The sequence below is a fragment of the Cryptomeria japonica genome, chromosome 6 (genome assembly GCF_030272615.1).
Source record: "Cryptomeria japonica chromosome 6, Sugi_1.0, whole genome shotgun sequence".
Taxonomy (NCBI): Eukaryota; Viridiplantae; Streptophyta; class Pinopsida; order Cupressales; family Cupressaceae; genus Cryptomeria; species Cryptomeria japonica.
In genome coordinates this window covers 571653591-571797769 of record NC_081410.1, presented here as the reverse complement: position 1 = coordinate 571797769, position 144179 = coordinate 571653591, and the positions used below count along the sequence as shown (strand labels likewise).

General features: G+C 36.3%; 1 protein-coding gene and 1 non-coding gene across 3 annotated transcripts; both read right to left on the bottom strand.

Moving 5' to 3' along the window:
- Positions 1–11248: 11248 nt before the first annotated feature.
- LOC131077463 (U1 spliceosomal RNA) lies at positions 11249–11409 on the bottom strand. Its single transcript, XR_009113585.2, has one exon. It is a non-coding gene; the product is annotated as a U1 spliceosomal RNA (small nuclear RNA).
- Positions 11410–56412: 45003 nt separating this feature from the next.
- On the bottom strand, positions 56413–130955 carry LOC131077453 (pentatricopeptide repeat-containing protein At4g18975, chloroplastic). Of its 2 annotated transcripts, none has more exons than XM_058014943.2 (6): positions 130415–130955; positions 130228–130317; positions 119286–119382; positions 88626–88769; positions 61881–62093; positions 56413–56842 (listed from the first exon to the last, which is right to left on the bottom strand). In XM_058014943.2, the coding sequence occupies exons 1-6, from the start codon at positions 130486–130488 to the stop codon at positions 56639–56641; spliced, it is 822 nt and encodes a 273-aa protein (XP_057870926.2). In that variant the 5' UTR covers positions 130489–130955; the 3' UTR covers positions 56413–56638. The 2 variants fall into 2 exon arrangements, with proteins under 2 accessions (XP_057870926.2, XP_059063476.1); XM_059207493.1 differs by having other exon boundaries at positions 130228–130334; positions 130415–130543.
- Positions 130956–144179: the final 13224 nt, after the last annotated feature.

Below are 144179 nucleotides of genomic sequence, written 5' to 3'. Positions count from 1 at the left end.
TATTTTTGGAACTCTGGTATTGAGCTTATAGATGGGCTATGACCATTAAATTGCCATGGCCTCAAGAAATTAATTGTGAGTACCAACTTTCAATAATATTAATATTTGATATAAGAAATCATATTAATTTAATAAAAAAACACTTGTGAGATAAAATAGAATGAAAGCATCTATGTGGAGAAATAAATACATAATATAAAATATCTCTTACAAAATCTTATTAGGAAAAGTCTACTTATCAACAAATCTGTTTTAGTACAATATCAAAGTTTCATTGTTTTATCAAGAGCAAGAGAAGATGGGTTAGTATTGGCATAGTGTGATGGTTAAGTTGTGATGTGTTGTTTCAAATCCTACTAGGGTGGTATTGTTGAACATTTATATTGGGGAATGGTATTGTTGAATAGTTATATTAGGGATGAGATTCCTTATTTGTGACCTCATCGGTTCATAACCCTAAGTCAAAAGTGTTTACCCGTTAAAAAAAGAGCTAGAGAAGATCAGTTGTCACCTCTAACACACGCTCTTTAATTAGTAAACAATCTAACTGTAATTTTATACACTAGGTTCATTAATCAGACTTATATCCTTTTATTTATGCCCTAGATTGTAATCAGATTTGTGACAAATAAGTTAACATTCAGTAAAATCAGAAAGTAAGTACTCAGTAGACAAACACACATACCCTGGGAAAACCTCCAAGGAGGAAAAACCCAACATTAAAGACCCACAGGTCAGATTATATATTCTCCTCTTAAATGCACAAATATAATACTTAGCTTCTCTGTCAGATCTGGTCCTTTTGTATAGCATATCTGCACTTTCTAAGTTCTCCAAGTTTGTATAACACAGCCTATGTCCTCTCAGAGAAATTCGCACAATTCTGAATGAATTCGCTTTCTCCCTTGTAAATTCGTCCTTTATTAGTAGAGTTGTTTTTGCCTTTGCTTGTTGAATAAATGAGTGAATATTGACTTGCAAATGTCTCTTATTTATACACATTTTAAACCTTGATTGCAAGTCAGCCTCCTTTGGGTTTTGGCGCCAATTTAATTAGGTGGCGTGTATTTAGGATTGGGTTGGGCATATATTAGAGTCACGTTACCCTAGGATAGGGCCCAGACCTAAAAGGGGTTAGAATGTTGCCTTGAGGCAATCCGAACCCATACATAACCCTAGTTACAAACAACACTCCCTCTTAACTAGGGAAGAGGAGAATACATAATCTGAACCTTTAAGTTCCATCTAGCACACAAGCATAGAATGGATCTAGCACACAAGCATAGAATTACATCTTCCACCTAGCACACAAGCATAGAAAGTGTCATACACCAGTGGGTCTTTACATTATTACAATTATCCATCTAGCACACAAGCATAGATTGGATGCAATTCATTCTTGCACACAAGCAAGGAATGATTCAAAGTGCTACAAATAGAGTCACTGAGATGGAAGCTCCCTCTCAATCAGGGTTCCGTTTTCTATGACACTAAGTCTATCTCTGAAGTACTCGAACTTCACTCTGGATAAAGGTTTGGTGAGGATGTTAGCAATATGTTCATCTGTGTTGATGTACTTTAGATGAATGGCACCTCTTTGCACTATATCCCAAATGAAATGATAGTGTGTTTCCACATGCTTGGACTGATCATGAAACACAAGATTTACCGACATCTTTATACAACTTTGATTATCACAATGAATGGTGGTAGGACCACTGGCTTGACCAAATAGTCCAACAAGGAGCGTACGAAGCCACACTGCTTCTCTGGATGCAACAGATGCAACAATGTACTCAGCTTCTGCAGTACTTAATGCTACCAAAGATTGCTTTCTACATGCCCAAGAGATCACTGCAGAGCCCAAGTTGAAGCAGATACCTAAAGTACTTTTCCTATCCTTGACACTTCCTGCCCAATCTGAATCTGAGTAGCCTTCCAAGAGGATTGGGGTATTCGGTGAATACTTAAGCCCATAGCCAATCGTGCCACGCAGGTATCTAAGAATGTGCTTGGCTGCAACCAGGTGAACAAGTTTAGGTAAGCTCATGAACTGACTGAGAGCATTCACAACATAATAGATATCTGGCCTAGTATTGACTAGGTACATTAGGGATCCAATCAACTGCCTGTACTCAGATGGATCTACAAAACCAGAGTTAGCTGTAGAAACACTTAACTTCTTTAAGTTAGATTCCATAGGAGTATGCATAGGTTTACAATCTATCATCCTAAATCTTTTCAAAATATCAATAGTATATTTTCCTTGACTTAGAAAAATTTCATTGGATCTTTGTCATACTTCTAACCCTAGGAAGTAATGCATTAAACCTAAGTCCTTCATTTCAAATTCCAAGGCTAATTCCTTCTTACATCTTATGATTAAGTTACTTTCACCAGTGAGAAATAAATCATCCACATACAGAACTAAAATAAGCATCTCACCATTATAAACTTTCAAGTAAATATCAGCATCAACATCATTCTTGCAAAATCCTAAGCTTAGTAAGTACTTATCAATTCTTTCATACCAAGCACGAGGAGCCTGTTTGAGCCCATATAAGGATTTCTTCAACCTGCAAACATGAGAATCTCTTTTATGGATTACATAACCTTCTAGTTGCTCAATATAGACTTCCTCTTCAATAACTCCATTGAGGAAGGTTGTCTTAACGTCCATTTGGTGCAGCTCCCAACCTTTGGCTACAGCAATAGCTATAATAGATCTAATAGAAGTATATTTAGCAACAGGGGCAAAGGTTTCTTCATAATCTATTCCTTCTTTTTGAGAAAAGCCACGAGCTACAAACCTAACTTATATTTTTCAATACTACCATCAACATTATGTTTAATTTTAAACAACCATTTAGAGGAAACAACAGACTTACCTTTGGGTCTGGGTACAATGTCCCAGACATCATTCTTGATGATAGACCCATACTCTTCATCCATGGCTATTTTCCAAGCATGATGGGACATAGCTTCTTCGACATTGTGAGGTTCAGACTCAATGATATTGCACATCATAGAAATGTAGTTGGCATGATTTTGGAATCTCTTGCAATCTCTAAAGGTTCCTATGGGAGAAACAAATCCTTCAACATCTTGAATCGTGTTTCTAACCCAAAGTGGTCTCTTCTTGGGGACCACGATATCCTGAGGTATATCAGTAGAGTGCATAGGTTCTAATGGGTCATTCTGAACTTCCTAATCTGGAAGGTCAGTAGACTCCTCCTGAGACTCAGGGTTAGCATTAACTATTGAATCTTGATTTTCAATCATCGTATCATTATTGATGGTTAATGAACCTTTAGATCTTTTGAAAGCAATATCTTCTTCAAAAGTTACATCTATGCTTACCTCAACATACCTTTGACCTGGAATGTAGATCCTGAAGGCTTTGGAAGATTCGTTGTAACCCACTAAGATGCCTTTCTTTCCAGATGGATCCAACTTGGTTCGTTTTTCTTTAGGCACATGAACATACACCGAGCTCCCGAGAATCCTTAAGTGACTGATGTCAGGTTTGATTCCTATAAAGGCTTCTTCAGGAGTCACATCCTTTAGGGCACGATGAGGACATCTATTTTGAATGTAAACTATTGTTTTGGATGCTTCCGCCCATAGAAAAGGTTGAAGGTCTTGATCATGGATCATGGCCCTTGCAGCTTCAACAATGGTCTTGTTCTTTCTTTCAGCAACTCCATTTTGCTGAGGATTGTAGGGAACGCAGAACTCCCTCTTAATTCTTGCTTTAACACAAAAGTTATAGAAACTACCTGAGGTGTATTCACCTCCATTGTCAGACCTCAAACATTTAATTCAATTTCCTGTAGTATTTTCAACTAAGGCTTTGAATTCTTTAAATTTGTTCAGGACTTCTTCAGACTCTTTAGATTTAAGAAAATAGATCCATGTTTTCCTAGAAAAATCATCTATAAAGATAACATAATATAGGAAACTGCTAGGAGATGCTACAGACATAGGACCACATAAATCTGAATGAATAAGTTCTAACCTTTCTTTAGCCCTTCTATTGCTTTTATGAAAGGGATGCTTTATATTTTTACCCATTGCACAACCTTTACAAGCATCATCATGAGATACACTGAATTTAGGCATACCTTTAACCATCTTACCGAGAGTGGGAAGAGCTTGGAAGTGTAAGTGACCCAATCTTCTATGCCATAGTTCGCAAGATTCAGGGGTCTCATGAATGAGAGCTTGAATTGGGTTAGCTGCAAGCTTATATAAACTATCACATCTATTTCCAATAATACGGGCAGATTTGAAATTAGATTTCTTAGGCCAAGCAAGTACTTTCCCTTCAGAAAATGCTATTTGCAAACCCTTATCTTCTAAGGCAGAAATGGAAATCAGATTTCATTTAATACCAGGTACAAAGAGAATATCACAGAGTTGTAAGGAAATACCTGAATCTAGATTTAAAGAGGTAGTGCCAGAACCTTTTACCGAGTATCGAGCATCATCACCGATTACTACATGAAGGTTGGTGTCTTTTTCAATCAGATCTGAGAGATGCTCACGAAATCCTAAGATGTGTCTGGAGGCACCACTGTCAAGTATCCATGCATTGTTGTTCATAGGAACATTGTTGGATAGAGTAGAGATAAGAAGAAAATCTTCACTTTGTTCAGCAACTTTATTTAAGTTGGCTTCCCTTTCCTTTGGGTCATTCCGACAATCTCTGGCATAGTGACCATACTTATCACATCTGAAGCAACGAATGTGAGAGGAATCTCTTGACTTTTTCCTTGGATTATAGGATGAGGATCTAAAATATTTGCTTCTCTTTTCTTTCTTCCAATGTCCACCTTTCCTAGATTTAGCCAAGAGAACATGACTATCTTTGTGAGAGTTCTTGAGTTTTCCTCTTACCTCAATTCAAGATTCTTCTTCGATGCAATCAGATTGAAGACGTTCAAATTTGGGATGATCGGCTCTTCCACCAATGCTACAAATGAATGGTTCCCATTCATCAGGTAGACCATTTAATGCAATCATAACAAGATCTTTATCTGAGATTTGGCAATCAAGAGTGCTTAGCTTATCCTTTAGTTCATTAATCTTCATGAAGTAGGCTATGATTGAGTCTTCTTCTTTCATTTTCATGTGAAGAAGTTGTTGTCTTAGAGCAAGAGCCCTGCTGAGGTTGTTGACCTCATACATCCCTTCCAAGTGCTTGATCATTTTCCTAGCAGATACAAACTTTGATATGACAGTGACAAGATGATTCTTGACAAACTCAATTATGATCCTTCTAGCCTTGAGGGAATCTTTCTTGAACTGTTTCAGCTCTTCAACATCTTCTAGAGGAGACAGACTTTCTTCTTCTACAAATTTCAGCAGATCATTCTCTTCAAGGATCAATAGAATACAGACTTTCAAGCAACAAAATCAATAGCTCCCTCAAGTCTATCTTCGGCCTTCAAACCTAACATTTTAATCTGAAAACAAACAGTAGCTATATGCAACAATTCATTTGCTAAAATCAGAAGTTAGTGAAACCTTAGCTCTGATACCATGTAATTTTATACACTAGGTTCATTAATCAGACTTATATCCTTTTATTTATGCCCTAGATTGTAATCATATTTGTGATAAATAAGTTAACATTCAGTAAAATCAGAAAGTAAGTACTCAGTAGACAAACACACATACCCTGGGAAAACCTCCAAGGAGGAAAAACCCAGCATTAAAGACCCACAGGTCAGATTATATATTCTCCTCTTAAATGCACAAATACAATACTTAGCTTCTCTGTCAGATCTGGTCCTTTTGTATAGCAAATCTGCACTTTCTAAGTTCTCCAAGTTTGTATAACACAGCCTATGTCCTCTTGGACAAATTCACACAATTCTGAATGAATTCGCTTTCTCCCTTATAAATTTGCCCTTTATTAGCAGAGTTGTTTTCTCCTTTGCTTGTTGAATAAATGAGTGAATATTGACTTGCAAATGTCTCTTATTTATACATATTTTAATCCTTGATTGCAAGTTGGCCTCCTGTGGGTTTTGGCACCAATTTAATTAGGTGGCGTGTATTTAGGATTGGGCTGGGCATATATTAGAGTCACGTTACCCTAGGATAGGGCCCGGACCTAAAAGGGGTTCGGATGTTGCCTTAAGGCAATCTGATCCCATACATAACCCTAGTTACAAACAACACTAACATCATCATAACCACACATTCATAACCATAATACAATATTACAAACAAGAACAAACAATTCTCAACCCCAAAAGTGTAGAATACCCAACCCCATTGGCATTAACCTTCAAGCCTTGGGAAGAAGAAATCGTGAAAAAACTACTTACATTCTTTTTTGGCTTTATAGTCACAAAATCCTCAAGTTAGCTTCCACATTAAGAAAGAAATCCAAGGTTCTTAGTGTTAGAAATATTTTCTAGTTGTATGATAAAGAGCATAAAGCATTTACCACTTAAAATGAGCTAGAGAAGATCAAATATGTCACCTCCAACATATGTTTTCTAAATGATAAACAATCTAACATCATCATATTCATACATCTATAACCATAATACAATAGTACAAACAAGAACAATAAAAAATCAACATTTCTTAATGAAAAAAAAAAAACTTTTATTATTTAGATTTAATATGTAAATAAATTTATAGATCTTAAAGAATACCCTCAAACAAATTCTTTTTCTCATTTTCTAAAAAATTGAAAAATGAGAGATAATAATATGAGATAAAACCATGTATAAGACTATAAAGTAAAAAGATTTTTAAGGTTGAATGAAAATCCAAATCCAAACAACTTAGTATTCTCATGGGTTGAAATGCCATTGAAAAAAACTTGCATGAATGCATAATAGACAAACAAACAAAATGAAAAAAATTAAAAACCTAATATATTTAACAATCTTAACATTAGGATTGAAGAGGCATGTGAGAGCACATGGCTCCAAAGTATGGAGGTACAATGACATTCAAGTGGTAAATTTTTTTTAAAACAAGGCAGGATTTCAATGTAATTTATTAAATTCATGAAATTTCTTATTTTTTTAGATTTGACCTTGTAGATTTTGTTGTTGCCAACGTTTCAAATCAAACATAATGATCCATGATCTTGTTATTCTTCTGATGTTTGATCCAAAACATTGGCAAAAACAAAATCTACACAGTCAAATCCAGAAGAATAACAAGCAAATGTAAATTATTTTCTTGCATAGCTTTGTTGGAGAGGTGTGCATAGCTTTATTAGAGAGGAACAACCATATGTTGTGGGGTGAAACTTCTCCAATGAGAGCTATAACCTCCCTATGACAAGGTCATGCCTTCCATTGGAGTTGTGCCCTATAATATTTTTAATGTTGTCTTTATTTTTAAACCTTTTTTTTCCATGTTTGAATAGGATGAATAACTCTCAAGCATGAGAATAAGGAAATTTTATTAAATGTTAAAGATGTAATTACTTTAAAAAATATGCATACAAAATTTAAACTATAGACTTGATTTGTGATTATCTGATAAAATGTCTCAAAAATATTTATAGATTTGCATTTATCATTTTTTTGGTAATTTTCAAGAAATATGGTTGTCATTAAAGGAGGTTGTGAGCTACTTGATATAGTCATACCCCTTTTGCAAAAAGATTGTATACATTTAGTAAGAATTATAAATTCAATTTCATTAAATATAAAAAAATTCTTTATTATATATAATATATCTAGAATTGAGTAGTAGTGTGTCATTTTTTCTTCATATGTACACACCCAAATGTATATATGGGTTTTATTTTTTTTTTAAATTTGATTGAAGGGGTGAAACAAGTTTTGAAGGGGCTTTGAAACCATTTAAATAGCCAAGTTACAACAAAACAAAACAAAAAGACCTCAATCCCACAAACCAAAAAATGACAATAGATTCCATCAACAAGAAGTAACTAAAAAATGCCTTTCATTTTTGTATCAATCCTCAACCACTTTGGCCATGGGATGAGAATTTGAAATTGGTTTAGGAATCTCTCTCTTCCTTCTTTTCCCAATCATCTAAGATATGTTCTTTTTAATTCAATCAATTGAGATGGGATGTAATCTTCCACTAGCACCTCCTCCAAGGAAGCCTCTTGTGATGAGGACAAAGGATTTCCCAAGGAATTTGAATGCTTCACCAACTATTCAACATCATGGTTTCTCTCAAAGCCTCATGAATCAATAATAAGACCAAACTCTACATTAGATCTAAAGAAGTGCTATTACAGGAAATAATCACTTCAACCCTAGGGGAATCCTCCAAAAGAACTACAACAAATCCATTGAATGAGAAGTGGGATCTTTGACCACCAAAGGGGGAGGAGAAACAAGGGTAGCCACAATCATGTAATTTAGAAGGGTGAAGTTGATGCTACTTGTTGAGATGAGAATGATCTCTTGGGGGAGGATATCTCTTATGTTTATTAAGATCTTGAAAAATTCTTATGTTTTATTTATATTTGCATTCTCTGTTTCTTTTTCATGTGTCCTTACATTTGATCATTTTATTTATGGTAAATTTGTTGTGTATTTCTTATTCTCATTACACCTTCTATATTATGTCATAATTTTATTTTTCTAATTTGAAGCATCTTCGTCGTGGATATTGTGTGCTTCATTTAACTTTTGTGTAAATGATCATGTTATTTATGTTACATATTTATGATGTATGTCCCTTGAGTTATCTATATCCATATCTATTATTCTTATTATCTTTTCCCTTGTGTTATCTCTATCCATATTCATTATGTTATTATGCTTATCATTATCCTAATGATTTCATGTGTACATCTTATGTTATGTCATTCACATGTTTCCATATGGTTATATCATGCTTATATCTTATGCTCACATGTTTATGATTATTATCGTGTGTACATATTATGATGACAATTTATGAACATTGCCAATTTTTTACACCCTACTAGTGTGCACATGGTTGTTATATACCATTTATTGTTATCATTATCTTGTCATTTTCCTTCATCAGGTGTAAGATTGGAGGCATCTTACCTTTTTTCTCATTATGCATGCTCACACATTTATATATTTCCTTTCTCTTATGTTTAATATTCGACATTATTGTTTACCATTTTTTATCAATACCTAAAAAATACTTAGTCTGACCCAAGCCAAGTGAGGCCACAAATAGGGGATCTCATCCTCGGCATGAACACAATATTATTCAAGACCTGTGAGCATAATAGCCCAACAAGGGCATAAAGCCCACGAGCACAATAGCCCAGCCCAACAAGGGCACAAACTTTATGAGCACACTAGACCTACAAGGGTATGTAACACTAAGTCACTTAGCATGAATGCCATTTGCATCGACACTAAGGCTCAAACCTACAAGCACAATGAATCAATGAGAGCACAATGCCCACAATCGCAATGTTTCAACAAGGTTTTGAGCCTTGGTGGCAACATCAACAATATCATGATTTAACTAGCTTATCTTTTACCAATTTTTACGTACCTAATCATGGTTGCCTATTTTTCTCCTTTTTTGAATTTATTTGCATCCTTTACATACATGTAGTTGAAAGAAAGTTTTATATGTCATTAATGGTCCTTTTTTGAACTATATTGCAGTGATACATTCACACGTTTAAGGAGATTTAAAAATCTTATCTACTTGCTTAGATCCCTTTCACAATTTTTTATTATTGAAGCTTCTAGCATATCCTAAAACAACAAAAATCTCTAGCTTTTCCTTCTTGAATTTCACTTTTTTAAGGATAGTAACTTTGCACGAGCAAGTTGTATTTAGTGCTTATTTTAAATATGCGGTAGATTTTTTTATGGATCACCCACATGATGATGAGAGTACACATAATGCACATCTATGATTTGCATACTTAATATAGATTCTTATCTTTCTTAATATATAGATGCAAATGAAGTAAAAATGAAGACCGTCGTTTGAAGTGTATCCTTCAAAAAGATGTATCTTTTGGAAACATAAATGTTATATTTTTACTAAAGTCTTGTTTACTTTAGTAGACATAATTCATGATAAATTTACATCCATGGTAAGGTGGGGAGAAATGTAGAGCCAAAAAGTGTATACTTCACCTTTTTTCTACTCTTGTTTTGTAGTCTCTTTAGCCTTCTAAATAAATATGATATCACAATGTCTAATTTGATATTTACACTGCACAAATTTACCAAATGTAGCCTCATCATATTCCTTTAGCCTCTCTATCCCCATTGTTTTGGACTCATTTGTGATTCTATTCATTTTCCTATCCTGGATACTATTATTGCTATAATTTTGTTTTGTAGACAAATCACTAGTATATCATTTGTTTCCTCAAATTTCTAGCTAACATTGGTCCGGACCATTATTACTATTGATTATTTTTTAGTGTGAAACTTTTTAAATTAGCATACCCTATTTAAACACAATCCCTAAGGTATTCATTAGAACATCTCCAATACATTCATAAACAACAATCCACATATCATTAGACGAATCAAAGATCAAACAAGAAACATCTTAGATTAGGGGCACCTCTGCATTCAACTCTTTTTATTTTAACTTTCCAATTTTTCTTTCATTACTCATCATTAAAATGAAAATAAAAGGGTTGGGGCTTGGCTCGATTAGCGAGAACTTTCTATGATAAAGAAAAAGGTCATGGGGTCTATTCGCTCCCTAGCTTGCATGATAGGTCTCCCCCTAGCTCACATGGTAGGGATGCTATACCAGATTCTTGCAATCTAGAAAAAAAAAAACTAAGCACACTTTCACACTCTTAAGATAATAGATTCCTTTTAAATACTTATAGACACTACTTTAACATTCAATTGAAATGCTAAAGAAGAATTTTAAATTTGCTTGTGATCCAATCTAGAACACTGAATAGAAGTTCAAATACTAAAGATGCAAGAAAAATAAAACAACATTATCATAATTTTCTAGATACATTAGTTGCGATCCCATCTAGTGTCCAACTACATTACTTCAATCAGATCTGACAAATCCAATTACAGAAATGTGACTACTAACAAAGTACTCACCCCACAGCCCCTTTTGGTAGGTGCCATGTATTGCCTTCAATATGGTATAACTCCACTGCCTCGTGTTAGACTTTCATCTTCCTCCATATGTACACATATAAAAGCTCTAAACGTCTTTCACTGGTAAGAGTTCTCCTATGAAAATAAACAACGTACCATTTGACCAATCGAATTAACACGGAATTTAGACTTTGAACTGCGTGGGGGCCGCGCGAACGCGAGCCCCCTCTGCCACAAATTATGACGTGCACTCTCCACAATGGGAGATGCTAGGCAAAGCCCCCTTCCAGTGTGCAATGAAGGTGCTCTCCCTAGGCCATCGGCCTTAGTGATCACCGATTGACCCCGCCCAGGTAAGTATGATTATGTCGTACCCATCTCTTTCATTTTGTAGTCCCTCTCCTCCCTTTTACCCAACCACACGACGCATGTGGGATAACTAAAACACTTGCTTTCCTCCTCCTCCCACAACGCATTTCATTGCTGCACAGCCCACTGTGTATATATTTTACATTTTTGGAAGTAGCAATACTCCCACCCTGCAAATACCATCACAGGCGCTTTCTCCTTGTATTGCACACTCCCGTCTACTATATATTTCAGTGGAATAGAATGACAATAGGATTGTAGTTTGTACTACATGAAATCAAATAATACTAAATAATAAACAGCTGCAAACTTGGGAATTCAGATCATTCCAACGCAACTGCAATACAGATCTTTGTCAAATCAATATCACTAAAACAAATAAATTCATCAAAACAACATGTACTTTGCAGTCACGCCTTCACGCCCAGCCAAAGGGAGAATTTTTATTTGGTTTCCTTTCTTCCTCCTAAATTTTAGATTTTTGTAATTTAATACGAGGAGTCTTGGTTATACATTATGTGTCTTTTCTTTTATCTCACATTCATATAAACATTTAGCTATATGATATGGGAGTATGAGTCTTAGATTAAAAAAAAAATAGCTGAGAGTGAAGAATTGAGGAGTATCCATTCTACCAAAGATACTTAGGACACAATCTCAATCTCACCCCTCTTGGTATCGGGACCTTGCACTCAACAAGACTTGATCCTTGGTGGGCTTATTCAAAACTATTCAACTTTTACGTAACTAATTTTGAACATATCAAACTAATCTAGAAGTATTGGGTGTAACAATCATCATCTTCTAGTAGATTAGGGGTTTAGGGTTGATAGTTTGGTTGTGTTATACAAGAGAAAGATTTGACACTTTGTTTTTAAATCAAAATGGATCAATCATTCCCTGAGAGATTCACTCCACTTGCCTTTCTTTCCTCATCTCGATCCTCTCTCAATATATTGGGTGCACCCATCAATCCTTTTGTGTCCACCCCCTCTCTCCCTATATAAATGAGGCCTAGTTGTTCTTATTGAGATCATTACTATTTGTTATATCCTACATGCTCTAACAAGTATGCTCCATAGACTCCACACCTTTAGATGATAGCTATAAAAAGGGTATAGAGGGGGCAACGCTCAACCCACACATTTCAAAGGTTAAGGAATCGATCTACCTGAAGCAATAGTACATAAGCATGAGTCATTAGTACTTATATAGAATGGGGCTCTTAATAGATTCAAATTCAAAATGACCAAGACCTATTTATCAATGAGTAATAATGATGCATGTCAAAGTACACTTGACTTTTTAAACGAGGTATGAAATGTTATCAACTGTAGGTTGAGGTAGACTTATTCATGCTCTCATAATTCTCAAGAGTAACAAAGAGAGGTATGTTTCTGGTTGCTCAATGGTAAGAAAAAGAGGATACTAAGGTATACACCTACAAAATAAGGGAATGCATTTTTTTCTAGTTGTTACAAACCTAATGAACCCAAAAGACATAGTTGGCATAAGGAGTAAATCGTTTGAGGCTCCAAGGACTTACAAGGAGTTATTTGATTAGAGAGTAGGTTGCACAAAATCTTTTCTTCATGCGCATTAAAGAGACATATGATATGCATGATATTGAAGGCTTCAAATTTAAATCTCTCTGAGATATGGCTTGAGTAGGAACACTCTAGAGACATAGGATATGCATGATATTGTAATGTCTCTGAGATATGGCTTGAGTAGGAACACTCTAGAGACATACATGAGTACATGATGGATGTGAATGGGGATTTGTTCCCTCCCGAGCAACTGAGTAGATCTCAAGAGGTCATAGAGGTCATAAGGACCCTATTTGCTTACTGCTGCTAAAATCATGTATCTTCTTTTCTTGTGATTAATGCAATGGGAGCTATCCCCTTGGTAGCAATTTGCCAATATGTGTATGTGTGTGTGCATGTGCGTGTGTGTATGAATCTAGATATGTATATATGTATGTATATATGTATATGTATATGCATATGTATATGTATATGTATATGTATATGTATATGTATATGCATATGTATATCTATATGTATACGCATATGTAATGGTTCAAATTTGGAAATTAGGGTTTCAATGACCTAGAACCACAAACAATCCCAAATTGACTAAAACATTAGGAAAGAGGGGTGAACCTAATAGATCTAGCCTCAATCCTACTAAGGAAGGGTTGAGAATTTTGATTAGATTCACTTGGGTTGGGGTTTGACTTCCTCTTTCCCAAGGGGTTGAATTGGATTGATTGAAATTAGGGCAAAATAGGTGATAGTTGAAGTAATCCGATAGAAACAATAAGCTACAGATGTTCCATGGAGCCACCAACCTGTATCTAGGTAGAATAAGATGTCTAGAATTTGTTCTTAGAAATTTGGCTTGATGTTTTGAGACCAAGTAATATCAATTTGCCATGGTCCTCTGAATTTTTTGCAATCAAAAGTTGAACCTTTTCATCTTTGTGAACTTTGTTGATCCTCCCGAGTAAAGCTTCACACTTGTTTCCTACACTCAAAAAGAAAGGGAAAGATGTTGAGGATAGGGGTTTGCCTAAGTCAAACCCTAGTTTAGGAATTAATGTTGAATGAAATAATGCAAATACTAAAATAAATGCTAAATAGATATACCTCATATCTACAATTATTGGCGATGATACAATGCTCTTTGAACGTAATCACAAATGTTGAATGTAATGGCATGACAAACACATGAACATGAAAAACCCCAATCACACACACATGCTTGCACAATATTGATGTAACTTTTCTCACAATTCTCCAAGGATGAATATGCAACCTTGAATATTTATGAAAAAGATCGATGAACACTTCATGGATGCATGAATCTTTGATTTCTTAGATTGTTAAATGAAAATAAGTTGATAAAATGTCTATATAGGGTTCCCTAGGTGAATTACCGATTAGGCTGACCTCCAACAATCATGTGTAGCCACAGGGATTAATTCCCAGCGCGGAGATACAACAGCTGCTCCAATTCAAATTTGGGCCCTATTAAGAGGGACCGTGGAATTTTAGGGCACCATGGCCCAGACCAGGTCATTACACGCCATGGTCCCCCTATAAGTAGGACCAAGATAAGGTGCTAGGGGGAAGGGTACCTCACCATGAGACCCAACAATGGGTGTTCATGGCCTCAAAGCTAGACAATGAGGTCAAATTGGACCTAGAGAGGGGATGAGGATAGGACATGCTAAAGTGGGAGCACAAACATGAGGTGTAAATTGGACCGGAAACAATTTATGTCACTAATATATATATATATATATATATATATATATATATATATATATATATATATATATATATATATATATATATATATACATATAGATATATGTATATACATACATATATCTATATGTATATACATACATATATCTATATGTATATACATACATATATCTATATGTATATATATACATATATTCTATATATATATATGTGTGTGTGTGTGTGTGTGTGTGTGTGTGTGTGTGTGTGTGTGTGTGTGTGTGCACATAGCATGTGATTTTCACTATAAATGGTATGACATTTTCACTTATGTGGGCAAAAAATGCTCCTTTCCCTTCACTCCTATTTTCACAAATCCACTTGATGCAATAAAAATATTACGATATTTATACTTCTATGCGAGTCTATAGGAGTTTAAGATTGTCCATATTTACTTTCAACTCTTAGGATTGGGTTAGATATTCAAGGAGGGATTTAATAACCTTGCATATGGGCTAAACCTAAATCTTTTTTCATTAAGAACACTCCTTCAACTCGTTGTCAAGAACAAAGAGGTATTCAAATACTTTTTTGTTTTATTTTTAATATGTTTGTATATTGATAAAAAAAAATGACTGAATATTGTTAAAAAATAGTCATGTTCTTTTAAGCTAGTTTACTATGGCAACCTTTAGAGACAAGTGACATGTGAATGAAAATAAATATATGAGATTATCATCCATACATAATATTCCTTAGAGAAATCAATCAACAATCTTAATATTTTTTTGAGAAACATGACAACATATTGTCTCCATGTATATAGGTTCAAATGTGCTTATTTTATTACAGTTGGGACCACTAAACTCAAATATCTTTTTACAAATGCTTAATAATGTGGTGGCCCCAAGTGGCCAAAAAGAGGGGCATAGTTTATATTCTCATCCCTTGGAGATGAGTTCAACCAATAAAATGATATACCACTTATATATTAGATTCAATGAGATGATCATATTTTATTTTTTCATAAAAGTAACATGTTACATATGATTCCCATCGTTAAGTGCAACATAATGCATTAGTGTTAATCTTGGAGTTGGATTAATTACACTCTAATCAAATTGTAACAAATGTCAATTCTCCCGAAACAACAAGGAGATAACTTATTCCTCAAAAAACTAATAATAAAGACTTACTAAATAGAGTTAATGATGTAACAATCCGAATCAAATTCTTACAACATCAAAATACAATTATGGTTGAAAAAATGTATAAACATTGCATAATAATTTACGAGTCATGATTTGTTGTTTCCACAAGTTTCTCCAATGTTACTTGACTTCAATAACTCCAAATCTATGAGAACATCAAGAGGTAGAAGAGCCCAAATTGAATTATCATTCCTTAATTGTTGCCTCCACATATACCAATTTTGTCTTAGTCAACTTCTAGTGAATGTTGCTCATTAACTATTGCGAATTAGCTCAAACAATTTAAAGGGCTTTTAGATATCCTTTTAAGTTTTCCAAATAATTTTCAAGATCTTAATTTCATTAATAATTGAGGGAGATATCCCCATTTTACTGAAACTATTTTTTTGACAATTTGTTCTCATCTAGTCAACAACTACATGGTGACTACTGTCAACTTATTTCTTCTTGAAGGAGATATCCCCATATTACCATTATTTAGCATTAACTAACTAGACATACAAATGATAATCAAATATCATTAATAATAGTTAACGCTTCATATGATCAAGGTAATATTTAGAAATATATTGGATTAACATTATAAACATTCATAAGATGTCATAAAACATGAAATGACATGGACAATTTATAGTCTCCTCACTCCCCTAGCTATAATTTTGTTTGTCCTCAAGAGAGGGATAGGCATGAAATCTTGTGACTATCATATCCTTTTCCTTTATTCTTGTCTTTCCATATTCTTCATCATATAGAAACACTAATATGTCTCCACATTCTCTTTCCATATCCTCTTTTTAATCCATTCCCAAGATAATATGAATAACATTTGCTATAATTATTTTGTAAACATGGAGTAAGGAAAGATGATTAAGACATATAACTACCTTCATAAACTTTACTCCCTTTTTGCAAGTTGGGACTATCATATATTCTTCATATTTATTTGTTGCAATTTTGTCATATTTTCATGGTATTTTGTATCAACTCCAATTCTTCATACGCCTTCTCATGCTCAAGTGTATTTGATCATTATAGAAGACTACTTTTGACATGACGGTAGTTCATTTCCTTCTGCTCTATTTGTTGTCTCCTTAGATCTATTATCTTCTCTTTGATGTCTCTTCATAGGACAACCCATTTTTAGTGTTCTTTTCTATATTTTATCACTTCCCTTAAATATTTTATAATTTGGATTCTTGCTGTAATCTTGTACTTTTTTTATTTTAAAATTTTTCACCTCTCTTATTTTCCTTTGCACTTGTATCATGATTATTTTACTTGTATTCTCATGAGAAACCTAAGGATGTCAATAACACTTCTCTAATTCCTAAGGAAAATTCTTCCAATATCAAAATAAGTTCCTCCCATAATTCCTATGAAGAGCTTGTAACCACCAACAATTTTTACCAATAATACCATTCTTGTCACCAACCTTGACTTTCCATCACTTGAATTCATCAATCAGGTCAACAAAATCACATATCACTACCTATTTCAAAATGATGAAGCTATCTCAACATTCATACCCGACTCGAAGGTAATATCCCCCTAAGAGATCATTAAATGGGATCTGAAATCAATTTGGATGCATTAGCATATCTCAATAAATCCATCCAAAAAACTAAAACCCAAACATTGAAAAACTCTAAATTTCGAGCAATCCAAAAGCAAATCTTGGCAAAAGTCCTATATAAAAAACATGAAAATCTTGTCTACAATTAAAAATACAAAAATATAGAACTCACATATCCTCAAATCCTAGAATCCAAATTTCATTTGGGTCCAAAACTTTAGTCTTTAAAATATAAGGGTTTGAAAGCATAAATCCATAAATCTAAATCTAGAAGTCAATAATCCACACTCACAAAAGTCGAAAAAAATAAAGTCCTTCTAGATCTCTAAATCTGTCATATATGACACATAATAGTTGGGTACATTATTCATATGCAATATTTGTTGTAAATATGAGTTCTAGTTGTCATTGATGTCAAACTTGTTGGTCTAGAAATGATACTTAGTTGTTCTTTGGGTCCAAAGATGGCTCTAAAATGAGCGGCTAATGGAAGTTGGTGCAAAAGCATGTAGTTGTATGGAGTATGTGTATGGACATTTGTGGCAACATATTATGGTGTGTTATGGTGTTTTCAGAGATTTGTTGGCGTTTTAAGTATATCAATATGATGTTTTATTTATGTCTGACTATTCTGGTGATCAATTTGTCATGTAGATTGGTCTGGTACATGGCATATATGCATTATATAGTTATGCAGTTTCAAAGTAGTTTTTGTGGATGTGCAATCTAATTATATCTCAATTTTTAGAAGGATATGTGATCTATGGTTGGAGTTAATTAAGTCCAAGATCTTGTTAATACAATTGCAGTCCAATGGTGTGGAGGAATGTGTTGTATTCCTTGGCTTAGGGTTGTTGAAGTGTTGCATATGGTTGATTTAGGCTCCCTGATTTTGTATGTTTCTTCTTTGGTTGTTTGCAAGTTTTGTTGTTGGTCCAAATTGAATTTTGAGTTTGTTGTATTGGCATGAGTCAATTGTTTCATCTTTTGAGGCTAACTTATGTGTTTTTGGTCCATGTGATAGTATGCAGATGCATGAGAGGTATATTTGTTGGGAAAAATGGTGTCTCAACCTTGCATTTACATGAGGTTACTATTTATAATAAGTTTTCATTTGATCACAAAATGGTGTGAAATTCTCCTTGAAGCTTTCGGTTGGCTAGATAAGCATTTAGGTAAAGTTACGTTGCAAGATCACAACTAGTTTTGAAGATATTAAAGTTTTTATTTTGGAGGGGTCCAATGAAAGATTTAAATTTGATTTAGAAGATTTTCAAGGCCCCAAAACACCTTAAAAAGTGGGCATGAGTGCTGTAGCGGCTTACGAGGTATAAATCCCTTCGTGATATTTTCAGCGCTTCAAACGGTTCGTCAATAAGACACACGGTTCTCAAGTTATGGCCTCTGGAAGTTTGTACTTCTGAAATAGGAAATATAAAATGTATCGAACACATAAATGAGCTATAAAAGGGAGGGACACGTGTTGATGTGTGTTTTAACACTGTTAGATATTGTTGGTTATTATTGCTACCAGAATATATTATTGTCATTGATGTCAACATATTCCTGTGTATTGCTTCGGTGATTGCAGATTGGGAAGATCTTATAATCCGGTTTGCAATGTTGTTTTGTTGATCACTATTTTGTAGAGTTCAGTATATCCTCTGGTATATTCCAGTGTGATCAGATCTTGTGCTGAGTTTTTGGGATATTTATTGGGATGGTCTTATGTATCTCTATTTCAGATGGATTATGATTTGGTGCTCCACAAGTTATCTTTCTTTGTGACAGTTGTTGATTCGTTGTCTTCTTGAGCTTTCAGACATCGACAGATGAAGATTTGATAAGTGGTGTTGGCACAACTGTTTCTGATGATTTTAACATGATTGCTTATGTTTCCTAGTCATGCGCTATTTGTTTTGTCAATCTGCATTGATAGTTGTGTGATCTTTTGATGATTTCTATGAACTGGTGATGATTTTCATGTTATACAGTTTTTATGGTGGTGTAGCATGTTGTGATTGATCTTGACATGATTTCCGGTGGAGTTGTGCATTTGGGAATTTGATTTAGGTTCATGTTATGTCATGTAAATAATTGTATTGGTCCGATGGTCAATCTTTGTATCATGTGATGTAATTTTGTAATTGAGGGTTGAGGGTTTATCCAATCTTGTTATCAAGGTTGATGAATTGTATATAGGTGATATATTCATGTAATTTAGGTGTCGATGTTATGTTTGCATTATCAGAGTGTGGTGCATGTGAGAACAATGGATTTATCCTTCGATGTTGAGATTGAGGAGAGATTGGTGTTGTAGAGAAGACAACTATACTTAACCGAAACTGTGATCAGGCATTTGGAGATGCTATTCTTTCAGTTCATTACTTCAGGATTGTAGTCTGAATCTTATTGTAAATCAGTGAGACTTCCCTGAGAGTTGTAGCCTTCTGGGCCATTATATTTGAGCAGTGGGCTCTAGGAAGTGTGCTTGAATGCATGTGCATTCCTCATTGTAATATTTCCACATACTACTGTAAAGTATCATCTTACTGTGGGCAAGTTCCCACCATGGTTTTTCCCTCAACCGGGTTTTCCATGTCAAAAATCTTGGTGTTGTGTGTTGTGCTTTCAATTTTCTTATCTTTGTTGTTGATGCAGTTCATTAGATCTATTTTTGTGATTAGGTTTGTATATCCGGTGAAGACTAATTCACCCCCCCTCTTAGTCTTCCTTCTTTATTGCTACTAACAAACATGTCATGGGGCATCTAGAAGAGAAAAAAGGTTGGATACACCTTATCGGGTGGTTTTAGCCCATGGTTTTGTAATACCATTTAACAATTTCTTGTATTGTATCTCCTATATATGAAATGCATGAGATAGAGGTTGTGTGTAAGAGTCTTATGGCTATTGAGTTACCTCTGAATCTCTGATTAGTGGTACTCCTGTGAAGAGTTTTCTCGACAAGTATATTGTAATCTATTTTTTATTGTTGAATAATATATTGGGTGGCTTTTGGAGTGTGGGTTTTTTCTCCCGAAAGGGTTTTCCCCGCGTAAATCACCGTGTTATGGTTTGAATGCTATTATGTCTATTTCTATTTTTTGTAATTGTTGTGATGATCTGTAAAAAAAAATTACATTACCCTCCTCTCAAGGTTAGTGTAGGAAGTTGTTTCGCTACTTAACTTCCTTACAAATGGTATCAAAGCCTGATCACCTTTGGTTTCAGTTGTGGGTTGTTGGGTTTTTTGAAATAATCCAAATTTGAGTGGGAGCTTGTGCAGAAGACACTTTTTGTTGCAGGAATTTTCAGATGACAAGTTCGTCAGGGAGAATAGAGGTGGAGAAATTTAATGGAATGAATTTTGAGATGTGGAAGTTAAAGATGGAAGATCTACTAATAGATCGAGATCTATGGGATGTTGTTGATGTGAATGTCCAAAGACCCTCATATCCTACTGTGGTAACTCAATTTGATGTTATGGACTAAAAAGCCAAGGGTCTAATCAGATTGTACTTGGCAGACTCTGTTCTGATCAATGTCCACGAAGAAAACTCTACAAAGAACCTATGGACTAAGCTTGATGAAATGTATCAAGGAAAATCTTTATTAAATCAAATTTTCTTAAGGAAGAATTCGTATTCCTTGAAGATGGAATAGGGTGGATGAGTTGCAGACTACTTGGAAGCATTCAATATGCTGGTGGCTCAATTGGTATCTGTCATTGTTAAGATGGACGAAGAGGAGAATTGTCAGATCTTGCTTTGTTGTTTGTTTTGATTCATGAGATTCTCTTGTTATGGCTATTAGTATTACTTCTATTTTTTAAAAATTTGAAGATGTGGTGGGTGCCCTACTCGGTGAAGAGATACGGAGGAAGGTATCCATCACTTCAAAAGAAGTCCTAACTGTTCGTGGAAGACCTAAGGAGAAAGGCAAGAAGAATGAGAAGCATGATAATTCCAAATCCAGAGGGAGATCAAAATCTCTTGGAAAGTCAAAAGTCATTTATTGGAATTGTGGTAAACTAGGTCACATCCATAAGGACTGCAAAGAAGAAAATAAGACAAAAAAGAAAAAGTTTGATTTGATTTTGAGTCTGAAAAGAAAGATGGCGATGCATTCATTGCAGCTTTGGTGACTCATGCAGGTAATGATGCCTCATTAATTGACTCAGATGCATCTTTTCATATGACTTCCAATAGAGATTGGTTTTCTAAATATGAAGAATTTAATGGAGGTAAGGTGTACTTGGGTGATGATTCACATTTAAACATTGTTGGTCAAGGTAAAGTTAGAATTAGGATTTTTTATGGTAGAATGAAAAGGATTAATGGAATGTTCCATATCCCTGGATCAAAATGAAATTTGTCATCTGTGAGCAAATTGATAGATGTGAGTGTGTAGGTAGTCTTTTCTGAAGTGGGATGTAAGATGATTAAGGGTGCTATGATAATTTCTAGAGGTGTTAGGTTAGGCACTTTGTATAAGCTAGATGCATACACTATTGAGTGTAATAGCACATCTGTAAAAATTAAATTTGTGGATACTTCATCAGAAGATTTGAGGGTTTCACTTCAATATATGGAAATGGCTTTTGGGTACCTAAGGGTGCTCTTTCTTCTAAAGAAAATTTACCTTCAGAGAAGACTATGTTATGGCACCAGAGGCTTGGCCACATTGGAGAAAAGGGTCTAAGGACCTTGAAAAATCAAAAAACTTGTTGAAGGTTTGAATGATTGTAATATTGACTTTGATTTCTATGAATATTGCATTTATGGAAAACAAAACTAGGTTTAGTTTTACTCGAGTTCTCATAAAAATTATGGTTTTCATACATAACCATTGACCCCAAAACACTCTCCAAGACAAAGGCATAAGACAAATGAAACATGTGAAGGGTCACACCATGTTGGCACACCTTCCAAATACTCCCAATATTGTAAGGAAGTTAAGTAGCATAACAACTTCTTACACTAACCTTGAGAGGAGGGTAATGCAAAAAACTCTTACAAATTGTCACAATAGTTATAGAAAATAGAAATAGATATAATAACATTCAAACCATAACACAATGATTTATGTGAGGAAAACCCTTTTAGGAGAAAAATCCCACACTCCAAAAGTAGCCCAATATATTATTCAGTAATCAAAAACATATTACAATATACTTGCCAAATAAGCTCTTCATAGGAGTACCACTAATCAGAGATTAAGAGGTAACTCAATAGCCACAAGACTCTTACACACAACCTAGATATCTCACGCACCTCATATATAGGAGATACAATACAAGAAACCGTTAAATAGTATTATAAAACCATGGGCTAAAACCACCCAATAAGGTGTAGCCGACCTAATCTTCCTTCTATATGCCCCATGACGTGTTAAAACTCACATCAACATGTGTCCCTCCCTTTTACAACTCATTTATGTGATCAGTACATTTCATATTCCCTGTTTCAAGAGTACAAACTTCCAAAGGCCATAACTTGAGAACCGTGTGTCCTATTGACGAACCATTTGAAGCATTGGAAAGCTTGTGAAGTGCTTTATTGCCTAGTAAGCCGCTACACCACTTATGCCCACTTTTCTAGGTATTCTAGGGCCTCTAAAGTTGTCAAAATCAAATTTAAACCTTTCATTGGACCCCTCCAAAATGAAAACTTTAATATCTTCAAAATTAGTTGTGATCTTGCAACATAACTTTACCAGAATGCTTATCTAGCCAGCCAGAAGCTTCAAGGAGAATTTCGCATCATTTCGTGCTCAAATGAAAACTTTCTATAAATAGTAACCTCATGTAAATGCAAGGTTGAGACACCATTTTTTCCAACATTATCCCACTTGTCAAACACCATGCAAGAGCAAAGGGAGTATCAACACAATGAATCAATTGCTAGGGGCCATGAGGCCCATAGACTCAGAACACCATCTAAACTTTTTTGTGCTCACAACCTTAGTTAAAGCATCTACAACATTCATCAAAGTCATGCACATATTTGATGAAATGAATGATGAATTTATATCTATAGACACCAAAAATTGCTCAATGCTCGTGTCTCTTATTTTTTACTTATTGTGTTTGTAGTCTTTACTATCCGTCGATCCTATCTCATTTCTTCTCTCCCATTTTCTATCCCGTTGTTATTATTTTCTCCCCATTTTGATACCATGATAGCCATTTATCCCAAAATCTATCCCATTGATATCATTTTGTCCCCATTTTGATCCTACAATGTCAATTTGTCTTAAAATTTGTTTCGATGATACCAATTTACTCGTGTTTTGGTTCCACGATATCATTTTCTCCTGAAATCTATCTTAATGGCATCAGTTTCTCCCAATTTTCTCATAACATCATTTTGAGCTCACTTCCTATCCCATGACATCATATTAACAATAATTTTAAGAGATATCCTTATAAAAATATTTACTTGTCCAAAAATATGTTTTAAGAAGCCAATCCCAAAAGTACGGTTTAAGAAGTTAGAACACTTTTGATGTGTTAGTATCCCCCTCACTAATAATAAGATTGCTTACCAATACTTCTAGTATCTATTGTGATTATTTTCTATAGTATTATTTGTAAAATCAATAGCTTCAATAACATTTAATGGTGCGAGCTGCTTTTATAAATATATTGGTATCTCTTTATGTTTACCATTTTCATATCATTTCATAATATTTTATCTCAATTCTTGGGGATTTGTATAATATTTCATCATGGTGCCATGGAATTTTCTTACATAACCCCCTAATATTACTTAGTAAATTAAATAAATAATAATTTCTTAAATTATCCTCTTACTTTTATAAGATTTTGCATATCTACTAAGGGTAGTTGCAATATGTTCATTTTTGAGAAATTACAAAGTCAAATGTAATTTGGATGTGGAGTTTGATTGATGGATGTGTTTATAATTATATTAATAGATTGATGCTTTTATAATGTTATTGACTAGTTAATTGTATTATGAATGTTAAATGAAAAATAGTATTATAGTTTAATCATTACATTAAACATAATTATTAATTGGACCATACCACTAGATTACACATGTATGTCTAATAGGATATTTATTTGTGTTGATGTTTTAGTACCCAAAATGAAGGTTGAAAAGTAAATCTATAATATGAATTGACAAAGGACCTAACCCTAATTTACATAATGCTTCCACATTCTACCTTAATTATTCTAGGTTTTATTTTATTTTATTTTTACGTTGATGTATATATTGTTCTCAAGCACTAATATGTGTGTACATATGCCTAACCTAGTGCTAGTATCAAACACACCCTAACCACTATTTATTTAATTAAAAAATTTAAAAACTATATAAATTAATTCAAACTTACCTTAAAGTTTTTTCTCATGGTAAAGGAAGGAAAAGTATTAGGGACTTTGCCCAAATAAATATCAAGATTGCAGAGTCAAAAAATAAAGGGACACATTAGCTTAAAGAAGATTAAAGACAAGAAAAAGAGAAGACAACCTCAAACAATTGACCTTAGACCTTTACAGACTTGAAACCAAAACGTTCAAGAGCCTCATGAGAGATAATCATCCTTTAGATGAGGAAAGCCTTCTATCTTTATTGAAAACAAGAGCCTTCATGGTCCATTGTGAACTCTTGCCTACATAGTTAATAACTTCCAAGCACAAGCACTCAATTTATTTCTTTCATAACATTTAGCAAGGCCGCAATTTACTTTAGTCTCGATGGATTTAATTTGAGAAATTGTTAAAATATTGGTAGAGCAGCTAATCCATCTCTTTTTCTTGAACTACTTCATCTTGTCGTTCCAATGAATCTAGTAAAGCCCAAATTTTAGTCTTCCAAGGACACTTTCTTTGTGAATTTTTAATTGAGACATGAAACTAAGCATCAATCTAAGTTTTCCACTTAAATTTTGAAGAATTTATATCCAACTTTCAATTCCTTACTTTCTGGACCCATTTTTGTAGCCTAATAGTGTGATCATCCAAATGATTTTTGAAAGAACAATATGCAATCTAATGTTTAAATTGATTAAGTTAAAAATAAATGGAAAGGTAAACCTACAATATTTATGAGTTGTTTCCATCCTTTGTAACTGGACACAATTTTCATAGGGTGAAGGATGGGGTTTGATAAGTTTGCCATAATGCAAACACACAATTTTTATTAATCTTTGTTAAATTTGATGAAATTTTCAACCTTAATTATCAATAATCGAATTAGACCTAGGCTTCTCATAGCCAAATGGAGATTGCAAGTTCTCACCTATGTAGGGACTTTGGTAATTGAATGAGTGGTTGGAGTAAAGAAAGGAGTCTATGGGATCATGAAAAGATTTCTTTTGAAAGAATCACATGACCCATTGTTCCTCACAAAATTGTAGTCCACCTCTAATTGAAAATGGACCAAAAACAAACGTCTATCCATCAATGCAATTGAGCAAGCCATAATGTTTCTCCAAATATCATTCATCCAATTTTTTAAATCATAAAAATTAAGTCTCTTGCCTAGGAACCTATGAATCAACTTAGACGACATTATAATTTTTGCTTTCATTCCTTAAATGTTGTCATCATCCAAGGTCATTAATAGGTATACCTCTTCAACCAATTTTAAAGCTACATCCTCCAAGGAAAATGAAGCTTCGTCATCTTAAGCCTCTCAATTTTCATCTACAACCATGACAAGGTCTGGGAACTTCCCCAAGCTCTTGCTTTACCAATGTAAAGGTAGAAGGTAAAGAAATAAAACTTTGTTCAATTAGAATGGGGCAAGGGTTGGGGAAAAAAATTACGGATTTGAGATTTGCAAAAGGCACAACTGTGAAAAGGATTAGAGGCATGTTTATGCTCCCAAAGTGCCTTATTCACAACAATAATTTGGTAAAGTATAATATGCTCAGAGTCTGATATAAGGGTTTTGGAGCCATGCTTGAAATCACACAAAAAAGACTCTACCTAGAAGCTATATGTTGGGCTTGCAACTCCTAGACACCACACCATTTATTTTGTGTCTTGGTGGCTTTTCAATACCTATTATCATACCATGATGTCATCATTTTTGTTTACCTATGTATCTTGTTTGCCACATCCTTGCCTTTGATCTTTTTTCTCCTACACTCCATTAATTATTTCTATTTAAATCTCGCCTTTAGTTATTGAAATAAGGTAAATTGAATAGAAGTTTGGATGAGTGGGAAAAGAAAAAACTAAAGGATTTTTTAAAACCTATAGCATGTCTAAAATTAGGATTCTCTAGAGAAACATTAAGTTTATAGCAAAGTAGTTGTAGGGAATTTTGGACATATAAGCTTGACAAAAATCAAATGTTTTTCAAGTAATGGAGATTATAAGTAGAGAGGAGATAACTGTTATAGCGAAAAGAGGAGAGATGACTTTTTTTTCCATTTACAAGAGTTAAAAGAGAAAATGAGAAGGAGAAAGGAGAATAGTTGTAGTATCAAATTTTAGCACTTTCCTTAAGATCAAGGATTTTTATATTTTTTTTCAAAAAGACCTTGAAATTTGTGTGGTGATTGTATTCAAGGTAATCTGTTGCTTGAGATTTCAAGTTATAAGTAATGGTTGAAATATTAAGGTTATTAATTCTAGATTTTATAATGAATTAATCTAAGTAGGAAAGGTTTTATGAATAATATCTATTCATATAAAAATTTATTCTTATTGGATAAAGAAATGAAAAAAGTTTTCTAGAATGCTTATTAATTTAAGGAATCGTATATAGATTTATGGGAAATACTTATGAATTAAGGAGAATGAATATATTTTATGGAAGAGCTTATAGACTAAGAAATGGATATAGTTTTGTGAAATTTTTTATCTAGATTGAGGATTGAATATAGTTTTATGGAAAAGCTCATTGATAAAGAAAATAAAATCTTTTGGACGTGTTTATTGGCTATAGAAATCAATATAAATTCTAGAAATGATGATAGAAAGAAATAAATATAGATTCCAAAAATACCATTTTTTAAGATAAAAGGTGACTAATGTCACTAAAATATTGTATTAATAATAGACAAAGATTACAAAATGTGGCTCCCAACAAAGCTCAAAATTGGGGAGTAGAGTGTCAAAAAAATAAAAATAAAATACAAATAGCACCTGACCACCACAGGTATGATATACATGAACGTAAGAGGAGACCTGTAAGTAGAAAAGAATACACTCAACGTAGTGTCATCGAAGCAGAACCAACAAACTGCGTCGACACGACCTCAAAAACCAAAAAGCCAAAAGAGATGGCAACAAAGAAGAAGTGGCATGTCCACTTTGGCCAGGTTCATCTGCAAGAGAAGTAGAGGAAACGTGCTCAATAGTGAGATAGCAAAGAAGGCTTAAAAGCAAATGAACACCCATAAACTTGTCAAATGCGCCATCCAAAACCTCAACACTAAGTCCAAAATGAAGATGATCTGCCATCACAACATCTTCAAATTGATTGTAAACTAAACTCGCTTGCATCTAAGATAGCAATTCAGCATATGCATTCAACAGCCCCAAGTTGTGCAAGTTCATAAAGCCCCAATAGGAGCCAAACTACCAGAAAGAGAAAAAGAACGAAGTTCTTTACACAAGACTTATAGAGAGAAGAGATATGGTTGTACATAGCAAGCTGCAATTGTCAAAACCATCTCCACATCCTAAAGAATGTCCATGCACTTGGACAAAAAATACGATGCCACCTCAGAAAACAGAGCATGTGAACGCTCTCTCAAGCACTGTTTCGCCATAATAATTTTGACTACAACTTCAACATGCTCACCAGAGAGAATAAAAGCATTTCCCAACTTTTCACTGTCATAGGCAGATGACTGACCACTCCGAACAACATCTTGAAAAATTAGCTCTCCAACTGCACGCCATGGCAGAAAGAATGACGAAGGTAGGATGGAAGAAGATCCAATGGGATTGTAAATAAAAAATAATGAAATTCTATTTATCAGCACACCCCATGCTAAAACGTACAACAACATTTGTTTGGTGGTCAAGTAATGATTATTTGTTAAGGCCTCGACACAAGTGAGAATTGCACACAAAGAAAAACGCATCAAAGGATGGAGGAGTGAGTGATAACACAATGAAACGATATGATTAAATTAAATACCCACCATCGAACACAACTGCGAAAAGACAAGGAAAGGTTAGTCCAATAAATTTTGGGAGTAAATATAATATGCGGTGATCTTGCCAAGGGGTAGATGAGATAGATGTTTCACATGTGCAATCTAATGTCACCAGTACCTGTGGGAGGTTTGAAAAACAACCGCTACTCATTTCTCAAAAAGCCTCATATATGAATGCATCCAAGTGGGAAAAAGCTTAATCAAAGGGCCAAGTCGCATGCCCAGGCCTACAAAGCCTCATCCACATCATCGCTAACCAGTGAAGCGCAACTCTCTTAAGGAAGTTATAAAACATCGACTTCACATATCTCCTTAAGACTACAATCGCCAAAAAAGTCTTTAGAGGAGAAGACTTTAAGTACCAAACTCTCATCAATAGCCTTGTTTGCTAGAGTGTCTGCACATCCATTAGCTTCACGATAGCAATGCATAACTTGGAATTCATCAAACAGAGAAAAGAGAGAATGAAACTAATCTAATAAATAATTAAGCTTCCAAGAAGTGACTGCATTCTGCACCATTTAGCAAATTGTGACAATTCATAGCCAAAATCAACTGCTAATAACAAACCAAACTCGAGAGCAGAAAATTATGCAATATTATTAGTATCATGAGGAAGGATCTTACATGTTTCTTTTAAGACCACACCTGAGTCATCCCTAAAGATGACACCAACCCTTGATATACCTGGTTTCCATATGATGTCCCATCAAAGTTTAGTTTAACCCAATCTGGGGAGGGGGAATCCATTTAGCATGGGAACAAAGCAGCTTCAAGTCTTATTGAGGTATACATCCCTTGGAGGGTTGGGGCCAATGAAAACTTTAGTGGCTAATATTCGTCAATTGGCTATTTTTTGAAATTTGGGAATCAAATTTGGCTAATAATTTCAGCTTTTAAGGTGACCCAAATTGCCAAATTTTTACAAATTTTTATTTTAATGTTATTTAAATTGTCGGAAAATTTATTTTATTAATTTTTTTAACTTAAAAAATTGCCACAATATTTGATACATGATTGGATTAGATTTGCCAACATTTAATAATTTATTGTAGAAATCCAAATTAATTCACCAATAATATATCATAATTATTAGTTACTTTAGGGTTATATTAACAATCTTTTGTTTCCACCATTTATTTAAAATATAATCTAATGACCTTCATTGTATTCCATGAGGTAAAATGTACCTACAAGTTGTAATGCTCGTGGGGTTTGAAATTGCTTTTGAATTGTTGACTACAATGAAAACCAATGGTCTAAAAGCAATTTTTGGCCCCATGAGTATTACCAATTGTTTGTAAATTTTATCTCACAAAATAGAAAGAGGGCTATTAGATTATTTTAAGTTAATGGTAGAAACTAAATAAAGTATAGTCTAACCCTTACACTCATTAATGATTTCAACCTTCATGCCTTTACTTTTTGATAAAAGATTTATTTTAAATGAAAGGAAATGCAATAATAATTAACGCATACAATGATTATTTTCTGAGATTCGCCAATATTTTCTACAAAAAAAAAATTGATATAAACAAATTTGCCAATAAAATTAATATTTTTTTTTATAAGAAGGAAAGATTCGCCGATAAACATTATTATTATTTTTAGAAAAAAAATAAATATTCGCCAAGATTTTATACAATTTTTTGAGGGGGGTTTCTTAAAGTTATCACTGGTTGGGGGAAATTTAATGCTTTCTATCATTTGAGTATTCTTATCCCACGAAGAAAATATTAATTAAGAATTGCTTTTCTTGATTAGATGAGACATTGCAACTTCTGATGTAGATTTCTCAATGAAAGATATAATATTAAAAAATGAAGAGGGAGACTTCCTAAAGATCTTATTGTTTCTTTCTGCCCATATATTCTATATTAGAATGGAAGAGCTAAGTTCTTAAATGCTTGCAATAGTCAAGTCTTTATATAGGAGTGACCACTCTTAAAATTGACCAAGAAGAGTATTATGGAGAGGGGTATACAAGTCTAGAATAGATTTTAACCATATCTAACAATTTTGTGCAAATAGATAGTCTAACAAGAGATTCCCTTAAGTCTCCAAAGCTTTTCCACAAAGGACACAACTAAAAGAGGGGTAATTCCCAATCTATCAATCCTCATCCAAGTCAAAATTCTATCTTTAAGAGCAAGCCTAGTGAAGCTACCCGCCTTTGGAAGGCATGAAGAACCCCAAAACAATCTAGAACACCAATTCTCTATTTCTTCCTTTGCAGCTAAGCTTTCATAACCCTTCTTAACAGTGTATTGGCCTCGTGGTGTTTTCTCCACCTCATCTCATCATCAAACTCTAAGAGGATATTAGTTCATTTGGACAACTCCAATTTCAAAGGGGCCTTCATATGACTAAGAACTAGTAGGAAATAAAAAGATTTCCATTTTACCTTGTAAGAGAGTGAAGTATCATCTATAGACAAGTAATTACTAACCTTGGAATCCCAAATATATTAAAGAATAAGTTAATTTAACAACCAATTTCCTAGAGAGTGTGTAATGGTTTATAACTATTCCAAGTATCGTCCCAGAAGTGAGCTTTCTCCCCATTATGAAGAACCCATGTTAAAGTCTGGAAGAAGAATATCCCTGCAAGAAGACATGAAGTTCCACATTTTTGAACTTGAAAGTAGACCTCTTAGTGCAAAGATTCTCTCTATACTCATATTATCTAGGTATATATGCTTTAGTAATTTACATCATCTAGTTGTGGGATTAACAGAGATCCTCCAAATCAGTTTAGCACTAAAAGCCCTATTTTGCAGATCCATATTTCTAATACCTACTCCACCCTTGAGTTCTTTGGATAAGAAGAGATATTGATCCCCTTCAATATGAAGGAAGAATGGGTTGCTTTGATAACCCTACTCATAGCTTTTACCATTAGGATAAACAAGAATAGTGAAAGGGGATCTCCGTGTCTAAAGCCTTAGGTAGAAGAGAAGAATCCACAAGGGGAAGCATTTCCCAATACTAATAATTTAGCCCTTGATGTGAAAGTCTATCCATTTACACCACTTTTAATTGAGGCCAAAAATTCTCAAAACAAAGCTCAAAAGATATTGATTCACTCTATCATAGGCTTTCTCCATATCAACATTTGAAACCATAACATAAATCCCTTTCATCAAAATAGAATGAAGAACCTTACAAACCACTATTGCTCCATCTAGAGTTTCCCTCCCTGGTACAAAACCTCCTTGCTCCTCAAACATAACTAGTGGGATCAATTTGCCCAATTTGTTAGCAATGGATTTTGTAAATATTTTATATACTGTGTTACAGAGAGAAATTGGATGAAAGTCTTTGAAAGTTAAGGGAGCTATTGTTTTGGAACCAAAGCTATCTAGGTGGTATTAAAATCAGCAAGCATAGCCCTATTCTTATGAGCTTCTTCCACAACAAGAAATACATCATTACCCACTACTGACCAACACTTCTGGAAGGAGAGAGCAATGTAAGCATCAGGTCCATAAGCTTGCTTAGGAGCAATTGAGAAAAACACCTCCTTAATTTCAAATAAAGAATACTTATCCATGAGCATTTTATTATGTTTTTCTATTAACTAAGGGATATGAGAGATCAAGTGATTTGTTTAAAGATTTTGTGTTGAAGGTGTCTGGAGATTCTTGAAGAAAGATAGTGTTTCCTTATTAATTTCCATTTTCTTAGTTAGAAGAACCCCATTAGAAGATTGAATCAATTAGATATCCTATTTTCTTGCCTCCTCATCTTTGTAGAACCATGAAAGAATTTTATACTCTTATCTCCATCCTTTAGCTAACATTCTCTAGATTTTTATCATCATTATTCTTCTTTGATGGGTAGTACCTCTTCCAATTTAGTTTTCAATTACATTTCTTGCTTGAAACATTGATTATCCATTCCTTTTTGAAAAAAACATTGCATGTAAATTTGCAAGCTCTTCTTCTAATCTAGACTTTTCAACAAACACATTTTTGTTATGAGAACCCCACTGTTTAATATGTTGTTTAAGATGTTTCAATTTATTTTGCATATTAAACATTGTTGTCCCCTCTACACGAAGACAACTATTCCACCAAGGCTCATTGACGGAATAAAAGACAAATCCTTATACCACATAGATTTAAATTTAAGGACTTAAAGACAAAATTTCTTTAAAAAATGAAGAGCTGAATGGGAAAATGATCTAACCCTATATGAGGTAGACTAGTGGAAGAATAATCAAGGTTAGAAGTCAGCCAATTATCAAATACAAAAAATCTATCCAATCTCTTAGCTATTTGGGAGAAATATTTGCATGCATTTTTCCATGTGAAAGATCCATTTTTTAGCATGTAGTCAATCATTTTTTATTGTTGGGCAAACTCCTTAAAATCTTCCATAACCCTCTTATTTGGAATAATACCCCCCATTTTTTCAAAATCTCCAAGCAATGCATTGAAATCACCTCCATAGATTTTGATCTCATTTATAAGGGGAATAGATGTAGAACATACCTTATTCTAAACCATTTTCAATTCCAAAAATACTTATAGATCATTCAAAAAGAACAAAAAATTTCATGAATACTTAGAGATTATGGAAATATAGTTACCTTCCATAAGACAAATTACATGTTAGAATGTAGTCAAAAGATCCAATTTTGTTATCTACAATTAGTCAAAGAGGACCAAATAATACCAACTCATCCAAAACCAAATTTGATAAGAACCCCAGTCACCTACTACAATTATGCTCCCCAATCAGTATTTTTTTGTGAATGAAAACCAATTTTTTATTTGTATCTATTTTGATAGGTATTTGTAAATTAAATTAGGTTGTGATCAAACAATTTAACTTAATTCTATTAAAAAAAGATACTCATAGTTTGAAAAGTGGTCAAATTATAAGTAAACATAAAAGTTAGATCATAGTGTTGGAAACTTGAGTTGTTGTGTTGTCATTCATGTCAACCTATCTTGTGTCACCATGTGAGTGTTCTAGTATTGTTGAGTTGTCTTGTATAGATGTTAAGATGTTTCTAGAAGGATGGTATAGTGGAATTTTCAATATGCAGGAAATAATATTTAATATCCTAGTGGAAGAATGCTTTACATTTCTCCAATATGTGAAGACTATGTGCTATAGTTTTGGATACAATGTTATGATCTGTGTATATTGCATTATCAAAATTGCAGGTCCTTTGTTGCTCAGATGGTAGAATTGGTTGTTGTTGTGTTTAAGAGTAAGGTTGTTTATCAGAACAGATCCAAAAAATGTGTCGTTTCTTCTAGATATTTAGATTCAAGTGTTTTAGATTGGAGGACTTATTTATGTGGTTTGTGTATTGTTTCAGTTCATTTTTCAGATGATGATATCATCGGTAAGTAGAGTTATGATGTTCTAAGTTTTGTGTTGTAAGTTGGTCTAGTTTTCAGTTGACTATGGTGATTTATCCTATTAAAATATTAATCTTTCAGTCCAAGTTTGCTTTGGAGAATGATGCAGGAGCATCCATAGTTCTTGGAAATCTTGCATCCAGTTTGTTCCTGTTTTGCAGTTTCAGCATTTCATTCTGACTTTCTTGTCATTTTCTCATCAGATCTTACAGAGCTGGATTTTGATTGTGGACATGTTCATTTTCTTTATCCTAAGTTCACGAGATATTTGGATCTTTTCTTGGCAAGTTATCACTTCTGAAATCTGAGACAGTTTTATGGCTTTGAACCTCGGAACCGCTTGAACCTATTTTTCTATTGGCAAATCTTGCGGATCACTTTCGTAGCTTGCAAAGATTCAATTCATTGTTTCCAACATTCCTTGGCGTGTGGTCGACCTTACCTTAGGTCCGCACTTCATCCTTTAGATTTTCTGGAGGATTCTCTTTGGTGGAGGCCGACTTGGTAGTTTTACATGTTTCATCTTGTTCATCGACATTTGATTCTTCTTGGGCAGATGCGGATCCCTCTTGATCGTATAAATCAATATAATTAATCTTGTAGAAATCATTTCTAAGAATATAGAAGATCTATCTTACAATTAAGACGTCAAGAGATGACCGATATTGTATTTGAGCATGTATGTACTCAGGCTAGTGAGCCAAATCTTGTGACTCACATGTTGTCGACAGATTGTAATTGGATTTTATGATATAATTCCACTAGTTTTGCATTGCCTCCATCACATTATATTTCTTCTGTTGTGTTTACTCTCGTTGCATGGTCTTGATTGTTCTCCTTGAGGACCCTCTTATCCGTGACTGCACCAAGTGCTATCAAAGCATATTTCATTTCGGAGACTGTGTTGTCCTGTAATGTTTTATTGTAGGGTGGCGGATTGTGGATCCAGACTACAACTGTAAAGGACTTGCATGAAGATGGCATGAAGAGGAAATAGAAATGGTGGAGCACATACAAATGGAGACCCTACTGTGATGGAAATGTTGAGAGGAATTGTATCTCGATTGGAAGCTATTGAAACGGCCCAAAGAAGAGGTTGACATGTTGAAGATGTGAGCAAATATGAAGAAGAAGTAGTGGCAGTTGGAGAACAAGGAATAAATCCACTAGCGAACGACCCAGATGATGAAAGGTTTATAAGAGCATTGTCTAGAGCGAATACTTGACCACATTTTACCCCACTGAATTATGATGACAAGTTGGATTCAAATAGATTGTTAGACTGGATCATGAAGATGGAAAAATATTTTAATTTTGAAGGCACACAGAAGATAGGAAGGTGAGATATGCTTGAACTAAGTTGAAAGGTCATGCATCTCTTTGGTGGGAACATCTGTAGGTTGATAGACAGATAAGATGCAAAGAGAAGATCAAAGCTTGGGAGCGGATGGTTAGCAAGTTAAAATCAAAGTTTATTCTTGTTGAATATCAAGTGAACCTGTTTCGGAAGTTGCAGAGCCTAAAGCAGAAGGAATCTGGTGTGAAGGAGTATACTGAAACATTTTACAAGTTTAATATCAGATCCAGACATGTTGATGATGAGATTGAACAAGTTGCTAGATATTTGAATGGGTTGCGAATGTCTATACAAGATGAACTCAGTCTAATCAAGTTGCAGACTGTTGAGGAAGCTTATCAATATGCCTTGAAAGAAAAAGAGAAGTTAAACAAAAGACATGAGCATAAGCAAAGAGGTAGAGGTGGAATGTTTTTGGAGGAAGAGTATCCTGTACAGATCAGAACAAAGACAAGGAAGTTGGCAGAGATAGTAGTTCATACCGAAAGGATGACAAAAAATTTCATTGGAGAAGAGAACCTGATGGATACCGGAATGGGAGTTACGACAAAGATGATAGAAGAAAAGATAAAAGAGTGTTTAGAGGAACCTACTTTAAATGCGAAGGAGAAGGGCAAAAAGCTTTTGAATGCAAGAAGACCGAGAACACTAGAAGAACAACATTGGTGGACAAAGATCATACCAGATCAGCTAATAAACCAGAAGATGGAGAATTGTTGGTAATGAGGAGAGATTTGTGTCAAGCGAGAGATGATGAAGAGTCCTTGCAGAGAAGGAACTTGTTTAGAACCAGATGTAAGGTATCCGGTAAGTGTCATAAATTTATAATTGATAGTAGTAGTTCAAATAATCTTATTTCGAAGGAGATGGTGAATAAGTTAAATTTGGAAAGGTTGAAGCACCCTAAGCCTTATCAGATGGCACAAATTTAGGATGATCATAAGATACTAGTACGTGAACAATGTTTGGTGAAATTAAAAAATTGAGAATTATCATGATGAAGTTTTGTGTGATATTATGCCTATGGATATTTGTCATATCTTGTTAGGTAGACCTTGGAAATATGATACCCAAGAAGTACATGATGGAAGGAAGAACATCGACACTATTGTTGCAAATGGGGTGAAGCAGACCTTGTTACCCTTGGAGGAGCCTATGAAGGCTGAAGTTTGTACCAGTCCTAGAATCTGTTTGGTGGATGGAAGGAAATTCCTAGAGGGGATGAGACATGAGAATGTATGTTTTGCTTTAGTTCCTAAGAAAACTGACAATCTGAAGCATGCAGAGGAACAAACAAAAGAGATAAAGGAGTTGCTGACAGAGTATGCAGACATCATTTTAGATAATGTGTCTGATGGATTACCCCCTATGAGAAGTATTAGTCATTACATGGACCTGATTCTCAGAGCTAGTTTGCCTAACAAAGCAACACACTGGATTACACCGACAAAAAATGAGGAGTTGAATAGACAAGTGCACGAGTTGTTGAGGAAAGGTTTGATCAGAGAGAGTTTGAGTCCTTGTGCAATTCCAACAGTATTAGCACCTAAGAAGAATGGAGAATGGAGGATGCATACTGATTCTAGAGCAATAAATAATATCATAGTGAAGTGTCGATTTCCCTTGCCTAGGATGGATGACATAACGGATTGTTTGAGTGGAGCCAAATACTACACAAAGATAGACTTGAAGAGTGGATAACATCCGATCAGAATCAGAGAAGGAATTGAGAAGAAGACAACATTCAAGACAAATGAAGGATTATATGAATGGTTGGTGATGCCTTTTGGATTGACTAATGCACTGAGTACATTCATGAGATTGATGAATGAGGTATTGAAGAAATTCTTGGGTAAGTTTGTTATTGTATATTTGGATGACATTTTGATTTTTAGTAAGACAAAGGAGGAATATATGTTGCATCTGAGACAAGTTTTGCAGAGGTTGAGAGAAGAAAAGTTGTTGATAAACATTAAGAAGTATAGTTTCATGAAGGAAGAGTTAGACTATTTGGGATTTGTGATATTTGAGCATGGATTGAAGATGGATCATGAGAAGGTAAAAGTAATTGTTGAATGGCCTACACCGGAAAGCATTGGAAAGGTAAGATCATTTCATGGACTGGCTAGTTTCTATTGGAAGTTTATCAAAAAATTTAGTTCAGTTTGTAGCCCTATGACTCAAACAATGAGAGGATATAGGAAGGATTTCAAGTGGAAAACTAGAGCAAATAAGCATTTTGAATTGTTGAAGCAGAACGTGACTAAGTAGCATGTGCTATCTTTACTGGATTTTAGCAAAGTATTTCAAGTGGACTGTGATGCAAGTGGGAATGCGATTGGATCAGTGTTGAGTCAGGAAGGAAGACTAGTAGCTTATTTCAATGAGTAGATGAATGATGCGAGGAGATGATATTCAATGTATGATCAAGAATTTTATGCCATAGTTCAAGCATTGAAGAAGTGGAGACATTACTTGTTTCCTAAGGAGTTTGTGTTGTATACAGATCATCAAGCTTTACAATATTTAAATAGTTAGAATAAGCTGAATTAGAGACATATGATATGGGTAGAGTTCTTGCAGAGTTATACATTTGGGTTAAAGAATAGAAGTGAAAAGTCAAATAAATTTGTTGATGCATTGAGTAGAAGGAAGAATTTGTTGACAGAGATGAGAGTGGAGGTACTAGGTTTTGAAGAATTTAAGAACTTGTATGAGGATGACCCAAATTTTGTAGAACCTTGGAAAGATTGTAAGGAACCAGTTATGGTAGACAATATTAAGTGGTTGGATTATTTCATTCAAGATGAGATATTGTTTAAAGGCATTCAATTGTGCATACCTAGAAGTTCTATGAGAGAGTCTGATAAAGGAGAAGCATAGTGGAGGATTAGTTGGACACTTTGGTATTGATAAGATAGTGGCATTAATAAGTGATAATTACTTTTGGCCTTAGATTCATAAGGATGTCAGGAAATTTATGCAGAACTGTAGGATTTGTCAACTTGCAAGAGGTAGTAGTCAGAATGTTGGAATGTATAAGCCATTGACAGTTCCAGAGAGACCTTGGGAGGACATAAGCATGTATTTTAGACTAGGATTGCCTAAGACACGGAGAGGAAATGATTCTAATTTTGTGTTGGTGGATAGATTCTCGAAGATGGCGCATTTCATACCTTGTAAGAAGACATCGGATGCAGTTCTTTTCAAGGAAGTGGTGAGATTGCATGGATTAACTAAAAGCATAGTTTTAGACAAAGACACTAAGTTTGTTGGATATTATTGGAGGACACTTTCGAAGAAGATGAAGATAGATTTGAAGTTCAGTTTGACTTTTCACCCACAAACTGATGGACAAATAGAGGTAGTGAATAGGATCTTGGGAAATTTGTTGACATGCTTAGTGGGAGAGAAAACCGGAAGTTCGGATTTGATCTTTCAACAAGCATAATTTTCCTACAATAATTCAATGATCAGGAGTATCGAAAGAACACCTTTTGATATTGTTACCAGACTAAACCCTAGAGGTATATCAGAATTGAGAGGCATTAGTAAAGAAGATAAGAGAAGTGCAGAAGTAGAAGAATTTGCAGAGCATATGAAGACAGTGCATATTCAGGTTAAACAACATCTGGAGGACATGGACAAAAAATACAAGGAGAAGGTAGATGAGAAGAGGAGACATAAGGAATTTGAAGTTGGAGATGAAGTGATGGTTTACCTAAGAAAAGAGAGATTCCCAGTTGGTACCTATAATAATTTGGAAATGAGGAAGTTTGGACCTTGTAAGACCTTGAGGAAGTTCAGTTCCAAAAATGCATATGAAGTGGAGTTACCAGATAGTTTGGATATTTCACTTATATTCAACATTGCAGATCTATATCAATATCATGAGACAGAATTTAGTGAGGACAGTATAGAAGGCTTGGATAAGTCAATATCTTGGAAGGAACCAGATCAGATCGAAGATATTTTGGACAGTAGGATTGGGCGCAGCACCCAGAGCAACTAGTATAGTGAGTATCTTGTGAAGTGGAAAGACAGACCAGTTGAAGATTCATCATGGATTTCTCAGGAAACGATAGACCACCTTGGTTTTCCTTTGACCCCAGAAAAGTGAGGGACTCACGTTTTCAACAATCCCGGATGTCTGATGTAGGAGCATCCCTGGTTCTTGGCAATCTTGCATCAAACAAAAATATTTTCTTTCAGTTTGTTCTTGTTTTGTAGTTTCAGCATTTCGTCCTTGGCTTCTTGGCATTTTCTCGTCAGATATTTGTAAAGCTGTATTTTGATCATGGACATGTTCATTTTCTTTATCCTAAGTCCGCAGGACGTTTGGATCTTTTCCTGGCAAGTTATCGCTTCTAGAATCAAAGACAATTTTTTGGCTTTGAACCTCGGAACCGCTTGAACCTATTTTGCTATTGGTGAATCTTGCAAATCATTTTCATAGCTTTCAGAGCTTCAATTCATTATTTCCAACGTTCCTTGGTGTGTGGCTGACCTTCCCTTAGGTCCGCACATCATCCTTTGGGTTTTCCAGAGGATTCTCTTTGGCAAAGGCCGACTTGGTAGTTCATCTTGTTCATCGGCATTTTATTCTTCTTGGGTCGATGTGGATCCCTCTTGATCATATAAATCAATGTAATTAAGCTTGTAGAAATCAGTTCTAAGAATATAGAAGATTTATCTTAGGATTAAGAGGTCTAGAGTTGACTAATATTATATTTGAGCATGTATGTACTCAGGTCAGTGAGCTAAATCTTGTAACCTGCATGTTACTGATAGATTGTAATTGGATTTCATGATATAATTAAACCACTTCTACATTGACTCGATCACATTGTATTGCTTTTGTTGTGTTTACTCTTGTTGTACGATCCAGATTGTTCTCTTGGAGGACCCTCTTAACCATGACTGCACCAGAGAATGAGTTTGATTAGTGTTTTAGGCCTCACCATGGTGTGTGGAGATCCATATTGTGTAATTTGCAATGGAGGATAGTTTTGGATTGAATAGTTAACATATTTTAATGTTTATATACATGTTTCACTTGATTTTGACTTTGGGGGATGTGCTAGCATGTGCAGTTCATTGGAATAATTTGGAAATGATGTTTTGTGATGTTTTTGGGCCCTCTCTATCCCTTGGGGTGGACTAGAATGAATATTTAAGGTTTGAGTGACCAAATTTGTGTATATTGTTTATTCTATCTATGGCCAGCCTAGTCAAGGGTTGTAATAATTAATCTTGTATATAAATGAGTATGAATGTAAGGTATGGGAGGAGTGTGAATTGACAAGCAACATATGTTAATGGTTTGCAAGTAGATTTGATGGAGTTGTGCAAAAATTGGTTGTGATGAGATTTGATGATAATATATTCTATGTGATAGTGTTTTGAGATAGAGTTTGAAGTCATATGTGTTTTGCATGATGATTTCATGGTCAGGAGATCTTGTTCTTTTCAATTCAGCTATTCCTTTCTCTATTGGAAGACAATGAGTCTCTTGGTTGTTCTCTCTATCTTGTGTCGAGATAGTGTGTTTCAGCTCTGCAAGTCAATTGTATCTTACCCTAAGGTTGCCCACCTTAGTTCTACAAGTCCTCCCAGGAGTAGTGAGTTCCAGAGACAAAATTATAATAAATTATATTCATATTGTGAGTTTGATTCACTGTGGTTTTGCCCTACTTGGGTTTTCCACGTAAATATGGTTTTTATGTGTTTGTTGTGCTTTGTGCTTTCATGATTTATTACTGCTATGATTATATGGTTGAGGTTTAAAGTTCAAAGATAAAATATTAAGTATTATTAGTACTTTAGACTAATTCACCCCCTCTCTTAGTCGTGTGGTGTCATAAAAAAATGGTATTAGAGAAAGGTTCCTCTTGAGAAGCTTAACCACTTCAGGAAGATCCTAGATGGAACAAGATTACACCTTCAAGTATCCAAAGTCTGATGGCACAAATTATTCTTATTAGAGAGAAAGGGTGGGATATCAATTGGTAACTATGCTGACTAAAATTTGGGAAAGTATAAAAAGGGTTACACTACTTTGTAGGATGGTCCTATAACTCTGGATGAGAACAAATCATATGAGAGTAATGCAAAGGATACAATTGCAATTGTCACTTTCTTGAATGATGCAATATTTAGAAAATTTATAGGGGCAAAGTTACCTAAATAAATTTGGAGAAGTTGAAGAGTGTATTTGAAGGTGATGAAAAGACAAAGCAAGACAAGATCAAAAATTTAAAGCACAAGTTTAAGAATGTGAGAATATCTAATGGTGAAAACATTGACGGCTATATTCATCAAGTGAATGAAATTGTAAATCATCTTAGAGGTGTTTGTGGATTCCTAGAAGAAAGTGAATTTGTAAGGAAGATAATCACAACATTGCCCAAATGCTATAAACCCAAGAAGTATGCCATTGAGGAAAGCCATGACATGAATAAGTACACTATGGCTCAACTCCTTGGTTCAATCGCCACCTTTGAGATTGGTGAATTTGATGAAATCAAAAAGTAAAGGAAGCTCCATTCAAAGTTACAAAGAAGCCTGAAGAAGAACCAAAAGAAAATGAAGACATTAATTCGATTGAAGCAAAATTTGTGAGAATATTGAAGAGGGGAACTAGAAAGTACAAAGGTAAACTACCCCTAAAATGTTTCAATTGTATAAAGAATTGGTCATTATGCTTCTCGATGTATTTATACAAAATATTATGGTAAAAGACCTAATGATGATAACAAAGGAAACAAGAATTACAGAGGGAATAACAAAGATATGAGAAGAGATGACAGAGACAAGTAGAAGAAGAGTTTTTGTTAAATGAAGGTCTATTCATCTGAAGAAGATGATGAGAATGACTCAAATAAAGAATCTTTGATCATGGCTATAGAAGAAAGAATAATGAGTAGTTCAAAAGTTTAAAAGATGTAAAGAGTAGTGAGAAATCTGTAAGTGTGAAGACTGCAATACATGCAAACGTGGAACCAAGAGCATGGATCATAGACTCTAGATGTTGAAACCATCTTACCAGTGATAGAGACAAGTTTATTAACCTTGATAAATATGATGGTGGATCAATTAAGTTTGCAAGAGAAGAATTTGCACCTATTTGTGGAAAAGAAGTATCTCTATTTATGGTAAGCATAAAATTGATGATGTCTATTACGGTAAAGGCCTGAGACATAACCTGTTAAGTGTGAGATACATGTATAGGAAAGGATATAAGGTCATATTTCATGGGTCTAGATGTGAAATCAAAAAAGGAAGCTCTGAAAGATTAGTTGCATAAGGTACAAGGACTAATGACAATATTCACTATATAAGGGATAACAATGGAGGTAGTTGTTTGTTAACTCAAAGAAGTGAATGTTGATTGTGGCACAAAAGAATGAGACGTATCAATTTTGACAATATGGTGAAGATTATCTATAATCACGTTGTGAGATATTTACCAAGGATTATTTAACGATTGATATCGTGTGCGGGGAATGTCAACTAGGAAAGTAAACAAAGAGAAATTACACAAACCAGGAGTATGCTACTTCATAGCCTTTAGAGTTGATTCATACATATCTATGTGGACCTACAACGATAAGAGCGCTAAGAGGAGAAATGTATTTTGTGTTACTTATAAATGATTAAATTACTCTACAATGACATGGGTTACTTTGTTAAGAGAATAGTTTGAAGCATTATATAGATTTAAGGTATGCAATTCAATGGTTGTGAATCAAATAGATGGTAGAATAAAATGTCTAAGGCCTGATAGGGGAGATTTTACATCAAATAAATTCATCAATTTTTGTGAAGAATATGGTATTAGGAGACATTTTTTCTGCTTTGAGAACTCCTCAATAGAATGGTGTAGTTGAAAGGAAAAATAAGACATTTGTTGAGATGGCTAGAACCATGTGGAAAGATGCTAACATACCTAATGTATACTATAAAGAAGCTAAACATACTCTTGTTTATCTTCTTAGCATGGTACATATTAGAATGAATCACACAAAGGCACCTTATGAACTTTATAATGGAAGACCTCTGATAGATGAGTACTTCAAAATATTTGGTAGGAAGTGCTACATAAAGAGAGATGAAGATGATCTAGGCAAGTTTAAGAAGGTGAAGGAATATTTTTGGGATACTCTACAAATAACACAACTTACCGATGTTACAACAAAACCTTGGAAAAGATTGTGGAAAGTGCAAATATGAAAGTTTTCAAAGAATGGAATCAGACTGAGGTTGCATTTGAACCTGAGACTAAGATAGAAATCATGTCGGTTGTTGTAGAAAAGAAAGTTGATCTAGAAAAAGAGAAGACTAATTCAAAAGAAGAACTTGAACCAGCTTATAAGACACTAGTAAAGTATGTACGAAAGAATCACTTAGAATATCATATTATTGGTGATAAAAGTAAAGGTGTCCAGACAAGAAGAAGACTTGCAAAACCCAATGAACAAGAAAATTACTATTTCCTATGTCAAGTTGAGCCAAAGACCTATGTGGAAGTCAATAAAGATGAGAGTTGGATAAAAACAATGGAAGAAAAGTTGAGTCAGATAGAAAAGATTCAGGCATGGAAACTGGTACCTAGATTGGTCGACAAGAATGTGATAGGAACCAAGTGGGTGTTCCAAAAAAAGTTGAATGAAGATGGAAGGGTCACTAGAAATAAGGCAAGATTGATCTACAAAGGTTTTTCACAAGTTGAAGGCATAAATTTAGAGGAGACGTTTGCTCTGGTAGAATTGATGGAGGCTATAAGGATGTTTCTTGCATTTGTTGGTCACAAGAACTTTAAGGCATATTAGATGGATGTCAAGTTATCTTTCTTGAATGAAGAATTGAGGAAGAAGTGTACATTGAACAATTAGATGGGTTCAAACTATTCGATGATCCAGATATGGTATGTAGATTGAAGAAGGAATTGCATGGACTCAAGCAAGCTCCTAAAGCTTGGTATGCAAGACTAGGTAGGTATTTGTTGCAGCGGAATTTCAAAAAAGGTTCTATAGACAACAATATTTACTTTAAATTTGAAGGTGACAAACTGTTGATTGTTTTGTATGTTGAAGATATTATATTTGGAGATGATAATGTATGGAGGAAGTTTGCAGAAGAGATGCAAAAAGAATTTGAGACATCTGTGATAAGGGAGACGTAATTTTTCTTGGTTTACAAGTTACTCAATTAGAAAAAGAGATTTTTATCTTTCGAACCAACTATATCAAGGAGATGTTGAAAAAAATTGGGATCAAGATTTCTAAATCGGTTGCCATTCCCATTGCTATTGGTTGTAAGTTAACTAAGGATGATGGATCTTAATATACTGATAAGAAAAAGTATAGATCTATGATTCGAGGATTGTTATATTTGACTACTTCAAGACCATATATTATACATAGGCTATTTGTTTGATGGCTAGATATCAAGCAAATCCTACGAAATCACATGATCACGTAGTAAAGGAGATATCCAAGTCTTTGAAAGGGAATATAGACTATGGGTTATGGTATAAGAAGGATGATGATTTCACATTGAAAGCATATACAAATGTCAATAGGGACGGATGTGTAGATGACAGGAGAAGTAAAAGTGGTGGCACATTTTTTAGGAGATAGATTGGTCTCTTGACTAAGTAAGAAACAAAATTCAGTATCTTTATCCACTATAGAGACATAATATATTGTAGAAACATCTTGCTACACTTAGGTCATGTGGATGAATAAAACTCTAAAATAAATCAAGGTAGTTTATGATGAAGCAATTCCTAATTTGTGTGATAATACAAGTTCCATTAACATTTCAAAGAATATAGTATTGCATTCAAGAACTAAGCATATTTCTTTCTGATATCATTTCTTAAGAGAGAAGGTCACAAAAGGAAGTCAGGCTGGAGTATGTACCTAATAAAGAATACATTGTAGTTATCTTCACCAAGGCATTGGCAAATGATACCTTTGAGTATCTCCGACAAAAGTTGGGGATCATTACCCCTCTTGTTTTAAAATAGATGCATTTAGATGGTGCATCCATCTAGGGGGAATTCTAAAGTTCATATTTTTTTCTTAGATTGATGTGGTGACCGCTCTCAAGGGGAGTATTGAGTACTGCAGTTACTAGAGATTATTGGTAAGGAAGAAAGATAGTTTTGTAGGGTACCCCTTTGTCCTTGATGTCAAAGGAGGAGATATATAGACGTTGAGTTCAATTTTCTTTTCTATTGGTGGTACACAAGTGTTGTCATTAATGAGAAAGGAGGAGAATGTCAGATTCTTGAGTTGTTGTGCTATGTTGTCATTGATGTCACTATGTGAGTGTTCTAATATTGTTGAGTTGTCTTGTGGAGATGTTAAGGTGTTTCTAAAAGGATGATATAGTGGAAGTTTCAATTTTTAAAAAAGAATAGTTAATGTCCTAGTGGAATATTGCTTTGCATTCCTCTAGTATGTTAAAACTATGTGTTATGGTTCTGGATATAATATTTATAATCTATGTATATTGCACTATTGAATTTGCAAGTCCTCTATTTCTCAAATGCTAGAATTGGTTGTTGTTGTCTCTGATAGTAAATTTGTCTATCAAAATAGGTCTAGAGAATGCTTGTGGCTTTCAAATTTGTGGACTCAAGTGTTGTGGTTTGGAGGACTTGTTCATGTGGTTTGTGCAGTGTTCTAGTTCAATTTCCAGGTGATAATTTGATTGGCAAGTGGAGTTATGATGTTTTGAGTTCTATTTTATCAACTAGTCTAATTTCCAGTTGATTGTGGTGATGTATTCTACTTGGATCATATTCTTTTGGTCGAGGTTTGTTTTGGAGAGTGAGTTTGGTTAGTGTTTTGAGTCTCACCATGGCATTTGGAGATTCATATGATGTAATTTGCATTGGAGGATAGCTTTGTGTCGACTGGTTAACATGCTTTACTGTTTATCTATACTTTTCACTTGATGTTGACTTTGGAGAATGTGATAGCATGTGTAGTTCATTAGAATCATTTGAAAATGATGTTTTTGGGTCCTCTCTATCTCCTAGGGTGAACCGAAATGAATATTTTAGGTTAAGGTGGTCAAATTTATGTAATATTGTTTATTTTATCTATGGTCGACCTAGTTAATGGCTTTGATGATTAATCTTGCATATAAAGGAGTGCAAATGTAGAGGTGAAGGTATGGGAGGAGTGTGAATTGACAAGTAGTAGATCTTAATGGTTTGCAAGCAGATTTGAGTAGGAGTTGTACGAAAATTGGTTGTGAAGAGCTTTGATGATAATATTTTTTGTATGATAATGTTTTGAGATAGAGTTTGAAGTTAGATGTGTTTGTCATGATCTTGGCCACTTGAAATAGTAGTTCAAGGACAATTTCATGATTAGGATATCTTGCTCTTTTCAATTCAGTTATTCCTTTCTCCACTGAAAGTCGATGAGTCTCTTGACAACTTTCTATATCTTGCCCTAAGATGGTGTGTTTTAGCTTTGTAAGTCATTTGTATCTCATCCTAAGGTTATGCACCTTAGTTCTTCAAGTCTTCTTAGGAGCAATGAGTTTTAGAGGCAACATTGTAATAAATTATATTCATATTGTGAGTTTGATTCTCATTGTTGTTTTTCCTTGCTTGGATTTTTCACATAAATTTGGTGTTCATGTGTTTGTTGTACTTTGTGCTTTCATGATTTATTACTATTGTGATTATATGGTTGAGGTTTAAAGTTTAAAGATAAAAAACTAAGTATTGTTGGGTTGATATGTAGATGAGAAAAAGTACAAGTGGTGGCACATTATTCTTAGGCAACAAAGTGGTCTCTTAGCTAAATAAGAAATAGGATTCAGTATATTTATCCATTCTAGAGGCAGAACACATTGCAGCAACATCTTGCTGCACTCTCAAGTCATATGGATGAAACAAACTATAAAAGACATCAAGGTAGTGTATGATGAAGCAATTCTTAATATGTGTGATAATACAAGTGCTATTAACACTTCATAGAATCTGATAATGCATTCAAGGACTAAACATATTGATGTTCGACATCATGTCTTAAGAGAGAATGTCATAGAGAAGGAAGTTGGGTTGGAGGGTGTGCCCACTAAAGAACAAATTATAGGTATCTTCAATAAGGCTTTGGCAAAGGATACCTTTGAGTATGTCCGATAGAAGTTAGGGATCATTGCCTCTCCTTTTTAAAACTAGATGAATTAAGATGGTGCATTTCTCCAAGGGGAGTTCTAAAGTTCACCTTTTGTTCTTGGATTGATGCAATGGCTACTCTCACGAGTAGTGAGTATTGCAATTTCTAGATCTTATCGATAAGGAAAAAAGAGAGTTTTGCAAGGTTCCACTTTGTCCTTGATGTCAAAGGGGGAGAGCTATACAGGTTGAGTTCAATTGTCTTTGCTATTGGTGTTACAAATATATCACCATTAATGACAAAGGGGGAGAATGTTGGAAACTTTAGCAATTGTGTTGTCATTGATTTCAACTTGTCATGTGTTGTCATTGATGTTACTATGTGAGTGTTATTGTATTGTTGAGTTGTCTTGTGGAGATGTTAAGGTGTTTCCATAAGGATGGTATAGTGGAAGATTGAATATGCAAGAAAGAACATTTAATGTCCCAGTGGAAGAATGATTTGCATCCGTCCGACATGTGAAGACTATGTGTTATGGTTCTAGACACAATGTATGATTTGTGTATACTGCACTATCAGATTTGCAAGTCTTTTGTTGCTTAGCTAGTACAAGTGGTTGTCATTGTCTTTGATAGTAAGGTTGTCTGTCAGAACAGGTTTAAGGAATGCCTAGTCGCTTTTGAATATGTGGATTCAAGTGTTACGATTTGGAGGACTTGCTCATGTGGTTTGTGCAGTGTTTCAATTCAATTTTGGTTGACTAGATGATGTTCTAGATTATGTGCTATTAGCTAGTCTGGTTTTTGGTTGACTGTGGTGATGCATCCTACTTGGATCCTTTTCTTTTGGTCCAAGTTTTCTTTGTAAAATAAGTTTGGCCAGTTTTTTGGGTCTCACTATGGCGTGTGGGGATACACAATATATAGTTTGCATTGGAGGATAGCTTTAGGCCGACTAGTTAACGTACTTTAATTTTTATCTACATGTTTCACTTAATGTTGACTTTAGGGGATGTGCTAACATGCATGTACCATTAGAATCATTTGGAAATGATGTCTTATGATTTTTTTGGGTCTGCTCTATCTTTTGGAGTGGACCAGAATGCATATTTTAGGTTCGGGTGGCCAAGTTCTTGTAATATTGTTTATTCTATCTCTGTCCGACCTAGTTAAGGGTTTTAATGATTAATCTTGTATATAAACGAGTGTGAATATAAAGGTGAAGGTATGGAAGGAGTGTGAATTGACAAGAAGTAGATGTTAATGGTTTGGAAGTAGATTTGATGTTGGATTTGTGCAAAAAATTGGTTGTGAACAGTTTTGATGATAATATCTTCTATATGATAGTGTTTTGAGATAGAGTGTGAGGTCATATGTGTTTGCCATGATCTTGATCGCTTGACACAGTGGTTCAAGGATAATTTCATGATCAGGAGATCTTGTTCTTTTCGATTCAACTATTCCTTTCTTTGCTAGAATACAGTGAGTTTCTTGACAGGTTTTTGTATCTTAACCTGAGGTAGTGTGTTTTAGCTTTGCAAGTCATTTGTATCTTGGCCTAAGGTTGTATCCTTAGTTCTGCAAGTCCTCTTAGAAAAAGTGAGTTTCAAAGGCAACATTGTAATAAATTATATTCATATTGTGAGTTTGATTCTCACTGTAGTTTTTCACTACTTGGATTTTCCACGTAAATCTGGTGTTCATGTGTTTGTTGTGATTTATGCTTTCATGATTACTTACTATTGTGATTATATGGTTGATCTTTAAAATTTAAAGATCAAAAACTAAGTATTATTAGTGCTCCAGACTAATTTACCCCTTCTCCTAGTCATGTGGTGTGTTCAACACATAAAAGGTCTAAATGACTTGGAAATTCTAAATTGGCTAGTTTAATATTGTAGATATTTCTCAAATTAATTTTTAGGCATTAGTTGTTGAACACACTTTAGAATTAAGAGGGCGTTCGGAAAGGGGGGAAAATAAATTTGGATCAAATACATAAACTTTATTTCACAATCCACAATCAATTTAACCTTATTCTTATCAACAATAATGAAAGATAAAACAATGAATCACTATGCACAAAATAACACTAGATTTACATGGAAAACCATAGTAAGAGAACTCACAATAGATGAAATGATTGTACAATATTATTTTAGACTTGTTTCCAAGGAAGCGCATTGCTCCTTGAAGGACTTATAGGTTGAGATGCACTAATCTCAGGGAAAGATATAAAGGACTTTTAGGTTGAGATGCACTACCTCAAGGAAAAACTTGTAGAGAAGACTCACTATCTCCAAGCAAGGTACATGAGTATATGTATCAGGAATGAATAAGCCTTAAGCAACACTACCTCTAACAATTTCCAAGCATGAAGTTATCCTTCAATCTCTATCTCAAGCAACCAACTTCGCATCACTGTCTTCCGCAAATGATATAATCATGTAACCACAACACACGTATTGATCCACACATTCATCCACACTATCAACATCAATTTGATCTTCTATATCTACCATCTTTTTCATTGCAAACATCAATAGGTCAACTAGAGAAGAGGATAAGCATGGGTCCTATCAAGTCGGCCATCAAAACATAATTATTGAGACTACGTAGCTTTGGTAAGATAAATGATTGAATGAGAGACTTCATTCATCTCTCATTCAATCATCTATTCTATCGATAAGACTACAAGCTAATGGTAGACATCATGATTGATTGAACTTGTTATAATCATCTTAATTTATATGCATTTCATGTTTCAAGCATTTCTAATCTATTATCAATCGAGATATGATCGTATTTCTTATGCAGAGATTTCAGTTATATTTCTTATGTTGTGAATGTGATCAGATCTATATATCTATTATAGTTGTCATATGATAACTATAATAGTTATCTTATAGATTTGCTCTTATATTGATCCTCTATTTGATTTACATAATCGAATTACACTTACCATGTTTGGTATCGATTATCATTAATATCATTAAGAATAAACCGATTGGTTATCGGTTAAAATGATAATTAAATTGCATTGGAAATAAACCGATTTGTTATCGGTTATGATTATGATTATGATTGAAACAACATTAGACATAAACCAATTGGGATCGGTTGTTATTCTTTATGTATCGGCATTTATATAAACCGATAGTTATCGGTTTTTCTTAATGAAAAGGCACCTCTCTTGGATTGATCAAGACATGTCTTGATCAGACATGTCAAGAGACATGTCTGGTCAAGGCATGCCTTGATCTTTCAAGGCTATGCCTTGATCTTTCAAGGCTATGCCTATATATTTGCCATGAAGGATGATGTAGTAAACATTGAAATCAATAAATGTTATCTACAATAATCTGCAATATAAGAAGGAATAGTCAATACAAACAGTAAAAGATTAAATATATTCTTTAAGCATTGAAGTAATTCAATAAGAAAGTAAAAGAATATCTAAATTCTTACAACTTCAGATTTTGAACATAAATTTGAATTACATTTACAATAATTGTAGTGAAAGCGATCCAATCTTGGAGATAGAGAGGACCTAAAACATCACATCACATATTTTTAAGTAGTTTAAAACAATTCACATGCTATTACACATCCTCCAAGGTCGACAACAAGGTAACATGCAAACAAACCAATTAACACATGACTAGTTGGCCCAAAACATATCTTCTAGATGAACAAGCTCAATGTGGATCTCCACATGCCAAGGTAGGACCCAAAATCAATGCAATACAATCTTCAAAGTAAGCAAAGACACCCAAGGATTTACCAGCAAGCTGAAGAATGACTTTTGCTGATCTAACTAGAGCAATTACCTTGAAATTTCTTTCCACATCAAGATCACACCGACACAACACAACTAATACAAAACACTTCATTTTCGAGAGCCAATCAAACAAAAACACCATTATAACTACTTGTAGACAACATCAACTCCAAAAAATTATATTGAGACACAACACAAATGTTATAAACATGTCCTCCAAGATGCAAGACCCGAGACATCAATGTGGAGAAATGCAAAGCATTTTCCAGACCAATTCTAACAAATAACTAGATTGTCGGCCACCTACAATCGCCAACCATATCAACTGCAAGACCAAGGACCTAAAGCAATAGGAGTGCAATGTCCACAAAGAATAAAATTATATCCAATTCCACAAGACTATATCAACAAAGGTGAAGGAATGCCGAGCATTTTTTTGACACATCAATATATACTTCTACACCAACTTTCTTTATCAAACTTCCAAGGACCAAATGTCTTGAAAACATCACCCTCTCACTCAATACAATATATTCATTATTTTGATGCATATAATCCTCATCTCAATATCTCAAGTTATCTAAACCTCATCACACCACCATTGCTATCAACCATATTATCAACATAACATACTCAATGTAGACATCAGACTCCAAGAAGGTAACATCCACAAACCATCTATAATCAAAATCGATTTGCTCTTTGCATAAATCTCTTCATATCAGTCATGCAAAACACAATGACAAAAATTGACAATCAGTCGCTAACACTCTCCTTATACATTGACCAACATGAGCATACAACTCCATCATCACTTCCTCAACAACTACAGTAATTCTCTTTCCAACCAATGACCATATCATTAATGAAAACAATAATCAAGGACAACATACATTGTCAAACATTAAGTTGACATCAATGACAACACATATTGCCAATATTAGTTAGTTAGGATCAAGATTCCAATAAAGAAGTATTCGATTACCGAGATATCAACTGAGTAACTATAAGGTTGTTGATAAAATGATCGTTTAAACCTAACTGAAGGTTTCGATGTGTAAGTTGGTCATCTTGCATAATATAAAAGGAGAACCTATAAAGGGAGCCAAGAAAAAAATTGCTTTAGCTAATCTTGGAAACATGGAATTGTTGGGAAACTAGATGTTTCTAGTTAACATCCCAAGAGTAGTTCTAAAGTACTTGATATCAAGTAAGAGAGTGCATAGAGCATTGGCTAAGATTAGTTCTTAGTGTGTGCTTCTATACTCCTTCCTACATGTCATTCAAGTTGTAAAGCCTATTATTTGACTAGAAAAATATGCATATCAAAATTGTCACAACCCTCCTTTATCATTTTTTAATTTAAGTACAATTCTATTATATTTTTGGTTAAGCTATTTAAAATGATTGAATAAATGTTATAAAATAATAATAAACACACACACACACTTGGAGAGTATAATTCAAAGGCATTATTTTTATTTTTATTTATTTTCCCACTCCCAATTATGGCACATGTTGTAGGAGGAATTAGAAGCTTCTAGAGGAATCTCCACCACCTTGCATGTAACTCCCCCACTAAGTTTTTTAATCAATTTGCATGAGTCCAATATTGGAAAAGAATCTCCTTTTTTAATTAAATTCTCTAGATAGTGGAATTGAGGGATTTTTCTTATAAAATTGTATGCAAGTTTCAAATAAGGGAGTTGATTATGTTTTGGAGAAAAATTTCCCAAGTTTTTAGTAGTAGGATCTTCTTTGGTAGTCTCATTTTTGTTGCAGGATTTTTAAGCTATTGTTTGAAAGATTTCTCTCATTTACATATGAGAAATTTGCATTATCAAATAAATATAGTTTCTAGATTTTCCTTTATTGTAAATCTTTTCTTCCTTTCTTTTTAAGAATAAATATTGATAAAATACTTTCACATAATGCATGTAAAAGATAGCTTATTATTATTTTATTTCCTTTAGAAAATATACATATGATCTTGCTTTTGCTTTTCCAAGGATTCTAGATTTGTGCAAAAAGCATACTCCCCTTATTTAAAATCCTTTTCTGAGACTAAAAATCTTCTCTGTGTGATTTAAAGATAACCATTTGTGTATGAATCCTGTCCCTGTTTTCTCCTCTTAAATTCATCACTGGATTGGGGATTTTAATATATAAAAATCTATTTCTTGCATTCAATCTTCTTTCCTGTGAATAAATTCTTGTTATCATTTGGTTACATTAATATTTTATATACTTGGTTATATACTTCTCTCTGTGAATGTAGAAATAAACCCTCTCTTTCTGTGAATATTTTGATTACTGTAAAATCAAATTAAAACAATTGCCTACCTCTGTGATAACTTGATTATCTATTTTATTCTTGTTTTTATTTTCATAAATACTCTTTTTTTGTATATCATTAAATAATATGGAAATGTAAATCACACACACACATATAATTTAAGTGATGGGACCCGTGGTCCGCCTCCCCCTCGCCCTCCCTATTTACTATTAAAACAAACAATTCGCTTATCTTTTTTTTGTAGTTAGTTTTTTATATATATTCTTTTTAAATCGCAATTTGGAATTTTTAGTAATTACTTTGGGTTAAATTTTAAGTTAATTGCTAATAATTGTTTTAGTTAAAATTTAAGTTAATAAATTAGGATTATTGTGTTTAAATTATTGTCTCAATCCCTTTGAGGAGTAATTGGATTTCTTGATTGGTGATTTTAGGCTCACTTAAAAACAAGTCTTATTACTATGATTTGATCCAAAATTTCCAAAAGTATAAACTAATTGCTCATTTGGAACTAGTAACTCTATAATTAAATTATTCTCACAATAGAAGTAAACACTTCTTCATTTTGTATATAAATGACACTATTTTTGCATTACTTATATATTAATTTGCATTCATTGATGAGCAAGTTACATTTCCATCATCTTCATGCCAGTTGCACGTGAGTTCATAATTGCCATTATCATACCAATACATGTATTAATTTGTTTAGTTGTAGAAGAATGGCATTTCTCTTTATCAAATGGTATTTGAATGTCATCAAAGTAGTTGTTCAATTAATTAAACTTCGCAATGTCTAGTTATGTACATTCATTTCATGATTATACTTCAAGCATGATGTTTCATAAGCTCTTCATTAAGAAAACTAAACAAAGGAAGTTGGAAAACCAAAACCTAGCAGTGTTCGGTATATACAGTGCCTTTGGGTCACGCTTACGAGTAATGTCATCGTGTTGAACTACTGCACTTAACGCCTAATAAATTTGCATCAACGACGTCTGTGGCATCGTCCCTATAAATCGTCGGGGAGTAATAAGGGACACTTGGAAGTTAAAATCCAAGGGGTGGGTAATCCCTCTTGGATAGATAATCTAACAAGATAATCCTTAAATGATTTGTACATCCGTTGAGTTAAACCATAGTAAACCCCCTTTAGGGTTGATTAAGTAAAATGCTTTTATGAAATTGATTTAATCTTGAAGAGATATTGGTGATTGACATTTTGGTCAAGGGTGACGCTTATGATAGGTGTTAGGATGTAGTTGTTTTAGGCCACAAACAATAGGCCATCTTGAGCCTTTGTTTAAGTGCTACCACCATGGGTAGCAACCACAGAGAAACTGTCTGGGACATTGACCCTAGAAAGGGTTGCGTACCCACTAATCAGTTTACATCAAACCATAGAGTAGAAAATAGAACTACATATTTTACGCCTTGATCACGTGCCGAAACGGGTATGTAGGCAATCTTGGAACAGAGTTGTCCCCAGTACTCAGGCGTTCATGGGTGGGGTCTAGGCTTGGTATAGAAGGATTTAATAGAATCCTAATTTGAAAGATAAGTAAAATAAAAGCGAAAAAGTAATTCAATGCATACTCGGAAGGAATCCCGTATGGATTCGCTTGACTTCCCAAGGCTTTAAGCCAAATTCCGAGGCAGAATTCAAGCTTGTATTATGTTATTTAATTACTCCTAAGGATGACGACCTCGATGCACTTCTATTAGAAGAGTGTAGTACTTAGTGAGTGGCTCGGGACCCGAATGGTCCCGATGAGTCTAAGTCTCTGGCCAGAGCACCTCCTATCCCGATTGGATACATGCCTACCTATATGGGTAGATGCCTATCCCGTATTGGATAGATGAAATCTTATGTCCCGTATGGACCGATGCCTAACCCGTCTGGTTAGATGCTCATCCCAGGTGAATGAATGCTTAATCCAAATGGATGGATGCCCAGAGTATGCAATTGAATCAAACACAATGATTAAATTAAGCAAAAAAAAAAGAATGGTCAATTTTGTTGGGTTAATTAAGGTGGGTTATTACAAAAATCCCTCCAATAGCAATTGGAGTTGTACGAATGAGTGTTTTGTGGTTTGTGTTAGGTATTAATATAGTGTGGTGTCAAGCCCAACTTTTCAATCTCAATATTTTGGCAATGTTATAGCCAACTTGTCATAGCTATATATCATTTGAATTAAAAAGACAATTGTTTGAGCCTTAAATGATCTAGGAATACATAAGAACCTAATGAACCTCATAAACTTGACACCTTAAGCATTATAGATAAATTGAATCTCGAAGAATCAGGTATCTAAACCATTGTTGTGTTTGAGCTATCTCAATAGCTTCCAATATATTTCATTTGGTCTAGTTTCTTGAAGAGTTCAAGGTCTAATAATAGTTGGGGTAGACAAAAATTCCACCTACAATTAGAGCAATTTTATATACTTCCCTCTCTCAAGAGCTAGTTGGTAGACTCGTGGATATAGATGACTTGAAGAATAATCAAGACACTTGCAAACAATAATTATTTGAAGCGAAAGTTGTACTATGTTATAAAGTATAATGCATTAAATGAGATGTAACCATGACAATAAGGATAACCTAATTGGATTGTACTAGTCACGACAAATTGTAAGTATCAAACATCATTTTGGTTTAAATGATAGCATTCTATCACATCATATTTATAATTCTTCTAAGGTTTATCTTTTATTCTCATATCATTTTAGTAAAAGTCAAAACAAAGAACACAATCAATGAAATTATGAAACTAGATTTGCTGGGTAGTGGTTTAAAAGTTGAACCATGATACAATAAAAAAAAAAGATTCAAAATAGAGGTGTCATAACACTCCTTAGATGCACTTAAATATCATATAAAGGAATTATCAATGTTTTAAAAAAGTACTAGGCTAATATCAACAAGTTAAGCTTTTGCACAATAAGAATTATACATTTAGTAAAGATATTAACAAGTTAAAGATTATAATATACAGATGATTATGAATAAAATGACAATTCAACTTCAAAGATTTCTCAACTAGGTTAGGATAATATATTAGTTTATAGTTTTTGCATGTTTTCTAGGTCTTCTCTACGTACTCGAACTTGTTCACCATTAAAATGAAGATACTTCCATTTTGGTTTATACTTCATGAGAACTTCATTTCGTTTATCTTTAAAACCCATCCTTAAAAAAGCATATCCGACCTTTTTCAGTGTAGTCTCATCTGGTCTAATATCCAACTCCTCCATATCCATAAAGATCTACAAGTGAGACAAAGGTTAGAGTGCTTACAACAAAATATACAAAGACAAACTATATTTCCATAAATACACTATAACTAAACAATTCCTATTAACTTGAAATAAATGTAATCAAATATTTACAATATTGTATAGGAAAAATATTTATTTTATATTTTCTTGAATAAACCTTTATAATTAATTGATTAAAGTACCAAGCTTATGACCTTATTCTTCCATAGAAACATTAAAATGTTTCTAAATCATTTAGACATTAAGTATCATGTATCCATTATAAGAGACCATACCTTGATTACATGTTTCTTGTTCTTAATTTGTGATATTAAGTGATGTGTTATGCCCATTCAATAAAATAACATTAGTAAATCAAATGAGCAAGGCACACATTATCAAAAGTACTAATAGATATACATGTTATGCACTTTAAAATGAAAAATGGTACACCTACAAGAATAAAAAAGTTGTTCAATTCTCTTGGCGATAGTTCTTCCATTTAACTTTAACTTGTCGAATGATTCTTTAAACAAAACGTCGTGGATTCAAGGCATTGCAATAATCATGGGATATATGATAACAAACACAAAAAAATACATAGAAGCCTCCATTTCTTAACTCAATGGAACTTTCCTTTGGGAAAACAAAATTACATTAAAATCTTCAAGAATTTCCTTGTTCTTTGGGTTTTATCCTTTAAAAGAAGATTTAGTTGAAAAATGAATTAAAAAACTTCATCCATTAATGAGAGAATTAATTTAAGATTGCTTATATTTATTGAAAACATATTCATTTTCTTACTTCTTTGAAAAGTGCAAAAATTGTGCGTAAAGAAAAGTTTACATTGTAGGAAGATAATTTATTGATATAAAAATTTACATATATTAGTGTGCTAAGACTAATTGGGATATACAATTTTGCAATTTCGTTTATGGGAAATATTATCAAATATGATGGAAAATGTTGACTGACTTTTTTGTATTGAAGTCTTAAAATAAATTATTTGATTGTTATATGTTGTATGTTTATAGAACATACGTAGGAGATGGTTTGAGAAGAGGTTTCAAGGGAAAATGAATGAATCTTTGCAATGTTACTTCTACATCTAGGCACGCTTGATAGTTGACACTTTGAAGCTACATGATATGATCAAAGTTATCCATAGTTTTTATTACAATATCTATTTTTAGAAGCAACTCGATTTGGAATCATCTTGAGTGTAGCATTGAATATATAAAAGCATAGAGGTTAATTTAGATTTCACCCACCTAACAATCACCCTCTTGGAGTTTTAATACGTCCCAAAAAGTAGGGACATTTTAGGAGCTTCAAGAGGGACAAAAGGTTGATTCTACATCCCTATTTTTATAGAAAAGTAGAGATTCAAGAGGGACAAAAGGTTGATTCTACATCCCTATTTTTATAGAAAAGTAGAGATGTCCTAAATTTAGGTGGTGTTCCCAAGGATATCCCCCAAAAATGAAATGCATAAGGCCCCTCAACTATCACAAGTACGTCAAGATGTCCCGAATGGCTTGCTTTTCATAGAGCAGCCATATAAGCCTATGTTCAACAAAGTCTCGAAACAACACAACGAAGAGATGGGCCTCAAGGGTAATGGGACTAAGGGCCTAGGTTTAGGGTCAATGGAGTAACAAGCGCTAGTGGGGATCTAAGAATGATGCCCCTAGTGGGGTTGAGGGACACCTAGTAGTTTCTAGTGCATTTGAGGGACATTGACAAGTCACTTGAGGGTCCTTGAGACAACCATATGTATCCATTAGGTCTCCAAATCAGGGGGCATTGAGAGATGTCCTTGGAAGTTCCCCCATCTACAAGCAATGGCATTTTGGCAGCATGGTGTTCCCTACTGTCCTAGCATCCCAAGATCCTTGTCCTCCAAATGGCAGGATTTTGGGGTAGGGTGGCCATGGGTGGAGGGACATGTCCTTGTGGAACACTAATTAAAACACTTTCCATAAAATTAACTTTCTTACTATTGCACTCACGAATGTTACAAACAACTCTATTAAACAATGTTTTAATATTTAAAATTATGTGACCAAATTCTTTGAAGACGAGTCAAATTGTAAAAATGTGGTTTAGATATAGGTTCAAGTACCAATCTATCCTAGGGTTCAACAAAAGGATCCATCCATAAGGTGCTCAAGTTGAGACTTAGGCAAACCCATAGGGAACTCACAATAAAAACAATAAATAAGAATCCTAATTGCTTCCTTTGTCTAAAAAGTTAGATTTTTTGAAAATAGAAACCCTCTTAATGTCGAGTGTGTCTTCTAATTTTCTCAATAGAATGTGAATCTATTGAAGTCTAGGGAAAATTGTTGCTGATGACAAGTACTTTTAATGGAGATTTAATAAATAATGTGTTATTGTTAGAACTTGTTGCTTTGTTGAATCTTAATGCAATCCTACTCTACAAACCTGATGAAGATTACACCTACTACAAAGAAGTCTAATAGTGGGCAAGTTCAGTTGTTTTGCATACATGGATCACAAATACATGGGAATCACTTCTTAAGGCATTGATTGAAATATATCCAAGCACTCAAAATTTCTTTGTTCACTTGTGCAAATTTATGGATGATTAATTATTTTATGTTGGGCAGGTAGCCTTGGTTTTGGGGCAGCCATGTATTGTTAGTTAAGTTGTGGGTTGTGGTTTTCAATTTTCAACCCTACTATAGAGACTTTTACTATTATGCTAAGTTGGGTCTTCTTGTTGTATCCTCCTCTCCAATTTTGCATTGACCCTTGTTTTTAAGGCATTGCCAATGCTTTGAGTAGATTTCTCTAAATTGACCCTACTTCTAATGGTTTAATACACTTTATAGCAACCCACATTGAAATAGAGATTGATACATTAAAATATCTACCAAATGAAGTGTGGCTCAAGGTTAAGGATTGTGTTAAAGCAAATATTGGATTATTAAAACATTTCATTTCATAGTCGAAAATGATTTCAACTAGGTCATCTTTTTGCTTATTGTCTTGCTAGAAAGCCTTTGTTGTCTATGAAATCAACTTAGTGGAAAGGAGTATCTTTAACTCATTTATATGTTATCAAGTCATTTTCTCAATCTTTTAATGATTCAAATTGTTCCTCTCCAAGGCCTCCTCCAATGTAGCATTAGGGTAGTAGACTATTAAAGTATTTGAATGAGGCATCTCAAGACAGGTTGGTTACACTTATTTCTCCTTTGAAGGAAAGGAAGGTGATAAAGTCGAGCGAAAAATGTGGTGGTGCCACAATTGGATGGTAAGGAAAGGAATGCAAACAATCTTAGAAGTATATATTCAATAGTAATCTTGGTAAGCATTTGCCTTCGAATTCTCCTATAGGAGATACTAATATTGATGTCTCTTTTATCCCTATATCTTCATCTAGAATAACTCTAGTTAACATCATTTTCCAAATCTTTGGTGTAAAATTCAATACATATTGATGCTCAAAACTCCTTTCCTCGTCCTTTAAAAGTGAGCAGGATTCCCTTCATATCCCTCAAGTCGGCCTCATATTAAGTGGGATGTTGGTTAATAAAACTCATTGGATACTTTCAATTTCCTCTTCCTCAAAATATGAGAATGAAGATGATGTCATTGGTCCTCATTTGTGTCATATGGTTCTCAAATGCTGTAGCAAAAATGGTCGATATAGTTTTTTCTAATGATTTGGTACTAGGCTTGTTTCTTCCATGTGCTTTTAACCCTTCGATTTTCCTAAAATTTTCATTCTTGTTATAGTTTGTATGCATTTCTTGTTGGCACGAGGCCCTATAAATGATCCTCAATGTTATATTAAAAAAAGAGAAAAGTAAAATATAATAAAATAAGCAACTCTATTATTGAAAACGAGTAGAGATTAGTCAAGGCTGAAATTGGGTAAAAAACATTTCCATTTTCATGCGTGAAAAGAGAGGTCAAACAAATGGAGTGAATATGTCTAATCATTTTCTCCATAAATGAGAAAAGTGAGTGGATTTTAATCTTTCCCACAAAGCACACCCATTTAATAGGACAAAAGAGAGAGGTGGTAACACTAGGACCCTACTTTGAAGTATGGAAACCCAAGGGAAAGTACATGACTAGTAGTGTGTAATTATGGTGGGATGAATATGGAAGGCATCATCCATTTCAAATATCATTTTGCACAGACACATGGGCGAAATGTCTTGCTTTGACAAAGTACAAACCACAAACCAATGTTATATGAGGACATCATTCCTCTCTCCTTTCTTCATAAAAGAAGAAAAAGTAGAATGGGGCAATGACAGTTGTAACAGTACAAGGTATTAGTATGAATCTGATCGTATGTGGCATGATAGTGGATATTGATGTCCAAAACTTTGAGATTTATGATGATATGGCTATTGGCAATATGAGGTGTACTCAACTTCTTTTAAAATCTATAATGAATGGAAAACTACTTATTAGTTCTCTAAATACAATTTTATGTATGTTTTCAAGATTAATTTGTAACTTTAATGTTTGAAATTTTTCACAAGTCCCAAATCCAAATCAAATTTTATCAATTTTAGACCTACCAAGTTTTTGCCAAGCCCATGTTTTTAAACTATGATCAAAACAAAATAGAGCATTTATATACAATGAAGAAATTAACAGAAAATAGGGGCAACTCAGTTATTTTGGTGATAGCTCACCTTATTAGTACAACCCAAGAAAAACTGCAAGTAAACACTAGAAGCGAAACATCTTGCATTAAATAGTATTTAATTATATTATATTCTAATCAAATAGTATCACTTTAACAAATGTTTTTTCACATGATCTCATAATTTAAGTGAAAATTTTGAAAAGAAAAAAAAACCCTTTATTTAAAGGAATGAGAAAAGAAACCTGATTATCTTATTTTTAATTCAAAAGGGTTATAATTTCCTCTATCACGTACATCTTTACTAAGTAGATTTTTCTTGGATGGAAAGAAGAGACAAACTAGAGCAGATAACAGAAATGAAATACCTAATTTCCTTGTTATTTGCATATTTGAGATCTAGTATTTTACCTCCAAAAGCCTTCCCGGCATGTTGTGCTTCTCATACATGGATATCATTCTTGAAAACAACATCTTGGGTATAGATCTTGAATACTTTGAAGAAATTATGTCCCATAATGCTTGAGCCTCATCAACCCTCCCTTCCATATCAAATGCAAGTATCATTGTATCATATGTGCCCATCGTCATTCCTTGACCCTTACTCAACATCCATTTGGCAACCTAAAGTTGAAACATGTCAATCAAAATTATATAATAGAGAAACAAAATCTAGACTGAATTAGGAAAATGCTTCAAAAAGCACACCATTGCTTTCAAATTTCCCAAAACACTTTAAAATTATTTCAAAGCGGAAAATTACTAAAAAAATATCTTCTCTAAAGTCAAGGAGCTTCTAAATTATCTTATTAATCGAGGAAGGAAAGCCCTTAGTCTGAGTAAAAGTAGAACTTGAAACCAAATTGGCATATTATAATTATTGGAAAAGCCACGTTCCCCAAGGAATACAACAATAGTAATAGCAGAGACAAATCCCCACAACGTTTTTTCAATTGTAGAAAATTTCATTGTTGTGGTACGTATTCAAAAAGAATTGAAATTCTTCCAAGCTTAGACCACGTATAGAATGGAATTTTATACACAAAGACAGTCTTATGAAATTTAATATAAATGAGTAGATTTCATTGTGAATTATGATTATCCTGATAATATTTTACTTGCACGATAAAATTATAACATTCCTCACCAAGATAGATATTCAACCAGGCAACATAAAGAAAGATGTAGTAAATGATAAGAAATAAAATTTTAAATTAAATCTATAAAGTTTTAAAATAAGAGAGGGGTATAGGGATGACATTCAACAAATAGTGATAAATATTATATGTGTACTTATATATTATAAGCACATGTACGTATGCATACATAAAATAAAATTGAAACATCTGTTGTCAAGGTAAATATTCAACTAGGCAACATAAAGATTTAGCGAATGATAAGAAAGAAAATAGAATTTCAAAATTTGTTCCACAGAATTTGGAAATAAACCATAGCAACTAAACCATTAACAATTTGAAGATAATGTGAACTATTAACTTTTGAGTGTTTCTATGTAGATTGTAAATGTATTTTTTAAAACATTTTAAAAGATGATTCAAGGAATTTTTTGTATAAGCTTTAATAGCTTATTTTTTATTTTAAAAGTGATGTTTGTTTGATATCACATAACTATACATGGTGCACAGATATGTTTTCATAATTTTTTGTTGCATATTTTATTTTTTTAAGATTAATTATAATTTATACATAAAATTAGTCAATATCACATAACTTTTTTTGTACACATCTACATTAGCTTCTTTTTTCTTTATTTAAATGAGGACATCAATATCTAGTGTAGAGATATTTTTTAGGATTCCTTTTAAAATTTATTTTCTCTATTTTTCTATTCATTCATGTGTGTGAAACAAAGATCTTGATGTTTATTACAAAAACCATATTCACAAGAAATAGAAAATAAATATATTCAAAGTTGTGCTTTTTGGAAAGCTTATAACATACTTACAAAATTAAAATTTTCAAATCACTTCATTTGATCCTCCAAAAGTTGAAGCAAAAATGGTTTCTTATTAGCGTTTTAATGAGTGCAAGGGAGACTCCATTGAGGGTTTAATTTAAGATTCGGGGGTTCTACCCAATGGCTTTGGTCTAAGAGGGTCTACTCTAACCTACTTTAATTAAAACTCTTTAGATGGAACCCATCAAGGCTTAAATCATTAAATTTTATTAAAAAAGGCAATTTTAGGCAAAAATTAGGATGTCCATAAGTGGGGCACACTATAGTGGCAGCACCCATGTATGTGTGTGTGGTGAATGATAAGAAAGAAAATAGAATTTCCACCTATGTTCCACAAAATCTCCAAAGGTGGGGCAAGGATGGCTTTCGGAGCCAAAGGGCCAAAATTTGTAACCGACAACTAGTGCCACAAATATAATATGCATATAACTACACATATATTATACATACACACACACACACTCATACATATAATTTTAATATTAACATCATATATTTATTAACTAATTAATAATAAATAATTATTAATCCTATGTTTTCTTCCACACCAAATCCCATTATTGCTAGTCAAATCTTCAATCATTTAAAGAACTAACAATCAAGTTGGGGAATCTAACTAGTCTAAATAATGAGGTTTGAGTAGTTGAAGACAAGAATGTCGGGGAAACTCTAGACAAAGTTGGTGGGTGGAGCTCTGCAACCAAGGACGAATACGAATGGTCCTTGGCGGCAGGTCGGCTCTCCGTCTGGGAGCTCCCAAGCTTACTGGGAGGCCCCCGCATTTACTCCTGCTCGTGCCTCCATTAATGGAGAAGAATAGCGATGGGGTTGGAATTAATACCAACCAAAGCAATAACGATGGGAAAAAAACATTCTGCCAAGCCGTTCAAGGGCTTTGCACAACCTTCCCAGACGAGGCGAAGTTCGAGCCAGAGGTCCCTCATGATGCAGCAGCAAGCCAAGCCCGCGAAGAAGGTGAGGTTGCCTCAGCTCCAAGAGTTGTCATTAAACCTAATTCTTCCATGACTGATTGCATTTGTAAGGAAATTTCTAGGCTTAGGGATTCTGCCATTTTTTTAGCAACCCTTGATGTAGATAGGATGTCGTCTAGACAATATTTGAATAGATGTTTTCAAGATATTTGGTGTACAAAACTTGGCATTCATTTTTCTTTCTATAGAATGTTACAAAAAGGATTATTCCTTATTTTTTTCAATGATAAAGAAACACAGAAGAAAGTTATCGATAAGCAATTTTGGAATGTAAGAAATGCTTGTTTTAGGGCCGTTCCTTGGACCCCTCTTGCATGTAACGAGGAAATCATGGCACTCTCTAACCCTAAATGGGTAGTTATTAAAAATGTTCCCCCATTCTTATGGAACTGTATCTCAAAAATTACCAAACCTCTAGGCAAAGTAATTAAAATCGACTCTTCTGCTGCCTTATTACCCCATATGGATGCGAGGGTACTCATTGCTTTCAATCCTGGCTCGAATTTCCCCTCTGGAATAGATATATGTATTGAAAACCAGTTATTTTCATGTCCCTTAGAGTATTTGGGGGGAGTTAATGCATGACATAAATGCAGAAAAAGTGGGCATTTCCTTAAAAATTGCCCTCTGATAGGAGGGAAAAATGTTGCCCCTTCCAAGAGGAACTTTGTTCGAAACCAATTACACTCGGCCTCGAAAGACCCCTCGAAGCAGACTGGCCTTTCTCCCCTCCCAATTCACCCTGAATCTCCATCTCTCGGCCCCTCCATCAACACACAGCGTAACTCTACCGACCCGCCACCTCCACCCGAACCTGATCCCCCACTCTTTCACCCACAAGATTGCCCTAATCCTTCCAGTGCTCCTCCCTCGATTGTTGAGTCTTTACTCAAGTATCAAATGGCCCTGAAAGAGGCCAATTTGGCTGCCAGTGTCTCTATCCCACTGGAATCTGATGTACTTGGAATCTCTACTAATAAAGGTGGACCCAGAACTCAAAATGCACAACAAATTGTCCTTGAAAAATTGAAAATGGTTGCAGAACACAGAAAACAACTTGAATTATCAATAAGAAACCAAAAAAAGGAGATTGAGTCCTATACCATGCCCTTCCTCCAAGAGTTGATCGAAGGGGAGGATGGTGGTGCTCATGATACCACCAATGCTACCGGTTTTGCAAGTCAATCCCCTCAAGGGCCTAAATGTAGGGGCAATTATGACCTTCCTGGGGAGATGAACATTCCTCCAATATCAAATACTCCCTTGGAGACCAAGGTTGAGGGTGAGGAAGCACCACACCCCACCAAACCCCTTGAGCTGACATCTGGTGACATTGATGAGGAAATGGGGCTTACCATTCCCCCTTCCGACCAACCTTTAGAGAAAGATCATGGTACTGGACCTGGTTTGAAGTATGATGAAGTTGATATTATCAACAATGATGGGGATAATCCATTTTCCCCAGATCTTAGAGCTTTTGATTTTGGAACTAATAATGGGGGAGACGACCTAGCTGGAAATAAATCTAAGAAAAAAAGGAGGAAAAGATCTCCTAAGGCCGCTAAAGAGATATCAGTTAGGAAGGACTCATTGGGGCCTGGGCAGCTCTCTGAGCTTAAGAAGAAAAGAGGTAGACCACTCTCAACAGTGGCCTTTGATGCCAGTCACCTCTCTAAGCCTGAGGAATGGCCTAAGTACTTTGAGGGGTTTAAGTCCCTGGTGGACAATCCTGAATTAACCTCCTAATGATGAAAGCCATCTCATGGAACATCAGGGGACTTGAGGCCCCTGATAGGAAATATGTGGTCAAAAGATTTTTAAATATGCACAAGGACATTGATTGCCTTATGCTCCAGGAGCTAAAATCAGTGGGATTTACCTTAGAAGTTGGTCTAAAATCCATTTGGATGGAGGCCACTCCCTTCTACACCAATCACCCTAAAGGAAAAGGCGGAGCTGCAATTTTATTAAACCCTAAATGGGCAAATAAGGTCATTAAATGGGGACAATCCCCTTGTGAAAGGGCAATATGGGCTATCATACAAAATGACAATTCCACCTTTGGCATTTGTTCAATCTATGCCTCCAATGACTACCAAGAAAGAGGGGTTATGTGGGAATGACTTGCAAACGTGGAAGACATCCCTTGGCTCTTGGGAGGAGACTTCAACATGGTAATTAATGCACAAGATAAACAGGGAGGAAACAAGGTGGAGTGGAAGGGTGTTGAGAGAGTACAATGGGAAAGGATGGTTAACAAGATGAGACTGATTGATCCTTTAGCAGGAAAGAAGGGAGAGTATAAATCAATATCGTACACCTGGTGTAACCACCAACAATATAATAAGAGAGTCTATTGCAGGCTTGATAGATTTTATTTCAACAAAGACTTCTTCGAAACTGTTAAAAATGAGGAAGGTATTCAATATGTTGTCATACCATATACACTATCAAATCATCATCCTATTATGGTTGGGATAAAGATAACTGATAGTAGGGTGGCCCCACCAAACCCTAGATCGAACTTTAAAATGAATACTAGTCTACTAATGGATGAGGACCTGAAGTGTGCCCTGTGTCTTGTCAAAATGTTTAATAAATACGACAATAGCCAATTGTCCAACATTGACAGATGGAACCAGAATATCAAAACCTGGACCTCACTCTGCCAGGTTGTGGGTAAAAAGAAGGCTAAGGATGTCAGAGCCTCTGAGTTACAACTGCATAATGCCCTCCAAGTGGCTGAGCTGGATCTTCAAGGGGATCCTGAGAATGTATCACTCACCAATCAGCTTATTAGGGCCAAGACTGATTTTAGAAGATTGCAAAATCAGAAAATCAAAGGGTGGAGAACTAGGGCTAAATTAAATTGGTTGGATACTGGAGATCGAGGCTCTAAATTCTTCTTCCAGCTTCTTAAGATGAAACAAGCAAGAGAGAAAATAGACACCATATGGGAGCAGAATAAGAACCTCTTTGAACCAACGGAAATTCTTGAGTGCTTTGCTCAGTTCTACAAGGATCTATTCTCTGCTGAACCAGTTAGGGAGGAATAGGAAAATGCCAGAAAGATGGTCATGTCTTTGGTCCCCAAACTTATTGATAAGGAGGATAGTAGGATGCTTGAAATGGCTATATCAAAAGAAGAAATCAAGAAAGCTATATTGGCCCTCAATAATGATAAATCCCCTGGTCCTGATGGGTTTCCGGTAGAATTTTATGAAGAAAATATTGAATGGATTGTTGATGACCTTCATTCTCTATACACTGAGGCTATACACATTGGATCCTTGGGAAAAAACATTAATCAAGTTCTGATCAAGCTTATTCCTAAAGAAGGTGACAGAACCCTACTTAAAAACTGGAGGCCTATTACACTATTGAATGTGTCATACAAAATCTTAGCTAAGTTGACTGCATGCAGATTGGAGAAAGTCCTACCTAAGATTTTCAGTACTACCCAAACTGGGTTTGTTAAAGGACGTTATATACTGGAAAATCTAATTACCTGTTGGGAATCACTCCACTGGGTTAAGGAATCAGGACAAAATGGAGCCATGTTACTCATAGACTTTGGGAAAGCCTATGATAGGATAGAATGGGAGTATATCATTCAGATGCTTCAATCATTAGGCTTCCCTCCTGGATTTTGTAATATGGTCAGAACTCTATTATGTGATGCCAATGACGTTGTTGAAGTAAATGGGATAAGGTCCTCCAATTTTACACTAACTAGATCCATCAGGCAAGGATGTCCTCTAGCCCCAACCCTATTTGTCCTAGCTACTGATGCAATGTTCTACTTACTTAAGGACTCCTCTATCACTCCTCCTGTTAGGGGTATATCCTTACCTAACAAAAAGGAAATCTATAATGTCCAATTTGCTGATGACACTGCAATATTAATTAAGCTCGAGGAAGAGAACCTTGTTGCTTTGCTGAAAAATATAGATCTATTTTGCCTAGCTTCTGGCAGTAAGATCGCTATGCACAAATCCAATCTCCTTGGTTGGGATGACAACCCTCCGGGTTCGCTTTCAAAACTCTCTCTCAATTGGTTGGGCCCTACTCAGATTCTAAAATACCTAAGTATCCCTTTCTTTGTTCTTCCAAATCTAAAAGAAATGTGGGAATGGGTAAGGAATAAGATTGATTAGAAGCTCTCCAAATGGAACAAGAACTTTCTCTCCTTGGCTGGAAGATTTCAGGTGTGTCAAAAAATATTGGCCTCATATAATATCTACTTCTCATTAGCTTGGCTCTTTGGAAATTACCAATTCAATCATGTTCAAAAGAAGATTAGGGATTTCATATGGTGAGATGGAAAGGGTACTAGGAAGCAACATGCAGTGAAATGGGAGTGGTGCACTATGCATAAACTATTTGGTGGGATGGGGTTGAAAGACCTGAAATTACAGGGCATTGTCGTCACCTCCAAGTGGATTCTTAAGGCCATGGAAGGTAATGAGCTGGATGGAAAGTTCTTATAAGAAATAATATTGTATCCTCGGTCCCTAAGAAAGCCAAGAAATGGAAAGATCTCCCCATTCTTGACCTTCTTCTTGGATAGACTGAGGTATCCCCGGCTGGTTCTGATGTCTTTAAGTCATTATGAAAAGCTTGGGAACAGGTGAAGCACTTGGTACATATCAAAGTGAATGGCACTATATAGGGACATATTGTCGATAACAGATCAATATGGTGGAATCTATTCCATAATGGAAAACCATTAGCTGTTCTCCAAGGCTGCTCTGCACTGAAATGGCACAATATGGGTATTAAATATTTTGAGCAGTTATTTGAGAATGGCCAATTGAGATCATGGGAGGAGCTGAAACTTACCTTCTCTATCTCGATATCCCAAAGCAGGACCTATAACATACTTAAAATGGCTTTATCCTCTGCTCTCCCCCCCTCTCACCCCCCTCTCCTCCACCCCCCCCCTTCTTTGCACTTTGCTGGACTGATGGCACTCCTCTCCCCTCCCTGAAAGCTAAATGCATCTATTCTTCACTTACCAAGGTTGATACCATTTTTTTGCACCTTAATAGATGTTGGGGTCTAAACTGGGAACCAAAGGACTGGAAAGATAGGCTGTGTAAATTTTGGATGGCTCATAATGAACCAAAAAAACAATTCTTTGGCTGGCGCCTGCTATTAAATAAACTCCCCATAAAAGATAAGGAGGGTAATTTCCTAAACTGTAACATATGCAGAGTACCTGAAACTATGAAACGTATATTTTTTGAATGCCATTTTGCAAAAGAAATATGGAGATTGTTTGGCTTTAATTTGGAATCTAACTCTGTTGAAAACATACATGTTATTCTAGGCTATATCAAGGGCTGTAGGAAAATTGCAAATATCTTTTGGTCTTGTTTTTCTTTGGAGGTTCTTTGGCTCATATGGAAGTATTGTAATGATGACATCTTTAATAACAGTACCGGGCACCTCACTGAGTCTCTTAGGAGACTCATTATTTACTCTATCTCTATGCAGGTCACTGTTGTACTTAAGTTGGACTCGGACAAATTTGATAGATGGATCAAGGAAGGGGCTACTACTGTTTACATCCGAGAGTTATCTCATGGATTCACTTGGGAGAGGGATGAACTGGGCAAGGCCGCCTTTGAGCAAGCACTAATGGTCTTTGTGAGGCACATGGAGCGTAGACAAATACACATGGAGATCACTCAGGAGGAAGCGGATCTGATTCATGAACACACCTCTCACCCCCACAAACACGCCATACTTGATGGTCGGGTGGAAGTGTGGCAGGATGGAAACTTGGGGTGGGTGGCTTGGATCCCCCCACTAGGAAACAACTCTTCACCGGATTCTGAAATCTTATTTACCTAGTTCTCTAATGCTTTTTGGTTGCAAATATGTATATCTAATGTAATCATCCTTCTTATAGTGGAGGTGCCCGTTAACTGTATACTTTTGTGCATGCACCTTCCCTTGGTGCCTTGATACTGCTGAACTCAGATTTTCCTGATGCTATGTAATGATTATATGATATCTAATCCAAAAAAAAGACAAGAATGTCATCATTCTTGAATAGGGGAGGGGGAACATAAGGGTGACTTCTGGGGATGGGGGGTTTATGGGCCAAATTTTGGGGACAACAATTGGTGGCGAAAATATTACATATAGCTACACATTTAGTATACATATATACATAGACACATATACATATATAGTTATAATTTTTAATATTATTAATGTTTATTTATTAAACTAATTAATAAATAATCCCATGTTTTCTCCAACACCAAATCTTCATTATTTATAATTGAATCTTCATTCTTCAAAAAACTAACAATGAAGTTAGGGAAACTAACCAATCTAAATGCTGAGGGTTGAGCAATTGACAAACAAGATAGAGGAGTTAATTGTGACTCCTCAACACCCCAAGGAACCCTACAAGACCAAAATAACTTCCACAAGAGAGAGAATGACAAGAATAGCTTGCTTGATTATGGATGCAAGAATTGAATGATGAATTGAATATGAAATATACAATGAGATGGCCATGCTTATAAAGACAAGGTTGAGACATAGGATTAGACAAGATCGTGACATGTGTCTTAATCCTATGTTATGAGACAACTAAAGGTCAAATATTAAATGACTTAGGTAACTAGAATTAAAAAAAAGTCATAAAGATAAGATATGATAAGATCGTATCTAGACAACTAAGACTTCTTGCAAACACCTAAGACCTAAGTAAACTAAAGTCATATGAATAAGTCCCCTACTAGGAACTAGCTAGATACAAAACCTTTACTTGGTACAAAATCTTATTCACACCAACACAAGTATCTCGTCTTTATTGAATCTTTTATTTATTTTCTTCTCTATTTTTAAAAACTTCTTATTGCAATAAAAAAAATTCACAAACTTTCATGGAAACTTGATAGCATCCACAAGCACCCCACCTTGTTGCTTTCTCCACTTTCTAGTAGCCCCAAGATGACAATAAAACATACTAAGAAATATTTAATCACCAACTTCCTAAAATTAAGATAAAGGAGAATGCATTGAAGTAAACAAAAACAATAATAGTTGCTTTGATAGTCTAATATGTCTCCAATACCATGTAAATATTCCCTTTTTCTTCCGAGGACAACTATTTGTACATGTCATCGGATTGTTTGTTTGTTCTTTGACACAAATCAAAATCTTTATCACAACATAAGGTAGGCAGGAGAACTCCTCAATGCCCCTGAGACCTTTGAGGATGTCCAAGTGTCTCTTACCCATGCTAGAGACCTTAAGAAGCCCTAGTGTCCCATAATGAGCTAGACACGCTAGGGATGTCTAAAGAATGTCTGCAACTACAAGTAGCTAGGGGGGCAAATGTCCCAATCTCAAAAGCTTCACTTTTTTAGTTGGGGACAGGTCTGCATGGAACACTGACTTCAACCCACTAGACAAGTTAAACAAAGATATTACAAATTTTAAGAAACAAAACCATAAATCAACCAAATGATTGAGGTTATTATCACAATCTTTTTGTAAGACTAATCCTAGACTAGGTTCATCCTTTATAGAATCAGCTATCCAACATTCTTCTCTTGCTTATTTTTCTCATTTATATGATGAATGGAACCCTTAAATATTTAGCGTAGATATTTTTACAGTCTTCAAGAGGCCAAATAATGTACCTCCAAAATCATAGGAGCTTAAAAAATGTTAAAAAAAATATTAAAAAAAAACTACGAAAAGATGGAATCCTTTAGAGATATGAGATATCCAAATGTCATTTTTTGCTCCTCATCTGAACCATGACATCAAAATTTATGCAACAAGGTCATCATTTACATAATTTCAACAAACATAAATTTTGAATTGCTTCCTTTACAAGTTGGCCAACATGTTCACAACAAACTCTAGTTAGCAAAAATAATCAATACCAAGGATAATAATATACAAGTAATTGGTTCCAATCTAAAGGGTCGATCATAAAAGTTATTCATAAAGGTATGGTCAAATGGATACCACTATTCTGGAGATGACTCAAATCTAATCTTTAAAGAGCAGCCAAAGGTTATTCTGACCATTCAAAAAGAACATTCAGAGCTTATTAAGGGTCAGCCTTATTTGCATATGCTGAAGATTATTTAAAAACCACCAATTATCTGACAAGGGGCCTAAGAATCACCTTGGCTCGGGGATGGAGAGATCTGGCAATCGAAGGAAATTTAAGTTGAAAATAGAAGTAGTTAAAAAGAAGAATTGCCCAAATCGGCAATTTAAGAATGTGATCATAGGAATTGCAGAAATACTTCAAAATTTCACCTATATATCAAGATGAGTAAGGTAAAGCAAATGGAAACAATGGCTGACCTCCTTGCTAACGAGGGTGTGCAGACTCTGCACCCTTTGCAGAGTATAGGGAAAATTAGTAAAATAATTCAGTCGTGAGATAAATTACCTTTTAAAAAAAAAATTGAATAATGATATATAATTCAGAAAAAAAGATATAGAATCAGATATGAATATAAGTAATCAGGATTAACAACTTTACAAGGCCAGCAGGGAGTGGGCGAAGTTGGAAAGATAAGTGTACCCTTTCACTCTATTCATGTCCTACCAAGTATCATTATTTATGAGGAAAATATATAAATGTACCGACTCATTGAGTGTAATGTCCCCACTTTGATAATTGAATTTAATAATAAAATTAAAATACAAAAGAATAAAAAAAAAATTTTAATTAAAATATAAAAGAATATAACTAAATATAATTAAAGTTTAACTAAGTTAAAGAATGTTCAGAAGGCATGAAATGATAAGTTGTGACTCCCCCAAATATGAGGTATAAAAGGGAGAAGAGAACTCATTCGAAGGAGGGATAATTTGGGAATCAGAAGTGCAGATCTGATTTAAATAAGAAGGGCAGATCTGATTGTGAAAGGTTGTGCCCCTTTCAAAAGAGCAGAAATAATGAAGAGTTGCACTCTTTCGAGGGGTGAAAGGGTGTGTCTCTTGCCAAAGGGTGTACATGATGAAGAGGTGTGACCCCTCCCTCACTTTGAGAGATATAAAGGAAAGGAATCAAAAGAATCTAGTGGGATCACTATCGATCAGATCAGATCAGATCAGAACCGTTATTAAGTTACAGGCAGTAACACCCTTGTTCTTGGTGGTATGCATGGGGACTGTCATGTCCCAGTCATGATGCCAGTCAACCTTGATCATTTTGTGAATCATCTTACAACATAAGGCTTCACAATTCCCCTCAGATATCGACCCTAGATATGACGTCTTCAAACTAATAGCAAGTTAGGTGGGATAGGAGGTAATTATACATAATGATCGATGTCTATTAACAGCAGTTTCATTAATAATGAAATATGATTGAGAGGGTGAAATGGAAGGATTAATTAAGAGGAGGCACCAATCAGAAAAGGATACTTCCTTAACAACTCAAGATATACATAAGGAAAGGGTGACTCATCGACTCCCAAAGAGGAGATACAAAGATCAACTCAGCAATCAAGAGGATGATAAATAGCCCTGAGTCTTGAAGGGAAAATATGCTAGAAAATCTACATTCAGAAATAGGCCAATCTGGCACATTTCCTTGTTATGAAGAGCATCTGATCTTTAGAGTAATCAACTATAGTTAAGTAATTAATCACTAAATAATGGTTAAGCAGTTCATTGATATTAAAGATCAATAATACATTTCTGTATTTATTAGAACATGGCTGCCAGTAATTGTAATGAGTAAAGATAGAAGGCTCTCTATAATTTATATATGTATCCCATCATGGTAAGAGAAGGGAGGAATCCTAAATAGGGGGAATGGTGTTGGGGTCACCTCTAAGCACGCCACCTCATATGTATGATATGGGCTACATGAGGCCAAAGGAGGGCGAAGGTGTTCTGCCTTTTGGCTTAGAGGGTTAGACTTTCTGGGCACCCTATAAGGAGAAGTCCTTATCCTCTGCACCATGGACTCAACTATGTATGTCTAATCATGTAAGCAGGAGAAGGTGACATGATTGAGGGGGAACGGTTATAAGGATGGCTCACTAGGTATGCCACCTCATATGTATGGCATGGGCCACATGAGGCCAAAGGGGGGTGTGGGTGCACTGCCTTTGGGCCTAGGGTAGTGTTGACGTGTATTTTGTACACCATCATACACAGAATAAAATACCTAAAGGCATCTTATCCTCTCTTGAATAAAGTCGCTAACTGCTGAAGATTCGCATGAAGGATCAGTTAGGATGACTCCAATGTTCTGGTTAGTAGGGTCTCTACGTGTGGGTAAGCTCCAGTGGTATGATGTGATTTGCTGTGTCCTCAAGGGGCCTTACACTCCGAAAGTCTTTGCTAAATTAAAGAAGCTTTCAAAAAATGACAAAGGGATAGGGTTTGCAAGAGGTCTAATCTAGTCTAACCCTAAGAATGACTTCATGTGGACAAGACTTGGCAAAATTCAACCAACTTCAATTTTGCCATAAAATAACAACTCAATTGAAATTGATGCGATCTTCTATGGTAACAAATGGTTTTCAACGCATCAAAGATCAAAGACAGTACCACGAAGGTACATATCCAAGATACAATAATGATTGAAGGTTAAGTGATTCAAATATCTCCAGTCGACCACGCAAGGCGTTCCTACAATCAGCAAGAAGCTAGTGGTTTGGATTACGAATCCTACCAAAGATCAAGTCTCACACAATGTCCTTCAAACTAACACACTACCTTGATTGAGCATGATTCAAGTAGATTGAACAACCATGAAGATAACCAAGAAAGTTGCAACAAAACACCATAACTTCAATATTCTATTGATTTCCAAGTCATCATATACAACAATTGCTTGAATTTCTCTCTTCAAACTCAATCTTGCTACAAAATAAAATTGCTTCTAATTTCTAATCTCTTAGCTATCTCTCTTCTCTATTACATCAACTATTGACTATTAACTATTAACTATTACCAAATGAAATGAAAAATGGGGGTATAAATAGCATCCCCAGTTACAATGAAAGGTCCAGATCGAAAATAGATCAACGGTCAAGATCATGACACCCAAACCCTAATTAGGGTTTGTTACAAATGGCCTCCTTTTTACTGAACAATATTAAATGCATAGCCAAATATTAAATTTGGCACAAAAACCTAGGAGACATAAACCAATGAGAACTAAGATGTCATGTCATCTGTAACAACCTTTCATCTAGAATCTTATTCCCTTTCCAATTCTCTTTCTTAGCATATGCAATGAATCTTGAAACGATTCCTTCGATTTCTGCGATTGGAATCTCGAGAAGATTCTTCATACTCTCTTCTAAGTGGATGACCTGATCGAATGCATCTAGAAGAGCTGCGTCCCAAGTAGATTCAAGTTCCTTTGTTCTTTCAATCAAGAGCATGGTGGCAAACATCTGATCATATTGCTCATCTGTAACATTTGCGTCCTTGCAAAAGATGATCTTGATTCTATCCTCTAGTTCCTGCATATCCACATCTGTCTCGACCTCGATCCTTCTGCCAAGAATGGTACGAAGTACCTCAAATACTCTGTCCTGGATCGGATTGATCACCTCCTCAACTTGGCCACATCTAGTACTGATGTCTTCGAAGAAAACATTCTTCATATGGAGTAAGGTTGACCAATGGAATAAACTGTGAGGTTCTCCCTCCAAGATCTTCTCCTGCGCTAAAATCTTCCTTGATGTGTGTCTAATAACTTTCAAGACAGGAATGATAACATCCTTGGTATGGGCGAATGCAGCTACTGTTATCATCAAATTGTGGATCATCTCAAGAACCTGGATAGCTTGATGAATAATCTTCATCATCCTTGTTACAAACTCTATAGCCATTGCATGAGATCTATCCATCCAATTACTTGTACGTTGGACCATGTTCCTGAATGTTTCTGCTTCATTGATTGATTGAAGCGGCAATGCTTGCACTGGTGATCTAACTGGATCCTGACATCCCAAAGGTTCATTGATGTGATTGAAATATGTCCTCCATGCACCGACCTCTCTCTCAAGCTTTCTATTCTTCTCCATTTCTTCTCTAAGCTTGTCTTTCAATGCTTCAAATGAATCAGTAGCATCATCTAAAGTCTGCTCTGCTGTGGGTGGTCCTAACTCAAAAGTCTGTATATCATATTCTTCTGCTAGGATCTCACCTTCATATTTGTCTGCTGCCGGTGTAGCTATCTGCAGTTTTCTAGATCCAGTCTCATCTCGAATCATCTTGGACATCTTGGTAGCCTTCTTCTTTTCTGTTACTTCATGTGAGCGTCCAACAAGGCTCTCTAAATCAATTGCATTGTCCTCGTCCTCTACTACGATCACCTTGGTTAATCTTTCCTTCAACCAATCTGGGATAATCGATCTGGTTTCTTGAACTTGAATCTCTTTATGCACTATTTCTTCCTGTTTGGGAGGAGATGTTATTTCATTGTCTTCTTTGTCTTCATCTAACACATAGTCTTGGAGAGATCCATCGGGTGAACCATGCCGTGCCTGTCCTTCTTCCTGCCTATCGTTCTGTACCATCGACTCCATGGATTCTTCCACTTGAATTGTTCTCTTCTCAGGTCTAGAAGAAGTACCGGATGATCGATCTCTGTTAGCCTCTTGTTTCTTCTTGGAAGACTCTCTCTTTCCAGGTCTCTCTTTCCTCTTCGAACCTCTTGAATGGAGATTGCCCTCACTGGCACATCGAAGGTTTCCTTCACCTGAATTTCTAGGATTAGGATTGCCTTCACTCACACTAGCTCCACCTTCAGCAGGTTTCTCTTCCAAAGTGAAAAACATAGCTATGCCTTGTTCTCCCAACTTCTGATGCTGAATGTCAACCCATCTGCGAGTACAAGACAAGACTGGTGCCATCAAAGCATCTAAATCCACGACCTCGGGCTCATTCCAATCCAACCTTATTGATTTGCTTTCTCTATCATAGGAAGACTGGATATGTCTGCCACTGTCCTGAGCTTGGTCGGCCACTCTGTAAATCCTGCATTTCCTGATGAAATCCAAAGGCAATCTAGAATGCATTTTCTGTTTCACTTCAAGATCATCTAAGAGATTCATCATAAAATCTTCAATCTGGTACTCATGTCTAAACTTCCTGCCGACTGTCTCCTCTAAATGTCCATGTGGATCAAAGCTTTCTCTCAAAGCAAAAGATGAAAAAGAATACAAGGCTAACTCCTTCTCTGCGTCATCCATGGCTAAAGCATTAGGACATACCTCAACTGAATTACCCAAAATGATAGGTACTGGAACTCCATTCTGATGTCTGTTCTGAATGCCTTCACATATGCTGCCAACTGTCTTGTTACTTCAAGTAACACAATTCTGTCTGTCGGATATCTCGGCAACATGTATGGAGGTAAAGGACATCCATGCACTCTAATATAAGTGAACTTCGGAAACTGAATGAACCAAGCACCGTACCTCTTTATGAATTCCTGGGCATCCTGAGATAACCTGTTGTGAATTCCACCTTGCAACGTCCTGGTGATGTTCATCGTGAAAGTATCGTTAACCAACTTATAGTTGCTCCTTGGTGGATGATGCAAGTAGGCATAGGAATCACAAGCTCTGACCTCGCCGGGTCCTCTTCCAATCACTCCTCTGTGAGGTAGTCCTGCGTATTCAACACTCCTAATCAAGGCATAAATGACATATGAACTCATGTGGAAGGACTTAGTAGCCTTGAGTCTCCTCAACTGTACGTCCAAGCAATGGCTAATCATCCTAGCCCAATGTATCGTACCTTTCCCTTGAACAATCACCTGGATGAAGTAAAACATCCACTTCTCAAAATAGAAGGCATGAGGGGCTCCTGTAACTCGGTTGAGCATGGTAATCAAATCTTTGTACTCCTCCTGGAAATCAATCCTGTGCGGTGTGTTCGGGACCTTGCTCAGACGGGGACGGCTCTTAAGTAGCCAGTTCTTATTGATAATGCTTAGACAAGCATCTGGATCATCTTCGTACATTGATCTGGCTCCTTCTATGCTCTTGTATATCATGTCCCTATGCTCTGGAAGATGGAAAGCTTCACTTATAGCTTCCTCTGAAAGGTACGCCAAAGTGTTTCCCTCTTTGGACACGATCGTCCTGGACTGTGGATCATAGTGACGAGCACACTCGATCATCAACTCGTGGCACTGAACAGCTGGAGGAAAGCCGGCCGCCTTAATGATGCCACTCTCGATTATTCTCCGGGCGACAGGTGATGGCTTGCCAATGTAAGGGACCTCTCGAAACTTCTTCGTGCTTAAGTTCCCCAAGTTTGTATCTCCAATGTTGCTCCACTTCGACACGATCTTGGTCTCCACTTCTTCGGTCTTCTGATCTTCTTTCATGAGAGCTGAGCGACTGGTGGATGCTCCCGCCTTCGGGGTCGCCATACCTACACAACATTTCATAATGAGAAGCTAGATTTTGCAATAAATAACATAGATTAGAGAATATTTTAGGAAACTTCATGATAAGTCTTTGAGTTATCATTTCCTAAAATAAAACGATTGAGCTAGGAATTCAAAATTCAAAATAATTCAAAATTTAAAATATGACGATGAATAAATAAAACAATAAAATCAAATCGCCATACCTCAATAGAGAGCTAACTCTAGAATGCAAAAAGGACAAAATTCGCCTAGGCAAAATTGAGGTATAGATGGTCTTCAACGTGATCTCCTCAAGATAATAATTTCGCCACCTTTTGGGTCCTTGACGTGATCTTCAAATTCCCCTTTAACGTGATCTTCAAGCCTTGGCAAATTTGCTCAATATAGATTCGCACCACCTTGGAAGTTACTAGCGCCACCTTGGATTGATAGTTTGCACCACCCTTGATTAATAAACTCCAAATCGCACTTTCAAACACAATTTCGCACCTTCTTCCTCAAAATCGCATGTAAGATAGGTAAAATGATGATGTGAAAATGAAGATTTCACTCTCCCTTTATAGCGCTCATCTCTCCACTCACCCCCAAGGCCGACTTTTATAAAAAATATAGCAATTAAAACGATTTTAAATAAAATAACAAGGCCGACTCTCCAAACCAAGCGCTCTTTTTAATTTTTTAATTAATTTAATAATCAATTATTAAATGCCATCGTTTTTAATTAATAAACTTCGATTTTTTACAAGGCAAAAAAAATAATTAATTAATACCAAGCGCAATATTTAAATGCCATTTTTAATTAGAATATCGATTTTGCTAGCATTTAAATAAATTCAAAAATGTTTATTTGAGCGCCAAAATATTTTGAAAATGAAGTATACGTACCTCATCGCCCTGGTCCCTTCCTGAGGGACAAGAGCGATCCATCATGTTGGTCTCGATTTTTGCATTTTTGACGTTCAACCTCTACATTTCTACGTTCAAATCATCATTTTTGTCAGGTCCTTCGAGTTTGATTGACTTGCATGTGTGAAGGGATGCCCTTGAATGTAATATCGCCCTGGTCCCTTGGAGAGGGACAGGAGCGATCCATTCTTTTCTCCTTAATCTTTGTAACTTCGAACTTCAATCTTCGTTGTGATGGACAAACAATGTCATTCCTTCATTCCACGCTCATTTTGCTTGAATTTTACAAGGCATTTTGATGTTTAGAGGATCATCGCCCTTGTCCCTTGGAGAGGGACAGGAGCGATCCATGTCTTCTAGCTTGAAATTCATCGTTTTTGATTCTAACTTCTCCTTGTATGATGAATAATAATTTTGCTTGTTCATCCCATGCTCGTCCCACTTGCTTTTCACAAGACATTTCGATGTTTAAAGGATCATCGCCCTTGTCCCTTAGAGAGGGACAGGAGCAATCCTTGTCTTTCTCCATTTTAAGCTCAAATCGGTGATATTTAACGTCCATTTCCCTTTGCATCGCCTTCCAAATGATGTTTAAAAACATGTGCGACTTTATCTTAACGTGATCTTCAAAGGATATCATGTGTTTTGGCAAATATCGCCCTGGTCCCTTGGAGAGGGACAGGAGCGATCTCCATGTCCTGGCTCAAATTTGTAAACATTTGATCCTCGTTCTTTGTTCATTGTCTTCCAAAGGTCATCTTTAACTTCACCAATCCTTGCATTGTCTTGATTTTGAAGGAGCATGAATGTTTTTGATGAAATCGCTTTGGTCCTTGTCCAAAGGACAGGAGCGATATAGACTCCTTAGCTTAATTGATAACATTGGGACGTTCCAAACTTTGATATATCACCTTCAAAAGACGCCTTGAACCTTGTATGACCTTGTGAAGCCTTGTCTTAACGTGATTTTTGCATGAATCGGTCAATACCTTCAACATCGCTCTGGTCCCTTCCTGAGGGACAGGAGCGAAGTTCAACATTTTGAGCTTGTCTTTACCTTGTTCAACTTGCAATTGTCTTCATCGTGTAGAATGAAGCCTTTTCGATTCCCTTGGATACTTGGGACGTGATCAACTTTCAAATTTCATGTCCTTATACAAATTTCGCTCTGGTCCCTTCCTGAGGGACAGGAGCAAACTGGGGATTTGAGTGCAAATTCCTTCAACGTGACGACCTTTGTAACTTCGTGCTTGATTGAAATGCCTTGAAACGCCTTTGCCACCTTGTTCCTCGTCTTGGAATGTCTTGAACTTGAATAAGAAGCAATATAACCATCATATCGCCCTGGTCCCTTGGAGAGGGACAGGAGCGATTCTAGCTCTGTAGGCCTTATTTCACTTCGTCATCTTCAAAATTTATATTCAACGGATTCGTCATGTTCCATTCCATTCATCTATGCCTTGAGGCCGGTTGCAATTTAGCAAGAAAATCATCTATAACAAAAATCGCTCTGGTCCCTTCCTGAGGGACAGGAGCGAACTAGGCATTTTGGGACCCTTGTTGACGTTTCAAAATCTTCAATTTGTATTCAATGAATTCATTTCACCGTCTTTCTTGCCTTCAAACACAATCTTGACTTGATCTTTGCCTGAATCTCGCCTTATGAAAAATATCGCTCCGGTCCCTTGGAGAGGGACGGGAGCTACAATGTATTTCGCCTTGGTCCCTTCCTGAGGGACAGGAGCGATTTTGGCATTCTGGACCATTTTCTTCATGTTTGCTCTTCAAGTTATATTCATTTGATAAAACATCTTCCCTTGGACCTCTTCAAATTGTCAAGTCGTCAAAATCTTGCAAGGACAAAGCAAAATTTGATTTGTAGCTCCGGTCCTTCACTGAGGGACAGGAGCGAACTTGACCCCTGGAGGCATTTCCGTGCTCATGAAAATCTTCAATTTATATTCAACGGAAAGATCACGCCTTCCTTGATCACTTCCAATTCGTAACTCATCTTGACCCTGCAGGAATAGTAAGATATTCGAAAACGAGCTCCGGTCCTTCACTGAGGGACAGGAGCGATTTTGCTCCTACAGGCCAAAATAACATGATTTTATACATTTCATCACTTCACAAGGCGAAAACAAATCATTTCCAATGCCCGGGATCAAAAATCAAAAAACTCAAAATTTGGTTGAAAATATTCAATTGGACAAAAATTCACATTTCATCATCAACACTTAGACAAATTTAAGCTCTGCATTCAAAAATTCCAATTGAAAATAGACCACTTGGCGAAAACATTGCATTCAAAATTTGCATCCTACGAAAGGAAGCTCAAAAGCTCTCAAAATTGACTGGATTCTGGCCTGAAAAGATGGCAATTAAAACCCTAAGGGTTAACCCTAAATCCAGACAACTAACCGTCTAACAAAATCCTAAAAGCGAAGCGAAAAGCGAGTGAAAAACGAGCAAAAAGAGGGGGTCCCCATTTCAAATGGGGCGATGTGTGAAATGGTCACAACAGGTAGAGGGTCATAAGGACACCCCATCATATTACCCATCCTAGCTTACCATGATTATCATCATATTACCCATCCTAGCTTACCATGATTATGGGTTGCTTTAATTAGCTTAGAGAATCTTACAATCAAATAGCAAGTTGTGATTTGTGTTCGTGATTTCTGAATTTATAGTTTAATTTGTAAATGCTATTTACTTTTATGTGTTATGACTGTATGCTGTTTTCTAACTTATTGCAGGATTTTCCTTTGAAAAGATAAAGGTATTCTTTCTCTAACCCTCCCTTATTAACTAAGAATAGTGATCTAGGGCAAAACTAGGGTAATTAACAAGAGGGGACATTACATTAAGCCCTCACATTTGATCTGCAAAGAGCCTTTTAAGCCTAAGATATATCGTTCTACTCTAATTCCACCAATATGAAGCAGAGCAGCAAAGGAGGCTCAAGTTGTCAAAATAGCATTCAACTTTAAAATCCTTTAAGGCAGGTCACTGATACGTGGAGCCTTTAATTTATTCTAATTTGTCTGTATTACACAACATGGAGGAGATGATTTTTCAGAAGAATATTTTATTGGTGACGGGCAGTAAAAAATCAGGTAAACTTGCTGCAATGCCTACTTTTTCTACTTCAGTTTGGTAAATATTGACTGTGTGCTACTCTTAGTTTTGTTGCTTGAAATATGATAGGAAAACTAGAGATATGCATCTGAAAATATTTAATTTGGGTGCTAGGGTTCCTGTAGTTGTCTGTACATTTTGTGCCTTAATCTGCCTTCCAACCCTGATTTACCTGCTAAATTTTCACCAAGTAGCCATGGCTAGCTCTAAGGACCAGGATGGTCTTGCCTAAATCAAAAAGAGAGAGTGTGCATGAGCTAGCAGAAGCAGCATGATAACCAAAAACAAGGCAATTGAAAATATCAGAATGATTGTGTTGTGCAGGATGAAACAAATTTATTTCCTAGAAGATGCCCATCAAGCATATTATGGACTCATTGAACACATAACATTCAAGTAGATGGACTTGATTATTCTGATTGACATAAATGGCTATATGATGACAAAAAAAATCCCTGTATCTTCTGCAGCAATCTTTTTTTTCTGGCATTCTGTTTCTTTTCCTGATCTGTACAGATCAAAACCTAAGCCAGTACGTGTTCATGATTCGAAGAGGGAGATGAGAAGATAAGCGATCCCTGAATTTGGCAGTGAGCATATATGCCAGATCCTTTTGGAATACAGACATAATGCCTGATTCAGTTGTTTTTTTCATTCTAGAGAGCATCAGATAAGTTGTATTTAGTAAATAATCTAACATTGTTAGGTAAAGTGCTGCCCTGTTTGCTACTAATTTTTTTGCACTTTACCTTGAGTTATTTTGTCAAACAGTTGGCTTGCAAAGAGGTTATATTTTCAGACTCATGTTTTACTGGTTTGTTGTGTTTGACCATAATAATGCATTGACAGAAATTGCTTATAACAACAGAAGAAGTACAAGGAATTCAATTAAAGCAATATACAACACAATATGAATATCATATGAAAATATTCTCTGACATTATTGCTGCAAAATTAAATCTGATATTATTCTGAAATACTTTACAGCAGAGCACAAGAAACTAGTAATCCCACACCTAGCTGTAAATAGTTCCTCATGCCAAGAAAGATATAATCTTAAGAGATAGGCATTTACCATTACAAATGTTCATGAATTGCAGCTAAATTTAGAGTCCACGCCAGGAAGCAAGAAGTCCAAATCTCCACACAAAAGATGATAAAGAACTTCAACCATGAAAGAGGCCATGTCCAAGTCTTCAGCTTCCACCCCAAAAAAAAGATTAACACCACATGTGCCACCAGATGGATGCCAAACCCTTTTAGTCTCACGCCAAACTACAAAGGCTAGAATGTAGTCACACGACCAGCATCACAAACATCACATGCCAGGCACAATGAGGAGGGCCGCCAAAGACTACAAAATCTCATGCCAAAAAGTAGATAAACAAACCAAGAAAACTTGAATCCCTCGCCAAAAATAAGGTAACCATGCCAAGAAATGAGATTTGTTGAGTCTCAAAATCGCATGCCAAATCAACCCAAAGTCTCACACAAAATACGAAGTATTAATCCATGCTAGGAATATAGAGATTAATCCACGCCAGGAATAATTTATCAAATGTTGCCTCTGAGTCCTCTTGCAATCTTGTCACTAAAAGAATCCACACAAGAAATCTCAAATCTGAAATGCATTGTGAAATACCTATAAGATATCTCCAACAAATACCAGCCAAAGTAGATCTTTCACTGCTATAGCTAATCTTCTTCAAGAGGGTTTTTGTCCCCAAAAAGGCTAATTGGACCAAGTCCAAATCTCCAGAACCACGAAGGGTTTTCTCAAACAGATATCAGAAATAATAAACTCAACGTACCGAATGAGCTCTCCATCCCCCTTTTTATAAGCGTTTTAGGGGACTTTCCAAAAACTCCCTTTTAAAATCATTTCATTAATTTATTAAGTCTTTTAACTCTAAAAAGTGATTTAATTTACTTTTTAAACATTTTCAGCACTTAAAGTCAACAGTTAAAACTTTTTGTTCTCTTTCTAACGAGCTATAACACTAAGGTGTGCAATAAATTATTTTAATTAAAATAGAAACCTTAATGAAATTAAATAAATATAGCTCAATAATACACCCAATTAAGGACAATGGTCAAAATGCATTGGAATTGAAATATGACTACATAAGAGTGATCCCAATGATGAAAGATGATAAACAAACCCAATTGTGCGAGTTACTAAAAATAGACGCTTCCTCCAAGAATCTTGGAACCCAAACCAGAAGCCAAAAATAACATTTGAAAGCATCATATGATTCCTCTAAACCAAGGATGGAAAAATTGTTGAAAAATCGCCTAAATCGCTATTTATTGTGAGTCAATAATGCAGATGATTTAATCGTCGTTTAAATCAGAGACGATTTTCGCAATTTTCAGATGCAAAAAATCGCAATAAAATCACGACTAAAATGTAAAAAATCACGATAATGGTGAAGAGGGTTGGTGAAAACTGAAAAATGTGCACCAATTTAAGATGGAATTGACAAGGAGAGCAGAGATAACGGTGAAATGATTGCGACGAGGGAAACGATAGACCATTTGTATGCTCGTCATCCCATTTCTATATGTTGCTTGTCATTTTTCCGTTCTTAAACAGAAGTTTCTGCGATTTTATTGGCTTCCTCCCTCCAACAATGAACAAAATTTTTGGCGATATTGGTCGTTACACTTCTTCAAGGGACTCAAGTAGTGGGCAGTTATTTTATTTTAAAAAACTTAAAGTTCCCTAAGTTGCATGTATATTCATTTGAAAAATCTTTGAAAGATTCGAGACCCTTATTTATATAAAGGTATTAATTTAATTTTTTTTTTAAATATCTTATCATGTAATATTTATTTATATTTTTTAAATGATATTTTGTTTTATTAAATTTTTATTATAAATTATAATTAAAGTTAATTTAGTTTTTTAAAATTAATGTAATATATTTTTATTTTTTACATTTTAAGTTGATTTATATATGATTGAAACCAGTAATATGTTATGTTCTATAAATTTAGTGTATATGTGTGTTTTTTTAAGAATATTTTAAGAAATTATATATTTTCAAATGTTCGATAAATTTGCCGATTTTTTGAGGAATCCAGATTTTTTAAAAATTTTGGGCCAAAAGATTGCCGATTAAGAGTTTTTCATCTTTGCTCTAAACCGTTTGAGCTCACTGGCAACAACAAATTACCCCCTTAACAAGTTGACAGAAACCCAAAAAGTCAGCAAGAACTGCATTGCTAGAGAGCCTAAAACTGGGGACATTACATGTTGACACTGTTATGATGTGGTGTCAGAGGTCATGTCACCACTCATAAGATTGATGTTGATGGCATGAATATTGATATTTAAAAAATTGATATAAACTTTGGATTCATTGTTCTCTATATATGTAACACATTGACTCCTAGTTAATGGGTTAGCAATGTAGTCAGCCTCCAGATTTAGATTGCTGTCACACAAACTAGAAGTTTTTTATTATGCTCTATGGCTGAGGCCCTGTTACCTCATATGTGTATACCAAGGTTACCAAGAAACGGGGATACTTGGAGACGCTGGAGACTGGTACTGGTACCGGTACTGGTACGCCTAATTTTAAAAAATAGGAGAGGGGGTACTTCGAGACACCAAATTTTTTTTTATATAATTTAACAATTTCTAGAGAGTATCATGACATAGAACTTTGAAAAGAAGAACAGTCGTAAAGTTTAACGTTAAATTTAAAATTGAACAAAAATTGAAATTAAAATTGCTTATAATATTAAATCTAAGTGGCATGTGCATCAGTAAGTTTCCGGAGACGTTTCCGGCACCGAAGACGCGTCTCAGGGGGTAGGAGACGGGTCTCCTGGTAACGTAGGTATATACACACACACACAAGACCAACAAGGAAGAAGATAAATTTCTGAAAATTTGTGACAGCAATCTGCTGTTAACATTGGCATGAGATCAGCATACCAGCACGTTAAGTCACAAGGTTCATGTTAATGTTCAAGTTTGTCAAATGATATAAGCCCTGGTGCTACTCTAAAACTTCCAATGCCATCCACTGTTCCCCTCCCGGCTCCTTGGACACATCCCAAGCTGACACTTTCTTCTTGGCATTTAACCAACCAATTCCATCACCCAAAACCTAAAACCTCATAGCATGGATGATTTCTTGCGAAACTGCTCTTTCTAACACACAATCCACCAATGAAGGCAAGATGAAGGTGCTAGTGACCTCCAACTTGCCCCTAGTATGGGTGACTAGGAAATGTTTCAGGACCATCCTCAAATACAGACTAAAAGCTTTGAGATCCTGAAGTTATTGGTAAATCACTAATAGCTCCTTACTAAACACACTAATATCCCCCACGTTCGTTGGTGTTTTGGGTTCTCCTGACACCTCTTGCAACTCCATGTTTGATTTGTCCTCAAAACAGTCCAAACAATGCTAAGATGCCACAGAGACACAACACCCAGCCCTATATGTCAGCAGACAACACCACCAATGACCATGTTTTCCTTAAACTTAGAAAGGATTGAAGCCCTAGAACAAGCCATACCTACATCTCCATAGCCCAATGGACCAGGCACACTGTTTACAAAATTCAAAGATTTTGAGTGAGGCCAACAGAAAATGGAACACAAACTTGAATTGAAATCCAAACCCCTGAGGAAGGGATCCTCGGGTTTGATAAAGTGGCACCTCCAAGCAATGATACATTGCAGCCACAAGAACAACTGAGTAACCACAAAGGCTTCAGCAAATCAAGCTCCCAAATCCCCTTGTAACCATATAATGTGAAGAGACCACAACAAGAAAATGACTGAAAAATGCGAAGACACCGTGTGATGAAGGACATGAAATTGAAGGCCACATGCACTTATTGAAAATTCTTACAAAGTGTTGTGTTTATTCCCTTGATTTGTCCTAGGTTGGTGATGGGTTTGTTGTATCACGTTTTAGTTTTTTTATTGTGAGTGTTGCCTTGATTTTAAAATGCCATCCATTCAGAGAATTCCTAGCTAGTGTTGATCAGAATTTACATGGCATATAGGAGGATGTTCTCCAAAAGAAGAGCCATAAAAAGAAAAACATTAATAAAGTGAAGAATGGAAATGCAAGAAAACACTTTAGAAAATCAAAAACTAAACAGAGTTTTACAAAACATAGATATCCCTTATGCAAAACCACTTCAAATGGAAAATGGCTTCAACCCTGTCATAAAATTAGGAAGCAGCAGCCATACCAACCAGAGGCCGAGAGAAACATGAAGGGATAAAAAATGGGGGCATAGAATAGAGTTGAAAGCCCAAAGGATGTCACAGCCACCTCTCAAATCTACCACATAGCATGGGAAAACTATCAAATATAGCAAACTGCAACAAGGCAATTACCATCTTAATAGTTGTAACCCCAGCGATGATCTATTTAACTCACTAATAAATAAGTTGTGGCTTAAAAGGTAGCATATCTATTGGAACAATAGCTAACAACTCAAAATCTAAGTAGAACCATTACTTGTCAATACAATAGAGTGCTATCTTCCCATTGGCAATTCTCGATCAGTTAAAATGACAAAGAAATTATTATTGACATTCACATGAATGTTTAAAACTGTGTCCATATTGTTTACTTTCACTCAATTGATTAGATTATGTTGTATTCTCGAGGATTATTCACCCCACCTCATTTAAGCTTAATTTAATCCAAACAAGAAAGAAACACAAGGGACAAAACAATAAAAAAATTCACCTGGATTATTCGTTTCCACTGACATCTCTGCTTCAAAATTCCAAGGGCTTTAGTAAGAACAATCAAGGGGAACTCTTCCTCCCAGGCTACCCATTGGTCTAGTGCTCCATAAACTGAACACTTGTCATTTGAAAGTTTCATAACCTATTCAACATCAATGTAATGAGTACAATCAAGATTTGCTAATGAAATACATTCATCCAGTCAACTATAAATATTACACACATTTTGATTTATATAGAAATATTTTTCTAGAGGAATTGACTTGAGGATGAAAAAAAATGCAGGCCATTCAAATAGATGAAAGTGACTCATTGGAAAAGAATATGAGTTTATGAATAACTCTATTATGACAATAATCCTATCAATCACTTCTATAAATCCAGAGTAAAAAAATAAAACAAATTAGACAAAAATGATTGCAGGACACTCTTCTTCATAATTTAACAAGTGGCAATTTGAAATTTAGTCATCTTAATGGTCAACAAAAAGGCGAAAATTGTTGGTGCATATTCTCATCTCTTGTAATCCCACCTCCTACTTTCATGTGCCAACATGTATTCCTTTGGATGAACTATAAACTATAGTGGACCTAATCAAGTACAAGTTTTGTGTACCTTGAGATTCATATTTTGTAGGAGATGCCTAATGGTGCAATATGTTCAACGAAGGCATGCTTTTGTATAATAGGAGGCCAAGATGAAATAAATAACCAAGAATAAAGCATTCACATGTATAAAAATAGATGGGGGTATGACCCTGTCTATTATCCATTATTCATGTGCTAAAGTTCATATTGGTTAAGGAGTTGCATAGATCTTGAGGATAACAATGCTTGTTCAAATAAAAGTTTCATAAAAATCCATAATCCATCATTCCAATTTGTTTGTCACCTGTTTTACTGTTTCCTTTTAGATCTGCTAGACTGCAAACCTCATAACTTTTCTCAGGCATTATTCAAAGAAGCTCGCACACAGACTGCCGACTTAATAAATCCTCCTCTGACTAGTGTTGGATGTTGTTCATCAATTGCAAAATTCTAGGCAAGGTTGTCACAGAACTTCAAAATTGTTCAAGTTGTTAATTGCTTTTGTTTGGGTCTATGAAGAAAGATTTGGACCACTTGTGTGCCTATCAAGGTCAGATTTTCAAGTTAGTAAACTTCTGTACTATATCTGATGCATAGAACCTTTTGCGTTGGATCTAGTACTATATTGGAAAAAATAAACCAAAAATATGGGAAAAGTAAAATAGAAGAGATATTACAAACTCATTTGAAGAATTCATTCAAAGGCAGTGATTCAATGAAAGAATATTCAAAGAATACAAAAGGGTGCGATTAAGAGATATATTGTTAAAAGGCTCAATATAGAGGTGTGTCTCATTATGAGACAAGATATATAAGAGAGGTCAATTTATGAGATAAGTGAGTGTGTGTATGTGAATAAAAAGAAGTCAGATAAAGTTCATACGTCAATCTCAAAGGGAGCACTCTATGCAGATCATTGCAGACCTGTGAAGAAATTAATGAGTATATTGCAGATTTTAAAAAGGATGATAATGGTCATCTAATGATAGACTCATGATCAGATTTTATAAAAATTTATAGTAGATTTGAGGAAGACTTTATAGTAGGTTAAAAGAAGAGAACCAAGCATATATACAAGTTGATAAGGAGCCATCAGTGAAGACTTTTGAAGAAGGTTCCATGCGAAGTTAAAGAGGGCCTTGAAGCAGAATTTGAAGCATATTGAAGAGTGTAGTATGGCAGATTGATAATGGGTTTCATGATAGATTGAAATCAGTTTTGTGGCAGATTCATTGTCACCATAACAGCAGTTTGAAGAAGAGGGTTTGTGGAGAAAACATTATATCCATCACCAATTGGAGTAGCAACATTGGTAAGGTGGAAAAGTGAATGAGGGGTTGGTGCCTCTAATGGGAAAGTGGTCACGAACTAGAATGAGAGGTTGGTGCCTTATTGGGAAAGTGTCTCACAAATAGAATGAGGGGTTGGTACCTCTAGTGGGTTGATACCTACGAATTTGTTAAAGTTTCCTATATATATAAGGAAGCTATTTTACCGTAGTTTTCTCCCATAAAGGTTCTGTTGTGACGTTTCATACATCGCCCCATTGCAAATGGGGACCCTGTTGTGACCATTTCACACATCGCCCCATCAAAATGGGGACCCCCCCTTTTTCTGAGTTTTAGTTGCTTAGTCTAGCCTCTCTCTCCTTTTCAGGATGAAATGAGTGAATTTATAAGGTTTGCATACCATGTCGGTTGATTAAAAGCTTAGTTAAGGAGTTCATTGAAGTTGCACATTTCATGTTGAGTGATAGATGAGTGAATTTTCCTTGAGTCTTTTGCTTGAGAATTGGTGTAAGTATGAGTTTGAGCAATTGAATGAATTATTCCAAGGATTGATATCTTGTGCAATGAAGTAGCTCATTTGTAATCCGCCTCATTTCTAAGTCCTAGTTAGGTTTTAACTTCATGACTTCATAGTTTGAAGCGAACTTCAGGTTTCAAGGATTTGGAGAGAACTTCAGGTATGAGAGTTTTGGAGTGAACTTCATGAAGGAGGAGACTGGAGCAAATTTCACCTTCAAGGCTTCACAAGAGAAATGGAAGATAAGGAGATGAAAGAAATTTACAAACACTTACTTCATGTTCAAGTGTTCATGAATGAACTTCAGGAGTTGCTACTTTGGAGCGAACTTCATGAGTGAGACTTTTGGAGCGAATTTCATGCTTGGGAGATTTGGAGCAAGCTTCTTCACATTGGAAATGGAAGAATGAGGGAAATCGCCTACTTCATGATCAAACACTCGAGAGCAAGTTTCATGGGTTGACCATTTGAATCAAAATTCCTACTTCATGACTTGCCTCCTTGGAGCGAAATCCTTACTTCATGACTTCATGTAGAGGAGCAAAATTCATACTTCATGATTTGAGCAAGTGGAGCAAAATTCCTACTTCATGACTTCACCTTTTGGAGCGAGTTCCTAACTTCACGAGTAGATGATCTCAAGCGAACTTTATGAGTTTAGGTATTGGAGCGAATTTCACTTGAAGGATTCACAAGCGAAATGGAAGATAAGGAGATGAAAGAAATTTAGAATCACTCACTTCATGTTCAAGCATTCACAAGCGAACTTCAGGAGTTAGCATCTTGGAGCGAACTTGAACTTCATGAGTTGATGGTTAGGAGCGAAATTCACAACTTCATGAGTTGCAAGAGTGGAGCAAAATTACAACTTCATGACTTTGCCTTTAGGAGCAAACTTCATGACTTTGCCTATAAGAGCGAAATTTCTTACTTCATGAGTTGAGCTTTTGGAGCGAAATTCCTACTTCAGGAGTTGCCTTATTGGAGTGAACTTCATGACTTCACTTCTTGGAGCGAATTTCATCAATGAGCATGCACAAGCAATCCTACATGAGCGAAGTTGAATAAGAAATGAAGGATCATCGCCTTGAGTAGATGCAATGCCAAATGAACATCATGAGTTGTCATTTTGGAGCGAACTTCATGATTTCACCCCTTGAAGTGAACTTGAACTTCATGAGTTGATGGTTAGGAGCGAAATTCATGAATAGAGAGATTGGAGCGAATTACATCTCCAAGCCTTCGTAGGTAAAGATGAGAATCAAAGGAATGAAGCAAATTCAAGAACATAAACTTCATGAATCCAACTTTTGGAGTGATATCCTTACTTCATGATCTCACAGTTTGGAGCGAACTTCAGGTTGGAGAGTTTTGGAGCGGATTTCACATTTAAGACAACTTCATGAGTTGGAGTGATGGAGCGAACTTCAGGTTTGAGAGATTAAGAGTAGATTTCATGCTTGGAAAAAGCGAACAAACTTAGCAAACAAGGTGATGGAAATGAGACTTCATATACACACTTCCTTAGAACGGATTTTGCAACTTCATGAACTTGGACAATTTGGAGCGAACCTATTGACAACTTTGTGAGTTTAAGATTTGGGGTGAACTTCAGGTTTGAAGGATTCTGAGCGAACTTCATGTATAAGTGATTTGGAGCGAACTTTTTCTTATGTTTTGTAAATAACCTTAAGTGTTGCACGTTGAAAGAAGATTAACAATAACACTTTGGCGCCCTTGATATAATTAGAAAATTCAAAACATTCAAGTCAACCAGCAAGAATGAAACCAAATTTTATTTTATTCTTATTAGACAAGTTGGCCTTAGGGTAAAAGACACATCCATTCACCTTAGGCGCCTATAAAATTAAGTTTGAAATCCTCATTTGAACATCACTTCAAATTAAAACATCTCTGATTAGCAGAATCAAGAGCAGAACAGCGAATTTTAGTCATCAAGGTCAGCAATTAGCGAATTCTAAGTTCAAGATAGCGAAATTCATTAGGGAAGGAGAATTCAATCATTATCAAAGCGAATTCAACCATTCAAGTTGCAGGTTCAAGGGTGATAATCAGCGAATTTTATCTGAGAGAGCAAATACCTACAGCAGACGCACCCCAAAGATCAGTAAGTTCATCTTTTGGAGGGCGAATTTGTTCATCTTCACCCAGCTCTTGCAGATTTTTTTTATCATCATTAGTCTTCAGGCAAGGTGAAATCAGTAAAATCTGAGGTGAAGTATAGCATTTTGCTTGATAGAAAAGTCATCTTAGGTCTGATTATAGTTAAATTTTGATTGAATTTCATTGAATCAGATCTGCATTAACCACAAAATCAATCTTGTTCAGTCATTAAACTCATATTCATTAAGAAGATTGATTTGAATTTTCATTTCACCTACCTTTCACCATGAATCTAACTTACACATCTCTTATAGATGAAAGATGGCAGCTCCCAAACAAAACAAGACTCTCTCCCGCCAAGCACTTATCAAGGAAGATATGAAGGGGAGCGTATTTGAGAGCAGGATCACGTCGAATTGGAGCAAAGTTGGAGACACTAATCTTGGCAAGTTCGATACCAAGAAGTTTTGCCACCCATCATACATCAACGAACCTACAGCGATAGCCAAGAAGATGATTGAAAGTGGACTCATAAATGCAGCTGGCTTTTCTCCTGTGGTGCAATGCTATGAGCTCATCATAGAGTGTGCTCAGCACTATGACTCTGAATCAAGGAGAATTATGGTGAAGGATGGGAAGGTGCTCGCATATCTCTTAGAGACAGCAAACAGAGAGACATTTCATCTACCCGAGCCCAAGGGAATGATCTACATAACCTTGGAAGGAGCTAAATCAGCCTACAACGATGACCCTGATGCTTGCGCGAAGATCATCGACAAATTTTGGTTGAAGAAGAGTAGAGGAGGAAGAAGCAGATGGACTGATAGACTACATAGGATAGACTTCAATGATGAATATAGAGACTTCATCACCTTGCTCCATCGATTGGTAGGTGCACCTAAGGCTTCGTACTTTGAGGAATGGATGTTCTACTACATTGAGACTGTCACCCGCGACAAGAAGGCAATCAATTGGGCAAGACTCGTTAGCAACAACATTGATAAGCAATTAAGGAGGCTAATGAGCACCAGAACGTTCTATATGAGATCTTACGTCATATACTCCATTATGAGAAATTTTGAGTATCCAGGACTCATGTATACAGGCGTAGTTGGAAGGAGACCTGGAGAGATTAAGGTGTAAGATTGTTATCCGCAGCGCAAACATCCACCAAAACAACACTACAAGAGGATGAATGATGCATTCACTATGCATATCACGAGGCAGTTCTGAGGTGGATCCCAACATAGACTCTCCAAAAGCGCAGGCGTTGGTAGAGCAACATGGTGCATGGTTCATCCAGTTCTCGAAGTTCACATACATCAAAGTTCAAGGATCTCCCATTCCTCCCTACATGTTGCCACGATACCCAACAAATAGAGTGGTGCTACTCAAGGTGGTGAAACAGTTATTGGCGCACATCAAAGCATATAGACATAAGCATGGAGCCGGTGTTTCTTTTCCCATCACACTTGGAGATTCCATTGAGTCAGGCCCATCCATTCATGCAGCCGAAGATGTCGAGCGAGAGTTAGCACTTCATTCACTCAAGTTTTGGGAAGGAACAACAAGCATCGATGGCATCTTGAAGATTATTGAATGAATGTCCAAAATGATATAGAGGTGAAAAAGAAGATGTATTCTAGGCTACCCCTTGATTTCATCAGGGAAGGCAAGTTGTTTCATGTAGCCGATCAAGTTCAAGATGGTGGTAGATATCTTCAAGGAGCCTACGCCAAAGAAGACAAGGAGGTCAAATTCAAATGGGCAGATTTGGAGATTGATGATTTGAAGGAGTTAATGAAGCCAATCTTGGAGTACACTCGCATATGGGTAGATGTGCAACACCAAAAGTTGAAGGAGCAAAATATAACACCAACATTCCACTTAGAAGAAAGAGGAGAAGAAGATGAAGCTAGTGCAAGTGGCAGCGCACCCCAACCATCTCATTGAAGAGGATCAAAGAGGAAGGAAGATCATGGTGAAAAGGAACCTACAAAGAAGAAGCATAAATCAAGTGCGAATCATCCTCCTTCCAGACTAGAAGAACTAAGGATGGAAAAAGAGTTGAGTCAAGGAGCCAATGAATCAGCTGAGTCTACAGTCCACAATGCTAAAGACAAATAGAAGGCATCTCAAGAACAAGAAGATTTCACCCACCTCATTCAGAGATTGAAGAAGGCGGAGAAGATAATGATGAAACTACTTCACCACCTAGAGATGAGCAAATGCACGAAGGAGCACAAATTCAAGAAGAGAGATCTTCTATTCCGGAGTTGTTAAAAGAAAGGCTAGCTCAAGAGGTGATGGTGGCTGAAGAAGAAGAACAAACATATGACATAGCGAGTCTTCTAAGCCAAACTCAAGAAGTCACTGAGAAGAGGAAAGCTACAAAGATGTCAAAGGTGATCAAAGATGACTCGGGATCAAGAAAGCTGCAAATAGCCATTCCAAGAGAAATATGAAGGAGAGATTACAGCCGATGAGTACGATATGTAGACCATTGACTTGGGTCCACTCACCTCCGAGCAGGCCATAGGTGATGCGCCTGATTTAGTGAAGGCCGTCAACGACATGTTGAGGGCTGAAATAGAGAAGAATAGAAGATTGGAAAAGGAGATAAGTGCATGGAGGAACTATGTCCAGCACTTTCAGCAACCATTGACACATCAAAGTTCAGCAGCTACACGACCTCCCTTGCTTCCCGCAGAGTCGATTGATCATATGGAGAAAATGAAGAATTCAGCACAATTAATGGGTACATGGACAGAGGATTCATACACTAGAGTGAGCAAGTTCATGAAGGGCATCATGCAAACACTCGATACTATCATAAGGGTCCTTGGGAGAACTCACGTCCTCATAGAGGCCTCTGAAGCATTTACTCATGCTAGAGATGTTATCATCCCAGTGCTTCAAGTAATAAGGAAGACACCAAGAGAGGTCCTATCAAGGAAGAAAGTAAGAAGAGAAGGAACTACCCCTGGTCTTCTACAATGGAGTAGCCTGCTTCACACAAGGAAGATTATTTTCGAGGAGATTGGAAATGGATGTAGTCAAGTTCAGGATGATATGCACTGAATCCATGATAAGATAGTGGGAGTAGCACAGATTGTCTTAGGAAGGAAGATTGATCAAGGGACAGTTATAGAGGCCAAGGAGTTGCAAGAAAGAATAAAGTTTATCTTCCACGGTACTGATGGTATGACAACCAAAGAGCAAATGAATGATATGCTAGAGTTCGTATTCTTGGCAAGCAACACTCAAGAGCTCGAACCTGAATGGGAGGATGCCATCATCAGAGCTTTTGACAAGGTCATGCACATGGAAGAGCAACTGAAATCTCTACCTGAGATCCCGATGACTAAGATAGAGGGGATGGTGACTAGATTCATCGAATATGCTAGAAAGGAACGTGAGAAAGGGAACCAGATTCTAGAAGATAGTTTGTTATGATCCTGTTATCACAAAAGCTCGCACCCTTGCTGAGCTCTCAACTCAACAACCTTGTGAAACATGGAAACAACCCCAAAGTGTGGGACCTGTTGTGACCTTTTTCACACATCGCCCCATTGCAAATGGGGACCCTCTCTTTTCTTGCTTTCTAGGGTTTTGTTAGTATCTTGTGACCTTTTGCTGCAGTTTCCCCAAGCCTTGTCCAGTTCAGAGCATTTCAGGCCTTGACGATTGAAAGTTAGTTCTTGCAAGTTATGTGATTCCGGAATGCGAACACCGCCAAAGTGCTTAGAAAGGCCAAAGGACGAAGATCGCAATTGATTTGGACGAATTTGGACAACTTTCTATTTTTAGAAAGTTTGCTTTTTGCTTTTTTCCTATTTTTTAGGAAGTTTCGTTTTTGGCATTTTTAGCCCAATCCTTGGTATGGCTATTTTTAGAAAGTTTTCCCTATTTTTTAGGGATGTCTGCTTTTTTGCTTTTTCGGGATGCAAACCTAGGGTTTACAATTGCACCACTAACCAGCTTCGACCGGAACTCGAAAATTCCAAGTTTTGACCTAAAAAGCTAAATCCCTAGATTTTAGGCTTTTTGCTTTTTCGGGATGCAAACCTAGGGTTTACACTTGCACCATTGACCAGCTTTGACCGAAACTTGAAAATTCCAAGTTTTGACCTAAAAAGCTAAATCCCTAGATTTTAGGCTTTTTTGCTTTTTCGGGATGCAAACCTAGGGTTTACACTTGCACCACTGACCAGCTTCAACCGGAACTCGAAAACTCCAAGTTTTGACCTAAAAAGCTAAATCCCTAGATTTTAGACTTTTTTGCTGCTTCAGACGTCCACCTAAGCAAGGATTTCAAATTTCAAGTTAATCCGATTAAATTTGATTAAGCTGTGAAATTTTGAAATTTCTCTGAAAATTCTTCTAAGTCTGGCTAACAAGGGTTTTGAAGTATTGTTGCAGGTTCAAACTCCACCACGATGCGGGAGACCATGTGTTGAAGACTCTTCAAAGTCTGCCAAGGTTGGGAGGCCATGTGGGAGCACTCTTCAAAGTCCGCCAAGGTTGGGAGGCCATGAAGACCAACACTCCAAAGTCCGCCATGTATGTGTAGGGTGCATTGGGGAGACACCACCAGAGTCCGCCATGTATGTGTAGGGTGCATAGGGGTATAGCCTAAAGTCCGCCCAAGCATGCCAAGTGATGGAGAAGCCAAGTCTGAAGTCCGCCATGTGTTGAAGAGGCCATGATGGAGCAACCCCCCAAAGTCCGCCATAAGTTGGAGAAGCCATCAAAGTCCGCCCAAGGTGGGAGCCTTGCCTAAAGTCCGCTCTAGAGGATGTTGCTAGAAGTCTGCCCTAGGAGGTGTCTCCAAAGTCCGCCCAAGGTGGGAGCCATGCCTTGAGCCCTCTTCAAACTCCGCCATGTCTTAGTAGCCCTTGGTGTCCCTAGCAAAACATATGGAAGACCTTCAAAACTCCGCCCAAGGTCTTCAAATGATGGATTTAGTGAAGGCCGTCAACGACATGTTGAGGGCTGAAATAGAGAAGAATAGAAGATTGGAAAAGGAGATAAGTGCATGGAGGAACTATGTCCAGCACTTTCAGCAACCATTGACACATCAAAGTTCAGCAGCTACACGACCTCCCTTGCTTCCCGCAGAGTCGATTGATCATATGGAGAAAATGAAGAATTCAGCACAATTAATGGGTACATGGACAGAGGATTCATACACTAGAGTGAGCAAGTTCATGAAGGGCATCATGCAAACACTCGATACTATCATAAGGGTCCTTGGGAGAACTCACGTCCTCATAGAGGCCTCTGAAGCATTTACTCATGCTAGAGATGTTATCATCCCAGTGCTTCAAGTAATAAGGAAGACACCAAGAGAGGTCCTATCAAGGAAGAAAGTAAGAAGAGAAGGAACTACCCCTGGTCTTCTACAATGGAGTAGCCTGCTTCACACAAGGAAGATTATTTTCGAGGAGATTGGAAATGGATGTAGTCAAGTTCAGGATGATATGCACTGAATCCATGATAAGATAGTGGGAGTAGCACAGATTGTCTTAGGAAGGAAGATTGATCAAGGGACAGTTATAGAGGCCAAGGAGTTGCAAGAAAGAATAAAGTTTATCTTCCACGGTACTGATGGTATGACAACCAAAGAGCAAATGAATGATATGCTAGAGTTCGTATTCTTGGCAAGCAACACTCAAGAGCTCGAACCTGAATGGGAGGATGCCATCATCAGAGCTTTTGACAAGGTCATGCACATGGAAGAGCAACTGAAATCTCTACCTGAGATCCCGATGACTAAGATAGAGGGGATGGTGACTAGATTCATCGAATATGCTAGAAAGGAACGTGAGAAAGGGAACCAGATTCTAGAAGATAGTTTGTTATGATCCTGTTATCACAAAAGCTCGCACCCTTGCTGAGCTCTCAACTCAACAACCTTGTGAAACATGGAAACAACCCCAAAGTGTGGGACCTGTTGTGACCTTTTTCACACATCGCCCCATTGCAAATGGGGACCCTCTCTTTTCTTGCTTTCTAGGGTTTTGTTAGTATCTTGTGACCTTTTGCTGCAGTTTCCCCAAGCCTTGTCCAGTTCAGAGCATTTCAGGCCTTGACGATTGAAAGTTAGTTCTTGCAAGTTATGTGATTCCGGAATGCGAACACCGCCAAAGTGCTTAGAAAGGCCAAAGGACGAAGATCGCAATTGATTTGGACGAATTTGGACAACTTTCTATTTTTAGAAAGTTTGCTTTTTGCTTTTTTCCTATTTTTTAGGAAGTTTCGTTTTTGGCATTTTTAGCCCAATCCTTGGTATGGCTATTTTTAGAAAGTTTTCCCTATTTTTTAGGGATGTCTGCTTTTTTGCTTTTTCGGGATGCAAACCTAGGGTTTACAATTGCACCACTAACCAGCTTCGACCGGAACTCGAAAATTCCAAGTTTTGACCTAAAAAGCTAAATCCCTAGATTTTAGGCTTTTTGCTTTTTCGGGATGCAAACCTAGGGTTTACACTTGCACCATTGACCAGCTTTGACCGAAACTTGAAAATTCCAAGTTTTGACCTAAAAAGCTAAATCCCTAGATTTTAGGCTTTTTTGCTTTTTCGGGATGCAAACCTAGGGTTTACACTTGCACCACTGACCAGCTTCAACCGGAACTCGAAAACTCCAAGTTTTGACCTAAAAAGCTAAATCCCTAGATTTTAGACTTTTTTGCTGCTTCAGACGTCCACCTAAGCAAGGATTTCAAATTTCAAGTTAATCCGATTAAATTTGATTAAGCTGTGAAATTTTGAAATTTCTCTGAAAATTCTTCTAAGTCTGGCTAACAAGGGTTTTGAAGTATTGTTGTAGGTTCAAACTCCACCACGATGCGGGAGACCATGTGTTGAAGACTCTTCAAAGTCTGCCAAGGTTGGGAGGCCATGTGGGAGCACTCTTCAAAGTCCGCCAAGGTTGGGAGGCCATGAAGACCAACACTCCAAAGTCCGCCATGTATGTGTAGGGTGCATTGGGGAGACACCACCAGAGTCCGCCATGTATGTGTAGGGTGCATAGGGGTATAGCCTAAAGTCCGCCCAAGCATGCCAAGTGATGGAGAAGCCAAGTCTGAAGTCCGCCATGTGTTGAAGAGGCCATGATGGAGCAACCCCCCAAAGTCCGCCATAAGTTGGAGAAGCCATCAAAGTCCGCCCAAGGTGGGAGCCTTGCCTAAAGTCCGCTCTAGAGGATGTTGCTAGAAGTCTGCCCTAGGAGGTGTCTCCAAAGTCCGCCCAAGGTGGGAGCCATGCCTTGAGCCCTCTTCAAACTCCGCCATGTCTTAGTAGCCCTTGGTGTCCCTAGCAAAACATATGGAAGACCTTCAAAACTCCGCCCAAGGTCTTCAAATGATGGATTTAGTGAAGGCCGTCAACGACATGTTGAGGGCTGAAATAGAGAAGAATAGAAGATTGGAAAAGGAGATAAGTGCATGGAGGAACTATGTCCAGCACTTTCAGCAACCATTGACACATCAAAGTTCAGCAGCTACACGACCTCCCTTGCTTCCCGCAGAGTCGATTGATCATATGGAGAAAATGAAGAATTCAGCACAATTAATGGGTACATGGACAGAGGATTCATACACTAGAGTGAGCAAGTTCATGAAGGGCATCATGCAAACACTCGATACTATCATAAGGGTCCTTGGGAGAACTCACGTCCTCATAGAGGCCTCTGAAGCATTTACTCATGCTAGAGATGTTATCATCCCAGTGCTTCAAGTAATAAGGAAGACACCAAGAGAGGTCCTATCAAGGAAGAAAGTAAGAAGAGAAGGAACTACCCCTGGTCTTCTACAATGGAGTAGCCTGCTTCACACAAGGAAGATTATTTTCGAGGAGATTGGAAATGGATGTAGTCAAGTTCAGGATGATATGCACTGAATCCATGATAAGATAGTGGGAGTAGCACAGATTGTCTTAGGAAGGAAGATTGATCAAGGGACAGTTATAGAGGCCAAGGAGTTGCAAGAAAGAATAAAGTTTATCTTCCACGGTACTGATGGTATGACAACCAAAGAGCAAATGAATGATATGCTAGAGTTCGTATTCTTGGCAAGCAACACTCAAGAGCTCGAACCTGAATGGGAGGATGCCATCATCAGAGCTTTTGACAAGGTCATGCACATGGAAGAGCAACTGAAATCTCTACCTGAGATCCCGATGACTAAGATAGAGGGGATGGTGACTAGATTCATCGAATATGCTAGAAAGGAACGTGAGAAAGGGAACCAGATTCTAGAAGATAGTTTGTTATGATCCTGTTATCACAAAAGCTCGCACCCTTGCTGAGCTCTCAACTCAACAACCTTGTGAAACATGGAAACAACCCCAAAGTGTGGGACCTGTTGTGACCTTTTTCACACATCGCCCCATTGCAAATGGGGACCCTCTCTTTTCTTGCTTTCTAGGGTTTTGTTAGTATCTTGTGACCTTTTGCTGCAGTTTCCCCAAGCCTTGTCCAGTTCAGAGCATTTCAGGCCTTGACGATTGAAAGTTAGTTCTTGCAAGTTATGTGATTCCGGAATGCGAACACCGCCAAAGTGCTTAGAAAGGCCAAAGGACGAAGATCGCAATTGATTTGGACGAATTTGGACAACTTTCTATTTTTAGAAAGTTTGCTTTTTGCTTTTTTCCTATTTTTTAGGAAGTTTCGTTTTTGGCATTTTTAGCCCAATCCTTGGTATGGCTATTTTTAGAAAGTTTTCCCTATTTTTTAGGGATGTCTGCTTTTTTGCTTTTTCGGGATGCAAACCTAGGGTTTACAATTGCACCACTAACCAGCTTCGACCGGAACTCGAAAATTCCAAGTTTTGACCTAAAAAGCTAAATCCCTAGATTTTAGGCTTTTTGCTTTTTCGGGATGCAAACCTAGGGTTTACACTTGCACCATTGACCAGCTTTGACCGAAACTTGAAAATTCCAAGTTTTGACCTAAAAAGCTAAATCCCTAGATTTTAGGCTTTTTTGCTTTTTCGGGATGCAAACCTAGGGTTTACACTTGCACCACTGACCAGCTTCAACCGGAACTCGAAAACTCCAAGTTTTGACCTAAAAAGCTAAATCCCTAGATTTTAGACTTTTTTGCTGCTTCAGACGTCCACCTAAGCAAGGATTTCAAATTTCAAGTTAATCCGATTAAATTTGATTAAGCTGTGAAATTTTGAAATTTCTCTGAAAATTCTTCTAAGTCTGGCTAACAAGGGTTTTGAAGTATTGTTGCAGGTTCAAACTCCACCACGATGCGGGAGACCATGTGTTGAAGACTCTTCAAAGTCTGCCAAGGTTGGGAGGCCATGTGGGAGCACTCTTCAAAGTCCGCCAAGGTTGGGAGGCCATGAAGACCAACACTCCAAAGTCCGCCATGTATGTGTAGGGTGCATTGGGGAGACACCACCAGAGTCCGCCATGTATGTGTAGGGTGCATAGGGGTATAGCCTAAAGTCCGCCCAAGCATGCCAAGTGATGGAGAAGCCAAGTCTGAAGTCCGCCATGTGTTGAAGAGGCCATGATGGAGCAACCCCCCAAAGTCCGCCATAAGTTGGAGAAGCCATCAAAGTCCGCCCAAGGTGGGAGCCTTGCCTAAAGTCCGCTCTAGAGGATGTTGCTAGAAGTCTGCCCTAGGAGGTGTCTCCAAAGTCCGCCCAAGGTGGGAGCCATGCCTTGAGCCCTCTTCAAACTCCGCCATGTCTTAGTAGCCCTTGGTGTCCCTAGCAAAACATATGGAAGACCTTCAAAACTCCGCCCAAGGTCTTCAAATGATGGAGAAGCCACCAAAGTCCGCCCAAGAGCACCTTCCAAAGTCTGCCATACACATGGGAAGGCCCTCTAAACTCCGCCATACCTTGGAGAGGTAGGCAAAGTCTGCCAAAACTTGGAGAAGATGAAGATAAACTTCCAAAAGTCCGCCTACACATGGAAGGTCAAACAAAGTCAACATGATGTCACAAAAATCCACAGAGATTTCAAAATTAAATCCAAAATGAAGAAAATATCTAAGGATTATTAAATATCTTCAAAATAAATCCAAAATGGAAAGTTTTTTTTGGAGGAAAAGAATATTGAAAGATTATTGAGATATTAAATCAAAATGGAAAGTTTTTTTATGAAAGGGAATATTGGAGAATTGATAAATATCTTCAGACTTAAATCAAAATGGAATGTTTTTTTTGAGATGTTGTCTTAAAACTGGGAAACATGAAGTTCAAATTAGAAGTATGAGTTGGATGATTTTAAGGGTTTCTACTTGAAGATTTAACCTTGTCTACAAATACTTCATTATCAACTTCATTATTACACCAAGAAGTTCAAAGTTACTAAGTAGAGCTTAGTAAAGTATGTCAGTTTGAAGATCATCTGGAGAAAATTCTAGATATTGCTGGAAGTTGGATAATATTTTTTGGCAAAAGTTTTACAGATTTTTGGAGAAAGGCAACTAGCACGAGGAAGAATTATCTAAACTTTTCTGAATTTTCTGAGTATTCTGGAGAAAATTCTAGCTTTACTTCTATCCAAGTCAGAGGTGAAATTAAAATTATGAATTTTCTGAATATTTTCCAGAATTTAATAAATGATTTTTTCGAAAATTTTGGAGGAAGAAAATCATTTTTTTGGCTAAGTATGAAATTTTTTTGAAAGTTTTGACACTTGGTGGTAACCACAACCAGCCTTAAGACTGAGGGTTTTTAGGTGGAAATTCGATTTTTATGGCTAAGTATGAGAATAAAAAATGGAAAATTTTCCAACACTTAGCCATTTCGCAGCCCCGTTATTTTCAAAACTTTGCAAATCATTTTCTAACTTTAAAATTTCATTACTTGCTTGCAGGCCCCAGACGTTATGAAATTCCAGGTAGACAAAGATGTTCCTCCAGAGTCAAGAATGACTTCAAAGTGGAAGAACATCAGCGACACCAACCTCGGACACATCAACCTGAGGGAATTTACGAAGCGAATGTTTGGTCTGGACAACCTTGTGCCTACCACCATTGCGCGAAAGATGATGAAGAGTGGTATCGTGCATGTTGCTGGCTTCCTCCCCACCATGCAGTGCAATGAACTAGTAGTCGAATGTGCCAAACACTACAACCCCATCAGTAAGGACATTGTTGCACCTGATGGAAGAGTGCTGGCGAATGTCAGCGATGAGGCCATCAGAGAGGCCTTCAGGATCCCAGAGTACCACAACACAGTGTGTATGACAAAGGACGAAGCTGACAGTCTATACCATGACCACCTAGAGGAATATGATGCCATAGTTAACCATTCCTGGCTAGATAAGCCGAGGAAGGGCGCCTCTAAACTCCAGAGAAAGAGCCTAGTGCGAGCATACTTCAAGGAGGACATTGGGGACATGATTGTCCTGCTCAATAGAATAATAGGAAATCCTCAAGGAGCTCCATTCGAACCCTGGATGTATTATTTCATTAATGAGATAATCAATGGAGTAAAAATGATAGACTAGGCTCGGATGATCAGCGACAACCTAGACAGCCAGCTAAGGAACCTGGAGACGAATAGGACTTTCTTCATGAGTTCTTAATTGTTTTACTCTTTGGCCAGGACCTACAGGTACAGAGGTCTCACTTGTAGAGGAGAAGTTGGGAACAAGGAGAACCAGTTTCCAGTATACGATTGCTATCCCCAGCTCCACATGGAGGAGAAATTCCATTTCAAAAGGGTGAATGATACCTTCCTGATGCACATTACCCGGACACTTCAAGGTGGCCTGCACCAGAGGCTCTCTCAAGAGTCTATGGACTTCATCGGTCAGTTCGGGTGTTGGTACATCCAATATCCAAAATTCACTTACCTCCAAATTCAGGGATTCTCCGGGCCTCCATACAAGCTTCCAGCTTACCCTACCAACCAAGTGGTGTTGCTCGAGGTTGTGAGACAATTGGACGAGTATATAGTGATTCAAAGGGATAAGCAAAAGAAGGTAGGGACATCCTCACTTACAATTGGTAATGGGCTGGAAACATGTCCATCATCACAGGCTGCTGCAACCGCTGAGAAGGAGTTGGCCTGGTATCCCTTCTATCAATACAAGGCAAGAAAAGATTTTGATCCATTACATAGGATAAAGAAGATCGAAGGAACAACGTTTGAGCACAGACTAGATCTAGAAGACTACTGGGCTAATGCAGCCGATAGCTTCGAGATCAGGAAGAGATTCTGGTCAAGAATCTCGTTGGGTATGGTGAGAGCAATAGAAGTATTCAAAGTTGTCGATCAGGTAGAAGAAAGCCTAGAACTTCAGCAGCCGGGCTTTGAGAAGATGAAAAATGAACCCTTAGTCTTAATAGATTGGACAGAGGGAGAGAAATCAGATCTAGCAGACCTCATGAGGTCGGTGGTTGAGTATTCAAGGTGGTGGGCGTCTGAAAAGACAAAACAGTTGAAGGCCAAAGGTGTGACCTTGACTTATGAATTAATGGGAGTAGATGATACTCTGTCCGTCAATCCTTGTACCTCCGCCGGTGATGCTCGAAATCCAGAAAGTGTTGAGTCTCGAAAGAGGAAGGAGTTGGTTGAAAGCTCCACAAAGGTCATAGGGAAAAGGGTTGTAGGTGAGAGAAGAGAATCCAGCAAGAGTCACTCCATCCTAAGTGTTGCTTCCATTGCGCTCAATCAGAGTGCAACTGGGGAGCAAGAGATGAACATCTGTGTGATTGATGATGAAGTAAGAGTTCTTTCCCAGCCAGTTGAGGAAGTAGTGGAAAAGGTCTTCCAAAGTCCAAACAAAGAGCGAATTGAAGCACCTACAATCTTCTTGGATGGCATACCAGCAAACCCAGGAGAGGCAGATGATGAGTTTGATCGGAACACTGTAGAACAATCAACCATTCCGGATTGGCTGAGAGCAAGGATAAAGGCCAAGGTTCCCAAAGAGGCCCACTCAACCGAGGAGGTCATTGCAGCATTCCTGGAGAAGGTGAATGAACCCTCTATAGCTAAACCACCCAAACCCGCCAGGAAATTTTCCCTGATTCAGAGAGACAGTGCCGGATTCAGGACAGTCCAGATAGCAGTGCCCAAAGAAGGGAAGACTAGAGACAATGTCACCACAGATGATTACAAGGTTACCACCGTAGAGCTGGGTAAGCCCACCCAGGACCAAGAGATCCAATATTTTGATGACTCTTGCAACGTTCTAAAGACAAGGCTGGCTCATGAAAAGGAAAAGAGGAAGAAGGTTGAAGAAGAGAACCAACAGTGGAAGAAGTATGTTCTCCATCTTACCAGCCCACTCAACCGTGAAGTCCCGGCTACTCCGCCACAGCCTCTTCAGTAGGGATCAATGAAGGACTATGATGATATGAAGGGCTCGTACACTCAAGAAAAGGAATGGATTTCAGACACTTCGGTGCGTGCTGACACACTGGTAGAAAACTTAGTATTGGCACACAAGGCAACTTCTTTATTGATTGATCGCATCCAGGATCTAGCCTCCAATTGGGAAGAGGTGGATGAAATTCAGAATGAAATACTCCCTCATCTGAAGGTTATCCAAGGCATGTCGAAGAGGAGCTTAGTGGATGCAGGCATCATACAGACAGGAGACAAGTACGACTTCGGCACATGGTACTATACTCTGGTCACTCAGATTGAGGTTCTGAAGAAATCCGAGACCAAGTGCTTTGAGACAGAGGCAAGTGTTAGAGAGATCCTGGGCAAGGTATTCTGTGTGGCGTCAGAGATCTAGAAGAAGGAAAGCCTAAGGGAGAAGCATTTACAAGCAAAGAACCTGAGAGCCAGGATTTAGGCAAGCTTCTACAGGGATTCAGGGATGATTGACAAAGGCGATCTTTCAAAGATTGCAAACTTCCTCTCCATCGATGATGCCTTCCTCACCCAAGCAGTTGAGTGGGAAGGCATCCTTGCCACATGCACCGATGATGTGGACCTCGTCGACTTCCAGATTGGCGGTTTGCCAAGTGTCACCATGGAGGAGGTCAAGCTCATTGTGTCCAGATACATTGAATCTCTGAAAGAAGAAGGTGGCCACTCACCCCAGTGAAATTAGCAGTTGCACCATGTGTCACTCTTCCATTTGTTTGAACTGATAGTAATTTGGGAAACCCTAATTAAGGTTTAAGACTTTCAATCTTGGCCCTTGATGGCTGTTTGATCTCGACCATTCATTCATTTTGAAAAACTATATAAGGTTGCCTCCTCTCATTTGGAGAGAGTGAGATTTTGATGTATTGTTGCTTTAGGTCATTTCCAGATAATATATTGCATGTGCGCTGCTTTGTAATCTCTATTATTTGAATGATTTGCATGGTTTCAATTGCCTCAACACTTAGTTAGACTTAATTTAGATTTGTTTTCATTGTTGTTAATTTGAATGAAGGATTTGATAAGTGTCAATTGATGGTGTATCTCCGCTCATACTTTTGGTGTATGGATGATTTCCATCTCACCGTGCAAAGTTAGTCTGAGCCCATCCCCTGTGCATCCCAACATCTCGATCATAAGCACAACCCATTGAAGATTGCACCGGCCTTGTGTAGTTGTCCCTAGTGTGGCGAAGCAAGGTTTGGTTTCTCAAGAGCACCCAGTTGATACCGTCTCCAAAATTCGTAGGATTAGATTAACCTCCTCGAACCCTACCCTTTTTCCCTTTCTTTTGAAAATCTAAATCCCAGAAAATTCCAAAAAAAAAAAGAAGAGCCTAAAATTGCCAAATCCATCCAAGTTCAGCAGTTCAAGATACTTGTCAACATAAGTTCCCCTTGAAATTTCAACATACACTACCCAAGAAGCTATTCCACTAAAGTCTCTTGTTTGCACATATAGACCTTGGAATCAGTAGTGATTTTTCAGGAGAGGATAGAATACCTTCGGGTATCCTATCCTAATGTTTGGTAGATGATAAAACAGACACCAACAGGACCTTGCGCAAGGGGGTTGAATCTCCGGAGAAGGCCGGCTTCCTTCTCAGTCCAGGTGCAGGTGTTGAACCAACTCAACACTTCAAAACTAAATCCTAAGCCTATCCTAACAATTTTGTAGAGGTAAAGAGGAAGAGAGAATGCTTGAAATAGGAGGTGATGCACCAAGAAGAGATTGTTCCTCTCCCCACCGGAAATGGCACAAGGAATCAACTGAAATGCCTAAGAGATGCACAAACTTCAATTGCATGAGTGACCCAAATGCATGTGTGGAGGTTAGAATTTTTTAATTGTCAAGAGGGGAGAAGGATTCCCACAAGTCACACTCAGAAAACAAGTTAACACAGCATACATGTGAAAGAAAACCACAAACATACACTTATAATGGAGGTAAGAGCAAATACACAGCACGCATAAGTTAAAGTAAGGCAAGAATGGTAGTTTCAATTCATTCAAAGGCCAAAGGCCAAACTTACAATTGCAGAAATGCAAAAATAATTACAAGTCTTCGAGAGAAGAGAAAGAGCATAAGAAAGCTCGAGGCAGCAGGGAGAGAACCCTTTACAATGAGGCTTAACAACCTTTATATAGAAAAATGGTTACAAGGGTGATCATGACCCCTGTATGTCAGTCTGGAAGTGCATGCACTTACATGCAAGCAACCTAGCCATACCCACAAAGGGCAATCCTGAGAAGGTGGATTGACTAACCTTCCAAAGTCAGTCATGACATAAGTCACCAAGCATGGCCCCGTACCTCCCTTGATGGAAATCCTGCCAAAAACATTTAATGCGCCCTTGTGGCTCCACAAAAGAAAGTGCACAAGTCACCAAAACTATCGGAGCATTAAAAGCCTTGAGTGTCGATCATGCCATCCGGAAGTGTCGCCAATCGGAAGGAAGCCCAAAGACTTCGGAAGCTCAAACTCCCGAAGTGAGGAAGACAAAGGAAGGGGGAAGGAACTTTGGAACCTCGGGGTTCCGGAGTTCTAGAGAACTTCAAAAGGCTAAGGAAAGAACTTCGGAACCTAAGGGTTCCGGAGTTCCGGGATAGAGAGGAGAAGAGAAGAAAAGGAACTAGAGAGAGAAGGCAAAGGGGGAAGGAGGGTTCCGGAGTTCCGGGGAGAAGAAGGGGAGGGAACTTCAGAACCTCGGGGTTCCGGAGTTCCGGGGAACTTCGCAAAGGAACTTCGGAACCTCGAGGTTCCGGAGTTCCGGGGAAGAAAGGGAAACGGCTAAAGAGAGAAGGGGAACTTCGAAACCTCGGGGTTCCAAAGTTCCGGGGAAAGGAGAAGCTTAAGAGAAGAGGCGAAGGAAAGAAAGGCTAAGAACTTCGGAACCTCGGGGTTCCGAAGTTCCAAAGAGGGAAGAGGGGGAAAAAAGGACGAGGAACTTCGAAACCTCGTGTTGATTTTCCCAAGTTTTATTGGATGTATTTTAATGTATATATCTGATTCAATCTGATACTTGCATTCTTGGAATTCTATGTGTTCTCAAATTGAATAACATTATACTATATATATTCCTTTGGAGAGGCATGTCCTTGAACAGACATGTCTCTCCTTTAATTATAATAATTTAATCAATATTATAATGTTTCGTCAATCAATTATTAATTTAGAATAATATAATAGATTAATATTGAATATTAAATTTTATATGATTAATAATAATATAATAATATAACATAATAATATATTATTATTAATCAACATATATTATATGTATTCTAAATGATCATTCGATTGAAGCTACAAACATTAACACCTCGAGGTTCCAAAGTTCCAGGGAAGAGGGAGAAAAGGCTAAGGAGAGGAGGGGCTAAGCTAGGGAAGGAAGGGAACTTTGAAACCTCAGGGTTCCGGAGTTCCGAGAAAAGGAGAAAGAGAGGGCCTAGGAACTTCCGACAAGGCAACACTCCAAAACTCATGATTGCAACGTCTTCTCTTGATCAAAATTGGAGCAACGCTGATCCATAGAATGTATCTCTGATCAGTTCTTGCCGATGGACCAAGGTGTCATAAAATGACAACAGATCCCATGTGGCATTTCGCGTTCCTATTGGAGGATGCTTCCTCGGTTTCTGTGCTAGCACATGCTATTTTCCTATTGGCTGATTCATGATGATGATTATTTAGATAGGGTTTTCATTTGTATCAAACCCTAATTAGGGTTTAGGTGGCAAGATCTTGGCCCTTGATCTCCATTCGATCTTAGCCTTTCATTGTATTTGGGAGTCTTATATAAGCTCCGCTCATTTCATTTGTAAGAAATATATATAGATAATAGCAAGGTTAATGATGTTAGTAATAGCAATAGAGTAGAAGAGAGAGTAATAGTGCTAAAATATTGACAAGAGAAAGACTTGAAGAATTGTTGTTGTTTGGCTATTGGATCAATAAAACATTGAAGTTATGGTGTTTTTGCTCAATCCATGAAGCTTATTGCATGGTTCTCTTGTCATCTCAAGTCAATCCTTGATGTTAGTTTTAGTGTTTAGATTAAATGATGGAATGTTGCATTTGATATATTATGAAACTCGTTATCCATACCACTAGCTTCTTGCTGATTGTAAGCGAGCCTTGTGTGGTCAACTAGAACATTTGAAAGCGTTTAAGTTCGATTATTGCTAAATCATTGATATGCATTCAATTGATGGTGTCTATGATTAGTAGTAATTTGAAAATCTACAAACGTCCTTAGAAGATGGCACTAGTTTTAGTGGAGTCGTTTGTGTATGGCAAAGCTATAACTGGTTGAGTTTCACTTGAGTCATTTCTTCATCCATTCATTTTAGAATAGCTTAGAATTTCTCTACATCCTCATCTTTTGCCATTTTTTTTTATAATCATTTAGTAGTCTTAGGAAGAAATCCCATCGCATGCCATATGCCAATCACTTCATAAAATCTTTTCGAACCATAAATGTCCCTTGATGAAACAGCAATCACAACGACCAACCAAGCTTATCCGCACGTAGTGATCCTACATATATGAACCTTGGAATCTTTTTGGGTGATCCTTAAGCTAATCTTCAGCATCCAAGAGATTCTATTCAAGAGAGGACAAGATACTTAAGGTATTTTATTCTGTGTTCGCATGTGCCTAAAAAACACATCAACAGACCCCCACTTTTTCGCTTTCCAGGTTAGCAGCCTTAGCTTAGCTGTTGGTAGTTGTCGAGTCTTTGCTATTAGCCTTTCATTTGTAAGACATGTAGTTGCTCGGGAGCTGATCAAGTCCCTCTCTTTAGGATGAAGTAAGGTGCAGCACTTCCTTTGCCCTCCGAAATTTCTAACCTGCTTCTCCTAATATTACCAGTGGATGCCCAAGCCCGGTTGCTTCCCTTCCATCTCTCCATCATCCATATCCCTTATGTCTCCCTTTCCCCAACATCCTCCACTGTCCTTCCTTGCGTGGCATTTTTCCTTACCACTCTTCCCTTCCTCATAACATCTCTTGATCCCTCCTTGCCATGTCCTTGCTTGGGCCCCACCAAACTCTAAGGTGGAGATTTAAAAGTTTTAAGGCATTTTTTTTATTTAAAAAAAAAGGAAAAAGAAAGCATCCACCTCACCATTATGACACATGCTGAAGCCCCTTAAATCCACGATGAAACATAAGGCAAGAGGTGGCAGTATTGAATAAGGAAGCTGGCCTTTGAAGTAAAAGATGTGTCACTTAAACAAAACCATTTGGGATTTAAATTCAAAATCAGATCATAGAAAGAGCAGACTGCAAATTCCAGTTACATCAGTAAAGGAAAGGTCCAAACAATTATTTCACAGTATGATGCAAATCAAGACAGATGCAAATACTAGCAGATAGAGGTGAATATGAAGCAAGGCAATCTGATTTTTCTACTCCATATTACATGAATCTCCTCAAATTTCCATCATTCTATACACAGCCTCTCCAAAATCTAAAAAATGCAATCAGAAGTGAATCAGAGAAGCAGTTTACAGTAAAGATACAAATAAATCATAGCAGATTCTGAGATAAGGATATCAGATTTCAGAGCAAATTAGATTCAATAGCAGAGCAGCAGATGTGAATTTCTGCCATAGATCAGACTCAGGAGGAGGAGAATGGAAATCAGGTTTCAATAAAAGGAGGGGTATATGAAGAAGTTTGTTATTATTGATTTTTGGTAGACAATGATGGTAATGAATGTTGTTAAGCTATGAACTAACATTTCTCGTCTCAGTTACTTGTATTTTATTTTCATTCTCAAGTTATGATTCGGGATGTTCTCTTTTGTGTGATACAAGGAATATAAGATGATGACAAACTAAGAATGGGGACTCCTCAACACAAGGGAAAAGATCTGTTCATCACCACATGAAGAATGCGCTCAGATAGAATCAATCCTGCAAACACAAAAAGTCAGAGGTGAAAATCCTAAAATCAGACCTAGGGTTATGAAAATCAGGCCTGATTCAATTGTGAAAATGCAAGGGTAAAAGGCTAAAAGCCAATGTCATATTGTACAAATGCCTAGCAAAAGACCGATTTGACAATGAAGGTTCTTGTTCACACAAGGATAAGAAAGGTTTTCCACCAAACAGCTTCGTGCAAACGATCTTCCAAAAGCCACCACTTCAAGTTTGGATTTGACAGGGTGAAAATAGTACAAGTGAGAGAAAAAATACCAATTGGCAATGTGAGAATTGATACTAAAGAAGATAAGTAACATGTTTGCCAAATTCAGAGACAGATTTGTTTTGGTAAGGAGAGGCAAGCAAAATTTAATTGATCAAATCCTCTAATACAAATGAAGCCTTGAATGCCGATTCATCTAAAATGCAACCAAGTGATCAAAGTTGATCAATTCAATCATCTGCTGCAAATGAACCCCTAATGACCGATTTAGCAAGGAGGGTTTTATTCATATACAGACAAGAAATGTTTTTCACAAAATCAATTTGTGTGAATGAGGCTCTTAAGGCCGAAATGGTTGAGCAAGTGAAAGTAGAATTGCTGTTCATACAAACAAAGGTCTGAATGCCGCCATACAAATGAATGACGAGGGACCAGTTTGCTTATACAAATGAATAAGAAAAATGCCGCCCAAGTTTGTACTACAAATGGAGACAAAAAAAGCCGCCCAAGTTTCTAATTGCAAATGAATGATAAATCTCCACCCAAGTTTCAAAGTGCAAACGAGCCTCAAATTTCCACCAAGGTTGTCTACTACAAACGAGCCTCATATTTCCGCCAAAGTTGTCTAGTACAAACGAACCTCAAATTTCCGCCAAAGTTGTCGAGTACAAATGAACCTCAAATCTCCACCAAGATTGTCTAGTGCAAACAAACCTCAAAATTCTGCTCCATTCAAGTTTGAGATTGAGAAATGTTTATGATGTGGATGAAACATGTAATGAATTTGGTACAAATGGAGGCAAAATTTCTGCCCTATAAAGTTGAGATTTCATTAAATGAAGGTGGTACAAACGGAACACAAAATCAATGAGGTACAAATGAAGGATAAAATACCACCCAAGAGTGGTAATACAAATGAAAGTCTAAATGCTGATCAAAGTTTTTTGCGATACAAATGAAAGAGAAATGACCGATTGAATTGATGAATATCACAAAGGCAAAATCATGATGCAATTAAAAGTGCAAAACCCTAAGTACGAACGGAGCCTTGATAACCGATTTGTTTGGAAGCAATAAAACAATTTGATCAAATCAATGCACAACTACAAATGAAAGGGAAAAGGCCGATTGTCTCAAAAAATTCACAATGATGAACTCATCAAACAATAGAAATTGCAAATGCAAAGTACAAATTAAGTCTTTAAGGCTGCATAGCATATTGTGCAAACAAAGGGTATTTCAACGCTCAAGTTACTACGAATGAAGATCAAAATCCCGAAATACAAAGGGCATGAAAAATACCAATTGCCTAATGCAAATGAACATGAATTTGCCGCCTAGCAAGATGACAACAAAATAATCAAAATGTGATCAAATAAAGGTGATTATACAAGTCGGCCTAAGATGAAAAGAGGCAACCCTTAGTATTCAAACGCCTATATATAAGGAGGTACTTCATTTTATTTTCAACATCATCATTCAAACAATTATCAGTTCTGATCTGAGATACAGCGAATTACATTTCAAGGCAGAGATTTTGGGAAAGAATTCTGATCTGCACAGCATAAGGCAGCGATTTGGTATCCATTTTGATCATTGCATTTGATCAAAATACCCTTAAAGAGGGGTGATTTTGACTAAGAGAAGGTTTTAAGATCAAGTTGAAGGCAACTTTTATCCATTTTGAAGGCAGATAAGGGCAGAATTGTGTAAGAATTCACATTGCATCAGACCTGTAGCAAGCACAAAATCAGACATATAGAAGTGTAAGGTAAGTGAAATTAGTATGTATTTTTATGTATTTGACACCCTTTTTGTTTGCTTTACAGGTGACTAAGGAAGAAATCACAAACATAAGGTCTGATGTGAAGAGGATCAACATCAAAGATGTTTGAGAACTCAATATTGTAAAAGGATCAAAGAAACTTCAAGCAATGCAAAATGGAAAGAGATGAAGCTAGAGCTCAAGGTCAAGTATATCATGAACAAGACAAGATCAACCAAGGGTATCGCATAGTCTACATCAAACGTGATCAAGGAAAGAAGAGTTAATCAAAGTTTGCTTAATCATAATGATGCTTCCCATCATCATCACATTGAGCAAATTGAATAATGTTGAGAATAAAGAGATATTACTCAATACTCATTCAAGATAATCTATCAAGTCTACAAGTGCAAATTGAGGTGTCATCCTAGTCATCATTCCACCAATCAAAGGAGTTCTACATCAGCATGTCTAGATACAATGCACCTAACTCATCCTATGGAGGCACAAACTTTGAGCTACCTACCATCATTTTCTATTGGTTCACATTCAATATTGAACCTAAATGTAATTTTCTCATTGTTCAGAGGGAGTTGTTGTAATAGACCCTAATCAGGGTTTCCATCTTGTAATCTTGGCCATTGATTTGTGAATCAATCTGAGCCATTCATTGTAAAGAGCTATCTATATAAGGCTCAGTTTTCTCATTTGTAAAAAGTTTTAATAGCAAGTTAACAATAGTAGAGTAATAGAAGATAGATAGTAGCTAGACAATTAGGAAGTAGAAATTAGATTAGGAGAAGGCAAAGATTGTTGCCAAAATCTTGTTGTAAAGAGCATATGATTTCATTGAAGCTATGGTGAATTAATGTGTCATTTCAACAAGTAGCATGGTCTCTACTTCTCAATTCATTTGCTTTCATGTTGATCAGATGGATGATAGGTATTGTGAATGAATAAGGGCAAAATTCATTTATCCATACCACTAGCAATTTGCTGATTGTAAGTTTGCTTTGTGTGGACAACTGGAATCCTTAAATGAGCTTAACTTCAATTGCTATTCGTACCTTGATATGCATCATCTTGATGGTATCCTTGTTGTTGATAGTGATTTGAACATCACCTACTTTCCTTAGAAGATCGCATTAAGCTTTGCATGTCAAAGCAAGGCTTAGTCGAGTTTCACCAAAGGTTGTTCATTGTTCTCAAATTCTTAGGAATAGTATAGACTTCTTAAACTCTATCTCTTTTGCCATTTTATTTTCAAAGCAAGTAGTTAGAATCTAAGTTCCAGCAACATCGAAACGTTCAACATTCAAATATTCAATGTAAGTCCCCTTGGATTACCAGCAATTACATCAACCATTGAGCTTATCCACAAGTCAAGACCTGACAGTAGAAACCTTGGAGTTGTCTCATTTGATCACGAAGTATAGCATTTGAGAGACTTTATTCAAGAGAGGATAAGATACCTTGGTATTTTATTTTGTGTTCGATTGTTCTTAAAAACACATCAACTAGTTCCCATGTATATAACTTGTGTTCAATTTGTGATGCATAATATTAGATTCATGTGAATATGAATGTTAATATGCAATGAATATGTTTTGAGATAAAGTTAAGTGCTTATAATATTAAGTAGAAAAAAGCAAAAGTTTGTTGTTATACTAATTCATCCCCCCCCGCTCTCAATATAGTTGTGTTCTCAACATGCCCTCTAAGGCACTGGTCTTAATTATCTTAAGGGTCAAGGTTTTGAGGCATCTTAAATTCAAAAAATCCAAAAACATATCATTTCCTTTCAGTTTCTTTATTTTCAGTTTGTTAGTATAGGACTTGATATTCTCTTATCCTAAAAGCAATCAAATCCAATATTATATAGCCTTAAAGAATACATCAAAATTTGGATGTTGCACATGAGAATATATCTGCTTTAATGCAATATTAGTGATCAAAGATTGAATCAAGAAGATATTGTCATAGGATTACCCTTGGTTTGCAGAGCCAAAAGCATAGAAGGTTAGCCTTAGGGTTTAAGTAGGGTTTTGTCTTGTTCGTTGGCCACTAGACTAGAAGCCCTTAATCATAAGAGAAGACTAATCTTTAGAGGGGTCTAGGAAACTCGGCTGGAAAACACCAATAGGGTTCTCATAATCAACCCTACCCAAAGGTAAACAAAAAATATCTCCATAACGGAAGCCCACAAGAAAGGAGATCATGCAAGCTAGGGCTTGTGCATGCATAAAATACATTTAGAAAGTTGATTTCATCATTTACTACAACAGAAAGTTAAAATAATATCTATGAGAATAAAGAATTCCATAAGAAATTATCCCATATGAAAATGAAAAATAAGAGAAAAATTTATGGTAAAATTTATATTATTGTCAATGCTACAGATAAGAAGTTCCAAACAAATCTTGGAAGGTTCACATGTCAAGGACATTTGGTGGAGAGTGCCAATCTCCAAGAACTATACTTTTCTGGAGATCAAAAATTAGTCTCCTTCCCTTTCTCTCTCTTTGATGCTAGATGTGTTGAGACATGGACCAGCTAGGACTCGAACCTAGGACCTTCCATACGCTGCTGGAGTGCTCTACCACTGAGCTACTGGCCCCTCTTCGACCAGTCCATTGTTGGTCCAGGTGTGACTTATTTCCAACACCAACACCCCCCCTTAAGCCACACCTCTCGTGTGCTTGGGGCTCCTAGCCTGGACTTGGCTCTGATACCATGTTAAGTTTATTCAAATTCTGTGATCAAGAGGATAGAAAAGATGAAGATATAATCTGAAATTAAATTTAAACTGTTGTAGTGTGAATGGAAGGATGCACAACAACAGTTTAAATTTAATTTCAGATTATATCTTCATCTTTTCTATCCTCTTGATCACAGAATTTGAATAAACTTAACATGTTATCAGAGCCAGATCCAGGCTAGGAGCCCCAAGCACATGAGAGGTGTGGCTTAAGGGGGGGTGTTGGTGTTGGAAATAAGCCACACCCGGACCAACGATGGACTGATCGAAGAGGGGCCAATAGCTCAATGGTAGAGCACTCCAGCAGCATATGGAAGGTCCTAGGTTCGAGTCCTAACTGGTCCATGTCTCAACACTTATCGATCGCTGTATTGTTTTCCTCCTCATCGTATGAAGGTTATATATATGTGAATGAGAAGGTACGTAGTGAAGAGATATGTCTTCCCACGTGGGAAGACACATCTCTTCCCTACGTACCACTCATGATAACACAACACTTTAACAAACACTAAGATCATCGCTTGCTTGACTGATCGTAAGGAATGTGATTTACCATGGATCGCTTAATCACAGCCTTCGTTAACATGAAACGGTGTGATTGGTGGCAAATACCATAATTCGATTTTGATTTTATTTATCATTTATTGTTAACATATACACTAATAGTTTATCTATTATTATATATGTTAACATGTAATCAATTTATCATGCATCGGAATTATGAAATTGTACGACCAACGCTTCAAGATTTAACACTCCCTCTTAGCTAGGGAGGACACATTTCATGAATTCAACCATTGATTGTGAAGGGAAGAGATATCACACCATAGTGATATTCAGAGATATGGTTCAACAATGAATATCAAGTCTCATGATACTCACCATAACTCATAGCTATCAAATAAGGTATGTGCACTGGCATCAAGTCACATGATGCCTACCATACTGATAAAGAATCATGGCATGTCCACGAATATTATGTCCATAATATTCACCATGAAGATCTCTATCATAATTATGGTTTATTTAATGATATCAACCAACTGATATCTACCATAATGTCTCAGAGATATATACTATCATGACATGTCCACAGATATCAAGTCACATGATATCCATCAAGATAGATAAATTGATAATTGTAAAATTGTCACCTCACAGTATCAATTGAAACAAATCTTCTATAAATATTAAAATCCTGCCAATTCTTGGAAGGTTCACATGTCAAGGACATTTGGTGGAGAGTGCCAATCTCCAAGAACTCTACTTTTCTAGAGATCAACTAAATTAGTCTCCTTCCCTTTCTCTCTCTTTGATGCTAGATGTGTTGAGACATGGACCAGCTAGGACTCGAACCTAGGACCTTCCATACGCTGCTGGAGTGCTCTACCACTGAGCTACTGGCCCCTCTTCGACCAGTCCATCGTTGGTTCGGGTGTGGCTTATTTCCAACACCAACACCCCCCCTTAAGCCACACCTCTCGTGTGCTTGGGGCTCCTAGCTTGGACCTAGCTCTGATACCATGTTGAGACATGGACCAGCTAGGACTTGAACCTAGGACCTTCCATACGCTGCTGGAGTGCTCTACCACTGAGCTACTGGCCTCTCTTCGACTAGTCCATCGTTGGTCCGGGTGTGGCTTATTTCCAACACCAACAAGATGGAGTAAATTATGCTTACTATGTCAACTTGGAGGTGCTTTTTGGTTTAGGTTCCTGCTTTTCAAATCCAAATTAGACCCACATCAAATAACCTTTCATTAAGAAAAAAGATGCAATAACTAAAATAGAGCATCTCTCTATTTCTAGTTGATGATTGGGATGTGGATAAGATCATTGATCATTGCTTACCAAATTAGTTTATTGAAGCTTTAAGTATGGCATCCCCTAAACTAGGCTGCAACATCTTTATATGAAATTTAAATGCCACAGACATGCTGGATTTGTGATTTACCATGTGATTGTGGATAGAATAGCATTTCCCTCCTGATAGAAAACTAATTTGTTTGATAAATTATTCAATAGCACCACTTCAAGAATCAAAACTAAATGCAGCTTTGAAACAATTATTCAATGCTAGATGGAGTAAATCATGCTTACTGTGTCAACAAGTGCACGTGAGCTTTTACCAGATCCAGATGTTGATTTTCTCTTCCATAGGTGGAGTTGCTTTGGAGGTGCTTTTTGGTTTAGGTTCCTGCTTTTCAAATCCAAATTAGACCCACATCAAATAACCTTTCATGAAGGAAAAAAATGCAATAACTAAAATAGAGCTTCTCTCTATTTCTAGTTGATGATTGGGATGTGGATAAGATCATTAATTGTTGCTTACCAAATTAGTTTATTGAAGCTTTAAGTATGGCATCCCCTAAACTAGGCTGCAACATCTTTATATGAAATTTAAATGCCACAGACATGCTGGATTTGTGATTTACCATGCGATTGTGGATAGAATAGCATTTCCCTCCTCATAGAAAACTAATTTGTTTGATAAATTATTCAATAGCACCACTTCAAGAATCAAAACTAAATGCAGCTTTGAAAACCACTGTGAAAATGTTGGAATGAAGAGTGAAGAAACAACATGCTAAAGTGTCAAACTTGTGTGTTTGATCAGAGATCTGTAATTAACTTGGATATTTCAACGTGCAATTATATAACATGGTTTTAGTATTGAATGTGTGTTGATCCAATGCAAATTGCTACCAGAGCTCAACACGCACAAGGCTGAAAATCGAAACGTTGCAGTTATGGCTAATATTTATGTCTTATAACATTTACAATGTTTAAATGTTGAAGCACATACCTATAATGCTGAAAAATTCATTCTTCGTCAACTTCTTTGATTCCTCATACAGAAATTATGTTAAACCACTGAAATTGATTAAATGGTATGCTGTGAATTAAGAACTATGTTTAAAATCAACTCCTAATAGAAAATGGAGTTCTTACTTAAGTGCTGGATAGGAGATAAGCATTAAAGAAATTAATGAAAAGCCTGGAAAAGAGAAGCAACAGATGATGCTATAACTGTGGCACAAGATATATCCTGGAGAAACTCACTTGGGATGAAAACTCCAGCATCAAATATCTATGCTTCTTCGTCAATTTTCATGGTTACAGATGGATACAAAATCGTGGCTCTCTCTTGAGGCATTTTAAGTGTAACAGTTTGTCACTATGGAAGATATTGTGCTTCCTCTACAACACAGTTCAATCTGCCCTAAACTCTGAGACTACTGAACTTTGAAGCAGTACCATTTTCTTCTTCTTTCCCAAAAGGATATTTTGTTCCCAACCTTTCATCTTTCATTTTCCATTTTTCTAGTTCTTGCCTGAGATATCAGAACTGGAGTCCCAGAGCCTGAATTTGAAGGCTGTATAGCCATATTTAGCTCTTTTGGCAGTAAAATACAACAAGAATTTTTACAAAACTGTATCCTATGAAAAGGGAAATTTTGGACAAACTGATAATTTATATAGGATTTTTCTAGTATATATATATTTAGTTTGTATATAATTTTTTGAAATAAGGTATCTCTTAGTATTTGAAAGGCAACTTTGAATGAATGACTGTAAGAGAAAAATTGCTTGACAGGCATGGTCATGATCGTCAAATTCAAGCCCTGAGGTCCTGGACCATGGTTCTACTTTTGAAATTTCAAGCAGATGATTCTGGACCTGAGTTCAATTTCTAGTCATTTGAACTTCATTTGACCAAGTCATTAAGAAAATACAGCAGATTGTATTTCACACTGTTGAGGGACCAAAAGAAAAAAATTTGATCTGAATTCGATGGGTACATGGGGATGTCACCATGCTTAAGAAAATATAATTATATATATGAATTTTCAATATATATGTAGAGATTCTCAAATTTTTTAAAATTTAACTAATATTGAGTAACAAAATTAAGAGAATGACAACAGTATAGCAGCAATAAATATATCATAACAGGAGTGATAGTAGCATAATAGCATTAAATAAAATTATGTGTATCATGATTTAGATTCATAGCTAATGATATAACACTAACAACAATAATAATATAATTTGAATTTCTAATTTCACTGTTCAAAGTTTTTGGTAGACTGACATAAAAAAAATATAGTAATGCTATTAAGTACAGCTATGCCTAATCTGGGCTATCATTATCAAAAAAACTATTAGTGTCACTCTCTGACTAGAGTTGTGGCTCATCCAATGGAAGCCCAACCAATCCCAACTACACCTCCTTCACATCAATCTACCTAAACCTTCAAGATCAACACCCCAACATGCTAATGGAGTTTGTTAAACTCAATGATCTGTTGATCTTGAAGTCTCATCTATAGGTAAGCAACTAGCAACTAGCTCCGCTGCTCATCTATAGGTAAGAATGTTCCTCTCAATCAAGTATATGAAGCCATAAGTAGACTTATCCCTCTCTACAGTAAAGAAACTAGCAATCTAAGAGAGTAGATGAATGGCAAGTTGCTTCTGCTGTGGTGTCCTTCCCATGAAATTTCCATTGTCCAATAGGGTTTTTGGTGCAGTAATGGTCCTATCCATCCTAGCTGCCAATTTGATAAATATAGGGCCCTAAAGATTACAAAACTGAAGCCAATACCCCAAAAGTATGGTTGCATCCTTAACGCTATACATCCTATGAAGAGCCTTCATAAACCTCTCTACTACCTCATCATCCTCAAAAGGAAGAACTTGGCCAAATCTAGGTGCATACCATTTGTGTAATGCCCCTTCCTTGATCAGACTTTGTTTAACCTAGTTTGACTCTGGTTGACTTCTCATGTTGTTTATGCGACTGGGAAATACTCTTTAATGTAATGACTTTTATCGTGATTCTAGGATATGATGTTGGTTATGCATTTTATCTCTATGGATGTTTAGATGTTAAATTATATGATTAAGTACTAACCTTGGACTGACATATCAACTTTATGTATATATCTTGTGTTCGTTTTCTTGTATGGGTTCGAGCCTGTATGGGGTGAGAGGGGATGATCTTCCGTCACCCACTTCGGAGGGACATGGAATGTCACGACTCTCCTCCACCGGTGTGCCTGTATATGCTGGAGAAATATATGCGTGTTTTTCTTGGTGATGCAATTGCAGGTACCGAGCATCGACTCCACCTGAATCTTCAGGTCTGAGCGTGCTCTTTGACCCAATGGTAATGTTGAAATCCGGAGTTATCAGTTAGACCCTGATGTGCCATCGTTCCTACAGAACGAGAGTCTTGTCGAGTACTTCTGTGGTTTGTTGTTAGCCTTGTGATTGCCCGGTCATGTCAGTGGTTTGTCCTGTTGGCCCTCCACGTTGTGTCAGTTCGCAGTTCGTATTTTAGAGTAAGGTTAAGGTTTAATTATTTTTATAGAGGGAAAGAATTAATACTTATTTGGGTATATTATTTAATTTAACAAAAAGTAACTAATTTTAATTGTTTAAAAATTAAGTTACGATTATGTAGAAGGGAGTTACAAATTGAATTGGGTTTAGTGAAAGGAATCTTGCCATGCAATTTTTGGGGAGGTTGTTTTTCAGAGAGGGGGTTTCTATGGGGATCTCCTGGGGGAGAAGCGTTCAAGCTTCCTTTGTTCTCCGATCACAATCACATAGTCCTGTTCGAGGAATTGAAGGGGATTTCTCTGTTTAAAGTTTTAGCAGGCACCAAAAAATTGGAATAAGGTTAGGATTCATGTTATTCAGTGTATGGGTGCCATGCAACCCTACCAAATGTTGCAAGGACACGCCGCTCACCCTACCTCTTATTGCAGTTTAAGGGTATGTTATTTCTCCATTCTTTCTTTTTCCAAAATCCGTATATCCATGGATGCACACCTTAGTCGTTGAGCTTTAGATCTGTATGCATGGAAAGATAACATGTTCAAGCTTAAATATCATTGTTAGATCAGCATGCACTCGGTTTTTGGTAAAGATTAACTCTGCGGACCCATTCCTTTAGGCATATCTCTTATAGATCATCATCAGGCATTGTCTATATTACCCTAACGTAGCTCTGAAGTTTTTCATCAAACCGCTTTGTGCCTTGTTTCTGTTCCCACCTTGCAACTGCATGTCTACCATTTCTAAATCTTTAACATTTTAGATTGCAGGAAATTTAACGACTTCTCTTTTCTTTATAAGCAATGCATTGCAGATCATTTCTGAGTCGATGTGATAATTTTCTTTAAATGTAAATTGTTTGTGTTAAGGGCATCCCATATCTCCTGTAGCTGATTGACTTGGAATTGGTATTCACACGTAGGCTGGTCATCTTTTATCTCGATCTCACCGCTGTGATCGACATGTGTGAATAAATTTTCTTTTCGCAGGCTCTTGGATTGCATGCTGAGCGTAATATTGTATTTTGTGGTTTGGTTTGAAGTGGCTGTGAAAATAAAACACTTTAATTTTTCTGTGTAGCTTTCGTCTGATTTTCTGTGTTGTACTTAATGCCTTCGATGTTGGTTATATTTTTGAATAAAGTGGTCATCACCCTGACCCTTAGGCCAGATCCGATCAGCAAAATCGGTGGCCATGACTTATTTTCCCTCACCTGTGCATACTACCACCGTTCTCCCTCTTATCTCTGTTGCGGTCAGTTATTTTAGTTTTGCTTAATCTTTAGTTACCGATTACCTTAATTGGTTTGTTCCTTCTTTGGTTCACCGCTGTCATAGTCGGCTTAACCCGTGATTTAATACAATATGAATTGTTATTATAATCGTATGTTAAATTCGAAATGCCTTGTTGGCTGTATTCATATGGCATAGCCATGTCTTGGCACCTGCGTGGAAGGAGGCAGCCCCATGCTAAGCCTATCACCACGCTCTGCAGCAATGCATTCCCCTCTGTTCTGTTTTTTTTTCTGGCATATTTGTGTGGACTTCGCTTTCCGTCTATAAATTTGTTGATGAGCTTAACATCTGCATTCCACGGTCCTTTCGGCATGTTCCCTTTATTTTGTGACTATTGACAGCTTGTTGAGTTCTTGCCAGATTATAGTTTTGGTGCATTATATTCCTCCTTGTCATCCAGCTGGTAATCGGTAGGAGTACTGTGTCTTTTGTGTTTGTCAATGCGTTTCCTTTCATGTACCACCGATTGTAAAATCGGTGTGTCGTTATCATATTCTATGGCCTTGTTCAGTATTCGATGGACGTGGACCCAGCACGGGTCTGAGTGTGGCATGTCATCCTTCCTCGTCTATGCTATTTTTTAAGGTTTATATATATATGTATGTTATACATCGATTTTCTTATATAAATATTTTGAACTTAATTAATTAATTCAAATAAATCATTTTACAAATAGTGATAGTCGGGAAATGGGATAATTGGCTTACGTTTTCCTATATGTTCTGAAAGGCAGCAATACCAATATTAATGTGCGAATTATATAGATTAAGTGGTTTTAATTTAAGTTCATTTGGGATTATTAAGTTAAGATTAACCAAAAATTAATTAAGTAGAAATGAAAGGTTAAGGCTTAATTTCAGTATATACAAATCGTGACTTTCGTTCTCATTATCGTGGTATGATGTGTCCCTTGCATGGTCAGAGGTGTAAGTGGATTGTTTCATGTTTTTCCTTTAGGATAATAGAATTAATATTAACTAAGATCAGGTGAAGTAGATGGTTAAAAATTATTATGGTAATCAATGTAATTGGCTCCTTGTAAGTCCTAAATGTTGATATATCAACCATGCTTTTGTGTGAATTATGTCTTTTCTAGGGAATTTAGCGGATGCTGATTTGAGTACTTTAATTAAAGAAATAAACTGAATTGTAAAGATAGGAAGTGAATAGTCAGGGATTAATTATAGTGTTGTAGAGAATTTAGTTATTTGCATTTTAGTTTTGAAAGGCATATATCAACTTTATAGTGTGAATCATATAGACGTGAATGGGCTGTGTTATGGTTTCTTTTTGGATGTAAAAATTAATGTTATCTAAAGTTTATTTGGTTGAAGCAAAGTTAAGATCCTCTATGTTTTAAGTTGTGATTCGATCCCCTATTTGTTCGGTGCTTGGTGATATTGTGATTGCCTTTGAATTCACCCCTTTATAAGTGGGAACTTTGGGATCATGGTGAGTGCATTTTGTCTCCAAAGGCCTTGAGGATGTTAGAACTCATGTTCTTGTGTTTGGTCATCCCTCAATCTTGATGTAATTGTTCCAGTGTTTGAATCCTGGTATTGAACATTGATGTTCTCCTTCTCCTGATGACTATTGGATCAGTGGCTCGTTATGTTGTTATGTGCTAGATGGTCATTCCTAGCTTATTGTTGTGTCTCCTTATTTGGAATCTTGTTCTAGCAAGTGAGTTGAGCTTGCTATGGTTGGACCTTGTCATCTCGAGTATTGAGTGTCATAGGTCTTGTGTTGCTCTAGTTTTCCTAGATGCAAGTCAAGGGGGAGTGGCTCTCATTGGGGGCCAGGACCCAAAGTGGTCGCCAGGGTAACTCAATGAGGGTTTTGTAATCAAGTGAAAATTAATTAATGAACTTGGGTGGGTAGCTAGTTCACATTAAAAAGATTAATCTGGTGCCTCTCTTACTCTTGGATGCTTGTTTAGGTTCGGGGTAAGGAGAGAAGGCCTTGAATAACGTCCACCAATCTTGTCCCTTCGAAAGGTTGGTGTGGTCCACTAGTGTTGTACGGGGGCCGAGGGTCGGTAGAGGTCACTAGGGTAACCACGAGGGTCGGGACCTAGGGAAGACCTACCAGGGTAACTCATGACAACCTAGTGATGACACTCTTCCCTATTGCATACCTAATGGTAACTCTTGTTATTTATCCTTCTGTGGATTGCTTGGGCCTCTGGAAATTGATTGATCTATTTATGAATCTCATGTGATCATAGCCATGTGAGTCTCTTGTGAGTGCAGATGTATGAGTCTCTTGTGGATTATAGACTTGTGAGTCTCTCTTGTGACAATAGTCTTGTGATTCTCTTGTGAGTCATGTTGGTACCTCGTATGCCTACGTTCGTCTTGTGGGTCTGACTAATACCTCCTAGCACAGGGGGTGGACCTTATGGTATCACATGGTTGGGTGGAGTGCTATTCGCACCCATTGGGTTTTGTTCGTCCTTCGTCATGTTTCATGATGGCTCATGGGAAGATTGAAGATTCTCTTATTGATGCAGATCTATGTATTTATTCCATTATTGTACTCTTGGAGATTGTACGTCATTATGGATCCAATGTAATGTATTTTGATGATCATATGTATATCCTCACAACAATGTAATTTGTACTATGATCCTATGGAATTATCAATGTTGTAATTAATAATGATGTTCCTTATGATCTTGTATGTTGAGTTAAATGTTATTGTTTGAGTAACAACGTTGTGGGGCCTTGAGGACTCTAGTTAGTTGATAATCGTTCATCTTGTCCTATCATGTTGTATGTAACTCATCGTACATGTATAATTTTATCCTTAAAAAAAAATCGCATTTTCATTGTTCTTTTGTTTAAGTCCTCTAGGCCTCATAGCGGGACCTTACAATTTGGGATTAAGAACATAAGCAGATATATGAAAAGGTGTGTTCATTGTGTTTAACCTCTTTGTGACAATAGGCTTAATATACTCCTCATAGAATTGTAATCCAAGATCCTTGTCACGAATTGTTTGCCTCATTTGATCAAGCATGTTTCCCAGGTTAGGAGGGTGTATATCTGTATATCTATTTACCCCAGAATAAGTGATATGATATAGCAAATAAATCTACAAGCAACATTTAAAAAATTAATCATATTAAAAATATTAAAAATTAAAATTAAAAATAAAAACAAAGTACAAACATATTAAAGAAATTTGTTTTACCTAATATTGGACCACCAAGAGTCATCAAGCACCCTTTGTCTCACCTTCTTCCCTTCTTCTACCTTTGATTCAACCCACTTTTTCTACTCTCCATATACCATCATGGATTGAAGAGCATTCTACACCTCCAACATCTTCTCAAGTGAAATAAAATAGCTAGTTTATCAAGTCTCAACTCATTTGAAGAATTCATTCTTCAAAAAGATCGAAATATTGCAAGTGAAGTGTGATAGTTACATATAAACATTTGCATGTCTCTAGATTCAGCTACCATAGTCTTCACTCAATCTATGTTTTCCGATGTCTTTCAAAGCATCAAAAGCATGTACACAACATGTAATCCATAAAATATGTTTGCCAGTACTCTCAACCATCAAACCAACTAACTTACAAACATGAGTTGAATGTGTCATAACTTACACAACATTAGAAAGCCCAACCTAATATATGGCCTCCTTCAAAAGGTCGAATTGGTAATTGGCATCCTTACATTTCCGAAAACAATCAACAACACTAGCAAGACATGTAGCAATAATATTAAAGAATTTATGATGTTGAATATCAATCCACCCATCCATTACAATGGAACCACCACTCATAATCCATGTTTCTCTCATCTCCTCCATCAATACGTTCACCTTTGCATATTGTTTGTCGGGGATGGAAGTACACAATCTATGTTCTCCGAGAGGAACATAAGAGGGTCCAACTACCATTGCATGTCTCAACTTTCCTCTTAAATAAGGAGACCTTGCAAAAGATAGAATGGGATGACGTATGCATACAAAATTTCGACCACTAAATCATCAACCCACTCACATTTCTGCAAATTCAACGACCCTACCACTGTATTTTTCTCACTTGCAATACAAGGAACCTTTCTCTTCTCCTTATCGTAACCCTCTTCAACTGATATATTGTAATACTCATCAATAAATGGCAATGGTGTGAAAGGACGTTTCTTAGTACTAGTAGTTTTTATCTCACTCATCCAACCCACTTTAGCATTTCAGCCCACAATTCCAACGATGTACCCCAAAAAACTCTAGCCCCATGTCCACTTTCACCCAAAAAATGACGTCCAACCTTACTATAGCTCCCATAAAAATCAATATTGCAAGCATGGCCCTTGTATTTTTACCCTAATTATCACTTAAATTGGTGACAAACTGTAACAAGGGCTTTTTTGAGTTGAAAGAGCCTTTTGCAACTGCTGAATAGAAGATGAAGGGCATGCAAAACAGCCTTGTGGCGTTCCAAGAAAGCTTGTGTTTGGATTTCTAGAAGAATGAGAACCTCCAACACTCCCTTCAACTTCCCATCTGTACTACCCATTTCATCGTCATCACTACTACTAGTGCTCATTTTCAATGTCAAAGATGAAGGATCAAAGAGATGTTTCAGACGTTGCTAATGCTGTAGAATTGTGGTTTTGAACTTTTTATGTGAAAGCAAACTGGAAAAAAACAATGATAATAATTACAAACTCAGTCATTAACTGTTTTTTGTTATGTTAAAAAACAAGAAAAATAAAAATGGCCACAACACCTTAATGGTCGATGCCTAAAAATGAGAAAGTGTAGCAGTAGATTGTGATGATATGTCTTTGAAAAATTGTGGCAGGCATATGCAAGCACCAAAAATAGTCACAATAATGAAATGGTACAGGTATGAAATTAAAAATATTCAAATGTATCATGTGAAATGATAATAGGGTTAAGGGGCTTGGGAGGTTGGCGGGACCCACACACCTTTTAAAACAGGTTTTTAATATGATGAACTTATGAAGGATTTGTTTTAAAACAATATAAGAAATTCACATGCCATCTGGGAAGTCTGGCTGTCCTCAGGACTGTTGAGGGACGTCTCAGAAATCCCCAGCCATCATTGGGATGAACAGAAGTCCCAGATCATTTTTCGTTCTAATATGCCATTTCCAAAATGTTTTGTGGATTTCAAGGTTTTCGGGACAGCCAGGGGGGCATCCCATGCGATCCTGCCATTTCCAAAATACTATGGGGAATGGAAACAGCAGTCTGAGGGCTGGGGATGCATCCCCAGGTAACACAGTTGTTTTCTGAAATTTTCAACCAGCAGAAAGTTTGCAAGCTCAGGTGCACTTTATAGAAACAAAAGCAATAAGATAGTTTTAAATGTTATGGTCAAGCAGAAAGCTGTTTGCTAATAACACTGAGTGATTGCCATGATTATGAGCCAAATTCTAGCTTTGCTAAGCCAATTGGATGTGCATTGAGGTTGTTGAGTGCCCTTGTTGCCGGGTATGCAGAGATTACAATTGAACCCAAGTTCAAGTTTTGTGGAGCCACTTAGAATGAGCATTAAGGATGCCGAGTTGTTGGGTGCCCCTGTTTCCAGTTATGCAGAGTTGTAGCGATTCCTTCTGCAAAAGTCTAATCTCCAGGATATCAGGATCATCAATATTTAACAACTACTGTGTACATCTTAATGAAGAGTTTCTCCACAGCTGCGTTATGAAGATAACCAAGTCATGGTTTAATCCAAAGCTTTTTTATGTGGTCAAAAAACCTAAAAGTACAAAATCTAAATAAGATATACATGGTAAGAGGAAAATCCTAAAGCAGTAGATCACATTCACAGTCTCTTCCCCTGCTAACAAATGCTTAAAAGGCACTTGTGTGCTAGGTAGGTTCCCCTAGCCATAGATAAAACTGTGTGTAATGACTATTCAAGGAGGTCATCTTGACATGACTTAAAACATGCTATTCACATCCCACAAAAAAGGAAAAAATAAATACAACTACCTGCCGAAACCTTCGATTGTTTACCATTCACCATCGTTCTCACAATGGGGCTCTCATTACCCAATTTAGCCTGCTGGCTAGACAAGGACCTAGGAAATTGCCTTTTCAGGCAGGGCTTTGAGCTTGACCTCCGAACTTCAACAATCTCAAAATCGATTCCCAGTGAGAATCAATGTCGAGAATTGTAAGGTCAATGATACAATTCTTGTTAGAGCGCAGACCATTTTAAATTAAATGCAGAATCTGTGCCCGCAACTTAAAGAATACAGATTACAGCACTATTTTTATTTATCCCCTGTTTATGTCAAGCACGAGTTATTCATTTGAGAAACAAACACGCTATCATCCGACGAACATTCTATATAAATTACATACAATTCATGATATTCTTGGGTATTATCCAAATTTAGGTAGCATAAATACCTGGAGGGTGATTTGTTTTGTCGTGCTTTCAATGATACTTTTAACGCTTTCCTTGTTGGTGAAACCCGTAAACTTATCAGCTCAAGATACCTGAATTTTAACATATTCTTTTTTCAGAAGTCCGATATTAGAGTGGATAATACCAAATGAGGGTCAAGACCGACTATTAAAAGTTAGCTGCACTCACCTGAGAGGATAATGGAAAGGGCGAGTAATGAATTGTGGTGTTTTTATGTTTACTTTGGCTATGCCATTCGCCATGAAATAAACGAGCTAACAGCTCTGAGATATTCCACTTCAGCTGAAAAATGCTTTGCAAGGGTTTATTAGGACTTCGGGCGCCGCTTAGAGCGGGGCCTTACGCCTTCAGATTCAAACCGTATTTTTTGAGCAATATATCTTATAGCTTAGGGTTTAATCTGACGCATCTGCGTTTTAGGATTTTTTACCCGCTCTGAGATTTAACAGAGGTCAGACTACTTTACGCACAAATTCTGTAATTGAAGTTTGCGCGCGCACTTAATATAACTTTCCCTGTGATATTCGCCTAAATTCGCAAGAGAATTGCTCGTTAAAATGCTTCCAGGTTTCTCGTAAACAAGAAAACTAAGGCATACTGATTTCTGTTCCTCTTTCCTCGTGATAATTTTGAACTGCCCGACTGCTCTTTACCGTGCATCGCCCAGATTCCAGTTTTTTTCACAGTTGAGCTTCGATTGTAGGTAGAAGTCACCTTAGTTTTTACCGTTAGGCAATACGAATTAGGAGTTAATATTTTTTATTAAAGAAAAAAATCATTTTTTAATTAGAAATATTTTTTAAATGAATTATTATCTATTTAATTCGTTGAAAATTTCATCTCTTAAAGCTCCTCCCAATAGTATAGTTTGTTTAGAGTAAATAAAAGTAATCATGAAGATGGAAGGAGATGAAGAGGAATAAAAGAAATAAATAGAGATAGACGGAGAGATAAAGATAAGGAGATGGACAAATAGAGAGGAAGAGATAGAGGGAGAGATAAAGGTAGAGAGAAAGAGATTAAGAAATAAATAATAGTATAGTTTGTTTAGAGCAGATAAAAGTAATCATGAAAATCGAAGGAGAAGAAGAGGAATGAAAGAAATAAATAGAGACAGATGGAGAGATAAAGATAAGGAGATGGACAAATAGAGAGGAAGAGATAGAGGGATAGATAAAGGTAGAGAGAAAGAGATTAAGAAACAAATAAGTATATAGGAAGAGTGAGAGATAAAGAGGAAGAGGGAGAGGGAACAAATAACAAATACAAATGACGATGATGAGATTATGATTATGTTAACTACTTTAGACTTGAGACTTTATACAACACAATGGAAGACAATAAGTGCCAAAGTAACCTAGTGCGAGAATTAGGTTGTTGATGTAAGACTAATTGCTATAAGATAAATATTGGATGCCAAAACACATTGAAGTATTATAAACATACTTGGAGACAATACCCATTAGATAGGAGATATCTAGTTTCGTATGAATCAAATATATCAAGCTCCATGAAGTTGTACATATAATATTTGTTTTTAATTTATACTAATAACCATTTACTTATATAAATAAAGTATTGGAGTTGAGGAAAAATCAACTCTACAGCTCCCAAAGATCACCTATATGCAAACCTGTCACAAAAGGAGAGAAGCAAAAAAATTATGGAGGCCAAGAATTCAGAGATCCAAAAAAGAGGAGTCATATTGATTGTGCAATAAGAATGCAATTCAATAATTACAGTTACTATGAAAAGACAAAGAGAGAATCCATATAAGAGGATACTTGAAACCCTAAAGTAGAAAACCCTAAAGAATTATAAGATTCCTAAGTTTAGCTTAAGCATAGAGTACAATAGGCTAATAATTAAATAAATAATTATTAGCTAAAAAAATATTACTCTAACACCCCCCCTTAAGATGAATTTAGGGAGTAGCTAAAAAACAACTAAGGACTAAAAAAGCATGTAAAAAATGCAGGAAAGCAACAATGGGTCCCGACAACTAGACCTGATGAGGTACCCAAGTACAATAAAATCTTTGTAAATTGGAGAAAAAGGAGAAAACCCTGTGGGAACAAAACTCCTCTCTAAGAAGAGATGAAAGCTCAAGTGAAGGATTAAGAAGCCTCCAAACAAGAGTATTCTAGAAGATAGGAACAAAATGAAGAGAATGAAGAGCACCACTGAAGCATGAAATAGCTACAAACACTGTCAAAGAGTAACTGTTGATATGAAGAACCTCCACTGGAATAGAACATGACTAGGTAGAGAAGATTGTAAACTGCATGAGTGCCCTCAAATGACATTACTCAAATCAAATGGCAAACAAAGGCAAACAACTGAACTCGAAGATACAGATGGCATGAAACACCAAAGCCTAAAGAGCTGATCAATCGAACCAAGGAAACATTAGAACAACTGGACAAACCTCCCCATAATGCTGAAAAGGGAGAGGGACAGGTACACTGAAAAGAACGACCAACAAGAATTGCATGACAAAGAACCAGAAACATCGAAGGTGCAGAGAAAAAGTACATAGTGTCATGGAAGGAACACTCACTTGACACACATCATGAGGCTAATGTCATTGAAGGAACACTCATATGACAAAGCTGTTAGGACCCGGAAGGCAACTGGGAGGGGGGCCGGGGGGTGAATCAGTTGTCTAATAATTTCAACCCAATTGATACTTAATCAAACTTGATACTTAATATCGGTAAACCAAACTTAATGTGGGTTAACAGATTAACAGTTAATATCAATACCAGAGAAACTTAATGCATGAAACAGAAAGAGAAACAACATCCATAACACATAACACATAGATTTTAACATGGAAACCCTGTAAGGGGGGAAACTATGGTGGGAAACCTTACCCACAATCAGATGATACTACTGCAGATAGTATGTGTATACAAATAGGGTATGCACATGCAGAAAGGCCAACCGCCTAGAGCACACTGCTCAAATGGGAGTTGCAATGACTACAGTAGGATGGTTAAATCCTAGAATAATGTACTGCTCAAAATAGCATCTCCAATGCTAGATGCAGTACCGATTAAGCTCTGACAATCACCTTCAAACCTTCCTTGAACCTTCTCTATGGTCTGCTCATATGATCTTCAATATTCGTACATACCATGTTACAATACCATAACCTTATATATCATGTCCCACATCTCATCAATTGAGATCTTTCATATATACAAAACCTAAGACCAAATGTGTAGGTCGGCTCACTAAGAATATTACAATAAAATCAATTACAAACAAGTCAAGATGCGATGCATTACAACAATATCCAATCAATAAATCATCTCTATAATGTGTTGTGCTGATTTGGAATAGATAATGCATACCAGTCCATAACCTAGACCAATTTGCTGATAACATCGAATATGTCAACCCGATTAGACCAATAACCAAAATACCAAAACCAAGAATCCAAACTATGTCTTTGACATAATCAAGTGATCTCCAGATGATAACAAGTCATCAACCATGTCGATGAACCATATAACCTGTCGGTGAGCAATATACTAGTGATTGTGCATAAGTCGCTGAACTTGTCGATGGCACAATGTGTTGGTTCAACATTATCAAAGATATCCCAAAGGATAAGTGTTGACATCAATGACAAAACTAATGCAAAACATCCATAATACCAACAATCTCCCCCTTTGCCATTGATGGCAACACTAGATGGAAAAACATCTAAGTGTCAAAAACAAAATGCCAAAAACCAAAAAATCTCCAAAATAGATCAATACCGGAAATCAAAACCAAAATGCAGAGAGTATATATCTCTCCCCCAATGAATGATCTCTCCCCCTAGGATAATGCTTCCTAAATACAAAGTTTTTCCATAGATATCTCTCCCCCTTTGACATCAAATGCCAAAGCAAATAAAAATACCAGAACATATAACCAATTAATAACTAACTACTCCCCAAGTGTGAAGTAGCTCTCCTTCATCAAAGCTGAAAAAAGGTTTCTCTATTATTTTCTGTCGATTTGATGCTAATCTTCAACTGTCTAAGTCTCTACCGGCGAGGGTATTATCCCAAGCTTCTCTTTGAGATATTCAAAAGTTTCCTTAGGCAAAGGTTTAGTAAAGATAATTGCAATCTGCTCTTTAGTATTCACATAAACCAATCTTACTTCTTTTGCTTCAACATTCTCTTTCAGAAAATTGTATTTGATAGAAACATGTTTAGTCTTAGAGTGGAATACTGGATTCTTTGATATATCAATTGTTGCTAAATTATCACAATAAATGATTATAGGTTCTTTACATTTTACCTTTATGTCCTTCAACATTTGCTTAATCCATAATACCCGAGTACAATTAGTTACTGCTGCAACATATTTTGATTTTGTTGTTGATAATGATGCACAACTCTACTTCTTACTCAACAATGAAATCAATCTGCTACCAAGAAATAATTCTCCGTCAGTGGTGCTCTTTCTATCATCTACATCTCCTGCCCAATTTGCATCAGTGTATGCACATAAATCAAAATTTTCATCTTTAGGGTACCATAAACCAAGATTTGTTGTGCCTTGTAGATACCGGAAAATCCTTTTTACTGTCGATTCATAATTTTCTTTAGGATTAATCTGAAATCTTGAAACAATACATACTGCATTCATTATATCAGGTCTTGTTTGTGTCAAATACAGTAAACCTCCAATCATAGACTTGTATCGTGTCGGATTAACAGGAGCTGAATCATCCTTCAATGCCAATTTATCAGTTGTAGTCATAGGAGTACTTACCAGTTTGGAGTTTTCAATACCAAATTTCTTCAATAGTTCCTTCAAGTATTTTGTTTGACATTGAAATCTGCAATCCTAAAAAAAAATTTATCTCCCCAATCATAGACATTTCAAATTCTTCCTGCATCTTGTTAGCAAAGTCTTTACACAATCCATCTTCTCCTCCAAAAATGATATCATCAACAAAAACTTCAATAACCAAGATGCCATCATTAGTTACTTTATAATATAAGTTGTTGTCTACATTACCTTTAGTGTAATCAAGCTTCAAAAGATATTTGTCCAATCTAGCATACCAAGGTCTAGGAGCTTGCTTCAATCCATACAAAGCTTCCCTTAATCTACAAACCATGTCCTTATCATTTGTCGATTAAAATCCATCAGGTTGTTCAATGAAAACTTCCTCTTCAAGATCACCATTCAGAAATGCACATTTTACATCCATCTGATATACTTTGTAGTTCTTATGAGCTACAAACGCAAGAAATAATTTGACCGCCTCAATTCTAGCTACTGGTGCAAAGGTTTCATTATAATCAATTCCCTCTTTTTGTGAATATCCTTTACACACTAATCTTGCTTTGTTCCTAATTACCTTACCATCTTCATTAAGTTTATTTTTGAATACCCATTTAGTTCCAATTACATTTTTGTCTTTAGGTCGGGGAACTAATGTCCATGTATTGTTCTTTTCAATTTGATCTAGTTCATCTTCCATTGCTTTAATCCAATGTTCATCTTGACAAGCTTCAATAATAGATGTTGGTTCAATTTGAGAAATTAAACATACCTCTTCATTTTCCAATCTTCCTCTTGTCATAACACCTTAATACTTATTCCCAATTATCTGATTTTTTTAGTGATTTAGTCTTACATACCTGGGTTTATTCACATGTTGTTGTTCTTCAGTCACTGTGGAATTATCTGATGATGTCGGTGTGACTGGATCCACACTCTGTACTGGTGCACTCTATATAGGCTCATTTATGATCATTTCAACTGCCGGTTCAGAATCTATAGACCTTGAATTTCCTCTAAATTTTTCATCTATCTTCACATTTGCACTCTCAATGATTTTCTGCAATCTTTTGTCAAAACATCTATATGCCTTGCTCTTAGATGAATAACCAAGAAATATTCCTTCGTCACTTCTAGGATCAAATTTACCAATATACTCATCTCTCCTAATATAGCATTTGCTTCCAAAAATTCTAAAGTATTTAAGAGTATAGTTCATAAGGGATCTTACCGGTTTCACCTTTGATGTGAATTCTATTGAAAGTGTAAACCGTTGTATTCACTGCTTCTCTCCAATATACATGAGGTAGATTTTCTTCCAATATCATGCTTCTAGTTGCATCTAGAATAGTTTTGTTCTTCCTTTCCACAATTCCATTCTGCTGAGGTGTCTGAGGTGTTGATAGTTGTCTTTTGATTCCATTCACTTCACAGAATGTATTAAGCTCCTTAGATGTAAATTCTCCTCCTTGATCTAATCTCAAACATTTGATTTTCTTATCGATTCCATTCTCTACCATTGCCTTGAATAGTTTGAATTTTCCAAAAGCTTTTGATTTCTCCCCAAGAAAAGTAACCCAACACATTCTAGAATAATCATCAATAATTAGCATAAAGTATCTATCTTCCTGTAGATTTCTTGTCGAAACACACAAGTCAATATGGATTAAATCAAGAACAGTATTGGCTTTCTCAAAAATACTCTTAAAAGTTGTTCTAACTTGCTTTTCCATTTGACATTCCTTACATACCAGATTATGAGGTTTCACAATCTTAGGTAAAACCCTTACTGCCTTAGTTGAACTGATCTTTACAATGCAATCAAAATTCACATGACAAAGTCTCTTATGCCATAACCAACTTTCATCAATATGTGCAATCAAGCATGTCTTATCATTGTTGTTCAAATGAAAGATATTACCTTTAGTCTGATTACCGGTTACAATTTCCAATCCAATTATGTTCATGATTTTTCATTTACCATTCTTGAACTGTAACTGAAATCCTTTTTCAACTAATTGACCAACACTCAAAAGATTATGCTTCAAACCTTCAACATAATAAACATTGTTAGTATTGTGCTTACCATCCAAAGATATAGTGCCTTTTCCTTTGATCAAACAAGCTTTATCATCGCCAAATCTTACTAGAACTCCACTATATTCCTAAAAAGATAAGAATTTACTTTTATCACTAGTCATATGATGTGAACATCCGAAATCTATGATCCATTCATCCTTTTCTTCAATTTTAGCTGACAGGGCCTGCTCTACCAGTGGAAGAGGAGGTGCTGATTGATCTTCTTTTATTGCAACAAAATCCCATCCATTGTCTGTTTGTTCTTCATTAGAATCATTAGTAACTCCTTCATCAGCATAGTAACAAGATTTGTCTCTATTCTTCTTAAATCTGTATCTCTGATATTCAGAGTTAGGCTTATATGTTCTTTTAGCTTCCTCTCTTAATCTTGCATGTCTATCAGGACATCTAGATGCCATATGACCAACTTTATTGCAATTAAAACATTCAAATGATGCTTTACATTCATACTTACTTCCAACTGGGCCTTTAGGCATTTTCCTTGCAAATAGTGTTTCAAGTTCTTCCAATTCTTCATTTTCCTTTCTGGTATCTTCAAGTTCTCTTGCATAAAGTGATTCCCAATCAGATTTATCAGATGATGATGAAGATGTTGTAGATGATAATGCTCTAAAGGCTATATCTGTCTTAATTGTAGCAACATGACCAAATTCCTCAAGCTCAAATGCTGAAAGTTTTCCAACCAAGGTATCTCTAGATACTGATGTATTGGGCATTGTTCTCAACTCATTAATAGCAGTTACTTTCATTTTATATGCCGGTGGCAATGCTCTTAAAACTTTAGAAACAATTTTATCTTCACTTAAGGATCCTCCACAACATTGTATTTCCAAAACAATTTCATTAACTCTTTCCATAAAAGAAGAAATTCTTTCATCTTCTTCCATTTTCAAAATTTCATACCTGACCCAGAAACATTCCAGTTTTACAATTTTGATAGTGGTATCTCCTTCATTCAGTGTCTCCAATTTATCTCAAATAAGTTTAGTAGTAGATCGGTTTGATAATCCCATGATTTGTTGATCTGATAATGCACTCAAAAGTGATTCTCTTGCTTTGCAATCATTTTCTTGATCTTTACCCAATGTTGGTGGATTAGGTTGATTCGATGTAGGGTCAACATAGCCATTCTTTGTAGCTTCCCATATGTCTCTTCCAATGCAATTCAGATGTGTCTCCATTTTGATCTTCCATATACCATAGTTAGTTCCATCAAGTTTCGAACTGTCCTTCCTGAAAATGTTTGTTGCCATAGGACATCCTCAAGCTGTTAGGCTTTTGCAAAAAGAGAACTTAGCTCTGATACCAATTGTTAGGACCCAGAAGGCAACTAAGAGGGGGGGGGGGGTGAATCAGTTGTCTAATAATTTCAACCCAATTGATACTTAATACGGTAAACCAAACTTAATGTCGGTTAACAGATTAACAGTTAATATCAATACCAGAGAAACTTAATGCATGAAACATAAAGAGAAACAACATCCACAACACATAACACAAAGATTTTAACATGGAAACCCTGCAAGGGGGAAAACCACGGTGGGAAAACTTACCTACAATCAGATGATACTACTGCAGATAGTATGTGTATACAAATGGGGTCTGCACATGCAGAAAAACCAACCGCCTAGAGCACACTGCTCAAATGGGAGTCACAATGACTATAGTAGGATGATTAAATCCTAGAATAATGTACTGTTCAAAATAGCACCTCCAATGCTAGATTCAGTGTCGGTTAAGCTCTGATAATCACCTTCAAACCTTCCTTGAACCTTCTCTATGGTCTGCTCATATGATCTTCAATATTCACACATACCATGTTACAATGCCATAACCTTACATATCCTATCCCACATCTCATCAATTGAGATCTTTCATATATACAAAACCTAAGACCAAATGTGTAGGTCTGCTCACTAAGAATATTACAATAAAATCAATTATAAACAAGTCAAGATGCGACACATCATGTTGACTCAATACATTTACAACAATATCCAATCAATAAATCATCTCCATAACGTCTCGTGTTGATCTAGAATAGATAATGCATATCAGTCCATAACCTAGGCCAATTTGCCGATAACAACAAATATGTCAAACCGATTAGACCAATAACCAAAATAACAAAACCAAGAATCCAAACCATGTCTTTGACATAATCAAGTGATCTCCAGTTGATAACAAGTCATCAACCATGTCGATGAACCATATAACCACTGGTGAACAATATACCGATGACTATGCATAAGTCACTGAATTGTCGGTGAGCATAATGTGTCGGTTCAACATAATCAAAGATCTCCCGAAGGATAAGTGTTGACATCAATGACAAAACTAATGCAACACATCCATATTACCAATAAAAGGTAGATGGCAAACAAAGGCAAACATCAACCCCCCATGGCACTTTATAAGTAGTGCATGTACAATAAGGCACAAGATGCGCAAGATCCCAAGTATATAATGTATGATGGCACTTTATCTCAGTATGTTTGCATAAATAAAATGCTACAATGATCAGAAGAGATAAAATACTAGAAATAGAAAGAATAGCCAAATATGAGACATCCTACTCAAAGAAAGAGATCCCAGGACCTGAAACATCCAAGATATTTACCAAAGTGCTTAAAAGCAAAAAAATGAATAAAATATACCTGGAGCAAAATCTAGAAAGAAAACTCATATGAATGTAAAGAACATAGAACAAGCTTTCCAACAATATAAAGTTTTCAAAAAATGGAGTTGAGATGCTCAAGTTATGTCTCATGGAGTGCAAAATTGAACCTCTAATTTTGATAGCAAAAAACACCATCAAAAAAGAAAAATCAAAAGTTCAAACCTCTAGATCTGGATAGAGCGTGGAAAGATCTTTCTGACGATATAAAGTTTGTCAACAAACGCCTCCGTATGCCCAAGATACGACCAAAAAACTGAAGGTTTTTCGGATGGACCCAAAAGGGGCTTTCAGGTCTGCTGACGTTAGCAGACTGTGAGCCTAAATTTGACAGTTGTATGGCCGTTGTAGGCAAAAAAATAGTCTGCTTGAAAAATCTTTGTCGAAAAAAAAATCAAGTCGCTGCATAAAAATCTTGACTGCTGGAAAATTGCATCTGATGACTGGAAAAGAAAACCAGTATGCAGTTGGCAGTGGGACATCCGAGGGGCATCAGAGGCGGCAGGGCTGCCGGAAAGCAAACAATGGCGCTTGGGTGACGAGTAGGTGGCCGATGATCGGAGGCTAGACCGTAGGGGTGGATTGTTTGAGGTGTAGGGGCGGGGGAAGACGACAGGGACAGGCAACGCCGACAAGCAGCAGTCAACTCCAGTAGCAGGCACACAGGGGCCAAGGGACAAAGGGACCCGCAAGGCCTGCCATCTTTGATACCTGTGGGTACCTTTTAATAAATTCCCCCTCTTTTTAAAACAAATCCGCCCATTATTAAAAAACACACCCTTTTCGATGAAAAATCAAAACCCCTTTTTTAAAAATTTCGTGACAAAATGAAATTTTGTTTGGGAAAAAAAGCACATGCTTAAAAAAAAACCTTCTCGAACTATGTGCTCGAGGTCATACGACCTTGGGCCAAAATTTGTTTTGGCTTCCCAAACACCTGATGTCGAATATAGGCGAATTTTATATCAAATTTTGTGGAAACGACCACCCAAATCCAATGGCAAGGTCCGTTTGGCACCAAAGTGTATAAAAATTCAGCTACACCCAGAAATGCAAAAAAACAACTGCACAAACCCTCGAATACACATATCTGAAGAACAAGGCCTAAAATCTCTCATGAAGAGAATAGGGGCATGTAGATCTAGAGCTTTGATAGCATATTGGAGTTGAGGAGAAATCAACTCTACAGCTCCCAAAGATCACCTGCATGCAAATCTATCACAGAAGGAGAGAAGCAAAAAAGTTATGGAGGCCACAATTCAGAGATCCAGAAAAGAGGAGTCATATTGATTGTGCAACAAGAATGCAATTCAATAATTACAGTTATTATGAAAATAAAAAGAGAGAATCCTTATAAGAGGATACTCAAAACCCTAAAGGAGAAAACCTTAAAGAATTATAAGATTCCTAAGTTTAAGCTTAAGCATAGAGTATAATAGACTAATAATTAAATAAATAATTATTAGCTAATAAAGGATTACTCTAACATAAAGATTTTTGAAAAGGTATATTTATTTTAAAATTATGATATTTAAATAGATTGTTTGTTTTACTATGGATTATGTAATTGTCCTTTTTTTATTTGTATTAGGAGACATAAAAATTATAAATTAAAGGAAATAGTGGTAATTTAGGATGGTTTGCAACTAGGGTTTGTCGACGTGGACCACATGTCCAGGCTCGACAATGGGGTTCCCTCCCATGAGTGGAGGAGGTGGTAAGGCCTCCTCCACAGTGGTAAGATCTTCGTCTTTCTTTCTCTCTTGCATTCATTCTCCTTTGCATTTATTGTGCATGGTGAAGACAAGACTGTAGTTCGTGTTTTTGTCCATGTTTCCCTATGGGCGAGGATTCAAGTGGGTCGATCATTAATTCAATTATAAATAGCATTCTAAATATCATAAATAACATCTATCATCATTAACATTATTAAAACACCATAGTATCATCTAGCATCATTAATAATCTAATCAAAGTCATCACGTGCAAAAATGTCAACAATATAAGTATCTGGCATATAAAAGTAACCTCTAACTAGGTGGTCTGAATCGGGTCGTGACAGATTAAGCCTTCAACTCATGGCCTACAATACTCTCCTTAGAATGTAGGTGCTCTAGACTCACTACCTTAAGCAACCATTTAGCAATCCAGCTTTGGATCTTCCACCACACTTTTTTTGCTTCATATATATATATATATATTTGTGTGTGTGTATATATATGTATACATCCATTCATACATATATACATACATATATGTATTTATGTATGTATGTATATAATCTATATACACACATATATACATGCACACACACATATATATACATATACATATACATACAATACATGTATATGTATATGTATATACATATATGTATATGTATATATGTATATGTATATACATATATAAATATATGCATATATATATGTATATATGTATATATGTATATGTATATACATATATAAATATATACATATATACATGTATATACATATGTATATAATATGTATATATACATATACATGTATACATACATATGTATATAATATACATATACATATACATATACATATAAATATACATATATCAGAATTCAGAGATCTAGAAAAGAGGAGTCATATTGATTGTGCAACAAGAATGCAATTCAATAATTATAGTTATTATGAAAATAAAAAGAGAGAATCTTTATAAAAGGATACTCGAAACCCTAAAGGAGAAAACCTTAAAGAATTATAAGATTCCTAAGTTTAAGCTTAAGCATAGAGTATAATAGACTAATAATTAAATAAATAATTATTAGCTAATAAAAGATTACTCTAACATAAAGATTTTTGAAAAGGTATATTTATTTTAAAATTATGATATTTAAATAGATTGTTTGTTTTACTATGGATTATGTAATTGTCCTTTTTTTTATTTGTATTAGGAGACATATTTTCAAAAAAATTATAAATTAAAGGAAATAGTGGTAATTTAGGATGGTCTGCAACTAGGGTTTGTCGACATGGACCGCATGTCTAGGCTCGACAATGGGGTTCCCTCTCGCGAGTGGAGGATGTGGTAAGGCCTCCTCCACAGTGGTAAGACCTTCCTCTTTCTTTCTCTCCTGCATTCATTCTCCTTTGCATTTATTGTGCATGGTGAAGACAAGACTGTAGTTCGTGTTTTTGTACATGTTGCCCTATGGGCGAGGATTCAAGTGGGTCAATCATTAATTCAATTATAAATAGCATTCTAAATATCATAAATAACATCTATCATCATTAACATTATTAAAACACCATAGTATCATCTAACATCATTAATAATCTAATCAAAGTCATCACATGCAAAAATGTCAACAGTATAAGTATATGGCATATAAAAGTAACCTCTAACTAGGTGGTCTGAATCGGTTCATGACAAATTAAGCCTTCAACTCACGACCTACAATACTCTCCTTAGAATGTAGCTACTCTAGACTCACTACCTTAAGCAACCATTTAGCAATCCAGCTTTGGATCTTCCACCACACTTTTTTTGCTTCATGTATATGTATGTATCTGTGTTAGCCCTAATTTCAAACTTGTCAAAATTTAAAATTTTGTGTCAATGTTCCTTCATGGTGAGATTTTTCATAATGTGGCCAAGTTTTCAAAGATGCCAAGGTATTCAATCATGAGGCATTTTCGATGAGTTGTTACATTTTAATAAATCACCGAAGATGAAGCTTTTATCAAATGGCATATCAAAATGATATTTATTGCTCATTTCACAAAGTTTCCGAAGTATTTAAGACTGATTCTCTCACTTTGCTCTTCACTTGTCGATGAATTGTTTCAATTTTGAAAGACCCCAATGCAATCATTTATCGATGACTTGCTCAAATTTCCAAAACCACCGATATGTCCCACCTAATAGCATTAGTGACAAGTTGTGGACTGTACAAGGAAAGTCACCAAAAAGATTTGGAGAAAGCTTATCAAAAGAAAAATTTAGCACTCTCAAAAGTCATCGATGAAGTGAAGACATGAAGGATAAGTGAAATTATCAAAAGATTGGCCAACTTTCACAAATTGCCGACAACGGGATTTCTCATTTGATCTCGAAGACCAAGAGGGAGGTAGTTATTATAACTACTCGCAAATAACTACTTCATCAAAGCATAACGGTACAGAGCATTTTGTGCGATAATATTGTTGGAAACGGTTTGGCCAACATGATATACAATAAAATGGTTTTTGTTGAAAAGGCTTCAGAAAGATTTCAAGCACATGCAACTAGGTAGTTATGAACTCGAGCTGCATGACCACCATCCTTTCTGTCTATAACAACAATGCTCAGAATTTGGTAGAATTTTCTATCATGATCCATGCCAGC

What these genes read in the sequence shown, in the direction of transcription:
- LOC131077453 (XM_058014943.2), bottom strand. Translation starts at nt 130,488, where the DNA reads ATGGCGAATGGCATAGCCAAAGTAAACATAAAAACACCACAATTCATT. An exon ending in AGTGGAAACGAATAATCCAG is followed by an intron (nt 62,094 to 88,625) that starts GTGAATTTTTTT and finishes TTTCAACTTTAG; the next exon opens with GTTGCCAAATGGATGTTGAG. An exon ending in TGCCGGGAAGGCTTTTGGAG is followed by an intron (nt 56,843 to 61,880) that starts GTAAAATACTAG and finishes TCTCACTTGTAG; the next exon opens with ATCTTTATGGATATGGAGGA.